The 144,179-nt window shown below is 37.3% G+C and overlaps 2 long non-coding RNA genes and 1 pseudogene across 4 annotated transcripts; all 3 read right to left on the bottom strand.

The window, feature by feature from the left end:
* Positions 1-24,709: 24,709 nt before the first annotated feature.
* Positions 24,710-27,264, bottom strand: LOC125755865 (uncharacterized). The gene is made up of 3 exons (XR_007413317.1): positions 27,080-27,264; positions 26,485-26,613; positions 24,710-24,888 (listed from the first exon to the last, which is right to left on the bottom strand). It is a non-coding gene; the product is annotated as an uncharacterized LOC125755865 (long non-coding RNA).
* A 37,545-nt stretch (positions 27,265-64,809) lies between these two features.
* LOC112677837 (uncharacterized) lies at positions 64,810-99,894 on the bottom strand. 3 transcript variants are annotated; one of them, XR_007413386.1, is made up of 4 exons: positions 99,583-99,894; positions 86,745-86,916; positions 73,050-73,396; positions 64,810-64,948 (listed from the first exon to the last, which is right to left on the bottom strand). It is a non-coding gene; the product is annotated as an uncharacterized LOC112677837 (long non-coding RNA). The 3 variants fall into 3 exon arrangements; XR_003147220.3 differs by lacking the exons at positions 64,810-64,948; positions 73,050-73,396 and adding an exon at positions 82,792-83,090 and having other exon boundaries at positions 99,431-99,891; XR_003147221.3 differs by lacking the exons at positions 64,810-64,948; positions 73,050-73,396 and adding an exon at positions 82,792-83,090 and having other exon boundaries at positions 99,583-99,889.
* Positions 99,895-131,822: 31,928 nt separating this feature from the next.
* Positions 131,823-132,865, bottom strand: LOC125755982 (glyceraldehyde-3-phosphate dehydrogenase-like; annotated as a pseudogene).
* Positions 132,866-144,179: the final 11,314 nt, after the last annotated feature.

The raw sequence follows: 144,179 nt of genomic DNA, 5'->3' as shown, positions 1-144,179 counted from the left end.
AGGGAAACAGGCATTCAGATCCAGAAAATAGAGAGATCCCCCCCTAAAATCAATAAAAACCGTTCAACACCTCGACATTTAATAGTGAAGCTTGCAAATTCCAAAGACAAAGAGAAGATCCTTAAAGCAGCAAGAGACAAGAAAGCCCTGACTTTTATGGGGAGGAATATTAGGGTAACAGCAGACCTCTCCACAGAGACCTGGCAGGCCAGGAAGGGCTGGCAGGATATATTCAGGGTCCTAAATGAGAAGAACATGCAACCAAGAATACTTTATCCAGCAAGGCTCTCATTCAAAATGGAAGGAGAGATAAAGAGCTTCCAAGACAGGCAGGAACTGAAAGAATATGTGACCTCCAAACCAGCTCTGCAAGAAATTTTAAGGGGGACTCTTAAAATTCCCCTTTAAGAAGAAGTTCAGTGCAACAATCCACAAAAACAAGGACTGAATAGATATCATGATGACACTAAACTCATATCTGTCAATAGTAACTCTGAATGTGAACGGGCTTAAGGACCCCATCAAAAGGCGCAGGGTTTCAGACTGGATAAAAAAGCAGTACCCATCTATTTGCTGTCTACAAGAGACTCATTTTAGACAAGACACCTACAACCTGAAAATAAAAGGTTGGAGAACCATTTACCATTCGAATGGTCCTCAAAAGAAAGCAGGGGTAGCCATCCTTATATGAGATAAACTAAAATTTACCCCGAAGACTCTAGTGATAGATGAAGAGGGACACTATCTCATACTTAAAGGATCTATCCAACAAGATCTATCTAAAATTTACCCCGAAGACCGTAGTGAGAGATGAAGAGGGACACTATCTCATACAAAAGGATCTATCCAACTTAACAATCCTCAATATATATGCCCCGAATGTGGGAGCTGCCAAATATTTAAACCAATTGATAACCAAAGTGAAGAAATACTTAGATAATAATACACTTATACTTGGTGACTTCAATCTAGCTCTTTCTACCCTCGATAGGTCTTCTAAGCACAACATCTCCAAAGAAACGAGAGCTTTAAATGATACACTGGACCAGATGGATTTCACAGATATCTACAGAACTTTACATCCAAACTCAACTGAATACACATTCTTCTCAAGCGCACATGGAACTTTCTCCAGAATAGACCACATACTGGGTTACAAATCGGGTCTGAACCGATACCAAAAGATTGGGATCGTCCCCTGCATATTCTCAGACCATAATGCCTTGAAATTAGAACTAAATCACAACAAGAAGTTTGGAAGGACCTCAAACACGTGGAGGTTAAGGACCATCCTGCTAAAAGATGAAAGGGTCAACCAGGAAATTAAGGAAGAATTAAAAAGATTCATGGAAACTAATGAGAATGAAGATACAACCGTTCAAAATCTTTGGGATGCAGCAAAAGCAGTCCAAAGGGGTAAATACATCGCAATACAAGCATCCATTCAAAAACTGGAAAGAACTCAAATACAAAAGCTAACCTTACACATAAAGGAGCTAGAGAAAAAACAGCAGATTGACCCCATGCCCAGCAGAAGAAGAGAGTTAATTAAAATTCGAGCAGAACTCAACGAAATCGAGACCAGAAGAACTGTGGAACAGATCAACAGAACCAAGAGTTGGTTCTTTGAAAGAATTAATAAGATAGATAAACCATTAGCCAGCCTTATTAAAAAGAAGAGAGAGAAGACTCAAATTAATAAAATCATGAATGAGAAAGGAGAGATCACTACCAACACCAAGGAAATACAAACGATTTTAAAAACATATTATCAACAGCTATACGCCAATAAATTAGGCAATCTAGAAGAAATGGACGCATTCCTGGAAAGCCACAAACTACCTAAACTGGAACAGAAAGAAATAGAAAACCTGAACAGGCCAATAACCAGGGAGGAAATTGAAGCAGTCATCCAAAACCTCCCAAGACACAAGAGTCCAGGGCCAGATGGCTTCCCAGGGGAATTCTATCAAACGTTTAAAGAAGAAATCATACCTATTCTACTAAAGCTGTTTGGAAAGATAGAAAGAGATGGAGTACTTCCAAATTCGTTCTATGAGGCCAGCATCACCCTAATTCCAAAACCAAAGACCCCACCAAAAAGGAGAATTACAGACCAATATCCCTAATGAACATGAATGCAAAAATTCTCAACCAGATACTAGCCAATAGGATCCAACAGCACATTAAGAAAATTATTCACCACGACCAAGTTGGATTTATCCCCGGGACACAAGGCTGGTTCAACACTCATAAAACAATCAATGTGATTCATCATATCAGCAAGAGAAAAACCAAGAACCATATGATCCTCTCATTAGATGCAGAGAATGCATTTGACAAAATACAGCATCCATTCCTGATCAAAACTCTTCAGAGTGTAGGGATAGAGGGAACTTTCCTCGACATCTTAAAAGCCATCTACGAAAAGCCCACAGCAAATATCATTCTCAATGGGGAATCACTGGGAGCCTTTCCCCTAGGATCAGGAACAAGACAAGGATGTCCACTCTCACCACTGCTATTCAACATAGTATTGGAAGTCCTAGCCTCAGCAATCAGGCAACAAAAAGACATTAAAGGCATTCAAATTGGCAAAGAAGAAGTCAAACTCTCCCTCTTCGCCGATGACATGATACTCTACATAGAAAACCCAAAAGCCTCCACCCCAAGATTGCTAGAACTCTACAGCAATTCAGTAGCGTGGCAGGATACAAAATCAATGCCCAGAAATCAATGGCATTTCTATACACTAACAATGAGACTGAAGAAAGAGAAATTAAGGAGTCAATCCCATTTACAATTGCACCCAAAAGCATAAGATACCTAGGAATAAACCTCACCAAAGAGGTAAAGGATCTATACCCTAAAAACTATAGAACACTTCTGAAAGAAATTGAGGAAGACACAAAGAGATGGAAAAATATTCCATGCTCATGGATTGGCAGAATTAATATTGTGAAAATGTCAATGTTACCCAGGGCAATTTACACGTTTAATGCAATCCCTATCAAAATACCATGGACTTTCTTCAGAGAGTTAGAACAAATTATTTTAAGATTTGTGTGGAATCAGAAAAGACCCCGAATAGCCAGGGGAATTTTAAACAAGAAAACCATAGCTGGGGGCATCACAATGCCAGGTTTCAGGTTGTACTACAAAGCTGTGGTTATCAAGACAGTGTGGTACTGGCACAAAAACAGACACATAGATCAATGGAACAGAATAGAGAACCCAGAAGTGGATCCTGAACTTTATGGCCAACTAATATTTGATAAAGGAGGAAAGACTATCCCTTGGAAGAAAGACAGTCTCTTCAATAAATGGTGCTGGGAAAATTGGACATCCACATGCAGAAGAATGAAACTAGACTACTCTCTTTCACCATACACAAAGATAAACTCAAAATGGATGAACAATGTGAGACAAGATTCCATCAAAATCCTAGAGGAGAGCACAGGCAACACCCTTTTTGAACTTGGCCACAGTAACTTCTTGCAAGATACATCCACGAAGGCAAAAGAAACAAAAGCAAAAATGAACTATGGTGACTTCATCAAGATAAGAAGCTTTTGCACATCAAAGGTACAGTCAACAAAACTCAAAGACAACCTACAGAATGGGAGAAGGTATTTGCACATGACATATCAGATAAAGGGCTAGTTTCCAAGATCTATAAAGAACTTCTTAAACTCAACACCAAAGAAACAAACAATCCAATCATGAAATGGGCAAAAGACAGGAAGAGAAATCTCACAGAGGAAGACATAGACATGGCCAACATGCACATGAGAAAATGCTCTGCATCACTTGCCGTCAGGGAAATACAAATCAAAACCACAATGAGATCCCACCTCACACCAGTGAGAATGGGGAACATTAACAAGGCAGGAAACCACAAATGTTGGAGAGGATGCGGAGAAAAGGGAACCCTCTTACACTGTTGGTGGGAATGTGAACTGGTGCAGCCACTCTGGAAAACTGTGTGGAGGTTCCTCAAAGAGTTAAAAATAGACCTGCCCTACGACCCAGCAATTGCACTGTTGGGGATTTACCCCAAAGATTCAGATGCAATGAAATGCTGGGACACCTGCACCCCGATGTTTCTAGCAGCAATGTCCACAATAGCCAAACTGTGGAAGGAGCCTCGGTGTCCATCGAAAGATGAATGGATAAAGAAAATGTGGTTTATGTATACAATAGAATATCACTCAGCCATTAGAAATTACAAATACCCGCCATTTGCTTCAAAGTGGATGGAACTGGAGGGTATTATGCTGAGTGAAGTAAGTCAATCGGAGAAGGACAGTGTATGTTCTCATTCATTTGGGGAATATAAATAATAGTGAAAGGGAATAGAAGGGAAGGGAGAAGAAATGTGTGGGAAATATCAGAAAGGGAGACAGAACATAAAGACTCCTAACTCTGGGAAACGAACTGGGGGTGGTGCAAGGGGAAGAGGGCGGGGGGTGGGAGTGAACAGGTGTCGGGCACTGAGGGGGGACACTTGACGGGATGAGCACTGGGTGTTATTTTGTATGTTGGTAAATTGAACACCAATAAAAATTATTTTATTAAAAAAATAAAATGCAAGACGGAGTTAGGCGAATCTTAATAGCCTCTGATGAAAAAGGATCACACCAATCTGGTAGAAAACATGCTCCTCTGCTGTCACAGTTAGAGTTTTATTACGGATGGTTGTCAGTGTCCCTGTGGGATGGAGCTGTGAGGACAGTGACCCCATCATTGTCACCGTGCAAAGGCTGCTAAGATTCTATTCCCTCGGGAAGGATCTTATTGTGAGGGGGTTTGCTGCAGAGGCAGGTGCACTGGGGGATATCTGGCTGCCTTGTCTCACAGGGGAGGCTCGGCCATAGGAATACACAGGTGCCCCACACGCACACGTGCACACACGTACCATCAGACCTAGGGGAGGCTGTTGGGGGCGGCCCACACCCTGCTGCTAGAAGGCAGACCTGCAGAGCCTTTCTCTGAATCCCCTCCCACGCCCAAGGATGGCCTCAGTCATGGTCATTCCTCTTCTCTAGGAGTAGCCCCTGTCCAAGGATGGGTCCCTAAGGGGTATGGCGCTGCCACCCCTCCCTCTGTTCGGGACACCTCCACTGCCCCCCACCCCCGCGGCGGAGTACCCGAAGGACAGCCTGCAACATCTGTCCCTCTTTTCTCCGCTGTTCAGTGCCTCCGTCTGCTCAGTTCTGTTTCATTCTTCCCTTTCTAGGCGGGGATGCTGAGAGCACATCCCTCAAAGTTCCTGCACTCGGATCTACGTCTCATCACTTTGTGTGGGAAATAACCTGACCCAGTGTCGCACACTATGTGACATTTCCCACTGGACTGTGTTTCTGCCGTTGGAGGTCTTGAGCTTTGTTCTGTGGTTCAGTGTTCCTCAGACCTCAGATCCTTGTGCAGCACCAAAGCTCACTGAAGTGTATCCAACAGACAATGGGAATTTCGTTCTTTACAGGGGAAAGGGTATCCAGGTATACAGGTTTACAGGGGAAAGAGTACCCAGGTATAGTTTTACAGGGAAAGAGTACGCAGGTATATAGGTTTACAGGGAAAGAGTATGCAGGTATAGGTTTACAGGGGAAAGAGTACCCAGGTATAGGTTTACAGGGAAAGAGCATGCAGGTATAGGTTACCCACATATAGGAAACAGTTTCTTAGGACTATCCTCTCTTGACGTTTATACTTACCCCCTATTAGTATATCTAACTTGCACTTTGTAACACAAATGCGTTCTTCGGGCGGGAGGGGTCTGTTAAACAATAATTTCACAGGTCGTATGGAAACTTACGTAGTAATGCTGTGATACTGAAGGGGGGTAAGAGGTTCCTCTCCATAAAAAGCGTAGTCCTGCAGCAGGCATGCTGAGATGAGCACTTTCTCTCCATTCATTCATCTACTCCTTTATCTTTGGATAGGCTCTCCAGTAGAATCAGCCATAAGGAATCCCTGTGCAAACAATTTATTGTGAGGGTGCCCTCAGGAGGAGCAAAGTAAGGGAATCAGGTCAAAGCAGGGAGAGACCGAAGCGTTGTTGTGACTCTCTTGGAGACTCACTTCAGCTCGATCCAGGCGGGGTTTTCTGTAGCACAAACTACACCATGGAGCTTGAGGCAACTATTCCACACTAGTCAATAGTCATTGGCCAAAGTCTGAAATGGGTAGGGCGTGGAAACAAATCTCAACAATTCTCGGGAGAAGGGGTAGCTCTGAACTGTTATTTGGGCCAACACACTCAACGGTGTGAACTGCAGGCAGGATGGCATGTCTTGTAAAGGAAGGCGAAGAGGGCAATAATGGCACCCACCATGCCATCAATCCGTCTACCATCCATCGTCCATTCATTCATCCATCTGAAAGATATATTGCGTATATACCTTCAGGGTTCTGGGATTTTAAAAAAAGGGGGAGGAGCCTTGATGTGAGAGAACATGCAGCATAGAAGGGGATTAAAGGGGAATTAAAACCGAGAAAGAAAAAATAAGAAAAAAGAAAATAAAAAAGAAAACCCAGAAAGATATGCTTAGTAGAAATTTAACTAGGAGCTCTGTGCAAAGGGAGGTCACTCCTGATTCTTCTATCAATGGGGTTAGAGAAAGTTCCTAAGAGAATCAAGTGTTAGTAATAATGACTAAAGAAGGTCATTGGTCACTGACACGGGGGAAGGGAGGTTCAGTGTTCGACAGGACAGAGGTTATGTGAGGACTGCTCATTCTTGACAGGGGAAGGCCTAGTCAAGGTAAATGTTTCTTTGGCCTATTTTGTTATTTGGTGAGGGAGTGAAGAGACTGTGGGTGTTTGGGAAGGACTTGCTGACCTAGATCACAGGGGTCACCTGTGCTCTCTTGGCGTAGAATTACCCACTTGCCCCTAATGCTATATCCCGAGGAAAAGGAGCATCGGAACCTAAGGAGAGCTATTATGATGAGAGAGCCGCTCCTTAGTCACTTGACTTAGTAATGTTTATAGGTTTCCTAACATTTTTCCTATTTAACCCCCACAAGCCTTAGCTTTGACATAAGTACCTTGAGTTGGAAATTAACAGTGATCACTGAAATGCATCTTTAGGTTGATTAGCCAAGTATGGGGGGAAAAACACATCTTTTTTTTTGAACCTGAATGCACTCTGCTACCCAAGAGTTTGGGCTAAGGTCACGTTGAGACTCTGTCATAAGGGAACTTACATGTCGTTGTTTATGTTAAAGTAGGACTGATATGAGTTATCTTTGTTTTATAATATAGGAGGAGAGGATTTCTCAGGTAGAGTAACTTAGAGGGAGATGGCTAACTGTCCATTTCACTTCCATGATCTACTCAAAACGATCCAGGTACCTTTCTACTTATAAAGGGGGGGGGGAGGGCAAAGCTGTTACTGCTCTACCACCAATGGATGGATGGATGGATTGATTGATTGATTGATTGATTGATTTTGTAGTAGACTCAGTTAGTTTTGCCTTTTTATATTCCCTTTTGCTGATAAAACAACTCATTTTTTTTTTCTCTGAGCGTCCACTACTCCTTCATTCTCCATTCACGTATTGATGGTTGGGTTGGCAGATCTGGTCAACTGGATTCACAGGAACTGACCCAAGGACATATGTGTATTCTATCCCAAGCCAAGAATCAGTCTCATGAAGTTTGCGTGGCACTATCAGAAAAGAAACATGCTCTTTTTTCTTTTCCTGAGTTCAAAAAATCATAAAACACAAGTCTTTATTTGCTATTGGCTATCATTGATACTTTGTGAGGAAGACCCTTCTCAGATTAAAGCCAATATAGAAGAGAACAGAGTAAAGAGATGGGGAGACATCATTTCTTGAAGACATAATTCTACCACCTCAATAGAGCCATGTCTGAACTCCATCTAGTTACAGACTTTCTAGGATATGAAAATTCCTTTTGGTAAATAAGCCACATTGAGCTGTGTTTCAATTTCTTGGACTCAAGGAGCTCTGACACACAAACCTACTTTCCAATCATAGCTCCAAACTGCCTCATGGCTGTTCACTCTTAGAACATCATTAGCTTCTCATCTCTTCATTAGCCATTTTTCTTTTCTTTTTTTCTTTTTTCTTTTGGATGTAGAAACACTATTTTGGGTTGATTACTTCAGCCCAAATCTGGAACTATTAGTGAGAAGCTGTGCCATATAAAGTTCCACCCTACAAAGCTCCGATCATACAAATCATTTGAGGAATTGTCCGATTGTCTCACAAAGGCCACCTGCCTTCCCAAGCTTCATTCCTGCATGAAGATGCAAGATTAGAAGAAGCTCACAGCAAGTCAGGTGGTTAACTGATGAAGGCACGAGCATAGATGACCTGAGAGCTCTTCAAGAGGCCACTGGGTAGTAAAAATGGAGGACAAGAGCATAGTTTATTTATTTTTTTAAGACTTTATTTATTTACTCATGAGAGACACACAGAGAGAGAGACAGACACAGGCAGAGGGAGAAGCAGGCTCCATGCAGGGAGCCCAACGTGGGACTCGATCTCCAGGATCACGTCCTGGGCCGAAGGCAGGTGCTAAACCACTGAGCCACCAGGGCTGCCCAAGAGCATAGTTGATAATGACTTTGGCCTTTGGTACCCAGGTGAATAACAGCATCAACAGGAAAGGGTCCAAGGGGAAGGTAACACACTTCTGGGTGTAGGTCTTTCTATCTCAACTACCCAAAACCTAGCTTCATGTACTTCTCCATGTAGTATGATAACCTCATTGCTGGTTTCTTCACATTATTCTTGTTCCCTGCTACCTAAAGAGCAGGGAGGGTTTTCAAAACCTAAGCCTGGACGTGGAACCTGTTTTGCTTACATTTAAAGACTTTCAACTGTCTTGAGGAGAAGCGAAAAAGGATCCTGAACATGAACTTGTTTCTAAGGGAATGCTGTTGCAAAGGCACTGCGAAGTTCACCATCGACGAAGAGATAAATCTAGTTGCATTAAGGACATTACGTGACTAAGACCCACCAGTCCCATCTGGCACCTTCTTGCCTGCCAGCCTCACGAGGCCTACACTGTCCCGTCTGGTGACTCCTTGACCTGGCGACCCCAGGTGCTCAGCACACCCAGCTCCCTTCACTCCCAGGGGTCCAAGCATGCCCTCACTCTGCGGAGCAATCCAGCCTCCCACGTCCCATTTCTTAAGTTAATTTTACTTAGTTTCCTAACACCCCTCCGTAGAGTAAATCCTCCTGTTAAACCTACTTTAATTTTTACCACATCTGCGATTATGTGATGACTCAGGTGATTACCTGATTGTTAAATGCCTTTCTCACTGAACTGTGTGCTCCGTGAAGGTAGAAACCATGTAAGTTTTAGTTTGCCATTATGGTCCATGTCTTGTGAATGCCTGGCTCCTTATAAATCCCTCATACACATTTATTTCTTAAGGAAAGGAGTATTTTTGAGAGCATATGTATTTTTGTTGAAAACTATTCTTCTTTTGCTTGCCTTTGCATGTTTCGGTCCATGAGGATCAACATTTTTCAAAAAAAATATTTTTCTTCCTCCCATGGCTCTGCCTTAGTTTCATTTTTATTTATCACTGAGATGAATCCCTTCCTTTCTCCTTTGACAATAAATGCTTGTGCCAAATATTGGTTGGTAGGGTTTTGAATCCTAAACATATTATGTAATGTTTGTGTGTAGTTCCATGGATGGACTTGCTCTCAATTTAGGCAAGATTACTGATAACATTCCTTTGATAAAGGAATTAATTTCTTTCACTGCAATTTATTTACTCTGGAAATATCAGAAAACTCACTATTCAGAGGTTTCTTAATCTCTTGCCATTTAAAATGACAATTTATGTGGTAGGAATGGTGGCACAAAGGAATGCCATTTATTTCTGCAAGGTTTATGTAATGGACAGAGTGCAGACAGCAGATAAAGCTGAATATTTGTGGCTGGGATAGAGAATATTTTAATTGCAAATTCACCAGTAGAGGAATTCTTGTCACTACCTTGGAGGAGAATAAATAGATGATCTCCCTCTTACTTCCACATGCATACTTATGAGCTTTATCAGAGAATCGGGTCGACAGTGTAACTGGGCTCTGTTTAACTATTTCTGTCCCTGGAAGTGTTTTAGCCAACTCATTAGCCACAATATATCTACTTTGGGGACATCTCTGTAAAATTTGCTATTGATGACACCTTTGCTATATCAGGACGCCCGGTTTGCACTACTGGAAAGTGATTTACACAGAGAAGATAGACAGTGCGCAAGATTATAAACACTAGCATCTCTCAGGTGTTTGCTGACTGGATTTAGAGGTATTCATGTAAGTTTTTCCATTTTCTAGATTACAGTGCTAATGATGTTCCAGGCACCATTATTGATGAAATTAATGTATTGAATGCCCATGAGTTGTCAGACATTATCATAACCTGCCAGAGGAGGAAACTGAGGCACAAGGAGGACAGCGTGCCTGTGGTCACCCAGTGAGTGCCAGCACCAGGACGTGATCTCAGCAATCTGGGGTCAGAGTCCATGCCCTTTACCACTACCCAGCTTTGCTCCTTATTTACTGTAGATTCATTTGTTTTGTTTTGCACGGATCTCTAAAATTCACCTTGGCTTCAGCTCAGATTAAGAACAAAAGCCTTAGAAAGAGAACAATCCAGTTAGCGTTCATTTCATCTGCACACAAACACTGTAAGGAAGCTACTCAAAAGTGCACCCCTTGCCTTGTGTCTCCTTGTCACTAAATCGGGTGGAGTGTCTTCTCCAAAACAGTTGCAACTACATCTCCCTTCTCATGTGCTCTTTGTGCAATAGGACGTGATGGCCTCTCTCTGGGGGATGGGGCTGATGTGGCTCCCTTGGAATTTGTGCTTCCAGTCGTGTGCTTCTAGTGGAGGGGACCAAGAAGTCACCAAAGATGACCTCCGGCTGGTCCCCCTGACCTCGGAGCCCAGTTGCTACTCCGTGGTGATGCCCAGACCGCGGGAAGAGCACACACAGGTGTTCTGGCCATCCGCCTCGGTCGAGACCTTGGCAGAGACCTCGGCCAGCAGAGCACCAGCTGCCAGGTGTGTAGGTGAAAACCCCCTTAGGTGATTCCTATCCCCAGCTTTGCAGTCGTTCCAGCTGAGACCTCAGCCCTTACAGATCAGAAACAAGTGATCCCTTCAGTTCTCTGTCTGAATTCCTGACTTATAAGGTCTGGAGGGTAAGAAAATTAGTCATTTGTGGCACTAAGGTTTTAGGTTGTTTTGTTCCTCAACAATGAATAACTGGAACAACAGAACAGGACTAATTTATCTTGCCTTTGATAAGGCCTATAATTAGTTAATATTTGAATTAGTAGTGTAACTAGAATTATTCATTATAGTTAAATCCTACATGAGCTTTAAAATCATTTTAGATCAAGAGCATTTCATTTTTTAAAAAGTAAGAGTGAGAATTTAAAATTCAATTTTAGTAATAGTTTTTTTACTTTTGTTGTATTGATTAGATATTTTTTTGTATTCGTTCTTCTTAAATGTTTTCTGTCTCATTTTCTTTCAAATTCTTAGCTGCTGGGGATCCCTGGGTGGCTCAGCGGTTTCTGCTTCTCCCTCTGCCTGTGTCTCTGCCTCTCTCTCTGTGTGTCTTTCATGAATGAATAAATAAATAAAATCTTTAAAAAAATTCTTAGCTGCTAAAATCATGATGTTTTCTATTATGATTACTTATACATTTTTGCAGAAAACACTTGCTTACATGGCCATGCACGTATATTTGAAATGTGAAAGCTTAACCGTGTGGTCTGATATGCCGACCTAACTTTGATATGAAAAAAATCACTGGCATCTAAGATTTAAACTATTTTTTTTCACATATTATCACTGAAAACTGCCCTTCAGTGAGGTATTTTTTTTTCCAATAATTTGGAGTACTCATTAGTAAATATTCTGGGAGCGTGGAAGAGAAGTATCAAAGGAAATTATCTGGGGGATTTTCAACTACAAATAAAAATCATGACAGGTACTGTGTGTGTTTATGTGTATGTTTTGACTGAATCTTCTTAAGCAGAGTATCTAAATCTGATTTGTCCATGATTTAAAATTTTGGAATGATTCGTTTCCTGGAATGAGTTTAGTGCAATTTGTAAGGTTTCCTTGACTATTAAGTACCTGATTAAGATACATGAATATTTTATTTTGATATTCTTTAAGAACTCTAAAGTTTTTTGGTGTGTTGACAATTTTATGTGATATAGTCACATGTCTTAATCTCTTAAGTATACAGATTTCTCAGCATTTTTTAAAATGTGAGATTTGAAAAAGAAAGTGATCACAAATATATTTAAAAAGCTATAGTAACTTTTTTTCAGCTCATCACTACAAAATGGGAGACATCACATATTCTAAAAAAACTAGTAAGAGGAAGGAAAGTGGAAGTGAGAAATGTTGTAAAACACACAAGAAAAAAAACACTTCCTTAGTTCAGGTGTTTAGGTAGATCCCCAAATAAATGGGTATATTAATAAAAAACCAACAACAACATAAAACAAGAAGTAATAGTTTTAAGAGAAATAGAAAATAGCATGTTTCCAACACTTTAGTTAAACAAAGGGCACCACTTACTTTGTTTTTTTTTTAAATTTTTTTTTTTATTGGAGTTCAATTTGCCAGCATATAGCATAACACCCAGTGCTCATCCTGCCAAGTGCCCCCCTCAGTGCCACTTACTTTGAACCAGTGATTGGGATAAGCTTTGGGGACTCAAAGACCCTTACCCTCAAAACACTGAAATTCTGGAGAGAGACACATTTAACATAAATGTAATAATGACAATGATAGTGACATGATGATATAATGACAATGTATTAAGATTCTCTGTATGGGGATCTCCCACACAATTTTGGAGGAGGAGGATCCTTCACAAAAATTTTGAAGGTTGAATTAGAAAAGGATGGAAGAAAGAACATGCCAGAAAGAAGAAGCAGCCCCACAAAATATGGAACCGACAGCATTATTTATGGAGGAACCAGAAACAATTTAGAATGGCTGGAGCATATCAGTGCGCTGAGTGATAAACTTTTAAGCCTTATCAAGCAAGATCTTGTCTACCATAAGGAGCCAGGTCTTCTCATACAGCATGGAGAATGAGGAGACATTGAAGAATTCATGAGAAGGGGAGCGATAGGATCAGGTGTTTTTCGATGGATCTAGGTGAGTCACTGAAGCTTTGTAGAACGTTTGGTTTGATTTGTTAAATGTTTGGTTGAAAACCTAACGGATGGAGAATGAAAGAGAAGTAAAGAACAGCTGTCTGTTGTAAAATTTCTATTACAGAAATGAAGCACAGCAGGACTCATTGACTGGAGAGGCTGAAGCCATTTAAGACAAGGTCTCACACACCATATAAACTATAAAGCTTAAATTGATATTTGATGACGTCGCTCACTGAGGTAGAGAACACAGGAAGGAGATCAATCTTGGGAAGCAGTTTTGTTGTTAGCAATGACAAACTAGTAATTGTAAGATCAGATTTGTAGCTTTTGACTGAAGTTCTTGTGTAACAAAATGTGGAGAGTCAGATAGACACCACAGCTCAGAGAAGAGGAGACCAGGACTGGATATCCCAATTTTTGGAAATAGTCAACATGTAAAATCTTAGTAAAAGCCATTATATAAAATTGTTCTATATTTTACTAAAAAGGATGTGTACCCAAGTTTCAAAAAAATAATGAGATATACAATAGTCATTACTGAAAATTATTTATAATTAACTCATTCTCACAGAATGCTTTTGTCTAGTTTTTGCCAAACTTTGTATCCATAACTTATCTGCGGTATCAACTAATGATGATTGTAGTTGCTACATACATGCTGGTTGATATTGTCCTGAATTACTGAGTTGAAAGTGAAACAATGAAGACGTATCTTAGAACTTCACTTATGTCAATAACATGAAACTTCTTTGCTGAATCAGAAAGCAATTTTTGAATATAGTAAAAATATTTTCTCATTTTTTGTGCTATTCACAATGTGATGGCTATGCACACAAAAATTTTAAATTTAGTATTATTAACATTTTCTCTAAGACTTCTGTAAGTCCAGAAAATACACAAAACAAATAATCAAGACTTAATTTACAGAGATTGCTGATTTTCATGGTTTAAATACTCCTATGATGGCCAATTTTAAGTTCCCAACATACTGTCAATTAATGTTGAGCTTGGAAAAAACATGCAGTAGCACATTTTAAACATACCGATGAAATGCCTGTAAATAACCCACAGAGGGGATCCCTGGGTGGCGCAGCGGTTTAGCACCTGCCTTTGGCCCCGGGCGCGATCCTGGAGACCCGGGATCGAATCCCACATCGGGCTCCCGGTGCATGGAGCCTGCTTCTCCCTCTGCCTGTGTCTCTGCCTCTCTCTCTCTCTCTCTGTGTGACTATCGTAAATAAATACAAATTAAAAAAAAATAACCCACAGAGAAAAAATGTAGTAAAATAATTAGGAAGTGATGAATTGTGAGACCTTATGACATTTATTTTCTTTCTTTTTTTTTTTTTTAGAAAGGACATCTTTTCTCTTTTTTTTTTTAATTTTATTTATTTATGATAGTCACAGAGAGAGAGAGAGAGAGGCAGAGACACAGGCAGAGGGAGAAGCAGGCTCCATGCACCGGGAGCCCGACGTGGGATTCGATCCCGGGTCTCCAGGATCGCGCCCTGGGCCAAAGGCAGGCGCTAAACCGCTGCGCCACCCAGGGATCCCATGACATTTATTTTCAATGCTGAAACATCCAACTGAGAAGTTAGAGGAAAGAATTCACAAAAGGCCATCTTTACTTCTGACACAAATTGTTAAGTTTGGGAGGTTCAATGATTTGCAAGAAAGGCTCCGAGAACTCACCAAAAGCTGTCACACTTGCAGTTATGGTTTATTACCGGCAAGAGACGCAGATTAAGTCAGCTGAGGGAAGGAATGCATATGGCAGCCTCTGGAAGAAAAACCTACATGGAGCTCCCGGTTGTCCTCTTCTCACGGGGTCAGGACATCTTATTTCAGCATGATGTATGTACGTCGGGAGTATTGTCCAGCAGGAGCCCCTCTGGGCTTGCACATCCAGTCCTTGTAGGGCTTCCATCGAGTAGAAATGGTTGAGTGCAGAAGACACTGATTTTCAGCCTCTCAGGAGGCTGAGTCGGGTGACCCTAAGCCCTCACCATAGGTCACACTATTGGTGCCAAGGACAAAGACCAGACCTTTTTGAACAAGGGTAAATCCTTTACTACACAAATACAATTTATTTAATTATAAGTTCATAGGACCTCATCTTTGATTAGGGCCATGTTTAACAGCTGGCTTGCACAATTCCAGGAAGTTTTACAGCAGCTCTTGTGAACTGGTATAAGCCGCTTTGGCACTGGTTAAGATGGAAATGGGAGAAGAGAGACCCATGAAAGGAACGGAGGCATAAAACAATACAATCAGAGAATGTATTTGCAGGAAACAAAAATTTGGAAGAGGAGATACGATGTTTAAAGAACAAAATGATGGATAGTTAATATCCAATAAATGAGAGCTCAAAACTGTCTTTTCTTCACAAATAGTGTTTTTTTTTTTTTTTTTTTTTTTTCTGATCGAAGGACAACAAGCTTATGCAAGACTGTTACGGCAGTGGACTGAAGAATAAGCTGGATATCAAGGTTGCTGCTTTTTTTTAAAAAAAAGTTAACTCCTTACGTAAAGACATATTAGGAGATAAACTATATCATTTAAGGGCCCCCAATAGGTGCCAACGCCCACATCTGGGTCATCTAAGGTGAGAAATTCTGCTATGAGGTGTTTATTCTTCTAGTATGTTTTTCTTTTAAAGTAAATTCTTATTATGAGACTAAACTGACCTTTGTGTTATTGACCCATAGAAGCAGAAACTAGAGAAAATGAAGGTGCTAATAAAAGGAAATAGTGCCTCAGAAGGAAAAGAGAGAAAGGGATACTAAAATCAATTTGTACCCAAAGTTCTGATAAAGGATGATGGAGTCTTCTTTGTATATATACAAACCACTTTGTGTATATAGGATTATTATTTCATCATTTGCGTAAAATAAGTGTATCATACGTAAGATAGATTCCTCCACTGTTTCTTGTCAAAACCAACGATGTCCCATGCTTTTCATGTTTCGGTCTTTCTGGTACTTTGTAGTTTTGAACAAAATGAGTTGTTAAATAGATTGACAATAAAAAAATGCCATTTGGATGTCCACTCTCACCACTGCTATTCAACATAGTACTAGAAGTCCTAGCCTCAGCAATCAGACAACAAAAAGAAATAAAAGGCATTTAAATTGGCAAAGAAGAAGTCAAACTCTCCCTATTCGCCAATGACATGATACTCTACATAGAAAACCCAAAAGCTTCTACACCAAGGTTGCTAGAACTCATACAGCAATTTGGCAGCGTGGCAGGATACAAAATCAATGCCCAGAAGTCAGTGGCATTTCTATACACTCACAATGAGACTGAAGAAAGAGAAATTAAGGAGTCAATCCCATTGGCAATTGCACCCAAAAGCATAAGATACCTAGGAATAAACCTCACCAAAGAGGTAAAGGATCTATACCCTAAAAACTATAGAACACTTCTGAAAGAAATTGAGGAAGACACAAAGAGATGGAAAAGTATTCCATGCTCATGGATTGGAAGAATTAATATAGTGAAAATGTCAATGTTACCCAGGGCAATTTACACATTTAATGCAATCCCTATCAAAATACCATGGACTTTCTTCAGAGAGTTGGATCAAATTATTTTAAGATTTGTGTGGAATCAGAAAAAACCCCGAATAGCCAGGGGAATTTGAAAAAAGAAAACCATATCTGGGGGCATCACAATGCCAAATTTCAGGTTGTATTATTTATTGACAGAACCATGACCTATGGGATCATGCGGACCGGGGTTAACAAGAGATTAAGCTTGAACTGGTGAAATTACTTAATTTTGGGTATTGAGACTTGAGTATACAATGAAGATATTAGGATTTGTACTGTATCACTCAATATAATAATGCGCATGAAGGCATTTTAACATTATTTTGACAGATACGTGGCAGGTACGTGAACACATTAATGGAGGATATTATCCAACTTTCCCATAGCAATTAGTTTTGGCTTCTCTGTTAGCAACTCTTCCTTCTTTGGTGATAATGACAACTGAGGCACAGTGTTTTTCCGTATCATTATCAAGAAATGTCTGCATGTCTAGTCTACGGGTATCAACTTAACTAAAACCACCTATGGTAGGGACAATAAAACCCCTTTTGTAGAGCGTAGTACAGGGTCTTGCATATCTGGATGCGTGCAAAGGTTTTCTTGGTAGAAACTCTGCGAATCATCTCTACCGTGGTGAATTGATATGTGAGAGAGGAGCGTGTTCACTACAGAGGAGGACGCTGCCGTGTATCCGATTTAGAGTTCCAGTATTGTCTAGTAGATATTTGAGCATTTAGCAGTCAATTAATATATGACTTATGAAGATGATATAGTATTTTATAATTAGTATTTGGGGGTAGAAGTAGATTCTCTTCTCTTGCTAACGTGCATCACGGGATGTGGCATAATGACGGAGGCCTCAAGTCCGGCCTGGCCGTTAGTGGCCATGTGGCCTGATCCACTTACGTGGGCTCCCTGAGCCACTGTTTCCTTATCTTTAAAAGAGGGATAATACCGATTTCATGCAGCTCTGAAGATTTATAAGAAGTTGTACGTAAAAAGCTTAGCACAGCTCCTGACTTAAAGTTAGCTCTCAAAAAATACTCATTCTCTCCTGGCCTGTGATTCTCTAGGAGCTGAATTATATGCTCGCGTTATAGGTGAAGTAATTAATAGCTGGTGCTGCTAACCTCCTAAAAGTGTTGGTTACGGGAACGTCTTACATTCTGTAAACGCCAGAGGATAACAACAACATCTTTAAGGCAAATGTGCTCCTATAACTTGTGACAGCAATCTTACTACCAGCAAATAAATTATAATGGTAGTAATTTCCCGATGAAATCAGAAACCTTTTCATAAAAGAACAGTTCTTTTATCTTTAACTTCATAAATCATAGTATATGATGTGCTCTCAACTTGAAAATAAAGATGTACTTTGGTAGATGTTGAAATTTATAATGTTGTTACTTGCAGCACTAGAAGATATGCCACTTTAAGGAAATCTGACTGCATTTTTTTCAGTGGGACTAACTACTTTTGCCTACATTAAAAAAAAATGGTGGAAATTGTTAAGAAACCTCTGATCTTTGGTTTTCAAGGAATTTTCTGACCTCAACTGATTATTATTGATGTCAATCGTGTTTTACTCTCTGGATGTGGCATGTTTCTAAATGACTGAATAGTCCTTATACTATTTTGGTTTATAACTTTCTTTCAAATAACTAGAACCCATACGTATCACCAATGCCAGAAGCTCTCTGCTCCTGAGAGTAAAATACACCACTGCATTCCGCAGATTAAAAGAACTCTTTATTCTGAGTGGACCTGTGATAGACAGCTTGTGATACTGGTCACGAACAGGGATTTTAATTTTTATTTTATTTTTTAATTTTTAAGAAAAATTAAATTTACTTATTTATTTGAGAGAGAGAGAGAGAGAGGGAGGGAGAGGGAGAGAGAGACAGAGAGACTGAGGGGGGGAGGTGAAGGAGAGAGAGAATCCCAAGCAGACTCCAAGCTGAGCATAGAGCCTGATGTGAGACTCGATCCCAAGACCCTGAGACCATGACCTGAACCAAAGTCAGATGCTCAACTGACCTGAGCCACCCAGGTGCTCCCCGAATAGGAATTTTTAAATGATGATTTGGGTAAATACATACAACATGCATATATCTTGAATTTCATACTTTTTCCATTTTCCGGTTTTTTTTTTTTTTTTTGGAATAACTCAGAATAGGTTTTTGTTGTACAACTGGGAAATTCTGAGTCATATTCCACATTCCATTTAATTATTTTTTCTAAAATAAAAAAGAAGTATTTTCTGAATATACAATAAAGGTGGCAACCATGGAAGCGTATCACTCAGATCTCGTGGAAGAGAAACTGATACGGTGCCCTGGAAGGAATAATAGTTGGCTGCTGCCCCTTAGAACCACATTACTCCGGGCTGTTCCGAGCCAGTAACCGAGCGTAGTACCGGTGCTGGCCCATTTTTACTCAACGCAGTATCTCTCTAATGGGCAACTTTTTCTTAGGGATTCCGGCTGGGATGTCTATTGCTTATAAGCATGCCACCGTATAAGGCTATTCTTATCCAGTTCTTAATTCCCTCTCTATTTTTATGCCTCTCAGATTTGAATCATGCTGTAAAGACTCCCTCTGCCTATGCCAGCTCCTCCTATCTTCATTCTTCACAAATGTTTGACCCAATAAATTTCCTATATCTTAGCATCCATTTTTCAGAGGACCCGAGGTAGGGCCAGAAGTGGTCCCAGGAATAGGCAGTGAGATGATGTTTTGGGGAACGGCAAAGGGGCCTCATATTGGAATATGAGGGCACGCTAGTCCCAAGGACAAGGTGGTAGCTCAACTGCTGAGGATTTTACCAGTGGTAAATAATCCAGTAGAGGGAAAAACTACCCTAAGGCAAAAGGAGCTCCCTCAAGTGCTGCTTCTCTCCTGGCTGCTAGGCCAATAGGTAGTATTAAAGTTCAGCATGTGCTGGCTAGACACTGATAAGGAAATAAAGAAATCACACTTCAAAGTACATACAAGAATTATTTAGCAGGTGCCATCAGGGGCCAGAGAAATATTCCTGGAATTGGATTTTGAGGGTGCTGGGTCAGAACATAAGATTGGAAATGTATGAATGTGTCAAATTATGGGAACTTTCTTTGGACCTATATGGGACTCAATAACCACTCGAGGACTTCAAGAACTGAGGCAAAACGACCCGACTAGTTGACTTAGCCAATCTTCATCGTAGGCCACTCTTGAGCCTATGAATGAAGTTGCGGTTGATGGCCAATAAAGAGGCCACACAGAGGTTCAATACCATGGACTCCCACTCACCAAAGTCAATCAATGCATAAATGACTAAGGGTCTGATTTGCCAGCAATGGAGGTGAATGCTGAACCCCCAACTGGGTAGTTTTCCATGAGGTGAGAAAAACCAATTGTCCTGATGGGAATAGATACCTATTCTAGGGTTAGTTTGGCTTTCCCACCTTTAGAGCCTTAGCCAGCACCATAGTCTGGGAGATTCCAACACACCTTATTTACAGACATGGAATTCCACTACCTTTTACATGATCCAGGACTCACTTTACACCTGAAAGAACTGTACAAATGCAACCTATGACCTGTGATACCAGGGTTTGCTGATCCTATCACAAACCACGCTATCCAGATGCAGTCAGTCTCCTAGATTACTGGAATGGCAAGGCCAAAACATTATTGTGGAAGCAATATGATAGGGTGCTAGGCTTCAGGAGGCAGGATGTGTGCTGAATCATAAACCTTTGGATATATTTGGTGTCCTATTAAAAAGATTTGTGGATCTTGGGATCAAAGGATGCACGATGATCTGAGGGTTTGTGTCTATTAAAACTCGTAAGTTGAAATCATGAAATTCCAGTGTGATGTTACCAGCAGGTGGGGCCTTTGGGATGTGTTTAGGTCATGAGGGTGGAGTCCCATGAATGGAATTAGTTCCTAATACAAGAGGGTTTCAGAGAGATCCCTAGCCTCTTTCACATGTGAAGATAAAATGAGAAGTATACACACTGGCAGCGGTGCTCCACCGGACCAGGCTGGCACCCTGATCCAAGACTTCCAGCCTCCAGAACTGTAAGCAATGAATTTCTTTTGTTTGTAAGCTATTCAGTCTGTAGTAATTTGTTAAAGCAGCCTGAAGAGACTAAAATGGGATGGAAGTAAGAGTAATCCTACTAATTATTGTTTCCAGACTCACCGGGGGACCTGATAATCCTTTCCCCTAAATCTGTAGCTATGAAGGTGGGAAGTCTCAATTCTCAGACAGGGAACACAGAATGACACGTGATGCAACAAGAGAATCATTGAATTTGAAGTTAGAACATCTGCTAGGCCACTTTGGATTCCTTGTGTTTGGGGAAATGGAGTCACCATGTCCACAAGTGTAGCTGACCCTGGTCCGCAGGAGAAGGTGTGACTGTTTTCATACAACATGGCCAGAGAAGAATACGCGTGGAAGCCGGTGATCTCCTTGGGGACCCCAAGGAACTCTCTCACCCAATTCACAGAGAATGGACACAGTCAACAGTGTGCCCTGAGAAACGTGTGGTTGTCAAGGGTCCGGATCCCTCAGGAATAAAGGGCTGAGTCGTACCACCAAGTAAGCCATCAGGGCTTGTTGGAGTGACGGCAGAGGGTGAAGGACATGCAGCACAGCTAATGGATGAAGGAGAGGGTGCATATTAGCTTTATGCCCAGGATCAACTGCAAGGACAGAGTTCGGCTCATCTCCCTAACCTCCCCTTCTACACTTTCTTTTAGAGAGAGAAGCCAATGAGAAGCCTGAAGGAAGGGCTTTCCAAACCTGGAAGGAAAATTAGGAGTCTCCAGTGGAGCCACACAGATTTTTCTTGAAGAGAATCTGTGGGCAGCCCAGGTGGTTCAGCGGTTTAGTGCCTGCCTTCTACCCAGGACGTGACCCCGGGGTCCTGGGATCGAGTCCCATGTCGGGCTCCCTGCATGGAGCCTGCTTTTCCCTCTGTCTGTGTCTCTGCCTCTCTCTCTGTGTGTGTCTCTCATGAATAAATAAGTAAAACCTTAAAAAAAAAAAAAAGAGAGAGAGAGAGAGAATCTGCTGCTGTGGCCATGGTGGATCAATAGCTCAGCTCCCATTCTTTGACCCACATTGTATTGACACAGAGGCCACATTTTCCCTGGGCTGCAATGTGATGAAGCATGGCACCATATTGGAGGCAGCCTCTTCCTGCCAGGTGAGGGATTTCTTAAATGGGAAATTTGCTTTGGGATTCCTCATCAGCCTGGCCAAGCCTTCCTTACAACTCTGCTGGAATAAGGTCCTTCCTATTCACTCATTACTTTCTTCTCTCCTTTTATAGAAGCAGACCCGCCTTCTGCTGTGAAGCCTCTCTCTGCCAACTCCTGCTACCTTTATCTTTATCTTTCAAGGGTAGTTTCCAAAACAATTTCCTGAACATCAAATCCCATCTTGGCGTCTGCTTCTTGGAATATTCCAACCAACACAGAGGTCATCAGCACCTCCTATGGGCTACTTCTGTTTATTATACTTCTCTGTCTCCTGCTGATGGGAATACACACTGGTGCAGCCATGATGGAAAACAGGATGGAGGTTCCTCAAGAAGTTAAACACAGAGCTACCCTATGAATTGCACTATCGGGTGTGTACCACAGAAATACAAAAGCACTAATTCAAAGGGATACATGCACCTCTATTTTTACTGCAGCATTATTTACAATAGTCAAGCTATGGAAGCAGCCCAAGTGTCCACAGATGAGTAGATAAGAAGATGTGGTGTATATATACAATGGAATATTATTCAGCTGTAAAAAAAGAATGAAATCTTCCCACTTGCAACAGCAGGGATGGAGCTAGAGAGTATAATGCTCAGCGAAGCAAGTCAGTCCGAGAGACAAATACTATATGATCTCACTCATATGTGGGATTTAAGAAACAAAACAAATGAAAAAAGGAATAAAAGAGAGAGAGAAACAAACCAAGAAACAAATTTGAACTATAGAGAGCAAACTGATGGTTGCTAGAAGGGGAGTGGGTGGGTAATGGGTTAAATAGGTGAATGGGAGATGAGCACTGAGTGATGTGTAGAATTGTTGAATCACCATATTGTGCACCGGAAACTCATATAACAGTGTGTGTTAACTATACTGGAATTAAAATTTAAAAACTTAATAAAAAAAAAGCACAAGATTTTAGAACTTACTGTGTCTCCTGACATTTTAGGGAAAAACATCATGAGATGATAAAAAGCAAGAATCCCTAATTTATTGAAATAAGAATAAAAGTACAGTCGTGGTTCTTAAAAGATTACCTATGGTCACTGGATGCTTCTGAGGGTTGCTTTAGGTAAAGGAAATCATTTCTTTATTGATTTAATTCATTCATCATATCCATATCGAGCATCTCCTAAATGCTAATGACTAAATTAGAGACCATAATATTTTCTCACAGTGGAACATAATTATTTGTAATGGGCCACATTTAAACATTGATTTCTTTATGGATACTTTTTAATTTATTATGTATTATTTATTGAGGCTTCTTTATAATTATTTATTAATATTTATTGATACATATTTTTAAAGACAATCTTATTGATGCCGATTTTACATATTAATATTCATATTAATATTTATTTTTTCTCTCTTTCTCAGTTGGTTTCCCTCCTCATACAAACACAAAAAGCAACAACAATAAAGCAAAGAAACTAAAAAATAAAAAGTTCATAGCTCCCTTAAATAAGAAAAACAAAGTATTTTCTTTGATTCTTTCTAACAAATTACCACTGTATTGCTCTCCTTACTATCACAATTAAGTATTTTACCTCACTGGCCTTAACTTCTCATATTTCCTTATTGATAAACTATCAATTGGGTGGCCATTGTTTCACTGAAACTATTCTTTCAGAGATCAAAACCAGAGGTTGTTAATTCCCAGAGTGTTTAAAATTCTCTACCATGAGACTCTGTGACACAGGAATATGTGATCTAGGAAGGAGGAAGAGACTAGAGAATGTCTCAAAATCAAGTAAAACATTTACAGAATAAAACAAATCAGGTTAAAGTAGCTAGAAAATGAAAAAAAAAAAAAGAACCTAGGAAATGATTAAATTAGAGAAGGTGACGATAGGAGCTGAGCTCTAACATCAGTATGGCAAACCCAATCCAGTTCTTATTAGCCATCAGGGTGAACAATAAATAAATAGTAAAAACCTTTTTAAAAAGAATCATCTCCATGGGCAGGTGTACTTAGCAGCTCCGTGTAGAAATGGCGGAAGCACCAGGTGTTACCCAAATACTACCTTTTCACTACCTCAACTGGACATGCCTCAGCTTTGTCTTTCATCATTTTCATCACCCCTGATTAAATTCAATACCTCTTTGTAGGACATAGTTTGTTACCTTTCTAACCAGCCTTTTTCCTTCCAGATTTTTCCTCATCTAATACATTTTCAACCATGTCATACAAGCTGACTGCCTAAATCTGAGTATATTATTCATTCCCTCAAAAGTGTGCAGTATTTTGTTTTGTTTTTCTTCCTTGAGGGTAAAAATATCCAAATTCCTGAACACTGCATTCAAGAGTTTTATAATTCATTTCAACCTGCATTTTCATCTTGACCTCAGGTCATATTTCTCAATACTTTACATGCTGAGCTTGCTGTTTCTCCCCAAATTCTCATTAATTCTTCCTCACTGTGGCTTAATCTATTCCATCTTTCTGAACTGTCCTTCTTTTCCTCTGATCGTTGAGTGATATATCACTTATCCTTCAATCACAGGAAGGATGTAGTTCCTCTGTGAAGACCAATTAGATTGAGCGCCGCCAAGTATAACTCACTGAACTCTCATAACATTCCCCGGAGATGGTTCAAACTTAGACTAAATGGTTATGGTTGAGTCCTTTTTCCTAATTCAGTGCCTGACAGGATTAACAATAAAAAATATGTATTAAATTTTATTGAATAGGTAGGTCTTTGTCTCATACAACCGTCTGTGGTTATTGCCATCTGAGTATAGGATTAATAAATGTAAAGCTCTGGTTTTGTGGAAGTCAGGCTGAAGATTGGGTTCAGGGAACGGTGAGACCCACCAGAGAGGTCAGGTCATTCTGTGGAGTAGGCTAACATGTAAGTGACATCTCAGGGCTGGACCTAGTGGACAAAGCAGAGCACAGTTACATTCGTTTCTAGAAAGTTTTTGAACAATCATGTCTTCTATTTATACAAAGAAGTTGACCCAAACATGTCATGAAGTGCTTGGAGATATAAAGACTGGAATGATAGAAGCACAGATACTAGGATTCTCACTTAAGTCCAGAAAAAAAGGGTCATCTCAAGAATCTAGGAGTCCATGCATGCATGGAATGGGATCCGGAAATTATTATTTTAGTTAGCAGTGAGGGTTGGGAAAAAAAAAAAAAAGGAATGGTTTGGTAAAGTAAACAATGGCTGTTCTTTGAGAAAAAATAAGTTTTTACTGCATCTGTCCGGTATTCCCTAGGGCTTTATATGTCCTGTCCTGCTGTCCATTAAGATTACTTACTCACGGGAGCCAGGACAAATTCTAATGAATCATGCATAATGAAAAGTAAGAAAACATTATATATATCTGGAATAAGAGCCTTCTTCCTTTCTCCTGACCAGAAAAATTAGCCATTTCAAAAAAATTTAAATGATTAGCATGATTTCCTTTTTTTTATAAATTTATTTTTTATTGGTGTTCAATTTGCCAACATATAGAATAACACCCAGTGCTCATCCCGTCAAGTATTAGCATGATTTCCTAAGTGGTTTTTAGTCTTTAATAAGATAATACAATCAACTTTTTGTTAAAGATAAGAAGATAAATGAGCACAGTACAAACTCATATAATTTTAGAGCATAGAGTAACTTGAGAAATGGTAAGTTTAATCCTCTCATTTTACAGTCATGAAAATTTTCTGACTATGAAAAATGGATTCCCTGGACAGCTAGTGTCAGAGGTGGGTCTGAAGCCCACAACTTTTGTTCTCTTTCTATAATATAATTACATCAATGTTATTATTCTCTAATGCAGGGGTTGGCAAACTATGGCCCATGGGCCAAATCTCGCTTGCTGCCTGATTTGGTAAAATTTGATAGGACACAGCTCACATGTTTACATATCATCTGTGGGCGTTTCCATTTGACAACAGCAGAGTTAAGTAGTTACATGGGGACCATATGGCCCTTGGATCCTAAAATACTATCTGGCTCATTACAGAGAAAGTATGCCAACCTCTGATCTAAGCCATCAGGCCTTTTGTGAGAACCTTGCACACTTGCTTCATTCCTCTCCCAGTTTATTTTCCTTGCCACTCCCCACTCTCCAGCAACAACTACTCTCTTCTATGGGACTCGCATGGGGAGGAAACAGAGACTTTTATACTCCAGCAAAGATCACCCCCTTGTATCTGTTAGTATTCATTTTTTATCTCCAAACTAAATTTTCCTAAAGGAGATCATTTTCAATGCCTTATTAAGGAACCATTAAGAAGACATAATATGAAAAAAAAAAAGAAAAAGAAAACATAATATGGGGCACCCCAGGTGGCTCAGCGGTTTAGCACCGCCTTCAGCCCGGGGCGTGATTCTGGAGACCCAGGATCAAGTCCCACTTGGGCTCCCTGCATGGAGCCTGCTCCTCCCTCTGCCTGTGTCTCTGCCTCTCTCTCTCTCTGTCTCTCATGAATAAATAAATAAAATCTTAAAAAAAAACATAATATGTACTCTGAGTTGACGATGGGTAGACATTGTAGACAGCATTGCTATTGGTCCTAGTACACACTAGCAGTGGCAAGAATGATTGATAATTTGAGGTCTTCTGCAAGAACTGGTTTTGAAAGTCTTGTCAAAGGTCTGAAAACAAAGACATACATATTTAAGATTAGATTATTTTTTACTTTTTGCATAATTTTGTGTTGATGTCTTTCCAAATTTTTTTTTGTGTGTGTGTGTGTGTGAGTGAGGACAGTTTACAACCACAATTCTCTGCAATGAGAATCTTGCCCAAGAGTCCTTTCTTGAAGATCCGTTCACCATCTGAGTTCATAAGGGTGAATATATTGGCTAAGAAACCACAATCATGCTATCACTGACCCCCCTACACACACAGAAACAATACTTGAATGGGTACTTTGGAAGAAGAGTAATACTCGTAGTGAACTTTCATCTGGAGAAGAAAGGAGAGACTACAATGAAATAGGATATTCAGATAGAGAGAAATGTGGTAATGAAGAAGGTAAGCTAGCTTCTCAGATTGTGGAGATAAAGATGAGCATGGCAAGACAAAACAAAACAAAACAAAAACATGGAAAAGACTTACCAGAATTATATGACAGGAGGAACTGAAAATGATCGTATTCATCAGAATCTCAAACCCTGATGACAGTAGACAGAAAACGGTGAAATCAGCTATAGCCTTATAAGAGTGGGGAAAGCATGTGATGCTCGACACTGCTCTGTGTGGCTCACCTGTTATTGAGGGTGTTGCTGGCAGTTCATGCTGCATGGCCTTTGAAGTTACTGGGATTGAAGAGTAGATGAAAACTAAAAGGTGTATGTGCACTTACAAAGAAATAATTCCTGTGAGCCTCAGCTCTGACCACAGGGTAACAGGCTCACAAGGGCTTCCTCTTGATATTTTTTAACAAGTGCCTCTTCAGTAGAGCAGGACCAAGGAGACTGTTCACAGGACTGTGGTCAAGAAGTGCCATGGGGCGCCTGGGGCCTCAATCTGTTAAGCTTCTTCCTTTAGCTCAGGTCATGATCCCAGGGGCCTGGGATAGAGCCCGAGTTGGGCTCCCCGCTTTTCCCTGTTGCTCTGCCCTGTGATCATGCTCTGTCTGTTTCATATAAATAGATAAAATCTTTAAAGAAGGAAAGAAGAAAGAAAGAAAGAAAGAAAGAAAGAAAGAAAGGAAGGAAAGAAGAAAGAAAGAAAGAAAAGAAAGAAAGAAAGAAAGAAAGAAAGAAGAAAAAGAAAGAAAGAAGAAAAGGAAGAAAGAAAGAAAGAAAGAAGAAAGAAAGAAAGAAAGAAAGAAAGAAAGAAAGAAAGAAAGAAAGAAAGAAAGAAAGAGGGCAGCCCGGGTGGCTCAGTGGTTTAGCATCTGCCTTCGGTCCAGGGTGTGACCCCAGGGTCCTGGGTTTGAGTCCCACATTCGGGCTCCCTGCATGGAGCCTGCTTCCCCCTCTGCCTGTATCTCTGCCTCTCTCTCTCTCTCTCAAGAGTAAATAAACAAAATCTTTAAAAGAAAGAAAGAAAAGAAAGAAAGAAAGAAAGAAAGAAAGAAAGAAAGAAAGAAAGAAAAAAAGAAAGATCCATGAAACTCTCCAGCTGACAAAAGGCCAGTGATTACAATACATTTTATCATGTGTATCCAGATCGCTGAAGCTAGGAATCTAGGCCGATTTCCAAATTACTGCTCAGAGTCAGTAAAAGGCTGGTCAGAAAAAGCATCACATAAAAGAGGCCCAGGTGATTGTGACTGACCAGCTAGGTCTGAGAATCACCGAACATTGAGTTGAGGTCAATGAAAAATCCCGGGTTTTAGAGTTCTAACATAATCTACGACTGACGTAATATGTCCAAGAAACTGCTTTTTATATTTTATTATATGTTGAAATTGACACAATTTGAATTCACTTGGAAGCACCCTCTTCTCCAGGCCCTTGTATCCAGTGTTGGGAAGCCTGGGTTGGGTCCCAGCATACCTCCTTGAGACGCTGCCCTTTTCTATTCACACACTGGGGACCAGCACATTTTGATGATTTCATCCTTTCTGAAAGTATTTTTTTTTTCTTTTACTAGGAGCTGTGATGTTTTTCTTGTTCCTCCCCATTCATTTCCTAAAATAATTCAGTAGAAGATCCAACCCCTCTGTTCATGATCGTCGCATGCACTCGCGAGGAGGTTTTTCCAAGGTGACTGTCTCCTGGCTTAATCCTTCTGCTTAGTCTCAATATTAGCACAATTACAATCATTTTAAATTTAGATAGACGAGTCCATATCCAGCCACACACTGAGTAATGTATCAGTCTACACACAACTTGGAGCAAAGAAATTAAGGGTAAAATAAAACGACAAAGCAGAAACAGCAAGAGACAAAATAATAGAGAAGTTCATCTTTTCTGACTGTTTGAGACGGGACTGCACATTTGCTTTAAAAACAATTCCATTACATTGACGATGGAAAGGGAATCTTACATCTGATTAATGATACGCAATGTAAAGCTAAGAGCGTTAAGCTCTTAAAAATATTATAGTAGAATTTAGTATCTAATCCTCTACCTTTTAGTTATACAGTGAGATGGTTTTCTATTGGCCGAGTTTAAGTCGTGAGTGCTTCTGGAACTTAGGTGTCTGTGGCTCTTGCGACACGCGGTGTAGTGAACTCCTAGTTCCATAAGGTGGCATCAACCCACCGGAGTGAGCAGGGACCCTACTGATCATATTTCAGGTGACCCTGGACCTTCCACTTGCACTTCTCCTAAAGTTGCTCAGTGCAAGGAGAAATTCAAAGGTATTTTAAAGGTTTCCTCAAATCTATTATCTATCAACTTACAAAAAGAAAATCTCAAATGAATCCAAATTTTGTGTTCTTCTAAAGAGCCTAAAGTTCAAGTGTACAGTTGAAGGGCATCTGAATCTCCAGTCCTCTCTGCCCTGCATTCTTGGGCTTGAAATCCTGCCGGGAACTCTATTCTTCCAGGATTTCTGGCATTTCAGCTTTTGGGTGATACTTAGACATATAGTCACATGCACCATAAAGATAATGACTTTCTTAGTTTTCTAATGCAACAAGGAGAGGAGGGAAATGGAGAAACGTGTAAGACATTTAGTATTTGACTTTTTTTGGGGGGAGGGGGGGCTATTTACAGATTGAGCTAAACCTTATTTAAAAATAAAAATAAGTGGTGCTCCTTGAATCGTTTCTGTAGCAATTCAAACTCAAAGCAATTATAACTCAAAAATACAGAATAAAAATAATCAAATAAAGGTGATATTGAGCTGCATGATCCTCATGATGATGGGGAGGGATTAAACTAGTTTATTAATAATAAGAGAAAGAGAGAAAGAAAAAATACATTTGCTTCAATAATTGCTTCTTAGTGAATGTTAATACCGTAATTTACTGATGAATGCTAACTAGCTCATATAACTAGAAAAACAAGTGATTTTATACCATATTTCAGTAAAACAGCATGCACTATGTTCTGCCAATATAAATGCGTTTACATCCCCAGTTATTTCAAAAGGTCATTTTAGAGAACATTGTTATGATTAAATATGAAGAAACCTGTTTATTTCTCAACTCTAGTACCAGTTATCTCTGAGGAGGTTCTTAGACTATGAGAAATAACGACGCAATATTGCAATAAGGACAAGCTCCAAGCAGTTTTCCCAACTCTGCTTTTTACCAGTTCGGTGACATTATATGTCATTTAATCTCCCTCCATGTAGATTCAGAATTGACTCCCCATTCTTACTTTACAGCAATGTTAGGAGGATTAATTGGATAATGAATCTAAAGGCTCTAGGCTCAGTAAAGAAAGACACAAACGCAATTTATTATTTGCCAGTGAAAGAAGACAATGAGAAAGCACTTCCCCTACTAATCAAAATTATTCCTACCAAGAGGATGAATGTTACCAAGTAAATTAAGACTATTTTTGGTAGAGTTTCTAGTCTCAGATATCCTAGGGCGGCAAGCAGGAGAGCAAACGCAGCTGTCAGTTTTTTTTTTTTTTTTTTTTTTGTGGCTCTCAGTTTAAACATGTTTCTTCCTTTAAGAAAATGGGACCACTCCAAAGGCATAATGGAGAAGATTTCATAAGCCCATTAAAGCGCAAACTTTTAGATATTTGGAAATATCTAAAGAACTCAATAAAAGACATGCGATCAATAAATTAAAAAAAAAAAGAACAATTCAACTAAACGTGTTTTCTTGCATTCTTTTCCCACTATCTTCTTAGAACAAAGACCACACGGTGGTGAGTGATTTAAAAAAAAAAAGTAATAAAAATCTATCCTATGTGGTAGCAGTGCAAAATATAATTTCCAGAATTCAAGATAAATGCGAGTACCTGTGAGTGTCTGTAAGAATGCAGGCATCAAGGAGTTGTTTAAATAGAACTGGATTGGAAATAAGATTACCCAGGGCTGCCCTTTTCTGCTGCTGTCTCCTTAGGATCTTTTGCCCTTAAATTAAATTTTTTTTTTTGCGGTGAGAGGTCTGCACTATATCTAAGTTGTTTTCCAGCTGAAAGATGAAACAGTTACGATCTTCATCTGAGTTTAAATCTCAATAAGAATCGTTTTTCTGACCAGTACAGAATGAAAGCAACTGACTTTGGTCCAAGAGTGGAATCTCCCGGTGTGTCAGGTTTCCCTAAATTGAGAATGATGAGGATTAATGAGTCTGCCCCTGTACCAGAGTCAGGCCTCGCTCGGGCTTTGAATCTGGCCACTTCAGGTGTGGAAACAGATTTGAGGCAGGATTCCTGAAATTTGTTCTCTGAAACCAAAGACTCTTACCTGGGCTCTCTTTTCACCATAGTTTGTGAAAATGGTCAATGCGTACAAGGCGGGGTTCTTGACACCCAACGGTGGCTAGCGTTGTCGTCAAATAGACCACCTGGCATATGAACCTGAAGCCTCAGCAGTCGTTTGTCAACCTCCTTCCACCAGCGTGGTCGACGGCCTGTGGTTAACCTGGGTGCCTGTTTTACTATTGGATTGTAGCAGTTACCTTGGTCTTTTAATTATAAGTACCAATCAAATGATCTCATTCCTTCTGAGGAAACTCAAAGCCTTTTCTTGGACAAGTAATTAATTTCGTTTTAGAACACGCTCTACACACTCCCATGGTCACCAAGACAAAAAAAAAATATATGTATGAACATACATATTACGAAAATTCTAATAAATCATGCTTTTATCAGCTAATAAATTCTATTTGAATAGAAATCAAATTAGCTAATAAACCAACCATGCGGGATCCCTGGGTGGCGCAGCGGTTTGGCGCCTGCCTTTGGCCCAGGGCACGATCCTGGAGACCCGGAATCGAATCCCACATCAGGCTCCCGGTGCATGGAGCCTGCTTCTCCCTCTGCCTGTGTCTCTGCCTCTCTCTCTCTCTCTGTGACTATCATAAATAAATAAAAATTAAAAAAAAAAACCAACCATGCATCATATGGTTCATTTGTAACTGCATCCTTTAATTAAATAATTTATTTATTTTAAAGATTTTATTTATTTATTCAAGAGAGACAGAGAGAGAGGCAGAGACACAGGCAGAGGGAGAAGCAGGGAGGTCGACGTGGGACCCAATCCCGGGACCCCGGGGTCATGGCCTGGGCCAAAGGCAGGTGCTAAACCCCTGAGCCACCCAGGGATCCCTAACTACATCCTTTAAGCATGGCTGGTAAATTGTAAGTTTTCTTATAATACATAAAAGTTCTTATTACATTAATATTTGTTCAGCAGCTAAATCTAATTTTAATGTTCTCAGAGAAGAACCAATGAAACAGAGAAAGGTTTCGACTTAATTTCAGGATATCACACACATGTTAAGAGGACTGAGGTGATACTTTCCTTATTTTTTCCTAAGTTTAATGTGTCAACCTATTTGTGGAAATAGTGAAAAAAAAAGACTCATAAAGGCTGATTTTAAATTAGAGGTGATATTTTTAGATCTTTACTGAACTCATTGCGAATTTATCTGTTTGTCTTATGTAAATCATTGTTCTTGGTGAGGTTGGAAACCTGTGGTTTCTTTCAAGGCTGAATTTTGTTACTTTGAAAAATCCACCACAAGGTGGCAAGCCAAGAGAAGTTTTAAAACTGCAATCCTGGGCCTTCATTTGCGCAGCGAGAGCTCCAAGTCTGGTTCATCTCAAGAGTCACCACACACCTGACATGTCAGTGGCCAGACCGGTGTATAGATGTTGATGTATGCCCCAATTAAAAATCATAATTACCCATAAAGGAAAGGCAGCGGGCTGTGAAACCCAACGCTTTGGCCCTGAGCAGGTCCTCAGCTCCTCAGCTCCTACCTGGGCTCTGCAGGGCACGTTAACCCTTTGGGTCAAGACCTCTCAGCTCCCCGGGCCAGCCCAGCAGGGATTCTGTGTGCAGGACTGGAAAACAGCTACGGCCGGGAGTCAGGGTGATAAGCAGCCCCAAAGGGAGCTTTCAGTTTAAAGCAACTGGATTCAATTCCCATCGCCTAAGCTCCAGGGTCAGAGAGCACCCGGACAGGAGCCTGGTGAGGGACCCTGAGGTCTCCGCAGGGGAGGGAACCAACACGCCCCTCAGGCCTCCAGGGAGCAAGCAAAGGCCTAGGACGCAAGGGAAGGAGATCTTCGGAAATTTCATTACTAATAAACATGAAAGTGCACCCACGGAAGTGCATAGGAACATCCAAGAGTGTTAGACTAGCCACAGGTGACCAGTCCAACTAACGTGTAACGTCTGCCAAAGACAAGGAGGTAGTGTGGCGGGGTGCCCTGAGGAGTGGAGGCCGTGTGCCTGGGCCACCGCATGGCCTGGCAGGTTCCTCACTCTTACAGAGTCAGGGTTTTGTTTACCCCGGACTCCCATCTCACCATTTGTGCTTAGAAAGACCACTGATCCAGACCTGGACTTCAGCCCTCAGTGAACTGAAGGGAAATGATTTATGTGCAAACAAAGGCCACTTCTTCCCTCCACTTTTGCAGGACCTATCTTAGCTCCCAGGGTCCTGCAAATGGGGGGGGCACCCAGCGTGCTGTGCACCCCTCTGCTCTCCACAGGGATCTGCAACCCGGCCTCGACAGCACCGCCTTGGGAGCCGTGTTTCTGGTATTGCAGGATTTCTGTTACGAATCCTCGTTGCATTTCCTCAAGGAATGACTTAAAAGTACATACTCGAAACTCTTAATTTGTGGATGAAATGAAAGGCTGGAAGCAACCAAGGTCAAAGTTTTATGTCAGGTTAGCAGCCAAGGGCTCTGCTGAATGCTCGCTTGTCTCCCGTGAGCTAGAAAACCTGGGGTCCATGTAGGATCAACGGTGACCCATCCTGCGTATCCGATAAATTCATTTTTTTGCATGATCGAGTCACCTCCTTCTGTCATCTCTGTCCCTCCTGCCTCACTCATAATGGATCGAATGGACCCCAATTCATATTATTTCAAAGTCAGTTTTTATACTGATGCAGACTTGCTTACCTGTGGCCTGTGAAGTCATCTTTAGGGATCCTCAACCAGGGGCAATTTTGCCACAGAGGAGACCTTCAGCCACGTCTGGAGACATTGTTATCGTCACCATAGGGGAGGGAATTGGTCCTGGCACTCAGCAAATCGAGCAGGGATGCTGCCAGACACCTCACCGCACCACAGGCCCCTCCCAACCAAGGATGTCCATCAGGCCGAAGTTGGGAGAGCCGGTTGTTTTCAGCCTTATATTCAGACTGGGATATAGATTCATGACTAGCACTTTTTATATGAAGAAAGTCCATGGCTTTCATCTATTATCAGAAGGGTTTTCCTGATATCGAAAACTACGTCGAAAAGCTACACGTGGCTTTATTACTCGATTCACATTCTGTTCAGTTTAATCTTAAAATCGACATTTATTGAGTCTCTTTGCTTGCGACAAATAAGTCATAAATTCTGCACGAATGAGTTAATAAACAATTAAGAAAAATGTAATAAAAATGGCACAATAAAACAATGTATTAATGATAAGGGCAACTTTATACAAGAGGAGCAGATAAAGCGGATAAAGAGCTCTTTTCTGCTCATTTTTTTCTGTATATTGAAAATCGCTCTTAAAAAGCCTATTTTATTTTTTAAAGTGCAATGAGACCAGCAAGGACAAAACAGAAGGTGACACCTTAGCACTGGTGCAGATACCATGTGAAGGGGAGGCACCTCCAGACAGAGAAAAAAGATCCCAGACACGTTCCATTATATGAATTATCCAGTTGAAACTGAACATTTTCTGGGGATTTTTCACTGGTATAATTAATAGATACGTTAAGTCTGGGACCTCCTGGTCCTTGCACACTCTGCCTTCCTTTCCACTTTCTGCAGCTACATTGACCTTATATTCCTTTTCCTACACGTTTGTGGTTCCTATTTTGCCTTCCTTCCATATATCCTTTTCTTTGATAACTACTATCTCATTGTTCCCCCCCCCCCAATTTTTGTTATTCTAGCAAAACTTCCTATCCTTTCTTTTGATTCTTTCACCTGCCAACTCTATTTATAATGTTTGTTTGGAATAGTCTAATTCCGGGGCTGGGTGAAGGAAAATTTCAAAGGACCCATAAAAATCCACTTATTTTCTTCAATAAACTTAAGAAAAATCTTCTTGGAATCATTCTTGGAATGATCTTCTGACTCTGTAATACCTAAGGCAGGCCCAGGACATGAGATTTACATCTGGCTTTAGATTCTAGCCAATGCTCTTGTAGACTTCTATTCATTGCCGTTAATGTGTTTAGGATTGGCTTTTTTCTGTTAGTGAAGTACAAACATTTATGATTTTAGGTTTGGGCTTCCAGAAGAAAAGTAGGAAAGTGTGCCTTTGGCCTGTGTTGATTCTCATCAATTCACCCATTTATTGCAGAAAAAAAAAGTGGCTCTATTTATATTCCAGCGTCACTCCACAGATTTTAACACTGGAGCTTGGGGAAAAGCCTTGGATAGGCATACAAGCCATCCTTGCCTTGCATTGCCTCCCTCAGATGTTGTTGGAAAAATATAATTAAAAATAAAAATTCCTCCCAGCCCAGAAAACCTCTTCACAAAGGTAGGAAAAAAAAAAGAAAAAAAAAAAAAACCCTTTTTATTGAATAGGAATTGAGGAAGAATGCAGCACACATCACAGGCAATCCTAAAGAAATTGCAAACACAGAAAGAAATCTTACCTCTTCCAGAGCCAAGCAAATACAACTCATTGCAAACATATTCTCAAAATAATCAATAAGCAAAGAAACTAGTCTTCAAGTGAAGGACTTGACATTGCCATTTGTCGTGTGTAGTTCATCCTAAATTCACGTGTTAACCCGGGCAGCCGCCTGTGTTTGCTGAGCCTTTCAAAACATTTATACACATAGCAAAAGGGTAGGGAGGGGATTCATACAATTACACGTTTTCTAAAGTAAACGCTTTAGGAAAAAGGTGTGTGTTCCTGTGTGTTGGGGGGGGAGGGTCTTTTTCCCTTTTGCCACCAAAAAAAATTAAAGTTTTTCTATTCCTATTTGTATTTGTCTTACAGCCCATGGTTCATCTGTGATTTAGTATTCTGTGTACAGTATGCTTTTGTGGGATTATTAACAGCAGATTCAGACGTTATCCTAATACACAAAAATGTGTTTGTTTACAGTCATATCCAAATTTGACAAGTCTTACCCGTTTTCAAAAATTTCTATTAGTTTCGTTGTGTTTCTTAATGTCATACACCGTAGGGAATCATTACATAAATATTTGTGACAAAGTTTATAATAATAATAGGAAATAATAGGAAATAATAATAATAATAATAATAGGAAAAAAAGGAAATAATAGGGAAAAAAAGCCCACTAAATAGTATTTCTTAAACTGAAAAATTAAGGAAGGGAAGGGTCAAAATAGATTTTTGACTTAGCACAAGGGCCGTGGGTCTTATTTATAATTTCCTTCCTCCAATACTCCTTCCATGTTCCCTTTATTCCCAGTTGGCACCTCAGACAGGTGCTGTTCATTTTCTTGGTGAAATGATTCAAACTTTTCATTCCTGGAGATTCTAACCCTTTGATAATCCTAATCGTATTCATGTCCTTTCTCTGTGGGGTTCCATTAAATTTGCCAGTGGGCATAACAACACTCAAGTGTTCCTGAGGCTCTTCTGGGACCCGGGGCTACAAAGAGAAGCCTGTCTGCCTCCACTGTTTGGCAGTTAGCTCACTTTTTTTTTATTATTGTTATTATTTAAGAAATTTTATTGCTCAGAACCTTCCCCCCTTGGGCGATGGCAGGAACTTTGGAAACCAGCCCTTGGGGACAGAGCCAGAGGCACTAAGGTAGAGGAAAGAGTATGGTACATTTGGTCCATTTTCTTGTGTGGGAGTATGGTGGTGTTAGGTTGCAGACTCTTCTAAGGACCCAGACATGGGCCCCCTTGGCAGAGCATGAGGTCAGCCTGGCTTGGGAGAGGGCTCAGTGCCTCTTGACCTTGCCCTATGGCTCCTGGACCTTCCAGAAGCTGAGCACAACCAGGCCCACATTGATGGCATAGGTGGTGATGCAAATGATGCAAAAATCATAGAGTATGAAGAACAGTACGAGTCCCTTACCACCTGGGACTATTTACCACAATCACTTTGCTGTTGGTAGAGTAGCACTAACAAATCTCGAGTTATCAGATGGCAATGCAGGTTCTCATTGAGTGGAATAAGGACTAGGAGCAGTCCTTTTTAATAAATTGAGACGTGGACCTCCGTAGGACAGAAAGACATGGGACTAGGAAGCCAGATTATTCTCAAGTAGGTCCTTTGTTTCTTAGCCCGCGTATTCTGCTTACACGAGAAAGAACACTACAGGTTGGTCACTGTTAAAAAGATCTATCACGTGCTATAGGGCAACGTCCTAATGTCCTGGGGTGGCATCTGCTAGTCAGCGCTGTACCTGGGTTCTGAAATTGCTGCAAGGCTGAAAGGTACCTGTTAAGAGCAGTGAGTCCTATGGGATTGGTACATTGCCTCATTTGTTTTTCCATTAAGTTCTTTATTTTTTGATGAGATGGAATGCGTAAAACACATGATGATAACTTAAGCATTAGTAACTCCAAGAAGTTCTGATTCTGACAGAAGCTTTATGTTCAGGAAAGACAAATTCCAATCACTTTTTCAAGTCACCACCCACCCCTTAGTGAGATGAGACTATTTTAATCAACCAACCATCCGGTAACAAGAGACCGTCTTCCCAGGCTGTGGTGGCACATGAGAGTCTCAGCATTAATCCTCAGACTGGGCATTTTGGGTACACAGCGGTGACTGCACTCAGGTTATCCTTGGAGAAGTAACGTTCATCATTTTGAGACATTTGATAATACCTTTCCCTATAAACACAACTATTTCTCTGTGAGTCTCTCCCTCAGTCCTAAAATACGTCACGTCCAATTTCCTTTTCACTTCAGATCTGCTCAAGTAGACTGATACTTCAAAATAATCATGGGATACGGCTGCACATTGCTCAGCTTATGGCTGGAAAACTCAATAAATACCTGGTCATGATGAGTAGCTAAGATCGTAGAGCTACTGGTGTCGCGTTGAGAGGTGACTGGACCCAGTAACCACCTAGGGGATGGTGTTGAAAAGAAGAGTTCATTGCAAGGGTGGATGTGGAGTTAGTCAGATTCTAGGAGACTGCTCTGTGATTCTCCAATTGTGTTATTATAGGAAAAAATATATATATACTCAGGAAGTAAAAGGAGAGTCAGAATTCTTTTAATTCTAAATTTTTTTAAATTTTTATTTATTTATTTATGATAGTCACAGAGAGAGAGAGAGGCAGAGACACAGGCAGAGGGAGAAGCAGGCTCCATGTATCGGGAGCCCGATATGGGATTCGATCCCGGGTCTCCAGGATCGTGCCCTGGGCCAAAGGCAGGCGCCAAACCGCTGTGCCACCCAGGGATCCCTCTTTTAATTCTAAAAAATTAATGCGGGAGATATTTATCCAAGGACAACAGCTCATGAGGACATATACCTTAAGGTTTCCTCTGTGTTCAATACCCTCCCGCTATCCTATTTTTAACCGCTACTCAAGTACCTATCATGCTAGAATGTAATCATTTCCTATTTATTTCTCTGTATGCAACACTGTACTTGGAGGGCAAATATTATATCATTATCTTCTTAAATCATTAGTGTCCTGCTGAGTTGTTGACAGCACATAATGAATAAATGAACTAATGAGTCACTTCTCACTCTATACGCCTGTGAGAAGCTTCAGGAAGAAAGAAAAAAAGGATTAAAAAAGAATCGAGGTGATTCCTTGTAATCCTGGATAATATTCTCAATCCTGGAGTTTATATGTACAATTTAGTCTTGGATAGAAAACAACAATTCTTTGATGAATTTTACACAAAAATCTATTTTCATACCTCGTATGACTTTCCATCTTTCCATGTTTAAGTCATCTGAGAAAACAAACAAACAAACAAACAAACATAAACTTCCAGATTTGTATGAATTTAGAGAATCCCATGATGTAGCCACTCATTAAATTCTCTGGATGTTTGGGTATTAATTCTGACAACCAACTCTGTAAAGCTTTAGATTACTTTTTTTCTTAAGATCTGAAAAAAAAAGTTGGTTTATGAGATTATGAACTATTGTAATTGTCAAAAGAATAAAAGTTTTTTTTTTCTGGTCATAAGAGGTACTTTAAACTCTTTCATCTCAGATTCAAACAAAACAGTCAAAAAATCAATATAAATCATATAATTCGGATGTTAGAAATAAAGGCTCAGTGAATATGATAAATGGGTATTTTTATTTTTTTATTTTTTATTTTTTTGCAAAATAAATGGGTATTTTAAAAAAGATTTTATTTATTTATCCATGAGAGACACACAGAGAGAGACAGAGACACAGGCTGAGGGAGAAGCAGGCTCCATGCAGGGAGCCCGACGCGGGACTCGATCCCGGGACCCTGGGATCAGGACCTGAGCTGAAGGCAGACGCTCAACCACTGAGCCCCCCAGGTGTCCCAATAAATGGGTATTTTGAAGGCTTTACGTTTACATTTCTAGTGAACTCCTTGTATCACAATGTGTGGTCTATTTAAAATACTTCTTTCAAATATAGAAACAAATATTTCTCCTTTGCCATGCTAATTTTTTTTTCAAAATGTCTCACTAACGAAGTTTCAATAGGTTATAAAATTTCAGTCTCAACTAGCATGACATTTGAGGCCATAATATTAAGATCCTACGTGATAAATGTTCAGGTATCATCCTGGCAAGATTTCAAGAAGTGGATGTCCATATTTGAATTGTATTGGAGAAGCTTCTAATTTTCTGGACATCACTTTCTGTAAGTAAATGTAAATTAAGGCATTTATTTCATATTAAATCATTTAAAATATTTGGGTGATATAGGGGAAACTATATGAATATATTTTTCATAGAAATTTATAAACATAAATTTAAGCATGTCTTCACTGTTTACCTGCCCAACTCTTAGGGTCTCTGCACATTTGTTAGCTTCTCCTTAGATTAATTAAAAATTAATATGTCTCTTTCTACAAAACCTCAGCATGAAGACTCATTGTGGGCTTCTTTTTAAAAGTTCATCATGTTAAGTATAACCTGAGCATCTATGATACAGTATTAGGTCTACTGTAACTTTTGGTATCAATTTAAATTTTAAGATAAAGTCAAATATAATAATTCTGAAATGTCATTTCTGCAGCAATGTGTGAATTCCTCAGTACATAGCACGTCGCTGTATGTGATCATTTGAATAATTCATCCCAACTGTTCACTCATCTTCTCCCATCCTTTGCCATACAACATTGCGTGTCTCTTAGGCGATGGGCGGAGTACATTTGCCTACCACTTGCCTGTAGGGTCAGACACGTGTCTCGTACTGGCCACTGTGAGGAACCAGAAGTGACAGGTGCCAGTTCCCTTATAGACCACGTGTATTTCCACTTGGTTGCCCGCATCCTTGCCACCACCACAAGAGGAGCTTTCCCTGGTCGCCACCACTTCCTCAGGCTTGATCTCAGAATAAATAGATGGAAGAGACAGGATGCTACGTCTCAGGGAAGAGTGGCCATACTCTGAGAAGCCCATAGCTTGGTGCAAAGCTGTCCCCCAGTTAGATGCAACCAAGAGCAGCTTGCATCCAATGCTGAACTAATTCAATGCTGCTGTTGTACTCCACGGACAACGTGCGGCAATTCTGTGTGCAGCATTGCTCCTCCATGTACACGTGCATATGTTTCGAGATCCGAATTATATGTACCCATCTATTCGGACTGGAAGCCGTAGTGTTTGGCTTGCCATCCGTTGAATCAGAAAGCAGACTTGCAGCTCACAAAAGTGACACTGTCTCCTTCCTTCAAGGGGCACTCATGGAAGATGATGACACAGGTTTTAACAGAAAGGAAGGATTGCCAATCCTTCCTTGGATGAAGCCTTGGATGCAGCTCCTGGATGAGAACGGCTTTGTAGCCCAAGGTGTGCGGGAATGGCAAATAGCTCACATATTACCCGAAAGAGAAATTACGGTACTACCGCAAGATAAATGCTTCTATTTCAATTCTGTACAACATTCTCTTGTAAAATGCAACGTAAAACAAAGTTGAGAATGGCCAAAACATTCAAGTGGTTTATTTGTGTACAAGTCTGTACTGTTGAGGGATATGGAAGAAGAAGAAAAAGTAGGAAATAGGCTCTTTTGATGTTTTGAAACATCTTTTGAATATGAGCTTAACCTGGAAATTCTACCTCTGGTACCATTTTCAGTGCCCAAATCTGTATTCGTTAGGGTTCTCCAGGGAAATAAACTAGTGGAATACAGAGAGAGAGGGATCGAAAGAGATTATGAGGGGTTGGCTCACGTGATCCTGAAGGCTAAGCAGCACCACTATGTGCTTTCTGTAACTTGAGGCTCAGGAAAGCCTGTGTTGTAATTCTAGTTCAAACTCCGAGGCTTAAGGACCAGGGAAGCCAACACTTGAGGACAGGAAAAGATGGATGTCCAATTCAAGTCGAGAGGGCAAATTTGCCCTTCTTCTGCCTTTGTGTTCTTTATCCCCCCCAGCTTGACTGAGATATAATTGCCATACAGCTTTGTCTAAGGTTAGGGTATATGTAATGTGAGAACATCCTACCCTCTTAGCGACTCTCAAGGATATGATACCGTATTGCTAACCGCAGGCCCCATGCTGTAGGGTAGGTGCCCAGTCAGTGAGGAGCCTTCCGTTGTCTTAGGATCGGTCCCTGGAGCTTTCTTAGTTTCCTTTGGTGATACCTTTCATGATTCATGATTCCCATGGCCCTGCACTGGTGTCTATACGTTTGAAGAAGCAGGCACCTCTTTTAAGTCTTTACAGATTGGCTTTGGCAGGGGGAGCCCTTTAGCCACCAGCAGAAAGGGTTTACACTGCCAGCAGCCACTGACAACCGCACTCTAATCAGAATGGAAACATAGGTATGAAATAATGGGAAAAAAAGAGAATATTTAGAACTTATTTAAGATATCCAGTGGCAATTAAATTGAAATGTCACATCTTGCGCACGGAAAACAAGGATGATGGTGATTAGGTTGGCAAAATAATCCAAAAGATAAAGAAGAAAGCTATTGCCAAGATATCCATGGGATTTTCATGTTTACTTTTTTCTTTCTAAGAAATTAAATTTATCATGTAGGGAATTTGGAAAAGAATTTAGAATTTAGAAAAGAACAATGCTCTGAAATGATCATGCTGATTTCAGAAGAATAGTCTTGGGACTTTAAAAATCACATATTTACTTAGAAATATGTCCGTTTTTCAGTAAATAATTTCAATTGCTTTTTGGAAAAGTAAGCTCTACTTTATATGTGCTAAGGCATGTAAATCTAAGACACCTAGTAAACACTCAGCAAATATTAATTGAATAAAACCATTAGTATTAATTATGCCAACTATATAGGATATTAGTGTGTGCAAAATTGAGTGTTTCCAGACTGCACTAGACTTATTAAATGATAATATATTGTGAATAAGGATTAATTTTTTTAAGCTCTAAAATAACATTTTTCATGCAATTAGGAATTGCATGATTTCAACAGTTTTAGCTACAGGAGTGAAGAGGCTGTATCTTTCAAAGGGCATTTATTAGTAATAAAGGAAAAAGCTTGTAAGATTACATGAATAGCAAATTCTAGTATTAAAAGGATATCAATGTAATAGATGAATTTCCATGTTTTTGCATTTTGTATTTAAAATAGGGCTCCTTATCACTTTCCTTTTTAAATGAAGAAGAATCTAGGGGCCACCTCCCACTCCCACCAGCTCGAACACAATTTCTGAAGAAGGGACCAGTAATCCTTTAACCACAAGATGGAAACTGGGCTGGATACCCAGGGGGGGCTGGTGAAATAGAGAAAATTAGCTTCAAACTGTTTTGTGATATATTTCTGGATGGGAGAGGGTATTGGGAATTGCAATGCCATTTAGATAGGAGAAATACATTTACTGAATTGAAAATATTTTTTCAAAAATTTATAAGCATGTTTCCTACTCAGATTTGGTCAAAGTTTAACCTTAAGATTACATAACTACTTTGGGTTGGGATTGTATTAAAGACAGAATAAAATAGCTATGTATGCAGTTGCACTAAAAAAAATATGGGTTAGGGCTTACATAATTTTTGTTTTGATACATTTTTAATAGGCATAATAGATCTAGTTAGGTTAGGAACTTTAATCAATAAACTGGAGAGAAAATTGAGAACTAAAATTAAGTCTAATCAGATATATTCCTTAGAATAAAAGGATTTATTTTCTGGTGATGCTAATTTGAATGAGGAAAATTTTTTATTACTAAAATAATTATTGAAATTTGAATTTTGGAAATAATAGTATTTGCACTCAAACAGTAATGAAGGAATTTAAACAAGGTGATTAAAATTAAAAGATCTATTTTTACTTAATTATGTTTTCTTTCTTTCTTTTTTTAGATTTTATTTTTTTATTTGACAGAGAGAGAGAGAAAGAGAGCACAAGCAGGGGGAACTGCATACTCCTCACTGAGCGGGACCCTACTCAGGTCTCGATCCCAGAACCCTGGAATCATGACCTGAGCCAAAGGAAGATGCTTAACTGACTGAACCACCCGGGTGCCCTCTGATTGTCTATGAAAATGTATATGGTTTTCTAAGGGCAATTGGATATTTATTGAAGACCTCTTGGTGGGTATCTGATATGCTGAGATGTAACTGGGCTATGTTTTCTTTATTCAATCAGTAAAGAGGGGAATAGAAAATCTGTATTTCTGATGTTCTTACACAATTTTTTTTTTTTAGCTTGACCTTAGCTATCATTTGTGATCTGACTTTCAGGTCCCCAATAATATCTGGTCTGAAGGATACATGGACTTAAAGAGAGTAAGCTTTAACTATTTGGGTAAGTAAGGCCCAACTGCAATTGTCTTAATTGTGTCTTTTGAAATTTTAAATTACCTATCTAATGAATTAAGTTCAGAGATAAGACTTTAATTAACTGGACATTTTATTAGAAATTTGCTAGGGACATTCTAAATCTCCATTTTTCGCTTTATCTAGGCTATTTTATTATCTCACAGAAACAAGAACTCTGTTTGGTCTGAGGCTGTCATGATTGAGGATGTACTTTTTGTAGTAGAGAACTACTGGGTAAAAGTCTTTGGTACAGGGAAAGGACCCTAGGTTGAAATAGCCACAGTGAAATACAGATTTGAAAAAGGGATTTTGAGGCATGTTTAGAAAATGCTTAGATAAATGGAAATGAGAAAGAGGATAAATAGTGGGATTGCAACAAAGTAGTGGAACAATTTGGCTCATGTGGAAAGAGAAGTGCTGGTACAGAATTTTCAATATCCTAAGACTATTATCTCTGGTTTCTTTTAAAAAAAATTCATATATACTAAATACACGGGCACTTCTAGATATAATGATGCTGGGAGCTTCACACATGTGTTCCACAACAGCCTTCCTCCACATTAAAAAAGAAAAGAAAAGAAAAGAAAAGAAAAGAAAAGAAAAGAAAAGAAAAGAAAGAAAAGAAAGAAAAGAAAAGAAAGAAAAAAATGCATTTTCACTTGCTTTGTTAATTTTATTTTTCCTTTTTGGCTGTCTGTGTTTCTACATCTGCATAATGTTATTAGTGGGATTACCAATCCTGAATACTATGCAAGTCAACTTTTAAAATATTTGTGCCAGGGTTAAAAGGAAAAAGGAATATAAAATCACCACTCTGTACCAATGCTTTTGAATACTGTATCCTTTAGTTTTAGATAATTGTGAAGCATTTTAGCTTTATCTGAAGCCTACACTGGGCTGGTAAGAAATATACACGTTGGGAATTTTATAGGTTGCAATAAAAGAAAATATCAGACTTAGGACAGAAAAGAAATATTTTTATATATGAAACCATAAAGCTTAATCTCTTCATTGTGGCAGTTACCTAATTAAAGAAAATGACTATATGAGTGAATGAATAAAGACTGAGGGGTTGTTAGAGACTAGAGGACTTGAAAGTGAATGAATCAAAAGTAAAACAACACAATAGATGACCATAAAGCTCCTAGAAGAAAGCATATGTGGTTAGCTCCTTGACATAGGTCTTGGCAATGTTTTGTTTTGTTTTTTTTTTTTTTTGGATTTGACATAAAAAGCAAAGGTAACAAAAGCAAAAATAAACAAGTGGGACTACATCAAACCTAAAAGCTTCTACGTGGCAAAGGAAATCATAAAATATAATGAAAAGGCAACCGATAGAATGGAAAAATTTTTACAAACCATATAGCTGATAAGAAGTTAATATCCAAGACATATAAGAATTCATACAACCCAACAACAAACAAACAAATAAAACCCCACAACAATCTAAGGATTGTTGGGCAGAGGATCTGAATAGACATTTTTCCAAGGACATACAGATGGCTAATAGGTACGTGAAAAAAATGCTTAATATTACTAATTATCAGGGAAATGCCGATCAAAACCACAATGAGATATCACCTCATACCTGTTTGAATGACTATTATCAAAAAGACAAGAAATAACAAGTGTAGGTGAGGATGTAGAGAAAAGGGAGCCCTTGGGCACTGTTGGTGGGAATGCAAACAGGTGCAGCTACTATGGAACACAAAGTTTTCTCAAACCTTGTTTGTTTTGACAAAACTTGTTTGAGGCTTCTCAAAAAATTAAAAATAGAGCTACCATATGATCTAGTAACTCCACTTTCAGCTATTTATGCAAAGAAATCAAAACACTAACTTGAAAAAATATATGCAGCCCATGTTCTTTGCAGAAGTATTTACAGTAGCCAAGATATGGAAACACCCATTCAGCCTGGATGAATGAATGGATAAGGGAGATGTGGTAAATACACAGTAGAATATTATTTGACCATTAAAAAAGGATGAAATCCTATCATTTGCTACAGCCTGGTTGGACCTTGAGGGCATTAGGCTAAGTGAAATAAGTCAGACAGAGAAAGACAAATACAGGATGATCTCACTTATATATAGAATTTTTTAAAAAAAATCTAAAGTCACTGATACAGAGAACAAATTAGTGGTGGCCAGAAGGCAGGCAGTTGGGGTGCATTTGGGGTGCAAAGTGGCTGAAAGGAGTCCAAAGGGACAAACGTCCAGCTATAAAGTAAATAATAGAGCTGTACTGTACAGCACGGCAGCTGTAGTTGATAAACCTGTAGGGCATGGTTGAAAGTCGCTAAGAGAGTAAATCATAAAAATTCTCATAAAGAAAAAAATTCTGTAACTATGTATGGTTGACAGATATTACCTAGACATATTGTGGTGATTCTTTTGTAAGATATACAAATATTGAATCATTATGTTGTACACCTGAAACTAATATAATATTGTATGCCAATTATATCTCATTAAAAAAAATAAGATGACAATTAAAAGAAAATGCAATTTTTTTACCTCCCCCCCATTTTTAGAACAGGTAACTCCAATTTTCAGCTCAGTGCAAAGTACTAAGTAATAAAATTGTTAAGCTATAAATTTACTAAAATAATTCTAATTATATGGCTTGGTTACCAAAAAACAAATCTAACTAAGATGATTTGGAATTTTTATTTTCTTTTGTGTGTTTTCTATAATGGCTAACACATCAGGCCAAGTACCGTCTGAACATATTGGATATTGCTGTCTTCATTTACATGGAGAATCAACCAAGCAACTTGTCTAAGATAACATCTCAGGTAGGTTGTAAGTAAGAAAGTGATTATAGGACTCCAAAACCACCTCTCTTCCTCCCCTACAAAGGTCTCCTAGGGTTCAGCCAGGGAGGAGAGCTACACTCGAGACACGGACACCACATTGATCTTCTTAACGGACATGAGGATGGGGTCTAGACGTGCTATGGCTGGGTACTGTATTGAAGGTGATTCAGGAGGACACTTTTGGATGAAGTAATAATGTAAAAGATCAAAGGTAAGTAAACCTTCCCTGACTATAAAAGGGGTAACGAGGGGAACATTGCAGGCAGAGAGAAGAAATAGAAATATCCCACAGTGGAAGCTTGCATGGTCTGCTCAACTACATGCAAGGGGGTCAGTGCGGCTGATGCTCAGTCCTCAAGGATCGATGCCTACTTAGAAACCAAGGGACAGCAGTTCAGGGAAATGTTGGGCCTGGGAAAATACTGCAAGATATCAACTTAATAATATTCAGAGTAATGGGACAGGAGTAGATCACTAACAGAGTCAGGTAGTTGACAAGTAAGGAGGTCCAAAGACTGTACTTTAGAGCACACGAATCTTTCAAAGTACAAAATAAGAATAGGATCTGGAAAAAGAGCCTGAAAGGAGAGAAATGTAAAAAAAATATATATGGGGAAATATATATAATATATATTTATAAATATATAAATCTATAAATATGTTATATATAAATATATAATAAAATATATTTTATATAAATATATAAATATATTTATATAAAAATGTATTATAAATATAATATAATATATATAATATAATATAAATATATATAAATTATATAAATTAATATAAATATTATATAAATATATAATACATATTTATTTATATTATTATATTAATATAATAATATATAAAATATAATATATAATATAATATAATAATATTTATATTATATAAATAAATTTATATATATATTTATATATAAAATTTATATTATAGATATATAATATAATGTAAATATATTATATTTTTATATAAATATATAATAAAAATATTTTTATATAATAATATATATTTATATATTTATATATTTATATAAAATATGTAAATATATATTTATAATTATATATATTATATATAGATATATAAAAATATATAATTAAAATATATATCATATATAATAATTAAATATATATAATATATAAATATATATAATTAAAAATATATATAATTTTTAACAAGGCAGGAAGTATGTCATCCTAGAGGAAAAGAGGGAAATATTTCTAAAAGGAGTGACCACCTCTGTCAAATGCTGGTATTATAAGATGTTGAGTACTTATCGATCATTGCATTTGGCAATATAGAACTCACTGCTGATAGAATGAACTTGGAATAGTTAGTGGAGAAGAAAATCCGTGCAGCGTGGACCTAGAAGGAAAATGAGGCAGTAGTGACAGAGAGTGAAGGAAAGTCATTTGAGGTGCTTTGTAGGAAAGGAGAGAAGGGGACGAGGTCGTAGATGCAGGAGGCACGTCTATGTCTGTATGGTACATATGTCATATACATTTGTATTTATATAAGTCCATATACATATAGACATATGTATTTATATGGACCTATGGACGTATTTATATGTATTTACATATGGACATAGGTATTTATATATGTCCATATACATATATTTGCATCCATAAGAGAAAAAATTCTGATGAAGTAAGAGGGGAGGGCAAGGAACCTTCTGAGCGAAATCCTCAGGCCGGTGAGAGGGCCGCTACTCAGCACATGTGTACAGTTGATTTGCTTTCCCGTAGAGCAGAGCAGAAGACGAAACCTTGGCTCTACGTGGTTTATTAGAGGTTTCCTGCAAGTGGAAGGAGGTCAGGAAACACGAGAGTGGGAGAAGGGAAAAGCCAAGCACAGCTGCCTTATTGCAGACGTGCTCTCTGGTCCTGTGTCAGAGAAAAACACAGGATCTATGGGGAGTCTCCTTTTTTTTATTTTTTTATTTTTTATTTTTTTATTTTTTATGGGGAGTTTCCTATTCACATGTGGTCCACTCACTCTCCGACCCCCTCTGTGAGGGGGGTTCATCATGATAACCAGGATGATGATCATAGTGTTTTAGGGCACAGAGTTGGATGCAGCCTAAGGATTCACAAACGGATGATTCACTTCAATCACTGATGTAAAATGAATTTTCCTCCTAAAAGTCCCATATAAGTACCGGGAGACTGGCAAGTGCACACAGCTGCTGAAGACAATGACCAGGGAGGAAGAAGAGGCATTTTTGCTTGGGGGGAGGTTTCCTTAGAGGTTCGATATATTTGGCGACTACAGGAGACTTTTTCTTCTGTGTCCCTTTGCTGAAAATGACCTGGAAATAGGCCCATCTGTCTCTGGAGAGACTTTCCAAGAGAGAGCAGACGTATCTCTGTCTCTGTGTAACAGGAGTCCCTTCATTTCATTTTTTTTTTTTTTAACAGGAGTCATTTCAACGTGTTGGGCTACAAGTGTGCCCTTGGCCCCGCGTGGGGGTCTCTCATGTCCCGCCTGGAGATGGATTCACAGACACTGATGGATGGATGAGCCTGGGTGGACGCACAGACACTGACTCATTCTGAGTTTGCACCAACACCAGTGGCATCTCACAACACGTCGTGGATTTGCTCTTGTCCTCACGTTTGCTGAAGTACAGGAGGGTCAGGTGACTTGCCGACGAGCATCACACATGTTGGTAAAGAAGCCAAGAGTAGGTCCTGAAGATCCTGACTCCACGTTATTTATGTCACTGCACTGATTGACTTTACCTTCTGCTTGGTTGTTTGTCGGGCACATTTATGATAAATATGATGCAAAGTGACACTCCAATGCTTTAGCTAGAGGCCGCACTTCACATCCATGGCAGGACGGAAAGAGTCAGTCGGTGGGCCAGCCATCTCATTTCCTGGGGCCTCGGCTTCCACATCTGTAGAATTGATGCACTCGTTTCCTAAGTCCCTTTTAAGTCACACATTCTATTTTTTCTAGAAAATGATAATTGAGGATTTGGTCATTTTAACTTCACCTGTACAGTGAGTGACTTTGCCATGTAGGGCTCCCCAGACCCCTGAGCTATTATCAGGAACCCTCAAAGTACAGTTCGTAGGGATGTTGCCGTCAGAAGGCTCCACGGAGGAGTCCCCACTTAGCCCATCTCCTTCTCTTAGAATGTTAGCTAAGTTTACTTCCTTGACAGAGAATCAAAATAGTGGCTTCCTAGCACTCCTAAAAAAAAAAAAAAAAAAAAAAAAAAAGTCAATTTCTTTAGTCAATTAAATCACTAGTTGACATATGCCTATAGCTGTGTCACGTGCTCTCTGATAATTAAGTCTCATGAAAGATCCTCTCTGTTTGCTCCCTGTTATATTTTTCTACAGAGAGTGGAATAGTGTTGGCACATAATAACACAGTAAAGACTTGTTTTGTTTTATATATGAATTTATTAGATTAAAAGAAAGCTGGAAATCTGCTTCATACACTCTCAGCAACATCACTGGTGTGACGCCCATAATAAAAGTACAGAGCAAATAACAATTATTAGATGGCAACCCAGATTTCTCATCACCCCTCTTTCATGTCCGGTCCCAATCCTCAGATGGTTTTTAGTTCCCATTTATGTTAACGATTCTAATTAAAAATGCATTCACTTCTTAGTTTTTAATGTCAGTTTCTGTGCTTTGGAAGATTGGAAAATTGGTTCACCTCACTGGTTTGTACACCTGTATGCTTTTCAAAGTTTTGTATTTTTATGATGCTGATTTTTTTTTCTGATGTGTATTTCCATTTATTCTTAAATCTTGATTTCTTGCTATTCCAGATTTAAATAGTTTTTTTTTTTTCCCCTTTGCTTCATAAGATGAGGAAATTAGTGCCCTGATCCTGCCCTTTGCCACTTCCTGATCTCTACGCCCGGACTCGCCTTCGCTGTGTCATTCACTGTGTCATAGGAGGCCACTGGTTCCTTTGGTGACTCAGCTCCACTGCTACCCTTCGGAATGGTTCTCTTTTTTGCAACGAGATTCTCGTTATGCTCTGCAACTGGAGGCAGTTAATGGGAGGAAGAAGGGATAAGATATACGTTCCTGCCCTGGAGGTCTGCATGTACATCTCTTTTCAAACTTTTCCTTTTAAAATATCTGTGATTATTTATTTATTTAGTAATCCTTTTTTTTTTAAATTAAACTCAATTAGCCAACATATAGTACATCATTAATTTCAGATGTAGTGGTCAATAATGTGATCTTATATTCAAAGCATATTTTCTAGTTGACAGCATGTGTTTAGATTTTGTTTTTTATGCAGTTGAACATTCTATTTACATTAATATAATTATTGACATAATTGAAATTTAATCTACCACTTTCCTATTTATTTAGGTTTTATCTCATATGTATTTGCTTCTCTTTTATTTGCATTAATTTTTGGAATTTCATTTAGAGCATGTCATTTTATTTTTAGATATTTGGGGACTTCCAGATATCTTTTCGGTGTTCTTTTTTCTAGTTTAACCTTGTAGTCACATAACATACTTTGAACGATTTGAGGTTTTGTTTTTTTTTTTTAACTGACCATTTGAAAACAGCAAATTCAGTTGTTACAGGATGACATGTTCTGTAAATATCAATTAGGTCAATTTTTTTTCTTTTTTATATACTTGAAGTCTTCTATAGTTTTATTGATCAATCTAAAATCAAGAGAAGAGTGTTGAAAACTCAAACCATGACTCTCCCCTCTTCTCTCCTTCTAATATAACAAGTGCAACATTCGTTAGATCGCTCATATTGTTGCAGTGGTCACTGAGGTCCTAGTCATTTTTATCCAGTCTTTTTTTCCACTGTGCTTCGTTGCGGGTATTTTCTATTTCTACATCTTCATGGATAGTGAGCTTCCATCCTGTGGAAGCCCATTCTGCTGTCAAGTCCATTCAGTGAATTTTCACTAGAGATATTATAATTTCTATGTCTAGAAAGTCCATTTAGGTTTTTTATACCTTCCATTTTTCACTCAGTAAATATTTTCCTTTAAACACTTGTACTTAGGGATATTTTAATGTCCTTGGCTATCAATTCGATTATTCATCTCCTTCTCAGGTCTGTTTTTGTTGACATTTTTTTTCCTTATCACATTTTTCTGCCTCTTGATTTAGCTAGCATTCTTTTAAATTATGTGCTGAAGATTATAACTCTGTGTCTGGACTTTTTCTTCCTTTAAAGAATTTTGGGCTTTAAACATGTAGGCAAGTAAATTACTAGTAATTTAGGAATCACTAAATCCATTTGCTGCTTTGAGACCTGCTTTTAATATTTATTTGGTGGATCTTGGGTAGCCTTTATTATGTAAGCAATTTAGTCCCACTAATAAGACGTGGTCTTTCTGTGGTTCTCAACTGAATATCTCTAGTGGTCAATAAGCACTCTTATCTCTGGTTGATTAGAATTTGAGTACTTCCTTATGTGGGGTCTGGTTCAGCCCACAGTCCTCTGGTTGGCTGCTCAGCCTTGTGGAGTTTCACCTCATGCATGTGCGTTTAAGTAGTTGTGATGGTTAATTTTATATGTCAGTGGATTAAGCTATATTAATTTTTTAAGCAGCACTAATTTCAATTTTGCTCTGAAAGTGTTTTGTAAATGCAGGCAACATCTACAATTAATTGACTTTAAATAAAAGAAACTATAATTGATTATGTGAGTGGGCCTCATCCAATTAAGTGGAGGCCATGAAAGCAAAGACCAAAGTCTTCTCAAGAAGGAGAAATTCTGCCTCAAGACAATAGTTAGTTTGTCCTGCTTTAGTTTCCAGCCCACAATCTACCCTACAGTTTTCAGACTTGACAGCCCCTAGAATCATGTGAGCTAATTCTTTAATTCCTTAAAATTATCTATCTATCTATCTATCTATCTATCTATCTATCTATCTATCTATCATCTATCTATCTATCTATCTATCTATCTATCTATCTATCATCTATCTCTTTTTATCTAATCTATCATCTATCTTTGTATCTATGTGTCATCTATTATCTATCTATCTATCTATCTATCTATCTATCTATCTATCTATCTTCTGGGGATCCCTGGGTGGCACAGCGGTTTGGCACCTGCCTTTGGCCCAGGGCGCGATCCTGGAGACCCGGGATCGAATCCCACGTCGGGCTCCCGGTGCATGGAGCCTGCTTCTCTCTCTGCCTGTGTCTCTGCCTCTCTCTCTCTCTCTCTCTCTCTCTGTGTGTGTGTGTGACTATCATAAATAAATAAAAATTAAAAAAAATCCATATCTATCTATCTTTTATCCATCCATCATCATCTATTTCCTATTGGCTCTGCTTCTTTGGAGATCTCTGACTGGTAGAGTAATCAATAAAGACTCAAGGGCTGGCATATGGGAATTTCTGGAATTTTTTTCATATACAACTCTCTCATCTCTGGAATTCAGATCTGAAATTCACAGCTGCCTTAGCATCCATGAAATCCAACCTCTGGCATTTCAATTAAACAAGGTAGCATGTTCTGCTTAGTCTCTCTCTGATCTCAGTGTATCCAGTCATGAAGTTCACATCATTTATTTATCTTCTAGCGATCATGGTCCTGCTCTATCAGTTATCCAATGATTGGAAGAAGATGTTTCACATTTTGCCCATTTTTCTGGTTGTTTACAATAAAGAGGTTACATCCAGTCCTTCTTCTTCCACCATGGCCGGAACTTCTCCCTTTATCTTCAGTATTAGTAAGGTAAGAACTCAATCAATTAGGAATCTCCATTTAAAAATTATATTGGAAGAAATTTATACTCCTGTTTTCAGTAACTAGAAATACAAACCTTTCATGTACAGGCACTCTTCTTAGATGTTTGCATTACAATTTATTTTTCCACTGAGGTAGTCTTCTATTTTGACCTCAGCAAGTGTATAATCAATCTTTTCCCTGTTTGAATACTGTCTTCAGAGGGAGTCTGAATAAATCATGGGCTCACTGAAAGGTCACAATTGGTTATTTGTTTAATATGTTATTTTATATTTGTTCAGAATCATGATCTTTGGGCATTCTTGACAGATGTTATAGACCTCTCTGCACCATGACTATGACTGGTCAGCTACCTCTTTTATAGATTTCTTTTATTGCTTTAGGGCATCAAGTTGCCATAAGAATGAAAAAAAAATCCTCTCTCTGAGCCTAACAGTATAATTCCGATTCCCTCTTCTTCTTACCATTTTTCTGGGCTAATGAGTTTATTCAGAACTTTTCCTCCTGTGTTCACATACTGCTACTCTTTTTCTTCCTTTATTGATTCATTTCAGGTCTAGTATAACCGGAAAATTACTCCTTTCACAGCATTAAATTTTTGCATTATTTTTTCCATTTCAGTAAAAATATGATGGATATAAGATTTAGTTTCCTTTCTTATGTAATAATGATTGAGTTGCATATAATGGACAAATAGAAAATGTTTTATATAAAATGGCCTAATGGAAGCACTTTTCCTTGTTTAAAAAACACAGTATCTTCCATTTTTATGTCTATTTGAAGCTATTTCTCAACTCTCAATTTAGCTTTCCCTGGTGGGAGTCATCATTACTTGCTCTTGGCAAGCAGAAAGATTGCAACAAAGTCATTTAGTTTTTCCCATTTCTTTTATCCCATATTTTTTAAGTCACCCCTGTAATGAGATGGTTGTAAAGCTATTTTGTTTGCATTCTCCAATGCTATTTTTCCCCTCTTTCTGAAGTATTATCCTTTGTACCTTGTACTCCATTCGAATCCCAGGTTAAAACTTTGTGCGTCTGTGTGTGTGTGTGTGTGTGTTAGCCATGTGTACTCTCTGTCGGTCATGATTAGAATAGTTATATTTTGACTAATATTTATCAATCTTGAGGAATACGGGTACTGTTTGACCCTGATTTTTGTGACATTAGTAACTTTGATAATGATATTCTTGCGAACAAATAAATTAATCCATGAGATTGGATGTCATTATTATCTAATGCATTGTTTACTGTTAGTTTTGTGGTTATCTTATTAGATAAATTAGCAGAGAAAACTTAACATTGCTCAGAAAATGTGTACTTCATTTTGTTCCCTTTGCACCAAGAACAGTGAAAGATAGTGACTACTCAGTAGGTAATATTTGCAGTCAATTAAATCAGTTAAAGCATTTTCAATAGTATGTTGGAAATAGTTTGTTGTGATTTTAGCATATCATCATATTGAGTATAAATATTTTATAGTTAGAGTTGTTCCATCTCCATTTTTTTTTTTTTTTTTTGCTTTATAACACAATATTTCACTTGGCTAACTTTTTTTAAAATTAAAATCTGGGACTATTTCTCTCTAAAACTTGTCAACATTAAATCTAGAACTTTTACATATACTGCCTAAAATAAATGTCTCATTTTTATAGGTGAGTTCATTTTGATGTTTTTGGAATGGTTTATATCATTTTAAAAATATTTCAAATTATTTGGTAAAGAAATAATTGATTTTGATATTATTTACAGGGCAGTATCTGAAAACACTGTAACAGTTAAAATTCCATTTTTGTTCTTAGTGCTGATTTTTTTCTTTCTTCTTCTTAAAGGGAGAGGGAGAAGCAGGCTCCCTGCTGAGCAGAGACCCCAATGCGACCCTGGGATCATGACCCAAGCTGAAGGCAGACGCTTAATCGACTGAGCCACCCTGGTGCCCTTTAATGCTGATTTTATACATTTTTCCGCTGTGTCAAAAGAAAAACTTTCCTATCATCCTTTTCTGTTTCCCAAAGATGAAGAAAGCAAAGGTAGATAAGGAAATAAAATCTCAAAACATAAAATATCTAAAAGGAAGTCACATCAGTCAAAGTTTTAAGAGAAATGTGCATATCATATTCCACAACTTTCAAATATACAGAAATAGGGAGCCTCTGTTAGCTCTTGACATGCTACGATTACTCCACACCTGTTGTCTCCTCTGTCGCCTCTAGTCTCCTATGAATCATATTTACTAAAAATCAAGAACAAATGCATGTACCGACGGACCTTTGGTATTGATTTTTGCATTACTACTTTATAGTTAGGTACTTACGGTCATAATCTCCTTTTGCACATTTTTTTGCACACTTGCTTTCTGATCCCCTTCTCTCTGATGTTATTTCCGTAGTTATAAATATTGATCTAATTCCTAAGAGTTTGACAATCAAGTGTCACAGTGTCTAAACTTTCTAATTATACTGCTTATGAGGAAATTGTACCTCCTTCTAGGTATTACATTTCTTTACTTAGAGACAGAGTACTTTCGTGTTAAATACCATTTTTCACTTGTGAAGTCATTTGGGATGGAAACATGATAAGCACGATAAGAGAATGGGCTTACCCTGACCCTGTTATATTTCTGTGAGTTTAAACAAGCGTGTAAACATTACTGGTCTCTTTCATTGATCAAATAAATTGGTAGACTAGATTTCTTCCAAGGATTTTCAGCTTTAAATTTCTAAGAATCTTGTTTCTTGTTTCATATATTTAACTACCTAGGTAGAAATTGTATGTAAGCAGTTTTGGTTAGATGAAAAAGGATTCAATTAGGTTAGACAGATGATGACTGGCGGAAGGATAAATGGAGCTCAATGACCTAAATTAACAGTCCATGCGCTCCTCTTCCCCAAGGGGTCATTGCTGTTACACAAACTACCTGTGATTACACTTCATCTCTGTCCCAAGTTTGCTCCGCATTTACTCTTGGTGAAAGACATTGCTCAGCATGCTGGCTTTTAGTTCTTTGGGAAACTATTTAGATGGATTATTCCCCCATTTCATCAACTTCTCCTCTGGCTGTGGTCATACCACAGAGCCCCAATCTTCGATATTTCTTTACTCTAGAATCATAACACACATTAACTCTCCCCAACACCATTTCCAATATTTTCATTTTCTTTCTCAGTTATCACTACATCAACTGTTCTCTTTAAATCTTCTTTTCTATCATGTTATCTCCTTGAGACCTTTCCCCTCCCTCCTATCTGCCTCTCTCTAGTGAAGCCTACCCCTGGAAGGATGTAATATTGGCTTTCTTTATGCCTGTACTCATATTGCTGAGCCTTGATGGATAAACATCGGAATAGGAGCAGAATGACGGAACGAATCATTTAAAGTCAGCAGCAAGGTGACCCTTTTGACCACCTCTACAATCACTGAAAACATTTTTTTCGGCTTGTAAAACTTGCCATTTCTCTCATCACTTGCTGTTCTCAGCAGCAACTCAAATTTTGTCTTCAGAGAGAAAAGAGGAAGTATCAGTAAGGAATTGTTTCAAATTCCCAATACCAATTTACAAACCAGTTTAAATACCAAACCCCGCCTTTCGTATCCTTTCCTCTCTGTCGCAATAGTGGAGAGTTGCCACTCTTCTTTTCTAAAGTATACTTTTTAATTGTCTTCTGATTATTTCATTCCTCTTCCCTTTATACCTAATATCTTCAACTCTGTAACTCTAATGTCTATGCCCATAAGCATTTATACATATTAAAAACACGTCACTCTGATGGAAGTGCTGGAGATTGAGGGAAGCCATCTCCCACTAACCAGATCCCCTTAAGGGTGACCTAGGTCAGTGATGGGTGAGCTTCTTCTCCAGGAAGTCTACTTTCCCATTCAGGGACATAATGTTGGAGGCCTCAGAGCCCTTGGAATCTCCTCAGGCTCTCATTTGTGACCTGGCTCAGGAAGCCATGAGGAAGCATCTTGGGAACCTGCCCAGCAGAACCAATGTGGGGCTCCTGTCCTGAGTGGCCACCACCTGTAATTAGGCTTCTGGATGCCTAAATGTTTCAGGGCCCTTCCCTGCCTCACCCCATAGACTAGGCAAGTTACAGCAAGCAGAAGCAGTTAGGTTCTTTTATATCAAAACAGCAAAAACACCAAAAAGGACATTGAGAAAACCCCACTCTCCAATCAAGGCACAGGCAAGGTTTCCTAGGACCCCATAACCATATACCAAGTAGAAAACAAACTAAGAAACCAGAAAAAAAAAAAAAAACTCTAGTATGTACACAAATAATTCTCTTCTGGAAACACCTCCAACCTCAGCTAAAAGTCAACTTCCTCCCTTTTACAGTCTAACTTTCTAAATAAGTCTTAAGAATCTTTTTTTCTACTTCATCCTCCCTCATTTGTACAACTTCTGTAAGGCTGAAACAACCATAGCAAATGGCATCAATGACATCCGGGTCACTCTAATCAGTAGTCACTTTCCACACAAGGAAAACTCATCAAGACACTACCTTCTCTTCAAATTTCATTCCTCTTTCTACAATGTTTTTCCTACTTTTTAAATTCCTTCCAATGACCTATGCCATTTTTAAATATTGGATTCCCTCATGCCTTCTTCCTCAACTCTACTTTCAATTTCTCTTCCCCACAGGTATTGTCATGGCTTGCCAGAGCCTGCAAAATATATATATTTGTAATATTATTTTTTGAGCTTCAAAAGTATCTGTGTATGATCTGTGTGTGTGTGGACGTATACACCGCACAATTTAAACTCAAAAAGCAAAATGTCTATCAAGCTGGACCTCGTTTCCATTTCCCTCAAGCTCCCAGATGCATAAACGTCTTCTACGATAGCACTCTAGCACTCTTAATGTGTCTCTAACCTCTCAATCACTCTTTGCTTTAAGAAGAAGGAATTATCTGATACATTTTTGGAAAAAGGGAAGAATGTGGTTAACTCAGTTCTTCCCTTCCTATAGTGAGGCTATTCCTTGAGCATGCTTTCTTTTTATTTAGTGTTATTGTGCCTTCAATTGTTCCAATCGGGAAGACAGAATTTGATTTTGTCTTCTTTTCCCACGTACCTCTTTTCCCCAGCTAGCTCGACTTCTCCAAGCTATTTTTATTTCTATTTCTGTCCATCTCCATCTTTTGGAGACTATTATAGTAGCATCCCTCCATCACGTCCTACATCCCATATAGCTGTGATTAATCTTCTTAAAGGCATAATTATTAATGTCATCACATCTCTTTAAATCTCTTTCAATACGTATAGCTATCTACAGAAAAAAAAGCCCAAACTTCTTAATCTGGCTTAAAATTGGTGTATAATTTGGTTCCCTGTACATGCCTCTCTAACTGGCTACCCACCAGCTTGTTCTTTGAGAATCAGTAGGAAGGTCCTTCTATGAATCCTTCACTGTTACATATTTTTACCAACTTGGGATTTTTATTACACCTGTTTCTTCTTTTTGGGATAATATCCACCTTCTCCATTTGTACCCATTCACCTAGATAGTGTCCACTAGTCTTTCCAATTTCCTTGCTCAGGTTAATAGGCCATTCCTATGAATGTTCTTTATTTATAGGTTCGGTAAACCTGCTGTATGCTCTATTGCATTCTGTGCTTTTCATAGTTCGTAAAGGAAATAGTCACTCCAAATTGCTTATTTGTAATGACTTGTGCAATGTTTGTCTTTCTTACTAGACCATAAATCCATAAGGGTAGGAATTATCTTTTTTTTTTTATTGGGGCCGTATTACACTCTCCAACACATATACTCAGTAGGTATTTGCTTCCTCATAAAGGAGTTGCCCACAAAGAAGTAGAGATTTCTCAAAAACTATGGCACGAGAAAGGGAGGAAAGTATGGCAATAGGGTGGCTATTTTGCACTTGGTAGGATATAAGACAATAATTATGAATTTCAAGGGTTTAAAATAGCATAAAACTCTGTTTTCTGACTTTTGAAGTATTTAAATGATATAAAGTCATATTATTTTCTTTTTGACTACTGATGTTATTAAATTGAACAGATACTATATTGAATATAACAAATATACTTTCTTATTTTATAATAAAACCACAATCTGAAGTGTGATTTTTTTACTCAATAAAATAACTGTGATGTATATTATATAAAGGTAAATATTTGTAGTTGGGTCTGAAAAATACCCAAAGTCTAAAGAAGCACAAAATGCAAGTTAATACACTGCTTTTGTGTTTATTTTTGAGGCATTTATAATATCAGTGTAAATATCAATTTCTGCCTTAGTTTGTACTATCAATATATAAAAGCACTGATATACATTACTGTTGTGAAATGCAAGAGTGGAAATGCCTTTTACTTTACGTTGTTAATCCACTCAGGCAAAATAACTCAAAACAAAACAGATTAAAATGGAACACTTTGGCCATCTTCCCTACCTCATTTTTACATTTATTTATCTTTCCTAATATGTTCCTAAGGCTTTCTTATCTCATGAATAACCATTTCTACTAGTACTGTTGCTACTGCCGCTAACAATACATATCATTGAGCAATTACATCCCAGTGCATTTTCACAGAAACTTTAGGAAGTGGGTCTTGGGGTACTATTATTAACCCTTTTTATAAACCAGGGGACTGAAAAACAGGGGAGATTACGTGATTTGACTAAGATCTTGCATCCAGGAGAGGCAGCAGTGGTTCAGAAACAGTAATATGGCTGCAGGGCCCATGTGCTCTATCACTATTTTATAATTATCAAGCCACTATGATCCTGACTACACTATCATCTGTTCCAGTCCCACACTCAGAGTCAGTCCCAATAGAGCTTTAGCGATGACTGTGCTCCGTGAAGAAGCAAGAGCACTCGACTTGGATTTGACAGGTCTAAGGGCAAAGCAAAATTCCGTCCTGACCTCTGTGTCTTCAGGAGACCAGTGGGCTTGTCTGGGGCTTACTCTCCCCATCTGACAAAAGGAAATAACAATATTAAATCTACTTAGAAAATCAATCAATCAATCAATCAATCAATCAATTTACTTAGGCCACAGCCTTATCTTAAATGAAGAATGAAATAATCAATATAAAAGTTTTTGTAAATTACTAGACAAATATAGGCAATATAAAGGTAACTCGTTTGCACTAACATTTGCTGGTAAGAAATGCAGAGTAAGGGCTGGGCTAAATACCTGCTGGAGACGTAATTTATAACCTTGTGACCACTGATTACCCTCTTAAACTCAATTTAATCTTAATTTGAAATGGAAATGAAATTACTAACTTTTTAAGTTAAAGTATTTTAAGTTTTTGTAAGACGATAGATGTGTGGTGGGAGGCATATGTCAACCCCTCAATAAATGTGAGTTCTCTGTATCTTTCTTCACCGTCCTAGATAGGATTCAGTGACCCAAGACATGACTTTGGCTTCCTTTTTCTGTTTGTTTAGTTCTTCCATTTCTTTTCTATCCCTTTGGCCCTGGATCCTGGATCCTTTCGGCCAAGTTACATTTTCTCTTTTCTGATTTTGGCATAACTAAACTGGACTGAGCTTTTGACATGGTTCCTACTACTTTGTTTTTCTTGATTACATAGCCCTGCCTCATCATTTGTGTTTCTGGGTTATGAGTAAACCCCGAATCTTTGCCCACTTGCTGGGGGCTCCGCATTACTCTTCTGTTTGCATATGAGCATGTGGGCCAATTTTAAAGAGGTGTTTATTTTTTAGAACAGGAATGTGTGCGTAGTGCCAATGGGGTGCAATTATGCCATCACTCTTCTTTTACATAGTTTTGACATTTAGGGTACTACCAAATATCACTTTCCAAAACTGCCACTGACCTGGCTTATTTACTAACTAAGGTCTTTCAAATATGGAGAGACACTGGATGCTTCATTTTCCAGTTATTCTTCAATAATTGCAGCATTAGTTCCAGAAGAAGCAAACTTGGATGAAGATGCACCATTTCCTGGGAGAGTATGGAGCCTCCCTCAATGCATGCCCTTCTCATTCTGGCCCAACTTTGTGATATTGATGCTGCAGAGTTTCTCCGGTTCTTTCTACCGATGAAAATATTTTCTTTTTTAGGAATATAATTTGTCACCTACCCAATTAATTATTCTGCTGCGATTGCCAAGAATTTTTCTTTTGTCCTCTTTGTGGATGAAGCCTTGAAGTTTCTCATAGCCCTTGGTATACTTTTCTGTGAAGGCACAGAGTTTCAGGTAAAGGTGATTTGTGACTCTCTGAATGTGTCTGTTTGTCTCTTCAAGTTGGGGGTAGCAGTTTGCTCATGAGCTGAATCCTCTGATGCAACTTGTTGATTTTCACCTCGTTCAGCCTTTCTTCTTGTTGGGCAGATGGGCGTGATGACTGCCAACTTACGTGCAGTCCAGAAAGACGAGTTGTTCCATTTTGTTGGTGACTAGAATTCTATGGCACAGATACACCACATTCTGTTTGGCCATTCACCAGTCTGAGCAGATCTGGGCTGCTTCTAGTTTGGGGCAATTACAAAGAAACATGCTATAAACATTTGTGCACAGGTATTTGTGTGAGTATAGGTTGTCATTTCTCTGGGAAATGTAGTTGCATATTTAATATCATACACCAAAACAGCAACAACAAAAAAACCCTATAAACTGTTTTTAAAAATAGTTGTGCAGTTGTGCATCCTCATCAACACAGTATGAGCCATTCAGTTTTTCCACATCCTCACCAGTATTTGGTGTTTTCACTTTTTTTTGACTATTGTGCCAGATATTTAGGGATATAGCAGTGTGGTTTTGATTTGCATTTTCCTAATAGCTAATAACATTAACATCTTTTAATGTGTGGATCTTCTATCTGTGTAACCTCGTCAACAAATTGTGTCTTCATGTCTTTAGCCCATTTGGTCATTGTATTGTTTGTTTGTATATGCTTACTCTGAGAGTTCTTTATATATTGTAGATACTAGTTCTTTATTGAATATGTGTTTACAAGTCTCTCAGTTTGTACCTTGTCTTTTCATCCTCCTGACAGGGGCTTTGCAGAGAAAACACTTTTAATTTTGAGGAAGTCCAACTCATCTGTTTTCCCCTAATAGGATATATTTTTGGTGTCAGGTCTCTGAACTCTTTGCTTAGACCAAACCTCTCAAATTTTCTATTTCTGAGTTCTCAATTCTCATCTACGGACAGGTGTCTCTCCCTCTGTTGTACTGCAGTGACTCGATCGTGTTAGCTACATAGTAAGATAAATAGTAAGACTTGGTATCAGGGAGAGTGATTCTATCTACTACATTCGTCTTTTGTCAAGATTGTTTATAACCTCTTTTAAGTCACAAAAGTAGCATATGAAGGCATACTTGTAAAATAGGTTACACGACAGGAGATTTCTGTGTTTGTCAGAAGTATATTTGGGTCACTTTTGGGGAAAAAAATCTCCCTTTTCAATCACAGAGGAGGGTATTGGTTTCCCAAATGTTCATCCTCCCTGACGGGCTTAAGACTCATGCTTCTAGCTATATAGAATGGCTCAAAGGTCTAATGCTTCACATCTTTGAGCAAAATGTGGCCACGGGTGGAATTCTCACACTGCACTGGTAGATATTGGTAGGATCGTGTTGTTTTGCTTTCAACACAGCAACTCAAGATGGCTGGAGGCCTAATCTTTTGTGTGGCACAGCTAGGGAGAAGCTTGGAGCTATGTTGGAAAAGCAGCCCATGTGCAGTGCTCTCCCAGGATAGTTATAGAAAGGATTAGCCTTATCCCCACATGTTTAGTTTCCCTGGTGTCGGAAAGACTCATTTTAAGCTGATGTTGTCCACACAAATTGGGAGATAAAGTGATTAAGCAGAAATGTCCACAAGCTATTACTTCTGCAACGACATCAAATTATTCTACACAGGAAATTCCTGGTGCTAGGAAATAGGGCATCTGTCTTGAGCTGATTTCAGGCTGGAAGTATGTCTTACTGCCTAAAGGGGATTAAAATGACCCTCTACAGACCCACATTCAGAACTCTTTGGCAGGAAGATCGCTTCATCTCGGGGTGCTACATCCTAGAGTGGGCAGCACTTTGTATAGAGAATTTGGGAGGAAAGTAGCACCCTGTATGACAGTTATATGGGGAGACTTTACGGAAAAATATAGTTTCAGTAAAAGTCCAAATATATTTTCTCTGCCACATCATTTGGCTAAACAGCTCATACAAATACAGGAAAATATTAGAGCAGAAAGGGATATCAAGGTGACACCAAAAAACTTAAATCTGGTGGAGACTCTGATCTCTACGCTCTTCTCCTTTGATCATGGGTGGCCATGTGACCCACGTAGGCCAACCACAGATTTTCAGCCCCTAGTCCCGTAATCGTTTCTATTACGGGCCTGTGTTTCAAACCAGGTGGATCAGGTTTACTTTCTAGATCTTCTAGCGACACTGATAGAGGTGTGACAGGTAAGTATGAAGACTTGGAATCAGTATGCTAGGTGCTGAGGGCACGTAAGCTCGAAAAAATGGTAGACAGAGACAAGACTTTTGGGACCCCTTTTCCCTTGAGATCAGTCATACCTTATTTTTCCTTCAGTTTGGTTATTTGAGCTAATAAATGTTCATAGATGTGTGTTTTTAAAAATAGTTGTGCCCTTTTTTCATTTTAAGTAATTTTAGGTTTACAACAAAATTGAGACGAAGGTACAGAGATTTCTCATATACTCTCTGCCCCCACACACCTGCCCCATTATCAACATCATTCACTAGAACGGTACATTTTCACCGAGGAACATTATAATTACCCAAAGTCAGTAGTTTACCTTCGGGTTCAGGAAGGAAAGAGAAAGAGAAAAAAGAGGAGGAGAAAATGGAAGTGGATGAAGCAGAGAAAAAGGAAGAAAAAGAGAAGAAAAAGGAACCTGAGCCAAACTTCCAGTTATTGGATAATCCAGCCCGAGTTATGCCTGCCCAGCTTAAGGTCCTGACCATGCCAGAGACCTGTAGATACCAGCCTTTCAAACCATTTTCCATTGGAGGCAAGGCATCATCATTCTGAAGGATACCAGTGAAGACATTGAAGAACTGGTGGAACCTGTGGCAGCCCATGGCCCAAAAATCGAGGAAGAACAAGAGCCAGAACCTCCAGAACCATTTGAGTATATTGATGATTAAGAACCAGAGGATCGGGATCCCTGGGTGGCGCAGCGGTTTGGCGCCTGCCTTTGGCCCAGGGCGCGATCCTGAGGACCCGGGATCGAATCCCATGTCGGGCTCCCGGAGCATGGAGCCTGCTTCTCCCTCTGCCTGTGTCTCTGCCTCTCTCTCTCTCTCTCTGTGTGACTATCATAAAAATAAAATAAAAATAAATAGTAAATTAAAAAAAAAAAAAAAAAGAACCAGAGGATCTTGTTGCTCATCTGAAGAAGATTGTCCAGGCCTGTACTGGAGATGCTTGTGAAGAAATCCATGCTGAGACCTGCTACTCACTGCATGTACCATTGCCTCTGTGCTGACCCGAAGAACCTTGTCTCCAAGTCTTTGGTGAAGAGAAGATATATGATTATTTAGTGTGCTCTTTCACGTGTTCTAGGGGTTTGGACAAATGTATAAATAAATAAATATCCTAAAAATCCTCTGTGCTCTGCATGTTCATTACTCTCTATCCTCCTTGTAATGACTGATTTTTAAATTATTATTATTATTATCTCCAATAGGTTTTGCCCCTTCCAGAATGTCATATAGTTGGAATCATATGTGTAGCCTTTTCACACTGGCTTATTTCACTTTGTAATATGCACTTAAGTTTCCTCCATGTGTTTTCACAGCTCGATAGATGACTTCTTCTTAGTGCTGGAATATATCCCATCATCTTTTTGTACCACAGTGTATATAACTATTCACTTACTGAAGAACATCTTGTTTGCTTCCAAGTTTGGGGGATTATAAATAAAGCTGCTAGAAAAATGTATTCAGGTCTTCTTCGTGCACATAAGTTTTTGACTCTTATGGGTAAATATCAAGGAGTGCAATTGTTGGATAATAAAAGGATGTTTAGTTTTATAAGAAAATGCCAAACTATCTTCCAAAGTGGTTATACCATCTTCTGTTCCCACTAGTAGTGTAAGAGTGTTCTTGTTATTCCACGGCCTCACTGGGATTGGGGTTCTCAGTGTTCCAGATTTTGTACAATCTAGTAGGTGTGTAGTGGCTTCCCATTGTTGCCTTCCTCAGATGACCTATGATATGTGGGATCCTTTCATGTTTTTATTTTCCAGCTTTGTATTTTCCTTTGTGAGATGGATGGAGTCCTTCACCCAATTTTTTTTTCCTTCACCCACCCAATTTTTAATGGGATTGTTTGTTTTCTTACTGTTGAGTTTGAAGAATTCTTTGTACATTTTGGAATATAATCCTTTCTTTTTAATTTTTTTTGGAATATAGTCCTTTATCAGATATGTCTTTTGCAAATATTTTCTTCCAGTCTGTATTTTTGTCCTCTAACTCTTTTGACAGTGTTTTTCAGAGAGCAGAAGTCTTGAATTTTAATGAATCCCAGCTTATCAATTATTTCTTTCATTCATCATGTCTTTGATGTTGTATCTAAAAAGGTATCACCATATCCAAAGTCATCTAGGTTTTCTCCTTATATTATCTTCCAGGACTTTTATAGTTAGATTTTATATTTAGATTTTATATTTAGATTTTATATTTAGATTTTATATTTAGATTTATTAACCATTTTGAGTTAATTTTGGTGAAGAATAAAAAGTTTGTGTCTAGATTAACTTTTTGTATGTGGATGTTCAGTTGTTGTGGCCCCATTTTTTGCAGAGACTGTCTTTCCTCTAATGCATTGCATTTGCTCCTTTGTTGAAGATCAGTTGATTGTATTTATGGGGATCTACTTCTTGGCTCTTTACTTTGTTCCATTAATTTGTTTTTGCGTTCTTTCACCAATTTCACGGTGTCTCGATTACTGTAGTTTTATAGTAGTTTTGAAATCAGGTAGCATCGGTCTTCTAAATTTGTTCTTCTTGACTATTGCATTGGTTATTCTGGCCTTTTGTCCCTTCATATAAATTTTGGAATCAATTTTATTGATATCCATATAACTTACTGGGATTTTTGAGTGAGATGGTATTGAATTTGAAGTGAGATAAAGTTGAGAAGAACTGACATCTTGGCAAGTGTGAGTCTTCCTCTCCCTGAACATGGAATATCTTTCCATTCTCCTTTGACTTCTTTCATCAGAGTTTTGTAGTTTTTTTCATATAGATCTTGTTAATATATTTATTAGACTTCTATCTAAATTTTTCTTTTAGGGGATTTTAATGAAAATGGTATTGTGTTTCTAATTTCAAATTCCATTCGTTCATCATGGAAAGTAATGGACTTCTGTCCATTGGAAATTTATTAATTATTGATTCAATTTCTTTAGTAGATAGGCTTATCCATACTGCCTATTTCTTCTCCTGTGAGTTCTGGCAAGTTGTTTTTCAAGGAATTGGTCCATTTCTTCTAGGTTATCAGATTTGTAGGTGTAGTATTTCCCACAAAAATACTCTGTTATTCATAGTATTTCTTTATTACACTGTTAATTTCTATGGCATCTGTAGTGATGCCTTCTCTTTTATTTCTGATATTAGTAATTTGTGTCCACTCTCTTTTTTTTTTCTGAGTTAGCTTATTTAGAGGTTTATAAATTGTATAGGTCTTTCAAATAATCAGCTTTTGGTTTTATTGATTTTCTGTATTGATTTTTCTCTTTTCAATTTCATTGGTTCCTGCTGTAATTTCTATTATTTCTCTTCTTTTAAATGTTTAATTTAATTTAATTTACTGTTCCATCTAGCTTCCAAAGGTGACTAAAGCAGACCAATTCATAGTGCCTGATATAGTTTTTGGACTAAGAGAAGTAAGTATTAAAAGGCAAAAATTATTACAAATATAAGGGGCAAGAGAAAAGACATATACATATGTGCATGTGTATGTGTATACATATACATACATGTTTAGTGAATATTAAAAAAATGAATTTCTGTTTTCAAAACCAAACTATTTTCTATTCTCCTTTGAAATGAAAATATCAGAAATTCATGAAAGGATTTTTAAAAGGTGGGCGGGGTGGGGAGGAATCACTGGGAAAAAAAATAAGAGAGAAAGGGGATTTCTGATTGCTTCTTTCAGTCCAGACAGCCTTGTTTAAAATTTACCTACCATTTCTATTCTCTACTTCTGGTTCTCTTCTAATAGATAGATGTTGGAATTATCAGATCTTTTCACACACACACAAAAAAATCTTTTCACCAAGTGCTGTTTTTATCATTTTATTCTTTTATTATTTAGCACTTTACTTTGAAAAAATGCCTACCTTGGATTTCACAGCCATTTAATTCCCTACTCAGAAGAGTAGTACACAAAATTCACCTAATTTATTAAGATTTTTATCATAATTATTATTACCATTATTATTAATAGTTTTGCTTTACATTCAGCCATCAAACTGTACTATTCTATAGGGTTAACGTGATTATTTATATACCCTACTATATCTTTAAAAATATCAGTTTGTTTATTCATGAGATTACCTTTCCCTACGTATTTGGTCACTTCTGTAGGTGTACTTGCATCGTTTACTCTAGCTCTGATACCTAAAGGACCAGTCTCCACAGAGTGTACTCTCATGGACTTGAAATGAGAGACAAAAGATACAGTACAGTGAGTTAACGGGAGTGGCAGGTAGGTATCAGAGATCAAGACGACATTCCATGATGAGTGCCTGGTTTTACACGTACACGGATCATGCTGCGTCTCTGGCCTGAACTGCAAAATCTTGTTTGAGGGAGTGCTCCTCGAAAAGCTCCACAATCCCTTCCAATAACAAGCCACACTTGTCAGACAGGTTGGGCTTGTTGCAAACCAGCTGTCAAGGAACTGATCCTGCGGGTCACCAGGGAACTTTCAGATTTAAACATCACATCATAAATCCCACTGCTCTCATCTCTCCACAAGTCAAAAATCAGACATCCAGGAGTCCCAGGGTATAAAGGCTGAACTTTCTCAGTCCGGCTGTTAATCAACTCTGGTTACACATCACTAATATCTTATTTTGAAAGGCTTTATCCAGTCTGCGCCTGTCATATCATTTTATGACGGTCTCTCTCGATCCTGTAGAGAAAATGTGGAACGGGCTCCTGGACAGTGGGCTTCGGCGCTAGCCTTCTGGGTTTAAGACTTCTGGTTTGTTTTCTCTGTCTTGGCATCCAGAGCACCGTTCAGCATCTGGTGTCTAGTCATCCACCTATAGGGTCTCACTCGGAAGCAGACTCCTCTGTGATCAAACTTTGTCTCAAGAAGCAGGAACTCAGGTTAGAGACAGGAGTGGTTGAGGCTGGGATGAAGTTTGCCTGCCTGGCAGGTGTTAGTATAACTACTGCCATGTTGTTCTTCTGCTCTTGATGCACAGCCCATCAAGGTTCATAAACTTTACAACCTGAAGTTTCTCAGCTTTGCATCAGCTCTTCCATGAACAGATTTTAAAATACAATTTTTTTTCCCCTCCAGATTTGTCTCTGTCTCCACACCAAGGTTTCCTCAGAGTCCTGGGTCTACCTAGGGTAACATTTTTATTTGCTCTTCTTCTTCCTACTTTGAGATTTTTTTTTCTTTTACAAACATATATTTGGAGTTCCAGAAGGCAAAAAAATGAAGGGAAGAAAAACAGTAAGTCAAGAATTTGGAATGTTCTAGAATGGATGTTTTTTTTTTATTTTTAATGGTTTTGATGGTTTAATGGAATTTAGTTGACATACAGCGTTAACGTTAGTTTCAGATGTACCACATAGTGACTTAACAATTCCTTGCATTACTCTATGCTCGTCACAAGCGTAGATACCGTCTGTCATCATATATTATTATTATTACAGTGTTATTTACTATGTTCCCTGTGCTGTAGTTTCATCCCCATGACTTATTTATTGTACCTCTAAGTCCTATTTTGCCCATATCCTCACTCTCTTCCCCCTGGCAACAACCGGTTTGTTCTATTTATGGTTTTGATTCTCTCTGTTGTTATTGTTGCCGCTTTTAGAGTTTGCATTTAAGTGAAATCATATGGTATTTGTCTTACTATGTCAGACTGGTTTCGTGTTTTGGTGAATGGCAAGATCTCATTCTTTTTTCCCGCCAAGTAATGCTCCATTGCGTATACACTGCCTCTCATCCATATTGATGGGCACTTCAGTTGCCCTCTGTATCTGGGCTCCTGCAAATACTGCTGCAATAAACAGGGGGTGCATATAGCTTTTCGAATTAGTGTTTTTATTTTCTTTGGGTAAATACCCAGGAGTGGAATTATGGGATCTTATGGTATTTTTATTTTTATTTATTTTTATTTATTTTTGGTATTTTTATTTTTAATTTTTCTCCACATCCTTTCTCCCACTTGTTATTTCTTGTCCTTTTGATACTAGCCATTCTGACAGGCGTGAGGTGTGATAGCTCATTGTGGTTTCGATTTGCTTTTCCCTGATGATGAGTGATATTAAGCATTTTTCATGTGCCTGTTGGCTGTCTGTATGTCTTTTTTTTAGAATACATATTTTAAGAAAACATCTATTCAAGATCTGCCCATTTTTTAAACCAGAATTATTTGTTCTTTTCATGTTGAGTTGCATGTTGTATAAGCTTTTCATATATATTTGCAGATATCTTCTCCCATTCAGTAGGTTGCCTTTTCATTTTGTTAATAATTTCATTTATTTATTTTTTTAGTGTAGTCCCTGCTTTGGGATTTTCTATTTCTTGTTACCTTTACCTTGGATACTTCTTTTTCTACTTTTTTAACCTAGCTATAACCTTGTAATTATTAGCATCTTCAAGAGATATCTCCCGTGATTCACCACTTTATGTTGGTTTATCCTTTTATATTATTTTTTTTATTTTTTATCCTTTTATATTATTATATAAAACTTGAAGTCGGCCTTCAGGGAGTCAAAAAATATCTTTGTTTCTCTATAGGATTTGTAGAAGAATCAGTAATTCACTGTATTGTATCTGTTTTGGAAAATTCTCAGGTAGTACCTCAAACATAGCTTCTGTCCCTCCTATCCCTTTGGAGAGATTCCAGTTAACACATATCTTTTTATAGTTTTTCCAATTGCCTCCTGCATTCCTTTTCTCTATTTTCCATACCTTTTCCATTCTGCACTTCAATATTAGCATTTTCATGATCACTTAAATTCCTTTTTTTTTTTTTTTAAAGATTTCATTTATTTATTCCTGAGAGACACAGAGAGAAAGGCAGGGACACAGGCAGAGGGAGAAGCAGGCTCCATGCAGGGAGCCCGACGTGGGACTCGATCCTGGGCCAAAGGCAGACGCTCAACTGCTGAACCACCCAGGTGTTCCATAATCACTTAAATTTCTGATTTTCGATCTGCTATTTTACAGTCTCCAATATGCCATTGAACTTACATATTAGGTTCTTATTTTCTGCTATTGTATTATTTTAATAAGCTTTTAGAACAGTTTTAGATTCACAGAGAAACTGCAAAAATAGTTTTGAGAGTTTCCATATTTATTCCATACTTAGTTTCTCCTTTTACTAACATTCAGTTCAGTATAGTCTGGCTTCTGCTATAATAAATGAACCAGTACTGATAAATTAAAGTCCATAGCTTACTTTCAGATTCCTTTAGTTTTTATCTAATGTCCTTTTTCTGGTCCAAGACCACAATCATGATATCACATTATGATTAGTTGTCATAGCTCCTTAGGCTACTCTTAACTGACAGTTTCTCAGACTATCTGATGGATTCAGTAAAAGCCATTATTGATGATCTTGACAGTTTTGAGAAGCACTCATCAGGTATTTTCCAGAATATCCTTTAATTGGAATATATCTGTTTTTCTTAGGATTAGACTACAGTTGCATGTTTTTAGGATCAAGACCATAGAGTTAAAGTGCCATCCTAGCCCTACAAAATGCTGTAGGCTCATCTTGTATACTTGCTGACCAGTCCTACAAATGGCCATTTCTTCAAGGGTCCTGGTTCCTTTTCTGCTGAGCCACCCAGGTGCCCCCAGGGCTCCTTTAAGCAGATCCACATTCTGACCTATATTATTCTCCTTCTTCCCTTAAAAGTTTTAAGCTTTCTTGAATGGCAGGTCAGCTGACAATGAACTCCTTCAGTATTGCTTGTCTGAAAAACACTTTATTTGCTCACCTTAGAAGTAAATTTTGGAGGGTATTTACTCCGAGGTTGATGTTTATTTTTTCCTTTCAACATTTTATTTTACTCCACTCTCTTTCTACATTAATGATTTCTTACAAGAAATCTACTATAATTATTATTCTAGTTCCCCTATAGGTAAGATGATTACTTCCTTAACTTCTTTCAAGATTTTGTCTTAATCATTGTTTACACATGCTATGCCTAGATATATTTTATTTCGTCTTACCCTGTTTGGATATTTATCCTAACATCTGCTATTAATTGGAAAGCTTTCAGCCATTATTGCTTCAAATGTTTCTTCTACTCTGGTTTTCTTTTTTTCTCCTTCAGGCATTCCAATTACATTAATGTTATACTTTTTGTAATTCCACAATTCTTGAAGGTTCTGCTCCTGGTTTTTTATTATTATTATTATTTCTTCTTTGTCACTGTATTTCATTTTGGGAAGTTTTTATTGATCGATAGTCAAGCTCAATGATTTTTTCCCCAGTGTGTCTAGTTTATTAATGTCTCTATTTACTGCATTCTTTATTTTATTTAAAATGTTTTTGATTTTTAGCATTTCCATAGTTCCACTTATATTAACTATCTCTTTTTGCACGTTGCCTACTTTTCCAATAGAGCCTTTCATCAGTTTTAAATTCTCTGCCTAAATTCCTAAGTCTGTGGCATCATCTCAGTCTGGTTCTGATGTTTGCTTCATGTCTTCAGACTTTTTCTTTTTTTTGTTTTGCTTTGTCTTTTTGCACTCTATATGTCATCTTTTTGTTGTTGAAAGCTGCACATGTTTGTCGGGTGACAAAGTGGAGGTAAACAGGTCTTGTTGTGAGATTTTGTTAATGTGGCAAGAAGTTGGTCTGTATTTAATATTTTCATAACTCCATTTGTCTGAGGCTTCACATTACTTTTGCGTCCCTGTTTGTGTAACCCCTTTGACTTTCTCTCAGTACTCCACCTGGGAGAAATTCTAAATCTTGTGAGTTTTTCAGTGTAACCCACTATTACTGTAACGAAGCCCTGCTGGTGTGGTAGAAAGGTGCGGGAAGGGGAAGTATTCTATAATCTTTTGATTAAATCTCTATTTTTGTGAGCTTGTGCCTCTGGGTGGTGACCTTTACAAGTGTTTCTCCTGAGGTATAGTTGTTTTTTTTGTTTGTTTGTTTGTTTTTTTGTTTTGTTTTTTTTTTTTTAAATCTCCCTTAGATGAGATAAGATAGTTAGAGGAGACTGGAGTCTGAGTAAATCACTTCCTGCAGCTGGGATAAAGGTCTGATAAATCCTCTCTCTCTTTCTTTTGGAGAATGGGCAGTAATTATAAAGAAAATTCTGAGAGTATTTGACAATAATTACCCTTTCCCTTTCCCAATAGGAGGCACAACAGGATCTTTCTAAAATATTCACCTTGGAAACGTAGTGGACTTGAAAAACATGGGGCCCTTGTGAAGCCTACAGTCACCAGGATTTTCCTCTTGTCAAGCTAGTCCACACTGAGCTTCCAGCAGTTCATCAAAATCACCAGGTAAGTCTCCTACACGTTTATGGTTCATGTGGCTCCTGCTCCCAGCAAGCAGTTCTTCACTGTGACTCTCCTGATTTGCGTGTCTCTCTGAATTTCAGGGTGCCAATTTGCCCTATGATCTCAGTGATTTGATGGATTCAATAAAAGCCATTGATTTTCTATTTGTTCCGCTTTTCCTTGTTTTAAGGGTGAGAGTGACGACTGTAAAGCTCTTCCATGCATGTTGCAGCTGAAACCAGAAGTAGCAAAACAATGGGTCTTTAACATCTAGAATATTAAGTTGACTTCTTTTAAAAAGTTGAGGTTTATACTAATCTCCGTTTTTCTCTATTCTTAACAACACATTAATCATATTTATTTTAAAGTTACTATCTGATAACTATGGTATCCAAATAAACTATCTTTTACTTGTTTTTTTTTAAAGATTTTATTTATTTATTCATGGGAGGCACAGAGAGAGAGAGAGGCAGAGACACAGGCAGAGGGAGAAGCAGGCTCCCTACGGGGACCCGATGCGGGACTCCATCCTGGGACCCCAGGATCAGGCCCCAAGCCAAAGATAGACACTCAACCGCTGAGCCACTCAGGCGTCCCTGTGTTTTGTTTTTACTTGGTTTTTGGTCATTGTTTTTGCTAAAGCATACCTCTTAATTTTTAAATTTAATGCTAGATATAGTGTATGAAAAGTCAGAGAAGTTTTGAATGATGTTTTCTTCCTCAAAGAGGGTCAAATATTTTTTTTTCTGGAGGACAAATAAAGGCTAGGCTGATTTGCTTGATTCCATGGAGAATTCATTTTAGGCTGTTTTTTTTTGCTTTTTTTTTTTTCTTCCAGGCAGAACATGTTCAAGTTTGGCTTTACTTCTAGATCATAGCCTTTACCCCTTGGCTGTGCGCCTCTGAGGCCTTAAATATAACCTAGCAATGTCTGCCAGTGTCCTTCATCTTGGCAGGGCTTGAACTCCCACCTTTGCCTCTGGGATTGCACTGCCGACAAGATCTCTGGGCAGCTCTCTAACTGCTCAGCTGCTAATTTCTGTACAAATTGTTGCAGCATCTCTCTGAGCTGTTCATCGTAGAAGCTCACAAATATTGTAAGGGAAATCACACACTTGGGTTTCCTTTTTGTGGTTCTCTCTTCTCTGAGATTTTGTCCTACAAGTTCAATCACTTTGAAATTTATACAATCCAATCTCTGAATTATCATATATGTCAATTACATTAACTAGAGTCCTCAACGTTTCCGTTATTTTTAATTGTTCTTAACTATGTCAGTATTAAGTCTATATTTGGAAATATATTCAACCAGACTGAATAATATTTTGGTGTCTTAAAAAATCTCTTATGCAAGATGTTGAAAATATAATTCAGTCTACACAAAAGTAATCAGAGGAAATACTTGTTAATTCTAGTTTTTAAAATTTTGAAGCATTTACAATAAGAAATAATGGGTATGTTATCATTTAAAAATAAATCCAACTACCTTGTGCTTTATATTAATTAGGATCTGCTTCAATCCCATGCTATTTTGATGATTCAATATTTTAAAATGTAGTGCTGGTAAACTGAGAAATTTACCCTAAAAATGTTGTAGGTATAGTAGCTATGGAATATAGATTAAAGTCGAGAATTTTTGAATGCTACTCTGCTTTACTATTTTCCAAGTGAGATTATATAGTTAAGTGTAGTGAAATGGCCTATACGGAGGCAGCTGAGTGAGGAACAATACTGAATTGTGTAGTTACTCACATATTAAATGCATTTTCTTACATTTAGCTCCTCCAAGGGGGAAAAAAAAACAGAATAAATGAATCTACCTGTTTTATATTTGGTCAATATTATATATTAGGCTTCAAACTGTTATATCTTTAATAATAAGACAGATTTATTTGACAAAGATTAAGTGTATTCTTTCTCAAGATAACTAACGGTTATCTAGTTTATTGTAAATATATGTGTAAGGAGGGAGGTAGAGAGAGAGAAGAAAAGAGAATGAATTTAGAAAGTTATTTGGCCACAACAACGTGGCTAAAAAAAAAAAAAATCTGTTTTACTTAAAATAAATTCTTAGAGTATATCTTCTCCATGGAAAAATAAATTAAATCTCTTAAAATTCAGTGCTTGGTACCTGATTAACCTTTTCCTTAATTTCAAGATTTTATCTGTAAAAGGTATAGTATTGCTTATGTACTATATATTGTTATGAAAGTTAAAGCAAAAAACTTATTTAAAGTAATTGAGTCTAATAATCACACAGAAAGAGTCTTTATACATTCATGGTCTATTTGTCTAGATATTTTTAAAAAATAATTATCAGTCTAAATTTCTCATTTTATAGGTCTACAATGATTAGCTAGTCCAAAAACTGCTAAAATATATCACCGCACATTTTTACACACAAAACACACACATATGGACACACGCACATACGCACATGCACAGACTTGAATGACTTTTGCTTTGTTTTGTTTTAGTAACTGGGACATTTTCTGAAACAAAGACCAGTATTTTTCCATAATTAGACGTTGTGAAGAGCAATATTAGATTTTTGCAATTTTAGCAGGCATTTTTTTTTCCTTGCTAAATAGTTAATTGGAGATGACCGAAGAAAATAAAGAAATGTCCTTGGTGAGTGTTAGCTGAAATAGTTGGAACTTTATGGGAATGAAACTGTAAGTAGGGCAACATGAAACCTGCAGAAAACACTGGTAAAAAATCAAAGAATATTCTTTAGGAGTTCAAAGTGGAAACTAAAATGGCTAAGTATTAACATTTTCTGCTATGTCAGAAAACATTTCTTATTCACTTTGGTAATAACAAACTTAAAAAGAAGCTTAATTAAGGGCTTATCAGAAGTATTACTTCTCTTTTTTCTTTTATTATAATTATTATTTTCCCTATTTTAATTACTAGATTTCAAAGAATAAAATTTAGAAATAGAAAATTTACTTGAGAATGAGGGATTTTCACATAGACCTAAACACACACATACACACAGAGAAAAATACAATAAAAAACCTTGATACTCACCAACCAGAATCAATCATTTTATCATTAACACATTTGGTTCTTGTGATTTTTTTTGCCTTGTTTTGTTTAAAAATATAAAGCATTCTATGTGGTTAACTCTATTTGAATAATATCTTCATTAAATGTAATCTTGGGTACTATTTAGCTTCTGACTCCCTAGAGGCAATAGTTATCAATTTAGTATATATATGCTTTCAATCTATCTTTGTTACTTTTTTAATATGATAGATTAGAGTTCCATGTTCAATTTTTGTAGATGTTATGAGTGTATCATTCTTCAATTTATTATTTTACCAAACAATATATTTTTGAGATCTACCTGTATTGAGAGAGAACGTGAGAGGGAGAAAGAAAAAAAGAGGTGGGCAGACAGATGGATGGAAAGAGGTATATCTATTTTTTCTGGTTATATAATTTCTACTTTTTGATTTCTAACCTACATTTATTATGTTGTATTCTGTGAATCTTCAAAAGAATAAGTTGGAATTTATTTCATTAAAAATTTTGATTTAACAGGTTTTAGTTGGTTAGTGTATTCAGTTTATATGGTTATTTCTCTGAGTTTTATTTACAACATATTTATTTTTGTTCTTTTTCTTTTTCCATCTTTTAATGAATTGGTAAAGTATTCTTTAGTTCATTTTATTTTCTATAAGTTAGCCGCCAATTTATTCTATGCTTTCTCATTAAAGACCTATGATGAAATATCTGATGTACAATTTATACAAGGTATAAATGCATCTGTTTATATTTAAGTTAATGAATATTTTAGCCCCTTTCTGGACACTTCAGGGACCTTACTGTTGCCTAAACCTCCTAAAAACTGTCTTCTACATTTCTATTAATCTCTTTTAGTTCTGTTAGTGCAAAAAACATTTTATGTATAATCCTCTGGATAAAATTATTTACCTACTTTTTGGCTCATCATTACAATTTGAATCCCAATTCTTTTCCTTAGGTACTTTGTTTTTTTTTGCCAAGGTCTTTATGTTTTCTGTATAATTACCATTTAGCTTAGTATTGCATACTTGATTGATATTATTTTTAAAATGCACCTTTGAAGGTATTCTTTTTTCTTCATGTTATCTTATGCTGAGAAATCTGCTTAATTTTGATTGGTGTGCTTTTGGACACACTTTGATTTCTAGTCTGATAGCTTTTAACTTTTTAAAAAATTTTGAGATTCTACAGTTTCATAAAAATATACTTAATATTTACTTTTTAAATCTAAAGATTTAGTATTTCATTAGTTCTGGGAAATTCTTAGCTATCATTTCATTAGGTAGTGCCTAATGATTTCACATTGATTTTCACACTGATTCCATTTTTCTGCTCTTCAATTCACTATTCTGTGAATCCAGAGATCTATATTGGATGTTCTAGATCTATCATGTTATCTACATCTGAAAATTGATTAGGTCAGTTTACTTATTGAGGCTTATTCTACTTTGGATTACTTTGCATTTTCCCATTCTTTTGGTTCTCTTCAAATCTGCCTTTCTTGTTTCAAAATCTTTATTTTTTTCTGCATTGCATCTCTTATCTGTTTGAACATTTGAAACATACAACATATTCAATTTAAGTTTCTTTAAATTTTTCCATTGTCTCTAGTTCCTTAGTTTACAATTCCCCCATTGTGAATCTGTCAGGAGTCTCCTTCCTTTGGACTTCATCGTGAATTTTAGAATTTCACTTCTTAGACCATCCTCAATAAGATAAATCTGGACTCCTTAAGATCCCAGGAATTTTAGAGATTACTCCATGAGACCATTTTTGTACTACTGCCATGTAATTACAGATTTTACCATTTCGGGACAAATCTTACAACAGTTTACATGCTCAAGGTCTTTGCCCTGAAGAGCTTATGTAAAAATAGCCTCAAAATTTACCATGTTTAATCTTGGACACATCTGTTTCTGCTCAGTCTGGTGCAGATAGCTTAAGTCTTACAGTAATGTGAAGCAAGCAAGTGAAAAGTATTTTATTGCCATACTAAATATCAGTGATTTTTAGATCGATACATGGGATCCAGGGAGTTTGTCCTTGATTTTCAACCTTTTGTGGGCAGCTCCTTTATACCGAGTGTAAATTCTTCAACCGTCAATCCCATGATTTACATGCCTTCAACGTCCTTTTGGCACCCAAAGCTATGGATTATTATTTTATCCAATAATTAATTACATATGTCTGAACTGAAATGAAGAATACCTATCAACCCAAATGGACAATTAAATAGAAGTAAGGTTCATAAAAATTTACTGTATATACATATATACATTTTAAGATTTTATTTATTTATTTGAGACAGAGAGAGTACTCATGAGCAGGGGGAGGGACAGAGGGAGAGGGATAAGCTGACAAGCCCCCACTGAGCCGGTATCCTGGGATCATGACCTGAGCCAAATATAGATGCTTCACTGACTGACCACCCAGGCACCCCTGTTTTTTATATTTTCATTTGAATTAAGTCTTTAGATAAAAAAAAAAATTACTTGGAAATATTTCTATTCACACAGACATATGAATTTCAGTTACATTTTCAATCTCTGTATATATTTATAGATGCACTTTCAGAAGGTATTTTGATAAAGAAAACTTATTTCTCCTTGAAATTCATATAGCACAAAAATAAATGTAGAAAGGAACTGAATATGAGGACCTACATTGAAAACCAAATTTACTCATATTTACTGATGACTTACTTTCTTATATTTATTTCTAGAATCAATGAGATAAAAGTGTTACTGTTATTTGAAAACTGGTTCTTGAATTAATAAGCCCATTTAAACCATGGAAATTAAGTCTGTTTGCTTCAGGGTCAGCCACACACATCATCTATCTTTGAACCAAAAGAAATATTGGCCTTCTCATAGTAGTTATGATGAAGGATCATAGTAAGTTCATTATTATCATGAAATAGAGGAGAAATAAGAGAAATCTATTCATTATAGCTGTCCACAAATTAAATTAAATTTTTGTCAATTTTCAATATATAAAAGAATATATACTATGCCATGTATTTATACCATTTCCCAATGTAACCTTAATCAATAGATGAATTAGATAAATTTTAATTTTGACTTTCTAGATCATACTGATAACAGGATAAGACCAAATTTGGAACATAGTTTTGTTGTTAATATAGCTCACTTTGAACAGAGCCTTTTTGAATTTTCAAATTTTAGTTTCGTGATTCATAGCAATGACCTTAAGGCATTGGTTCTGAAATGAACTACATATCATTTCTCTTTTGTAACAGTTGGGCAATTAGCATGGCTTAAAGATAAAAATAATCATGAGACATAATTCATACAATAAAAATACAGGAGAAAAATGCATTAACCATATCAAAAATTTTCAAGATTTAACACTTCTAAAGAATATGTGGTTTTATGCTACATAAACTTTATGCATTTAAAACATTATATTTCCCCCATGCATATTAAATGAGTGAGATGAGATACTAATTAGGTATTATTTTGAATTCCCTTAAATGTTTAAGGATTGAATTAAAATGGCTAAACCAATCAATGTAGTTGACAAATATTTTTTGAGGAAGTAGGATGTATGAGGTATGTATGTTATTAATTGGATATATAAATTTTTAAAGGACATAATTCCTACTCTTAGCGAAATTAAACCTACTAGAAAGGAGCTCTCTGAAGAAGTATTAATAAATACCTATCATAAAACAATATCATGAGTTAATTAATTACTAGAATAAAATGAAGATATTAGGAACTAATAATGAGTGGATATGGGAAATGAGACTGTACAGGGGCATATAGATTGAAGAGGAATGAAGAAAAGAAAAAGAGCTGTGTATTTTTTTTTTTTTTAATCTAAATTTTAGGTAGTTAACATATAGTGCAACTGTTTGGTTTCTGGAGTAGAATTCAGTGATTCATCACTTACATGTAACACCTGGTGCTCATTGCAACAAGGATCCTCCTTAATTTTGATTGCCCCTCTAGCCCATCCCTCCATTCTCTATCATTAACATATTCTTATGGCTTGGAAGAGAAATATTATATAATTAAGAAAGTGGGAAATGAAACTAAATAAATGGGAAATGAGAAAAAGTACAGGATAATAAAAACAAACAAACAAACAATAAAAATGAGGAAAATGTGAGCCAGGTTTCTAGAACAGTGATTTATTCATTGAGTTTTTATTTTATTTATAACCTGAAGATTTCTTCAAATATGAGGATATCCTTAGCAAATTCATAAAGTGCATTTTATTAATATTTTAGTAGAAAGGGATCATTATTATTTTGCAATACAACAGCGTATTTAGCATCAAGAATCTTTGATGCACTAAACTTTTTAGATGTAAAACTCTTGACAAATAGTACTGTTTCTTTTGTTTTTTATAAAGGCTTTAAATCTATAGTTGTAATTTGAGAGTAGCATACATATCAAAGAAAGCAATCCTTGTAAAATAGTAAAAAAAGAAAAAAAAGAAAAAGCTATGATATCTCAGCAATCTGATATAGCTGTGGGTTGTTTTTTGTTTTTATTTTGTTTTTTTGAACCTGATAAAAATTATTAGTCACAATCTTTATTTCCTTTGATGAAATAATGTAGAACAATTTTCTCAATTCTCTCCCTGAAGACAATTTTTAAAAATGAATGAAATATGTGATAAAAAGACATCTAAAAAGAAAGCATCTGAAAATATCAAAGAGGTATCAAGACAAAGAAGAAATTGGGTCAAAATTTAAAAGACAATATAAGACCACAGAGAGGAGGCCCAGAACTCAAAATGCTTTCTCTAAGGCAAAAAACTTTCTGATTTTTTTTTACATACTATGTACAAAACAATGGTGAAAAACAAAAGTAAAGAAAAAACTAAGATAGCAAAACCAGGAGAGAATTTGCAATAGACCTACAATGACTTCAGTTTTAGATTTATCATCTACAAAGGAAACGCACATACATTCACATTTTATCATAGTCGTAGAGATTTAAAAAGACTTAAAGATTTAACAGGAAATGAGAAACTATAAAATGTGTCATAGTAGATTTATATAAGAGCCAAATAGAAATTCTTGGGGAAAAAAATCTATACATTAACCAGTAGTAACAGCAAAAGGAAGATACTGCTAAGTAGTTTTCAAAAGCAGATTTTCTATCTAAGAGCAGGTTAGAAATACCTGGAGAACCAGCCAACTGGAAAATAGATCTGAAAAAGCACTTAAAATACAGCACTGGGAGATAAGAAGACTCAAATTAGAGAATAGAGGATAAGAAAACAGCAAATACAGCGAGACTTTCTAAAATCTGTATCACTGGAGTCCCAGAGGAAGTGGAGAGAAGGAATAGTTCAAAAGCAATATCTGAAGATAATGGTCCAGGATTTTCCAGAACTAATGAAATCAACAGTCCAGAGAGTCAAGATGCCCAATAAATCATTAGCATGAAAAGTGAGACAAATACACTGGGAAAACTGTTTAATGTCTTCTCAAACTGAACTTAAGCATACTCCACGGCCTACTGATTTTGTTTCTAGTTTAGATCACAAACGTAAGTGCAGATGTACATAAAAATATGCGGAAAATATGTAGCAGCTTTATGTATATTAGCCCTAAACTGGAAACAACCCACATGTCTGTCACAGGACGAGATAAGCATTGTGCATTTTTCCACGAATAGAAAGTAGAAAATTATGCAGCGATGAAAAGGAACAAATTGTTGCGACTGCCATGGCCCAGGGACAGCTTTCACACTTAATGTTCCATGAAATAGGATGGTCAGAAGGGGCTCTACACCCCAAGATTCCATCTGTATGAATTTTAAAAACAGGGAAAAGAAAAAAATATGTTTCAAGGCAGAATAAATAATTATGTTTGGAGGGGGATGGGGAAAGAAGAGAGATGTTTCTAGTGTGTATTTAATGTTCTAAGTTTTGGTCTGGGTGGTGATTAAATAGATAAATTTGGAAAATTTCATAAAGCTGTACACTAAAGATTGGTGTGGTCCTTATTACAAGTGTGATTTATTTCATCAAATAAAACCATGTTATTCATGGTTTATTCATCAATAAACCATGTTATTAAATAAAAATGTCAAAGCTATGGCAAAGAAGAAAAGGATAATATATATGGCATCTTCACCAAGAACATGAGGATGGAAAGCTTTCTTGAGAAACACGGAAGGCTCGGGCCTGGGTGGTTCCGTCAGTAGAGCGTCCGACTCCTGATCCCAGCTCAGGTCATGGTGTCAGGGTCTTGGGATCCACCCTGGGTTAGGCTCCCTGCTCAGTGGGGAACCGGCTCGACCCTGTGCCCCTCGTCCCCCACCCATGCTCTTTGTCTCTCTCTCTCTCTCAAATAAATAAAATCTTAAAAAAAAAAAAAAAAGAAACATAGAACACTTATGGTACAGAAAGAAGCCGATACTACATCTACATCAGGAGCTTCTTTTCATCCAACGTGACTGATGAGCAATTCATATCCAGAATATATAAAACTCTTCTTATCAATAAAGAAAAAAATACCCAAAAACTCGTGGGGGAAAAAAAAAACTGGCAACATTCTTGAATAAGAACTTCAAGACAAGGAAAAATACAATTGACAATAATAGCATCATATGGAAAGTTGGGCAACATCTTTAATAATCATATAGAAAACCTGGCAACTCCATGTGTTGGAAAACTTGTGGAACGAAGGCCATTTTCATACACTCTTGGCTTTTGTATGCCTTTTGATACCATTTTGAAAAACTGTTTGGAATTATCTGCCGCAGTTAAAGACATGCAGATCCAGTGAGCAAACAATTCTACTCTTGGAAGAGTTGCAAGGAAAGGCACGCCGGGCCCTGCATGGAGATGCCTGTGGCAGCACCGTTGTCCCAAGCATGGTTGTCCCAAGCTGGAAATGCTGGTCATCTCTATGAGAAGAGACATTAATTGTGTTATATTTTAAAAATGCAACATTATCTAGCAAAAAAGATACACAGACGAAGCTAAATCCAACACCATTGGTGAATCTTTAAAAAAAAATATTGAGCAAACTAAGCACACTAAATAATATGTTCAGCATGATTTTATTGCTAAAAAGAACACAAACAGGGCAAAGTGTTCTGCTGTGATGCACACATGGGAGGTAAAACTAGGAAGAAAATCGCGGAAGTGATTACCGTAAAGTCAAAATAATATTAACCTCAAATGGGGAGAGAGGAAATGTCATCGTCCAGAAACACATGGAGTTGACAGGCATGTTCTCTGCATTAAGCGGGAGGCTGGTTACCTTGATGGTCACTTTGTGATTATTCATTAAACTGTTTATTTATGTTTGATCATATCTGACGTGTTTATATTCCATAATAAAATTTAAAAAACCACCGAATCTTGTCCATAATCATGGGTGTGAGACCATCTGACGAACATGAGCACCGCCTAATTAATAAAATAAAATAATAAAAGTGGGCAAAAAACTCAGTTCTGTGTCATAACAACTGCCTCAACCCGACTTCAGTAGGAAATCTAATTGTGTTGTTAAGCCAGAAACATTCTGATCCTCAAATCCTTTGACATAAACAAAAGCTGGTTTAATATCTTTGGTAAGATTTCAGAGGGCAGGCAGAAAGAGCCAGAAAACTCTTTTCAATGTAATTAGGTAAAGATTGTGATTCTTGTGCTAAATATAAACGCAGACTTCATATTTGAAAAACAAAAAGCTAGACACATAATGCAGAATTAATTCAGAGGGAAAATACTTATTTCAGTCCCAAGTTTTCTCTAAATTTGCTTTGAATTCTGTTTCTGCATCACAGAGGATCATGGAGAGGGAGGAAAAACTGAATGGGGAGAAATCAGGGAGACAGACCATGAGAGACTTAACTCTGGGAAAGAAACTGAGGGGGAGGGGAGGGGGGTGAGGTGGGGAGTGGGGTCACTGGGGGACAGGCATGAAGGAGGGCACGTGATGGGATGAGCACTGGGTGTGATATCCAACTGGTGAATCACTGAGCCCTACCTCTGAAACTAATAATAGGCTATAAGTTAATTAATTGAATTTAAATTAAAAAAGTCCATTTCTACTTTTTTAAAATACCCAAATGCTGTAACTAGTGTTACATTTTAAAAAATAAATAAATAAATAAATAAATAAATAAATAAATAAATAAATAAGACAAAAAAAGGCCTTCATCGTTCACAATATCAAGTATTTCTTTTAAGATTTTTAAAAATCTGTTTATTCATGAGAGACACAGAGAGAGAGAGAGAGAGAAGCGGGCTCCATGCGGGGAGCCCAATGTGGGACTCAATCCCAGAACCCCAGGATCACACCCTGGGCCCAAGGCAGATGCTCAACCGCTGAGCCCCCCAGGTGTCCCTCCAGTATTTTTTCACTCTACACTCCACTCTGAATTTCTACCCTATGAACCCATAGTTTTGATATTATCAATCTTCTGGAGGATTTTGGGGGAAATGCTGAGGGTTATCCAACCACATTCTGATAACCACTGTAGCTGTCTCTAAATTAATATCATCACTCTATTATTTTTAAATTCTTCAAGCAATGAAGGAGATTCAAAAATGTGGAAATATGAGGAGAACTTGTAGAATGATAGGACTGTTCTAAAACTGAATTATAGTGATGATTCCACGACTGCAAATTTACTAAAACTCATTGAATTAAAAACTTACACTTGGCGAATGTTGCAATATATAGGTTATGCCTGTAGATATTGTGGAATATAATCTCATCTTTCATTTGTAAAATCATCACATGGTGAACCTGACTTTGTGATTTTGCATTTATTGTAACTTGTGACTTGTTTAAAAGTTTGATTTTAAAAGTGGTAGGACAATGCAGGGATTAGAAACGCAGGTTCTTGCTTAACCCCGAATTCATGGATTTAATTCCAAATACCTCTCTGGCTACTCTAGAAGACTGTGTTTCCTCTTCTGTAAAAAGGAGAAAATAATAATACCTCATCTAATGACTTCTTTTTTTTTTAAGATTTTATTCATTTATTCGTGAGAGACACACAGAGAGAGGCAGAGACACAGGCAGAGGGAGAAGCAGGCTCCACGCAGGGAGCCCTACGTGGGACTCGATCTCAGGACCCTGGGGTCATGCCCTGGGTCCAAGTAGGATGCTCAACCAACTGAGCCACCCAGGTGTCCCCTAATAGCTTATTCTAAGTAGTAACTGAGTTAATGTGTCTAGATGTGCATAGAGTAGTGTGATTACCTGGTAAGTACCAGGTAAGTGTTAGCTATTATTCTATATGCCAAGTTAAGGAGACAGGTGATTGCTGAAGTTAAAGATACAAAAGTAAAATAATAAATTTGATAGAGAAAGATATGAGAGAAGGGAAATAAAAAGGAATGTGCTAATCTTCTTAAAGTAAATAAATCTAATCCTTGAGGTAAGACATAAATAAGCAATGACTAAAATCAATCCAGGTGTATTTATAAGTGGTGGACTGATGAATGATGTTGTCAGTAATTAGGGAGATCAAAAATTCAATCTTTTTGGCTACTTCTGTTATTGTTTTACAGTAGGTAAAATAATTTGGAGAAAAAGATGGTCCGAAGTAATAAAGGTTGGAGAGTTGATATTATAGACTTGCATGGCTGTTGATGAGAAATAGAGAAAGATGCCAAACAGGAATACAGAAGAAGAAAACCAAATGTAATTGAAATCTGGTTCAAGTTGTAGACTATGACTTTTTTTTCAAAAATTTTTTAAAGATTTCATTTTTAGGTAACCTCTACACCCAATGTGGTGCTCAAACTTGCAACCCTGAAAATCAAGAGGCATGTGCTCTTCTGACTGAGCCAGCCAGGCACTCCTATTTTTTTTTTTATTTTTTTTTAAATTCGTTTAACGTTAATGGAAGTATATTCCTTCGACAATCTCAATAGACAAAATGACAAAAGTATTTTACTAAAACTGATCCTCTTACTAATTATTAAAACCAGTTTTTTGAGCGTTCAATAGCCATTATAATTGACTAACATTCATCTAGTCCCTGTGAAATAATTCTTCTAAGTCAACCATGATAATTTCTTCAAATTTGCCAGTGTTTAGAGATGGCCAAGTTTAACATCAGACAACGAAATGCAGCTGAATGTTCACTTTGAACTTTTAAAGAACTGAATTCCTTTGCTGTTGGGTGTGGAAAAAAGATGCTTGTTTCCCAGTATCTGTTAGCAGACATCTCATGTTCATGAGAACCACCCTCAAGATGAATGTAGTTTGTGATAGAAGGCAGAGACCAAGAGATAACCTTGGGTCTTCATAAAACCCTATAAAAATCAAGTCAAATATCCCAGAAGATTGGCCTAACGCTAGACTGCCTATTATATGAGTTGATATATTTTCTCATTCCTAAATACAATTTAAGTTGTGGTTTCCATTTCTTAGAGTGAAATAATTTAACCTAATACAAAATAGGTATCTGGAAATATTCTTCAGACATTCATCATAAAGTATAAAGAAAAAAAGATGTTATTTAATTAAAATAGGATTGTTATATTTACATATGTAATTGAATTTACATTTAATTATCACTGTGTAATCACTTCACCTGGAAATCATGGGTTCCTCCCATACTGAATATCCCAAAGGAGCTACGAGGATCACTGGATCTCTGGAATTCGAAGCATCTGAGTAGAAAATCAATCGTACAAGTTCACGTTTGGCCAAAAGTAGTTCTTAGCAAGGATATGGATCATAAATATGATGAAATCGAAACAATCCTACAAATAAAAGAATTAAAAATTCAGAAAATGTATCTGATAATGTGGTAAGAAACTTGCATTTGCTTCTGTCCTATTTTTAGCAGTTCTTTCTAATAGAAATCCACCAAAGAAAGCGTTTGATTTGACTGCATAAGTTTGAATCATGGCAGTGACTCTGGATTATAAATGGCCTACAAATTACAGGAGAAGGTTTACATTCTCCTAACTGCATTTGACTTTTTTTTTTCTCTTGACTTATAGGCAATCTTCTTAGCGTACCTCATTACATTATTCTCAGAGTACATTAATCTCACCGCTTTTAAAAATAAACATATGCCAGACTTCTCACATCAATTGTACCTGAAGCAAATCTTCTGAAATTGTCCCTTTAAATGTCTTTTATTCTTGGGTATAATTAGAAGAAATAAAAGTGAACATAAAGCTAAATTCAGTTCTTATATCTTAATATAACAATATCCAAGTATTCTAACACAAGTGTCCTTTAATTTCTTCTTAAATAAATGATAAAACTATACTAGAGCATGTGATTTGTGAGTTAAAACTTTCGTCCTTCCTTAGGTATGTGCATGGGCTAGAAACACATTAATTAAATTCAGATCCCATCATAATGCCATTCCCTTAGAGAACAGAAAGGTGAAGTGTCACTCAGCATGGTTTTACCAAGCCAAAAAAAAAAAAAAAAAAAAAAAAACAGCATTAAATGCAATTTCTTCCAATATCATATGATGCTCTTTCATTCTAGGAAATCATTCGGGCTTGACAGCAAGAAAACACTTTTAAATTGGAAAATCCTTTAGTTTTCAAGCTTTTCCTCTGGTTCTTATTTCCCTTTTACATTCTGAGGTCAGTAACGTTCCACTCAAGTACACTGCTCAGAGTTTTTGTGCACCATTCTCCATGTGCTTATTTCCCACTTGAGTGCCATCTAGAAGGGAATGTTAACCTATCTCTACTTCTAAAAAATAATTATTATTTCTCCATGATTGATATAAATTATTAGATTGAACTACAGGACATTATCAACATTCAACCACTTTGATTTACAAAAACAGTACTTTTAGGTGGATCACACTAATATAATCAAAATGTTGAGACATTCATCATATCAGAAAAAGCTGATCTAATGTGATCCATGATAGAAGTTAATTCTCTTAATTTGTAATATTTCTGATATTTTAATTTCCCTATTCTTAGACTTCTTTGCTCCATAGAATGGATAGTCATTACATTGCCCTGATATTATTTTCCTCTCTGCTAATTTAAGCGACTATTTTAATCTGAGTTTGGTGATGAAAATAGTACTACCAGAAACGGTGTTATATGAAGATTTAAGCTAATATATTTCTAGTGGAAACTGGGGGAATAGGGATAGATAAACCCAGAGCAGGAGCACTGGAAATAGTTATTAATGATGTTGGCTGATGCATAGGTCGAGGAGGATGGGAAAGAAGCCACAGACCCGAGGGAATTTGCTCAGCTTTATTCTGTTCTCCCCAGGGCTGCAGATCAGAGAGGTGCTGGCCTGTTGTGTCTGACCTGTACTATGTAAGTCTGCTCAGTCCACTTCCACTTTCCTGATTTCATTCAGGTTCCTCTTCATGGGAGACCCTGACCCGTGCTAATACATCAGAGGGGATTCCACTGAAAGCATGCCTTTGCCTTCCAAGGTAGTCATGGTAATTCTAAGGTGACCAGTCATAGTTTACCACCGACAGAGAAGCCCAGGTTCATGTGAGTGGTCACTCCAAGACTTTCATCTCCAGGGGACTATTGCTTTTCTCAAAAAAAAACTAATAATGTAAACTTATCACTGAGATACTCCATACCCATAGTCTCTCTCTCTCTCTTGCACAGAACTCAAAGATCTTGCCAATAAATTAAGTGCAAATGCTTTTCCTAGATCTTTAGAACATATTGACCCTTTCTGGCCCACAGCCATAATGAGCAAAGTAATCAATAGGAGCTAAAGCATATGGCAGGCTTAATAATAGAACATCTCTCTTGCAGTCTGAGAGAAAGTTGTTCTGTCTGATTGGCGTCTACAAGGGTAATAAATCCCTCATCTGTCTGTTCACTGCTAAGGCCCTCTACTCTGTGTAGAGGGTTAGTGAAGTATGCACGCATTAAAGCCACCCCTCCCCCCATTAGAGATGTCACCTAATAACCATTAAAGTAAGTAAATACTGGGACACCTGAGGGGCTCAGTGGTTGAGCATCTGCCTCGGACTCAGGGGGTGACCCCAGGGTCCCGGGATCGAGTCCCATATTGGGCTTCCCTGCATGGAGCCTGCTTCTCCCTCTGCCTGTGTCCCTGCCTCTCTCTGTGTGTCTCTCATTAATAAATAAATAAATAAAATCTTAAAAAAAATGGATCAAGGCACTTGGCTCTAAATGTTGGTGGTTTCTGTCATTATTGAAATAGAACATTAGATATCTTACACTGTATTTAAATTAAAATTAGAAATATCTGTACCAGAATATTTTTATTTTAGAATAGACTTAGATTTACAGAAAAGTTGCCCAGATAGTAACAGGTTGCTCTATATTCTATGCTATTTCTTTTATTATTACTATCATACATTCATATGTTATATTTGTCACAATTACACTGAGGTTGATATGTTATTATTAACTAGAGTCCATACTTTCTTCAAACTTTATTTCCGTAGTGTTGCCCTAATCTTCTTTTGCAGGATCCCATCTGAAATATTACATTACATTGAGTCATCGTGTCTATGTAGGCTCCACTTGCTTGCCACAGTTTCTTAGATCTTTGTTTTTGATGACTTTGATAGTTTTAAAGATTACCGGTCAGGTATTTTGTAGAATGTCCCTTAATTCGGCTTTGTCTGATGTTTTTCTCATGGTAAGACTAGAGTAATATGTACTTGAATGTTATCCCTGAGGAAAATTTTAAAATTAAATCACTCAAAAATTATAATCTTGGGAAGAAATGTAAATTTGTAGAGAAAGGAATGGTATATTAGTACGTATTATATAATAAATATCTAGTAGCCCAAAAAGCAGATTTTCAAACTTTTGGAAATGTCAATCCATAATACATATATGTTACATTGTACCTCAAGAAACATACACACAGGTAAAAAAAAAATAAAAAAAGTCATATAGTCTATTTAAAAAAATATTGAAATCCATTAAACTCATTTTATAATCAGCTACTATACCATGACTTGCAGTTTTAATAGACTGAAGAAATCAAATAGGGCCTTTTCTCTCTCTCCTCTCTACTTCAGAGCTTTGGAGAGCATTTGACTGAATATTACCAAAGACAGAGGGAAAAAATGAGAAAAAAAATATTGGAGAAATGATATAATATCTAATAATATAAAGTTCCCTAAAGAATTTCTTTACATATGTTGGAAACTCCAAAGGCTGAGTGAGAAGAAAATAAATACATGTTTTGGTAATTTTCATAATGGCCATTACAGTTAAATTAGGTGAATCAAGAATAAAGAAGTTAATTGCATGGATAAAGGTTGTACAATAAGTCAGTAGTAAAGCGGGAAATAAAAACCAGGCATGTGTTCCCGGCAGCCGCTATCACACACGTCCCACAAATAGTTGACTTAGTAGTAAATCACATTCTCTTTAGTGCTTCTTATTACACAGGTCTGCATTTTCACTCTAAAAAAGAAAATGAGTATGGGGAATTCAAAACTAGGTGCAAATGATTTTGGTCCTCAATTTCATTTCTCTATCGAATATGAAAAAAAAATTGCAAGAGTCATGTAAAAATGTCTATGTTTCAAGTGACTTGCACTATAGCAGTCCCCACGGCACAGTCACACACTCGAGCTAAAAGGTAATATTACAGGGATCATTTCCAAATGGAGATAAAAATAAGAGAAGAATGTTTCATCCTGAGTCCCATTAGGAAGGGAGGCTCAGAAGCATGTTCCCTTATCACCTCTGTTTGCATAAAGAGGAGGATGCACATCTAGGAGGAAGTTTTCAGAAAGGGCACATGGGGCAGGGAGGTATCAAGTGGCTGGAGGACGGCCTAGGCACATGAGGAATTCTCATGCACGTATTTGGGGAATCTTATGACGTCAAATCTTGTTGAGGAGCCAAAAGAGTAGCTCATTATCATGCATTTTAATGCCACAAGAGAGACGTGGGTTCGTGGGTTCGGTTCCCAGTGTCAGCAGCTACCTCTCCAGGCTATTGGCACACATCATGTAGTGGGGTTGCCTGGGAAACAGAACAAAAACAAAAGCTGGAGGCCAGGAAGTAGGACATGTTGCTCGTGGACAATCCTGCTAGCCGAGAAAGGGTCTGCAAGCTGATGGGGCCTCTGGGTAGCTGTTCATGAGATGTCCTGTCAGGGGCACGTAAATGCAGACAGCGAGAAGGGGTAAAGTTATGTAGGTGAGCATGAATGCCCTTTGCACTTGGCCATTTCTAGGTAAACTCAGGGTGATTTATCTTGTCTACATGCAGGTAAGAAATAATTACAGCTATTTCAAGCCACTAAATTATCTACCCTTGATTTGTATAAATTAAAAAAGTCCTAATTAAAAAAAAAACACTTGGTTTTTTGACTTCTGCTTGGCTAATTTTTAAGATGTTCTTTGGTTTAGTTACTTTGAATTTATAGTGTTGGTAGCTTTAGAGACGACTTAGTATTCCCTCTAACGGTGATGACTTTTCAATTTTTAAAAACATCTCAACAGGACTTTTCCATATTAAAACAAGCTTGACAGAACAAAGAACTAGAATCTTTAAACGGGTTTTTATTATATTTATAAGCAACGTAAGAGTAAACAACAAAAGAACAAAAGGAAATTTTCAGTAAGGCACGACGGTATTCTGACCCATGACCAAGTCAGTTGTTTATAATCTTGATTTAATTAATTCTTACAGAAAAAAAAATAATTCTTACAGGAGACCCAAAGTTAAGTATAAAACTATGGGTAAATATGTATTTGTGCATTTTTTTTTCATAAAGTAAAGGTGCCTACTTCTTTTTATAGTTTTTAAAGCCAAGTGGATCCCTGACCAAAGGTAGCCAAAATTCCCCTTTTCCTCCAAGGACATCAGGTTCATGTGAGTTTTGCCAAAATTAAAAAAACAAAAAACAAAAAACACTACATCATCTATATCTTATGCAAATTATTTCAGAAAATTAAAATGAAGGAAACATGTCCGACTTATGCAGGATGCCAATTTAAACTTGATACTAAAAAGAAAGAAAGAAAGAAAGAAAGAAAGAAAGAAAGAAAGAAAGAAAGAAGAAAGAAAGAAAGAAAGAATAAACTTGATACTATGATCAAATAAAGAGGCAGTTTAAAAAAAAGATAATTATAGACTAAGATTTCTTTGGATTGATTCAGTATCTAAAACAAAAGATTTCCAACCACATTTCAATACTATAAAACTCAACCTAAAATTAGTTTCTGTAACAGATAAAACCCCAAATCTCAGTAGTTCAACACAAGGAGTCTTACTTATTTATTTGTTACTCAGGTAAAGTTTGGGGTAGGGACAGAAGGTGGGGTAACCTGTGCAAGCAGTCGTTACCGAGCCCAGGTCCTGCTCTCATCAGTTGGTAGCTTCTTCTCGGGTCCTGCTGGGTGACAGTCTAAGGTCAACAGGTGGTGAAAATGACAGGTGATAATTCCATGGGGAAAAGGAGAGGCTGTTCAACGGAAGGATTTTGCAAAAATTGCTTATCAATATGAAAAAAAATGGAATTAAATACCTACATAGTTCCTAACGCGAATCCATTGCTACAAGAATGTGAGGCGACTTTTCCAGTAGATCCCAGTGTCTTAACACCTGGTTCAGGGAACGGGCACGGCCATCACCTGGGCTGCTTTCTGTAGGTCACACGGTCACAGAGACCAGATCCCAAGGGAAGGGGCACTCATCACTCAACTGGATGAGAGAAATATCAAAGAATTGTGGCCCCTGTTTGAAGACTGCTACAAGTGTCTCCTGATATTTGGGGCTGAATTGTATTGTTTACAAGGAGGACCAGAGCTTAGAGTGGGGGATAGAAGAAAGCAGCAAAAGAGCAAAGGCAGCGGGGCTGGACACAAAACCCGCAAACCTCATAATGACTGTCTCTATCAGGACCTTTTTTTGAAACTGCTTCCGCTGTTTCTATATTTTACCTTTGAAAAAGATTAGAAACATTAGTCGTGCACAGGACACAGTTATTAGCAAATCAGCCTAGTGTACTTCGATAGAGCGATCTTTCACTTCTGATTGCTATTTTTTGTTCGTTTGTTTTAAATGAGTCACTTTGGCAGAGTTCCACTCGTCTGCACTCGTAACAATACTTTTGCCATTATAAATTAAATAAACAGATAGCAAATTATTTTACATTTCAAACGTAAAGTATGAAGTTTCAAAAAGAGAATGTACATTTTGTTACCCTGGGCAACATCTACCCTTCGCTCAGTTATTTGACGGCCCCTTCAAATCAGAAATCTGAGGATACACAAGGAAGGCAAAACGTAGAAGACTATTTCCTTGTTAACCATTCTGTGCACGCTAAAATAAGCATGCAAGACATTTTTAAAAAGAACAAAACAAAGGGAAACAGCAGGCCACCCTTTGGTACAACATTCTGAGCTGAGGAGACTGTCGATTTCACGCTTATTCACAAATGTATCACCAAAGTCTTAAGAATATGTAGATTCTAGTTTACCTATAAAAATAAATAATAAAAAAATAAAAAAATAAAAATATATCAAAAAAATAAATAATATATTTTATTTTCTGATAGAAAGCGGCATTAAAAGGACTTTGGAAAAAAAAAAAAAAAGGATTTTGGCTCATGACCATGCTGACACTGAGACACTATCTTTTTTTTCCTTGAGAAGTATCTGGGGTTTTTTTGTGTGTGTGTTCCATAGGTACTATTTTTATTAGGTTTTATCATCAAGTCAATAACTCATATAATTATTAGATTTGTAAGTTGTCTGTTGATTGTGTAAGTAGGCTTCATAAATGATCTCCCACTTTTTCCCTGTATGTTGGAATAGTTTGCGTAAGGGTGGCATTTTTTATTTAAATTTTGGCAAAATTTGCCAGTGATGCCATTAGGTCGTGAAATTAGCTTTGTGGCAATATTTTTTTGTTTAAATTTTGGTAAAATTTGCCAGTGATGCCATCAGGTCGTGAAATTAGCTTTATGGGAATATTTTTTATTATTAATTCAGATTCTCTAGTAATATAGGCGTTTCAATATGTTTTGAAATGTTGAGGTTTTCTATGAATTTGCCCATTTCGTTTCAAACTTCAAATTTATTGAAACGAAGTTGGTGTAATACCTTCTCATTGCTTTTTCGATGCTTATGAAGAGTAAGGCCTATAGAGAGCATTCATATACGATATTGAATACTTGTGCTTTATACCTTTTTTTTTCTTGATCGACTGCACCAAATCTTTACCAATTGTCAGAGAACCACTTTCTGACAATTTTACCACCGTCCATCTTCAATATCTCAGTCACAAAGCAGACAGGATGGATCAGGATAAAAATGTCTCTTCCGACACTCAATGACTCAAAACACCGTGTTAGATTTGGGGTAGGCTTATCTTCGCCAAGTTCCATATTTTATAGTTAGATGACATTTCTTCAAGAATTTTGTACTCAGTGGGCCTCTGGCCTTCTTCTATTCTATTTTATCGTACCTTGTCCTAGAGGGATTGTCACTGTCTGTTCATTTTGTTTTTCCAGAGATGGTTCAATCTGCCTTTAAACTGTTTTTTAAACACAACCTCGAAACAATGCCTAAGCGTCTGTTCCCCACAAAGCTGATTTGGGTTGAGCCGCAGAATAGCACATCTAGAGACTATGTGACGGGACAGAGGTACAGGTAAGTGCTTGGGCCCAGGGCCTTCACAGGGGGGACACCTGCCCATCACCAGGAGTCGGCAGGTGGATCGGCAAAGGCCGATTCCAGAGATCCAGATAGTTGGCTAACACAAAACACACAAACAGCAGCAGGAAGAATGTTAGGGGACTACCGGCAGGCTCCAGAAGGTGTGAGGATCCGGATCAAGGAGAGAAAAGCAAGGTTCAAGCTCGAGGGGTGGGAGGAGCTCTAGGACAGGCAGTCAGGGAGCAACTCTGGCCCAGGAGGCCGGGACATGTCCTTTTGGAGACCCATCCCCAGAACCAAAGCAGAAACCTAATTTCTTGGCTTGGCCTGTGTGCTCAGAGCCAGATTGGAAGCAATGACCACTTGTTGCTGACCATCTGGCAGTGTGCTGAGTCCTTGCTGGCAAGGAGGAGCTTCGGGTCGGGGAGCAAAGGCCGGGGGAGCTGAATGCCAGCGAGTCTGGCCAAAGGAGGGGCCCAGAGCCAGATGCCCAGGACATGAGCCCCTTCCCTGCACATGTCTTTTACTTCCTTTTAATTATATCTTAAATGAGGGACATTGGAACTTTCTGGTAGTAGATCTTCTCCTACGATTAAGCAGAACATGTTATATGTAAAATAATCTTTGTTCCTTACCAAGCATTGTTGACAACAAATGAAACCTGAGGCAAATTTGATTTCTCAAAACTTACAGTGTCTACCCTGCAGGAAGCCGACGATTAAAATGTTTTCCCCAGCCATTTCAAACCGGGGGCCACATCCTCCAAATCAAGAAATGCAACTACCTTTAAACTTGAAATACTGCCCTGTGACTCAAATTTCATATTTAAAATGCTCCTTTTAAAGGAAAAAAAAAGCCCTGTCAAAACTTTTTAAATAATATTTTCAAGAAATGTGGTATTTTCTCACTCTTTTACGGAGACCCCATTATTATTAAATCGGTCTGCCAAAGCGTATATTTACTTATTTTATTGTCTATTTGCAAATTGGTACAAAAGTTGATGTCGAGTCTTACTTATACAACACCACCTTCTGAAAAATTTTTGGTAAATTATTTCAAAAACACTAATTCTAAAGTACACACTATTAAACAAATATTAATTCTGGATAATTCTGTATCCAGAATACAAAGTGGGGTATTGAACAAGGTGGGGGTAGTGACTAGAATATCACTTTTATTTCTATTTGTCACAGCTCCTATTCCAAATAAGATGCTGCTTCTCTCTTTCAGTTTTTGTATGAGCCTGTTGACTTTGCAATCTGAAAGCTCTTGATCTTTAATGATCTGTAACACATCTGTATGCATAATACTGTCTTCCAAACTCCTCAACAATACAAAAACATTAGGCACGTATCATGGAGCTCTTTTAATACATTTTCCATGCAACAGTGCTTTTCCAAAATGCAACCCATTTTTGCATAAAAAATAAGATTTTACTGTGTGAGGATAATCAGGTAGTTATGCTGAACTAATGAGCTTTTTCTTTCTCTGACAGTCCTCAGATACAGTAATTGGGGAATTTAGTCATTCTTTAGATCCAGAAATGATGAGTTTTCTACCTTTGGCCATCATGAAAGATTCCCTTACACCAGAACATCCTGGCCAGGCATCAACAGAGCAACAGTCCAATCCATTGGTTGTATTACATGAAATAATAGGCTGTCTGTCTATCCATTCATATAAAATCCTTCATTAAAACTAAGCCATTTTGTATATAATATAAGTTGATTGTGCCTCCTTACTACTATTATTTTTATTACATAATGAATCTGAAAAGATGTGTTATTTTTCTTCTTTACAATACAGGACAGAATTTAAAGATAAAAAAAAATGATCAAAGGGAAGTGATAATGTACTATCTGGGATAACTTGGCTTTTTTTTCTTTAAGGAAATATGTTTTCTACAACTTGGAATCACATTTTAAGAATTCTATTGTCATGGTTTTTAGACATTCCATCCTTCTTTCTGTTTATCTCGTGCGTGTCCTGACCGTGTTCCAGAATTCAGTTTGATGCTTCATAATCATACAAATCCCCTTGCTACATTCTGAAAGGAATATTCAATTCAAAAAAGGATAGGAAGAGCCTGTGAAATTCATTTAGACTAATAGCATATTTATTTAGCACCAAAGGGCAACATTCTCATTATGAAAATATGTTTTATTTTTCCCCCAATATGACAAACAACCTAGTGTGAAGGTGGTAAATCTTCCACCTTTGGCTATTTTTCTCTGAGGCTCTGGCCTGCTTCTTAACTGTAGAAATAACTATCACTTTCCCATTTCTTTCCTTCTCTCAATTTCACGTCTTTCCATAGTTCTCTATATTCACTGTCAAAGACGTGAAAGCTTACGGGCCTCCCGTGTGTACCTCACATGAGAAGTGCAAGGAAATGATGGCATCTTACCTTCAAATCTATGTTTATGAGATTCAAAAATGATTATTTTTAAGTCCTTCTAATTCTGATAGAAGCATACTTGAAAAAAAAAAACAAAAAACAAAAAACCAAAACACAAAGCTGCTGTGCCTTGTTTCTTATTCTCTCCAGTGTCTGACTTGGGTGGAGTTCCCAGAAAATAAGATCAAGCTGATAAAAAGCTTGAGAGGAGGAAGCATGATTAACTTAAAGAGAAAAATCAGAAAATGAAAACAATGATCTGCCTGTTTAGCAACAGCAGACAACAACAAAAAACAACCCCAATGACCAAAGAAAGAAAGAAAGAAAAAAGTGTGTCTAAAACATGTTTTCTATATGCTAAATGTGCAAAAGGATGGCTTTTGGACAGCTATTGAACTCGCTCTGGGCTGAAGCATCGAATCCTTCCAACCGCATCAGTCAGACAATCAAGAAATCTTTACATTTAGCTGGATCTTTACTGCAGGGGTCTGGGTACCCACAGGCTTCCTTCTGGTCATGTGAAGCTCAATGCGGCCCACAGCAAGTCGTGGGAATCAGGCCCTGGCAGGTGCTTTCTGGGGCTCCTGGTGCCAACAAGATGTCTTTGCTAGGTGAAAACAAATAAGGACCACATTTTTTTCTAGCCTGCAGAGATAAAAGCCTCCTGGGGATTGCTGAGAGTTGGATTGCTGTCCTAAAACCCTTCATTTTGTGCTCTTGTTCTGAGTTGTGTTTTTGTTGTCATTGGCTCCCTCCCTAGGAACTTGCTGTGCGCTCTGTTGGGGTAACCATGATGCGCAGGTGGTACGAGGAACCACCAGTTGATCCGCCAGTGGCCCGGGGGACTTTGGGGTTACCTGTACCACAAGAGGGTGGTGTAAATATTTGAAGACAAGGTGATAGATAGTTCATCCCCCATCCCCCCACCCCCACCTTGCTTCCCTGTTCCATTGGTCTCTGTCTTCTCAGCCTTTCACCTCTCCCCTTTCTCTAGACACAAATCCAAAAATCATTCTGTAAGTGGACACTGCTTGGCACTTCATCAGCTTCAAACGATGCCACCATCGTGGGCAGGGGCTTCGATGGAAGGAGAGTCTTGACTGACCCTCTGGCAAACATTTAGAAAATGTCTCCTCATCCCATAGATAAGACCATGGACTATTTTGTTAGCATTCAAGATGGATGAAATAGAAGGGACAGGGATTGGCTGAAGGTTACTATTCATTTGCAAACATATGTCATTAAAAGTTGCAAAAATACAGTGATTTCAAAAAAAAAAAAATACAGTGATTTCATTTAAGAATATTTTATCGAGGAAATTTTTATTGAATCTCCACTATACTCCAAGCACTAAAATGCAGCAGGGAGCCAGAGACGAAGTCTTGTTCTCATGGAGCTTAGGAGGAATGGGAAAGACAGAAACGGAGTGAATCTATAATAGATATGTATGTCATGTGATTATAAGTGTTGAGAAGGAGCATAAATCAGGTTAAAGAGACCTGATTTTCCCCCTATTCAAGGAAAAGGGTGGTGCTATTTAGATAAGGTGATTAAGAAAGACCCGTCTGAATCAAATATAGAAGCGAGTTTGTATTAATAGAATGGTATTTATCCATTCATTCAACAAATATTTATTGACTGCCTACGAGGTCACAAAATAAGTGTTTTATTTAGTATTTATGTTATACTACGTACATTCTTCAGGCATTAGTTGTTGCCACTCCAGCATAACAATCTCTAATCTCTAGATTATAATAACAATCATAATAATCTCTAGATTAAGGTCTTAGGTTTTGATATCATACACCTACATTTGCATCTTACTGTACTATGGTGTGTAATGAGAAATTACTTAATTTCGCTAAGTCTCAGTTTTCTCATATATAAAATAACATCTATCTTAGTGACTTGTTATATGCATAACTGAAATAACCAATGAGAAGCACCCAGCATAATTCTTAAAACACAATTTACAATTATTGAATATTAGCTATTAAAACTGTTAAAGTCAATGCGTGGCCAGATCTTTCAAGTTAAAAATAAAATATCGATTACGTAACCACGGGAGCACTTATTTTATGTTATTAAAGCCTCCTGCTTATTTTAATGCTGGCATTTTAAAAATGAATAGTTATAAAATAACTGTATAGCACGATATGAAAAAAAAAGTTATAGCAGCCATTACTTTTCTACAAATGGAAACAAGTTCATTATGAGGCCCCATTTTCAAGATATTAGTTCAAAGTAACCCAATTACTTTCAGAATCCTCTCTCTTTCTCTCTTTTTCTCCGGGTGATCCATTCTGCGAACTTTCCACCCCCAAGATCCTCAGACTGAGTCCTTCTTGTCTCAACTTCAGATCCTCTTGACACTCCTGACTCCATCCTAAGCTAGAGAGGAGGCTTCACCTGTTTTCCTGGCACCACATAGGGCGCTGAGGCTGCTAGCAGCTCCTGATCTTGTGTTGGATAGAACGTGGATAAAAGGTTGACCTTCTTTCTGTGTTACATGCTCAGAATGGAGATAAGTCCATACCCAGGGATTCTCCTGTCCTCTCAGGCTTTCAGTATTGAGTACTTCTCACCCTAGGCCTGGTTTTGGCCTCTAGGTGGGACGGATGTGATGGCCCCTTCCCAAACTACCTCTGGATCACTCCTATCCTAAACTCACTTTTAGCTTAGGCCAGTGGTTCTCAAGCACAAATCAGAATCACCTGGAGGGCTTATGACACCATAGACTGCAGAGTTCTGCACCTGGAATTTCTGATTGAGTAGGTCCCAATGGAGCCAATAACTTGAAATTTCTAAGTTTCCAGGTCACGTTAACGTTGTCATTCCAGGACTATGCTTGGGCAACTACCAACCTGGATGAATCCTTAACTTCCTTTTGGGCTGGAAGATCATCATGTTGGATCTTCTGTTCTTTATATTTTATGATATAAACTGTACTTCTCAGTCTTTCAAAATTGACCCTCAATATTTAAAGCTGAGCTTTTGGAGTTCTAAAAAACAAACAAACAAACAAACAAACACAAAAAAAAAAACCCTTTTCTCTCTCACCGAAGTCCAGTTATTACAAATCAAAAGTAGTTTGTCTTTCAGGACAATGGCTTTTCTCCTTTTTTCCTCATTGTCTGTTGTATCTGTTTCAAACTAAGACTAATGAAATGGAACACCAGGAGGAAAGCCAGATTTTTTTTTCTTTTCTAATTTCAAATGTACTTTTCAGTTTGGAAAAAAACAATGCATCTGCATGTATTTAAAAAAAATATCTACTGTTTAAGTATTCTCTATTTTAGCCTTCTGATTGCTAAATATGATTGAGTCACATAACAGTCTTCCAAACTCTGGAGGTATCATACTGTTACACAATTATGTTCTGTTAAATAACGCTTATGCAGATTACAAGTACTTAGCTAAGTTAATATGAGCAACCGTTTACAATCTGTTATATTTTGCTTATGGTAATTTTTAAGAGATTATGTTGGATGCACAAATAAGCTAGCTGAACCTGCTAAATGAAAGCGCATGCACTTAATCCTTTTTCTCTTACTGCATTTAAATGAGACCATAAGAACTGCTTTCTTAAAAGCATATCCCTAAGAGTTGAAATGAACACTCTGGCGATTGAGGAGAGTATCCGTTGGAAATGCAAAAAACAAAAAACAAAAAAACAAAACAAAAAAAACCCACCATATATATAAGCACTTATATACACATGTAAACACCCACTTATTTTGGTAAACTGTGATGAGACAAAGCCAGGTATAACACACACAAAAGATCTCCCTAACTTCATCTGAATAAATAAAGCAATGTATCATTCACTTATAATATTTCAGGCTTTAATCATCTTCTTTTTTTTTTTTTTGGATTAGACATGAAACGTGGGTGTTTTGTGTGTGTGTATGTGTGTGTGTGATTGGTTGTCTGGCAAACAGGCTCACTGTATCATAAATCCAGGGGGTGTGCTTCCCATATGGGTCTGCCCCTTGATCTGCCATGGCCCCAGGTTTTTTGTATGACATTTATGCCTCTGTGGTATCTGCACATAGTTAACATACTTTAATATCTGACCCTGATTATGGTAGTGGAATATGAAGCTAAAAAAGCCAACACATTATTTGAGGAGGACATTGTGAAAGCTGTCCTTCCCTTTGCAGGTGAGGTCACAACTTTCAGGCCATGCCTTTGTCCCTGGAGCTCTACCTCTATTAGCCTCTGTAATATTGATCTACAGAGATTTTCCCCCAAAATGATATCAGCCTATCTCTGATTCCTCCCAGCCAGCTGCCTGCTCCTATTTCTGTTTATTTCAAGCAATCAGCAACTCTTTTACATTTCTACAGGCTGAGTTTCTGTGGTCCAGTCTTTCTTTTGGCCGGAAAATATACTAGCCTCATTTGACAGCAGGTCTAGCAAGCATGGTTATAATACCAATTGATGCATTCTGGTCCAGGATTTTGATAATTTCAACTCCATTTTGCTAATTGAAGACAACATTAACACAGCGCTTGCCAATAAATCGTGTCCAAATACCGAATAAAGGGAGTGACGGTGTTCAAGGACTCGCTAAGCTCTGTGTATGCATTATTATTCTCAGACTCCGTGTTAATCTTCACTGCCTCCTGTGGGTACCACCTAGGCTGGAGAGCTGTTATTTTGCCTGCCCAACAAGCATTTCCCTTTCATTTGGTAAAAGCATCTTGCCTTTCTTTTGGAAGATAAATCTTTCCTCAATCTTCATCCCTGTGATTGGAAGGAGGCTGAGTCAACATTCAACATTAGCAAGACACGTGACCCAGATGTGGTCATTTAGGACACTTTGGTTTCCTCACTAAACTCATACTTCAGCTGCTCTTACATGTGGATTTTATTGTCAACAAGAAAAGGAAGTACTTTGTTTATTTGTTTTTCAAACAGCATCTAAAATGATACCATCTTGGTGTCACTGGTTATCACTTGGCTCTCTTTGCGGCTGAGTACAGTTGCCTGAAATAAAGTCAACAAAGATAAAAGCAAAGATATGATGAAGAGTCATCTTTACAGAACTCTTCTTGAATACCTCACGTGAACACCTACATCAGCCCATATCTAAAGCTCTTTCTACTCTTAGACTTCTCTTTATGGCAGCCAAACACTCCATTTTTTGCTTGCATTGACCTGAATCGGTTTCTACTACCCACAATGAAACCGTATCACAAAGCTCATTGATTAACAGTATCACTAATTCCAAACACTGGCATCAATAACAAAGACAAAAAAGACATTATAGAACCACAAAATTTAGGGCAAGACAGTGATCTATCTCATGGTAAGTTAGTAAACACGCTGCTTTCTTAGCATTAGCACCTAACATTTCATCTGTAGGGCGGCTAAGAAGCCATTTGGTGTGATATTTCCTCTTTAAGCCAACCTCTCTGATAGGGAGGTGGTATATAAATATAAGACACTGTGGTGGATACTGGTGATGAACTGCAGAGGGAATGGATTAGGGTGACAGCTCTGAGCCCTGTAGGTCAGGAGAGAGTTGCTGCTGGGATGATTGTCATTTCGTTGCATTTCATTGAGCCTTTAAACAATCCATAATTTATTGCTTGTCTTCCCCAATGTGTGTTTCCAGGGCAGAGTTAGCAACGTGGACTTTCCCAAACAACTTTATCAAGGTCTTTTATGTCTGCCTGTGAACCCCAAGGGAAGCATTTCCTTTAGGGTCCAAACTCCAGATCCCAGGCTTTTGTTTCATAACTGATCGGTGTGGAAGATGAGGGTGGGAAAGAGTTCATTTTTAACCTCAGTATCTTCGACTACATTAATACATTCAGGAACCGATACTTTTGCTGACTAGAATATTTCCCCAATACGTGTAGACAGTTTTTAAGATCTGAGAGTCCTCTGAATTGAATAAACATCCTTCTAACTCTGGTTGCTGTGCTTATTATCTGGGAGTCCTTGGAATATAAGTTCCTCTCATATAAACTAGAATAATCTTAATACACCATTTTATTGGGTGGTAGCCATTCCTAAATTAGATAGTGCTGATTAGTCTGCAAAACGCGATTTACTAGTATCAGCGTGAGCATTATAATCCAATGTAAACATAATCATCAAAAATGAGTCCAATTCTCAGGCAAAGGCTTTTAGTAATGATTTCTAAGATGTATGATTCATTAAAAAAATGTTCTCTGACTCATACATGCTATATCATGAAATTATTTGCCTGAAGTTACCGCTTGATTTATGTGTTCTTTCTGACCTCTCCCCCTCTATTTCCTACGTGAATACATCACAAGCAAATTATTGGCCATATGTTTCTACTTGTACTCAGTGCCCAGAGTGTGCACATACATAAGATGGTTCCCACGAGGGAAGAAAAATAAAGACCCTTGAGATGAATGAATCTCCTAGAGCAAAGGAAAGATGCTCTTCTCTGGAATTCAACATAGTCATGGAATCAGAGCACACAAGAAGTGATCATCAGTACAGCCTCAAGGTCACAATTTCCAATTCAGAGAATCACCCAAGGGAGAGTTTCAGAATTAGTAAGTGCTTCTGGGACTGCAGCAGAAAGCGGTGCAGGAAGAAACACCATTTATAAAAGTGAAGAAGCTTCGGTGAATACTAAATTTTTTTCTCCTTTTTGGACAAATGAGAAGTGACAATAATTATGACTTACCGGGGGTGTTTAAAATCATTACCGCTGGTGATGATGATAAGTAAACAGCGTTGCTTAGGCAGGAGGGAGAGTTAAATAAAACAAAAATTCTAAAAGAATATAAAAGAAAGAGATATAAGACAATAAAATTCTTTCCTTACAGAAAAAAGAGAAAAATTAGAGCTAGGTGAGACAAAATATTAAAATTTTAGTATTCAGGTGCTTGGCAGACCAGTCAACTTTAATAAAAGAATGTTTAAGTACTTTCACTACAACAAACATTTCTATCTATTGGGAACATAATTTCATTTATAAACACATAACATTAAACTAATAATAATGCTATTAATGATATGTTACCTTCATATACAGCTTATATATATATATATATATATATATATATTTTAAATAAACTCTTAATGCCATGATATTTGTCAGTCTGAGAGAGAACAAGAGGCTTGTCAAGACCACAAAGCAAATGAGTTAGAATTCGGATAAGAATTTATATTTCCTAAATACCTAATCAAAGCTTCTCGTATATTATTACATCTGCTCAAATAGGTTTTTACCAATTTCATAAACATTTAGTATATAGAGACTTCCATCTTACTAGGCCTTATTAGTACATGCAGTTCTATCAATTTCTTAAATTCAGGATATATTCCACAAAAGCCAACCGATAATTACGTTGGTTATTATTTGTGTCCTTAGGGACAAAATGACACCAAGTGTGTTCTAAGAATACTTTCTTATTATTCTTACTTGGCAATTCAAAAATTTATAAAATTAGAAACAGTTTGGCTTAATTTGTGGTAAGAGTGTGAAATATCGGAATTCTGTTTCATTTAATCAAAACAGCGGTGGAGCTTTAGTTGGGTAAGTTTCAGGGCATCTTGAGTGCAAAGCAAGAGTTGCCATGTTGCTTTGAGATTGAGACTTAGAAGAGTTGCAAGCATGTGATCACATAGAAAACACAGAGGTAGACAGTTGAAATTAGTCTACAAGATTGGGGATATTCCAGGAATTCCATTTTTTAGACACGGAACTAACAGCTACCTCCATGCTAGTTATAACTGCCAGTGTTGATGTACTAAAAGTGCTACTTTGCCCTGAAAGTGGCTAACCTTATAAAATCTCCAGTGAGCTTATAGATAGAACTTTATTCTCTTGCTAAGTGGTGGTATAATTTTTCTCTTCCTTTCCAATTATTTAACTTAGGTAACTTGGAATACAGTTATCCTACATTGTTGTGACACTGTTCAGTTTATCAACAAATCTGCTAAAATAATTACTTATGTATCTTATTAATTTTTTACCGCTATCTATTCTTTTTTAAATGCATTATTCTACTATTCTTTCCATTAAATCTCATCTCTTTCTCATCTGAATAATTTCTCCAGCTGTCCAGATCCATCTGTATTTTTGATCAAGCTGATTTATTATCTCTAGCTTCTAGCATTTCATTATTACAGATTTGGATGTGCGCTCGTTTACATTTTCCACTGACTGCTTAATGAATATGTTGAATAATACCAATACACATTCTGATCCCTGGGGACCTTCCTTGATACTTCTATCCTTCAATGAGGCATAAAATAAGTGAAGTTTTCTATTTGCTGAGCTAATTTGTATATTCTCATTGTACTGTTATTTGTATGCAATAAAACCTTAAGTAATGAAACCCTCAATTAACTAGTTTTTTTTTTCCAACTTAACTTTTAAAATGAAGAAATTAATGGCAACATAGTAGCTAGCAGGTATTTTTACAAAACCATCACTTTGCGGAGTCCTAGCTCAATTTTGCTTCAGTTCAGTTTCTTCTGTCTCCCATAGCTACAGTGAGAAAGTTTTAAATAATTAAGACTTGGGTACAGCAATATCCTCAGGCGAGTTATTAGGAAAATATGTTACAGACCATACAGTCAACTGAAGAGAATTGGACCCGCTGAGGTTATGTGGAGGATGCTATTTCAGGTAACATCCCATCCCCCACCTCCAGGCATTTACACATATATGCCCAGAGAGAAGAATCAGTAAATCTTTCAAGCAAACAAAAAATTATGGAGACCCAGATCCTTCTTTCTTTATGATCAGATAAGGTGAGCTTTCTTGCTTAACTTAAAACAGCTAATCTCTGATTCTTAAATTTCTGGTTTCGAATACAAACTTTTGTACACATTTCTGCTGATATATCATAATACACCTGGGCACACAGTCCCTTTCATCTAATGTGTTAAAAAGTTGTACCTCAGTCAACTCCATGGCAGTCTGGCTGTATATAATTCTAAATCTATCTTTTATTCAGAATAAAGGACTGAGCTAAAAGTGAGTCATTGACAGTGTGATGGCCAGGCTCAGTATTACACTGGAGTCTTCCTGCTTCCTCGGGTATAGAGGTTGCTGCTTCCTATGTACCACTTTGCCTCCCCAGGTAAACATCCAGGCAGTGCCCCAACTTTGCAGTCTCTGATCTCGGGCCTTCATCTTTACTGCCTATTTCCATACAAGTTTTTTTTCTTTTCTTTTTTTTAAGTTTTATTTATTTATTCATGAGAGACACACAGAGAGAGGCAGAGACACAGGCAGAGAGAGAAGCAGACTCCTTGTGGGGAGCCCGATGAGAGACTCGATCCCGGGACCCTGGAGTCACACCCTGAGCTGAAGGCAGATGCTCAACCACTGAGCCCCCCAGGCGCTCCTCCCTTAGAAGCTTTAAATCTTAGCTATGATTGAGAAACTTGGCCAATCAGATTATCAAGGGACATTAGCAAGCAGGACTTCTTGGGAATGATCATAGAGTATGTTGAGGGTAAGACACACCGATACCTAAAACACAAAATTAACCATCAAATGTGATTTTCATTGTAATAAGCATAGATATGAGGTGTAAGTGATGATGACTTCCTAGATGGAGAAAATAACATGAAAAATAAAAGATAAGGAAGCTAATACATGTTGGCCAACTTATATGGAATTAAAAGTTAGAATAAAAAAAAGGAGATGTTAAAAGGTCACCTAAAATTTCAATTATAAAATCCAGCTCTACTATGGATTATCATGTAGCAAAATCAATTCCCTGTTACATCATTTTATAAAATTATAAAATCCAGCTCTACTATGGATTATCATGTAAAAAAATAAATCGCCTGTTACATCATTTTAAAGATGGTAATTATAAAATTTGAATTGTTCCTAGAGTTTAAATGCAAAAGTAGGTATAAAGCCTCTATCAAAGTGGCTTGTTCATAATAGATAAGTACCCATAAATTTTAGCTACATGCTCCTTTCTATCAGACGGCAATCCTTAGTAGCTATTTCTCCAAATATTTAAACAAATTAAAGCATAATATGAGGAAAGTATGATGTGCAGAGTGACCTAGATTCCAAAGAACTAGGAAAACTATAGTTAAGTCTAAAATCACAGGAGAGAATATCGATAATACGTTACTTCATTGAACCTACCATAGTAGAAATATGGTGGCAGACATCTACCAGAAGCATTTTTCCAGACATGGTATAACACCAGCTGATACAGGTTACTATGGGGTTACCTTACTTTTATTTTATTTAAGAAACAGCTATCTATCTATCTATCTATCTATCTATCTATCTATCATCTATCTATCTATCATCTATCTATCTATCATCTATCTATCTATATTTTAAGTTCTTTGAAATGTTGAGGTCTCTTAAAATTGTCATAGGCCAACCAGGGGACAGTTGCCTGGACTTGGGGAACCCTGACTGTTATTTCTGGTGCTGTGACTGGACAATCACAGTCCTTCTTTTTCAAATCAACAAGATATTTCAGAACCTCTTAAGAAAATATGGTTTCTCATTGTTACCTATGAATATTCTGTGCCTCCTTCTGGAAAGTTAGAGGAAAAAAAAATCAAGTCTGCAGACCATAAATAAGTGGTATAGAACACTACTCTGGAGACAAAAGTAAAGAACTTTTCAGAGAAATTATACATCACTGTGTCACCAATACCTTTGATGTTATAGGAGATGTTATTCTGAGGCAAAATACAGAGATTGACAATTCTGAAATTCAAAACAGCTAGACACTGAATGAAAGGATTTTTAGGAATATCTTATTCAAATTATTTCTCAAAAATATTTCTCTTATATTTTCTTTTTAATGTATATATAAGTGATACAGAAAACAGAAGTCTAGATTGAGTCAAAAAGATATTTCTCCAGGAATGCCTGGGTGGCTCAGTTGGTTAGGCATCAAGCTACTGGTTCCAGCTCAGGTCATGATTTCAGGGTCCTGGGATTGAGCCCTGGGTGGACTCCATGCTCAGTGGGGAGTCTGCTAGACATTCTTCTCCCCCCTTTCCCATCTGCTCCTCTCCACGCATGCTGTCTCTCTTTCAAATAAATAAATCAATAGATAAATAAAATATTTTTTTAAAAGGATATTCTTCCAAAGGATAAAATTTTAAAAGTTTTCATTGACAATGCCCTTTTATTTTTTTGTATCATACAATTAACTATGTCTTAGATTTAATGAAATAGAGTGGTTGCTCAGATGCTATGAAATAGTGACCTAAAATGTATCCTAAAATGAGCATATTTATGGAAACACCAGAATGATTCCTCACTAGTTTACGTATAGCAACCAATAGAAATACCACTGTGAATGCAACAAAGTTTAAGTTTTACATTTTTAGAGATGATAGCATAGGATAGGGAACAGAGAACATATTAAAAAAATTAAGAGGCAATGTAAAGGGACTCATTTCCTTATATTGGGATTTAGATTCCTTAGATGACTCATAGAAGAGTAATTGTGGGATTATACAGCTCCATTTGCTTATATATTTTTGATATTTTATGACCACATCCCATATAGTGGTCTGCTCTGTGGAAAGCATGACTGGTTTAGCTCTTTTTTGTGCAAATAAAAATGCGCAAGGATACTCTTTTTTGTAGTCTGGGGAAATGCAAAGTTACCTCAAAGATGAGGATATTTTTATTTAAAAAAATGTAACATAGTAATCTCACTCTTAAAAACTTTTGAAGTAATATAAAATAAGTCTGCCAGGCAAAGAGAAAGCTGGAAAAAAATCAGAAGAAAATGATTTATATGGCCAAGCATATAGATTAAATGAAAATACAGAGATGCTTAAGTCCAAATTTTCTCAATTGTGGCCTCCATTTTGCACCTGCAGTGTGTGGGCACAATTCAAGCGAGATAACATCTGGCATAGTGTAAATGCAGTAATCAACAATTGCAGAAGCATTTAAATTGTGGCTGCACTTATAGGAAAGAGAGAAAAGGCAATTAGGAAGATGTGAGTCTAAGATAGGTTTAAACTCACAATTTCCACTGAACTCATTCTTCCGATGAAAGACCAGAAGCAAGGCTGTACAGGATTTCAGAGGGAACGTGAGGTCACAAGCTCAAGTCGTTCAGTCATGGAGTGGTGGAGGGAGGGTGGGCTTTGGAGATGATTAGATCTGGTTCCTCATTCCAGCCTCAGCACTTCCTAGGCTTAGGGAGTTGACGCAATTACTTAAACTTCGCATCACGTGTCTCTCACTCATAAAATGAAAATAATAGAATAGAAAGACTGTGGGTTTATAGTGAGAATTATAGTAGAATGCTGTAAAATAGGAAGCATCCTGAACGGTAGTTTCCTTTCTCAACCTTCTTTTCACGTTCTCATTTCTTCCCTGTATCTTATATATGAGGATGATAACTTTTATGTATTTAACTTGACTAAATGTTCTTCAATTTGACTTATAAATTCACATACTCCATACCTTGAAAAATTACAAATCATTTATTCATTCTGAACCATATATTAGTAGCCTCTCAGGTACAAATTAATATGCTAGGTGCAGGGATTGCAACTGTGAGCACGAAGAGACAAGGACCCTTGTTTCATATAATCTACTGAATGAGAGAGATATTAATCAGACACACATAAAAATAAAGTGACATCACAAATGTGATAACCACCATGAATAAGGGATATTTCTTGAAATGAAATGATGCAAAAGTCAAGAAAGTCAGGAAAATAGTTACTAAACTGAAGGAGGAAGAGAAAATATCTAAGCAAAAGGCAAGTGAAGAACATGCAGGCAATAACAACAACAAAAATGACAACATGAGAAAGGCTTTTTTTTTTTTAGCAAAAAAGGAGTATTATATATGAAATCAAGAGAATGTGTTTGGTATTAAACCAATGATATGAATAAAATATTAAAGACCTGAAAAATTTAGAGATGTCTTTACCAGGTTATGGGAAAAGAATAGTAGGGTTCTCCACACAGGGTTGAAGTCATGAGTAAAGTTCAAAAACGTGTTTGCAATTTTGTGACAATGGAAATATTCCTTAAAACTGGTAAATTGTGACAATAATGAACATTTTGAGGGCAATCAGATGAATTTGATTCACAATGATATCTCCAAGTTCTAAACTTGAGGGAGATTTAAAACAAAGCAGGAGTGGGAATACTAGAATTTGGAATGACACCTGATCCCACATACACTCTTCCTCCTCCTGACCAGTCCTACTTTTCTATGTATTTAGTTCCACTGATGTCAGAGAATAGGAAAAAAAAAGAGTTTCGCTTCTAAGCTGGATGGAACTATCATTTCTGAGAGACTGTGCACCAATACAATAGAACAAGTTATATATGTATGTGTGTAAGTTTGTGCATGCGTGTTTATAGAATACTGTCTACGGCAAAAATAAAGCTATCAAGAAACAGTCCAAAATCTGAGCTAGATGATGGATATTTCACAAGGTTACAAATTGTAAGAGAAGGATGAAAGTGATTGTACTGTAGACCTCTGGGGTGGACACCATAAATTAATGTCTTTCATCTAATCATTTATGTATTTATCCATTCACTTATCCATTCATTCTATTTGCCATAAGACCGTCGAGAGCATATCATGCATGAGAAGTTTGTCAGTCATGGAGCTGCACCAAAACGAGAGTCATCATGTCCTTAGACCCCGTAGAATGTACAGTTTTTTTATGGAATATAGACAATCACAGAAGTAGTTACCACGCTTAGTGTAGGAAACAAAGAATACAACGAGATCAGAAAGTAGGGCATAATGATCTAGGGTTGGGGGAGGAAGACAGTGAGAAAACTTCTGAGAAGTTGGCTTAACTTTAAGCCAAGTTCTTACCAAAGAATGGGAAATAGTCAAAATTTGGAGAATAGGTGGTAGGCCTCTTCATGCAAAGCTATAGCGTGTAGAGAGAAAGCCTGTAGCCTCGGCAAAGAAGTTCAATATGGGTGGAACATGAAAGTACAAGTTGAAATGTGAAAAACTTGAAGATGGAAAGGAAAGTTAGAGAAGGTAGAGATTCCCATGCCGCAAATTAAGAAGTTGGATGTATAGTCAAAGCAACCTTTTGTTTTGTAACTGAGAAATGGTTCCACAAGCGCACATCATGATCAGAGTTGCATTTTTGTTTGTTATATTTTAAAGATACTTTAACAGAAAATTTACATGGATAAGATTTTTAGGAGAAAAGAAACAATGGACATAGAGATATCGATTGGTTTTAGTGGAATTGGAGAAAACAAAATAATTAGGAGGTATGTTGAAATCACTGTCTGCAAGTCAGCATAATTGATTCGGTATGGGGTTGGAAAGAATGATTCCAAGTTTTTAACTGTAGTAACCCAGGATGTTGTAGAACCAAATACAGAGTAAGGGAATAATTACGGAAGAGACAGTTAGGAGAAGGCATAATAAGCGTTGCTTAGGTGGAGTTTGAGGTGTCAATCAGACATCAAGTGGAAATTTCTAGTGAATAGTTAAGTATAGGGATCAGGAATTGAGGAGAAAAATCTGGTGTGGAGTTAAAATGGAGAGAAAAATAGCCATTAATGAGATAGTGTTCACAGCCTTTCCTCTGAAAGATGCAGCTTTACGATGGCTTCCTAATGCTGAATCCCGGAATTAGATCAATCCTGTCTACGGCAAATATTGCAGGTTGTTTCAATGAGCTTCTCTTCCGCTAACTTAGAGGATGGAAAGGTAAAATTTCATTTTTCACACTCTTGAAGCTAAGTTTTCAAAAGTGACAATCTTCACCAACCAGGTTCCCATGTAAGACTTGGGAGGCAGGACTAAAATTATAGGGCAGAGGCCATGTGGCTTCCCTAGCAAGCAAAATTAAAAAAAAAAAAAAATCCCTTTTCCTTCTCTCTTTACAATTTTCCCCTCCCCTCCCTCTGCCCTCTCCACTTCCTTCACCTCCTCTTTCTCCTTTCCCTCTTTTTTGTCTTCATCTTAGTCTTCTTTTTTAATAACAACTATAAAAGGATCTGTGCTCTCTAGCCTATGCAGGATGTCAGATGGAATATTTCTGTTGTGTGGTTGGATAGTTGCCTACTGACATTGCTTCTGGAAGTTCAGCATGTAAATTTAATGTCTAAACAATAATATCTTTAAATATATTCTTTTTTCCCCTTTCTATTTTAGTTACGAGAAGATGGTATTGTCAGCCATTAAAAATCCTTTACTAGCTAGAACTAATTAGGTTTTGCTGGAGTCATTACTGGGTACACATTTTGCAGAGCTCAGTGCAAAATAAAAATGTTGAGACTCCTTATTAAAAAAATATGAAGAATTTCAAGATGTCAACCATAGAGCACTAAATCAAACAGTGGGAGCTTCTAAGCCCATAACCCTGTGCACCTGCATACTTCACACACCCATGAAATCAATCCCAACTGGAATATTAAAATATATATATATATTTTTTGTCCATTGATGGAAACAGAAGGTCCATTCTGGAAGCAGGTATTTTCAGGCTCCACTACCCTGTAGCTTTACCAACTATAATAGTTGATAGTTGCTGGGTCAGCAAAAAAGAGATAAGATAATCATTCCTTAGCTAATCACCAGCACACCGACAAGTGTCACATGCTATTTCACCATTGGTCTAAATTGGCACTGGCTCCCTCCAAACTGAAGGAAATAATCGGAAAATATCAGGAAATAATTGTGTGCTCACTGATATACATCTGCACAAGTCACAGGAAGTGCTGGGAATTCCCAGGACTCCTAATGCCAGACTAGAGACTTCACTATCAAACTTATCAGAAGGACATGTCTTCTGCAGTCAGAAAAATACAAAAGATGAAGACAAGGAGGAAAGAGTTGTGCCTCGCGCCCCTTTCCCTAACTCCATAATCTGATGATTCCCTCTTTATTTATTTTTTTTTAAAGCACATTCTTTTTTTTTTTTTTTAAGTTTTTTTTTATTTATTTATGATAGTCACAGAGAGAGAAAGAGAGGCAGAGACATAGGCAGAGGGAGAAGCAAGGCTCCATGCACCGGGAGCCCGACCCGACGTGGGATTCGATCCCGGGTCTCCAGGATCGCGCCCTGGGCCAAAGGCAGGCGCCAAACCGCTGCGCCACCCAGGGATCCCTGATTCCCTCTTTAAAGGAAAGGAAGGAGCAAGAAGATTGAGGTAAATCTAGAGCATTATTCTATGGGAAACTCATTCATATGGAAACTAAATGCCATCAGAAATGAGATTGCTTGTCAAAAACCCCTTCGCCTCCAGGATCCTTCTATCAGCACTGTTCTTGGAAGTCTCCAGGGCACCAGGAATGATAAGAAGCGGGTATTGTCTGAGAGCAACAGCAACATTTCTATGTGAACCTGATGTCCAGCTGTCGTCAGTAAGATACCTATGTGCTCCGAACCCTGAACATTCAGGAAGAAGAAGGGAGTGGGCTGCGTAATATGAAATGGCATCTTAAATACTTATATTTTCAAGTTGCCTTCCCAGAAGAAGCATTGAAAAACTGTTTTTTTGTTCATTTTCTGTGAAGGGAGAAGGCTGGAGTTTACCCATTACTGTTGATTTTAATTTTGCAGATATTTGACATTTTGTTTATGTAATCTAAACTCATCCTAACAGTAGTTAAAATGTGTTTATTAACGTAAAACTATTTCAGACAAAAATATAGAATTGCAGTGTGTAACAAAACCAAGGATAAGTTATTTATTACTATTTGATGTTTCAGACCATCTACACCATTCTCTTCATTGATGGAGCGCATATAAGCCCCCCAAATGTTGTCTCTTATGAAGATTCAAGTGCTGGAATTTGACATAGCTACGCGTCTGAGTGATATATGATGGTGGTAGTAATAGCACTTGGCATGATTTCAGGAGATTTAAGGTTTATTTGGTTCAGTCTCTAGATGTGTGACCTTTAAAAGTCACATAATGTCCCATCAAACTGTTCTAATGTTTTATTCAGGGTCACTTTACTCCTGACTTGCTCTGATCTTTATGTAGTTGGTTGTTTTAGCACAGATTACAGACTTCCGAAGATTTTGTCTTTTTCTCTTTTACTCCCACTCTCAGTCACATGTAGGATTTCAATGCAAACTCCTTGAAAAGTTTTGGGTTTCCTAATATTTTCATGCTCATATGCTGCCTAAATTAAAAAAAAATTGTAAGACTAATTGTGTGTTAGATTACCTATCACACTTGCCACAGATTGGATTTAATTCTTACTCACCAGGTCTCATTTTAAGGATATTAATATAAATATATTTTAATGGAGAGAATAGGAAAGCAGGAATTTAACACAAGGAATAGACAAATAGAAGATTGTAGGACTCAACTCCAACTAGAAGAAGCTAGGACACTTTACTTATAAGATGTCCAACCATGGACTACTAATTTTTGTCTTAATATTTCCATATATTTTGTTAAAAAATTATTAACTAAAACTGCTAAAATAGCCTTTACTTTAAAACTAATGATAGAAAAAATCCTATATAAAGATATAATTGGGGTGTGCTTCATAGAGAAAAAGAAAATATTCATACTGCCATTACTTGCTTATTGTATTATCTTATATATAGTGAATTATTCGTATTGCTGAAAATTTAAAAAGCTTCTATAATTTTATTTCTGTTAATTTTACTAACAACACAGTTGGTAATTCTCTAACTGAAAAGATTTTTTTCCTTTAATTTTTTTGTGTTTTAAGATATAGTAAATTATGGTAAATTATTTTTTCCAGTTTTGGACTAATTCACAGACGTCAAGTAGTCAAAATAGAAGACATGTTTACCCAGAGAGAGATCAGGTAACTGATATACTAAAGGTCTTGTCAGAGCACTTACCACTATGAGCTAAACCCTCAAAACACAAACCCTAAAAATTCAGCTTCTGAGAACCAAGTACATAGTCATTATGTTCATGTGAATTTATAACAAAAAAATAGTAGGGCTTGATCAACAGACCCAAAACACAGAACGCTGCTAAACATTTGTAATACTTCAAAAATATTTTAAAAATAATAATCCTATTTATATATAATTACCTCATCATCCAGATATGTATAATTTTAACAAATGAGCATAGGAGGAATGCGATCTATCAGCAAAGTATTATAATTAAAAATACCCTAATCATGGAAGTGAAATATCCTTATTATACCAAAAATATCAAAGAATATATAGTTTTAGCCTGAGATTCTTACTGGCAGGAATCTAAGCCCTAGAAAAGATGCATTTCCCCAAAAGATAGGTGATTTTCTGTTAAAGGTGGAAAAGAAGCAGTGTGCAAAGAGAATGTAGAAATACACAAAATTGTCCAAATGAAACTTACCTGCTTTATACTGATTAATCCAAAAATTTGTTATAATTTTCACAATGTTTATAATTATATATTTATAATTTTTATTAATAGTCTTAATTAACTATTTGCAATAGTTGCCAAGATATGATTAAGTCTTGATTCTTGGGTTATCCCAGGGTATGCAGAAAAAAGGTATTCTGTTCTCCCCTTCCTGTTGCAGTGACAACAGGCTATTCCAATATGGCTCATTTTTTGGAAGTAGTCGTAATAAAAACTCTAAAATTCAGTGGTTTGTCTTATATTTTAATTCCAAAAAAATAATTAACTTACAAAGCACATTTTATGACAAACTACCGTTAAGATACAAGTATTTTGCAGTGTGGCAACGTCTTAGATGTATATTCCTTCAAATTGTCATTAAAAACTCAATGTTTTTACACTTATAAAATATTTCTTTTTATTTTTTAATATTACTGCATTTTTCTTAAGAAAAGATCTTATTTGCTTATTTGAGAGAGAGAGAGTGAATGAGAGAAAGCAAGTGTAAGCGAGGTGAGGGGGAGAAGGTAGAGAGAAGGGAGTGGGAGACCCTTTGAGATCCCGGGATCCCTGAGATCATTACTTGAGCCAAAGGCAGACACTTAAAGAACGACTGAGCCACTCGGGTGCCCCATATTCTTAATGAACTATATAGACCCTGTCTCTTTTGAAGTTTTGTCAAATTCTTTTCCCACTAAAGTGAATTTATTTGACTGAATTTCTTGTGATATTTGTAAGGTTGGTTTTATTTTATTTATTTATTTTTAAAATTTTATTTATTTTATTTTAATTTTTTTTTGTAAGGTTGGTTATTTGTAAGGTTGGTTTTATTTCATTTATTTATTTTTTAAAATTTTATTTATTTTCTTTTTATTTTTTTGTAAGGTTGGTTTTAAATAACATTTTTGCCTCCCATATGGAAAGTCGGTTTGGGGTTGACATTTTCATTCATTTGCAAAATATTGACTTTCGAGCAAATTTAGATGAAAGGATATGATATCAATAATAAAGTGGCTTCTTCAATTAGCGGCTTGCCGTCTCTGGACAATGTGTTATGTCATTCCAATCTGGCCAGTGACCTAAGAGCAGAGCAGCTGTTTAATCATTCACAGTCCCCTTCCGTGTACTGGCAACTGTCACCGTTTCTTCAGTAGTTCTGAAACATGTCTTATAAGGTGACAAGACTTTATTCTAAGTAGATTGTTGTGTAATAAGAAATACTAGTCAGGTTCTGTAGCATCAACATAAGAATGTTGGTATGTATGAGGGAGAGGGCCTACTATGTGTTTTCTTAGGCTCCCATTTAAAATTCTTAGCAGCTGTTTGAGGGAGATTATTAGTCTCATTCTACAGATGTGGAAACTGAAGTTGAGAGGTTGAGAAAATTATTGCCTGTCAAAGACAAGCCTATAGGCAGGTGCTCCCATTGGTCTGATTCTAGGTCAAACCCAAGGGTGGTGGGAAGATGTAAACTCTCTTAAATAAACAGTGGGACTATAAGACCACAACAACAAAAAAGTGTAGTCTTCCCATTTCCGGTAATAAAATCAATGGTTTCTCAACTTGTTCCCAGTATTTTAGTAAAAGATTTACTTACGAATCTCAAGCAATTTCAATGAAAGCCCAACTGATTCAGAAATTTTTATCTCAGCACTAAATAACGAAAGTCCTAAAAAGCAATTTTAGAATCACATTGATATAGTACTGACGCCATTATGTTTACAGGCTGATGGGGTCTGAAACTAGGTATTTTTGTGGATAGCAGTACTTTTCACCAATCGCATGAAACTAATCATCAGGTTTTAAGTTAACCTGAAAACTCACCCAGACATCTGCCATGTAAAAAGGAAAAAGGCACAAATCAAGGGAAAATTGGGGCTGAGTTAGTAACAGACTTATCTTTGAATTGTCTAATTTAGTTGAGTTGCACCTTCGCATACTTTTCAGCAGTACAGCTTTTTGAAGTGAATTTCCTCTTCGGCCAAGAAAAAAATAAATGAGTAGATGAATAAAGGAAAAATGAGGTACAGGAAATAAATGAAAACTTTCTCATATATCTTCCATCTACCAGGCACAGCACAGTTATTTTGTAGTTAACAATCCCCAATCCTTAAAGCCATGGCAAGATTTATTGCTGAATACTGAAGATGAAATAATACTTGACGTTACGCAAAATATCATATATTGTAGGTATCAAATTACTGTCATTTAAATAAATTGTAAATCAACCTTCTTGTTCCTCAGACCGGGATTTAGCTGCTGTAAATCACTAGGATCTTCCTGCTTTTCCACTGAGCCATTATTGTCTTTTATATTCTAACAATTATCATGTGACTCCTCTTCAAAATAATAAAGAACCACAGAGGAAATCCTCTGGGGGTTTCCCAGAGGCAGAGTATTTCTATTTTTCCCTTCTGAGGCCACATGATGATTCCTCATAGCACAAGTCAGTGAGCTTTTCCTTAAATGGCGAGGTAGTGAACATTTTAGGATTTTTCCAGCTACAGGGACTCTGTCACAATTATGAAATGCAACCGTTGCAGCTGGAATGCAGCTACGAACAATAACTAACCAAATGGTGTGGCTGGAATCCAATGAAATTTTATTTACAGAAACAGAATAGAATTTACCCACTGATTCTAGTTTGCCTACTCCTGTCATGTACAGTAGCTTCATCATACCTTCCAACTGGCCAGAGTACCGCACTGAAAGTTTTTCTCACTCTCTCCAAATTTGCCACTGCCAACAATTTGCCTTCCTCTCCTTTTGCTATGAAATTCTCTTCATATTGATATCCCGGTCATTCTTCAAATCCCATCTGAAATTCACCTCATCAAGCACTTCCAATAAGCATATCATGTATATATTGGAATATCATGAACTATTCCATTCATTAGGCCATCTTTTCTCTTGATGACTTATAATAGTGTTTGCTATTTTTGCACTTGGAATCCTTTCTTTAAGGATTAAAGAAAAAAAAAACAACCTAATTTTTAAAATGGGCAAAGAAAGTAAATAGACATTTTTCCAAAGAAGACATACAAGTGACCAACAGGTACATGAAAAGATCACTCTCTCTAATAATCTGGGAAATGCAAATCAAAACCACGATGAGATATCACCTCATTAGAGGTGTTATCTGTTAGAGTGGCTGGTATCGAAGGATAAACAGTGAGTGTTGGTGAGGCTTTGGAGAAAAGAGAACCCTTGTGCACTGTTGATAGAAATGCAAATTGGCGTAGTCATTATGGAAAACAGTAGGGATGGTCCTCAAAAAAAAAAGAACTACCATATGATTCAATAATCCCATTTCTGTATGTTTGTCCAAAGGAAATGGAGTCATTTATGTCTTCATGACATGAAGTCATGAAGTCATGTCTCTTAGACAGAGACATCTACACTCTGGTGTTTATTGCAGCGATATTTACAATAGCCAAAGGTGGAAGCAACCTAAGTGTTCATCAATATGAATGGACAATGGTGTGAGAGAGATACATATATATAATTATTATATTTCACTAATATATTAATATATTTTAATATTGAAATAATATATAATGAAATAAATTATTCAAATAATATATGTAAGGAAATATAAATAAAATATTATTCAGCAATAATAAAAGAAGGAATTTTTTTTTTAATTAAAAAAGAAATAAAAGAAGGAAGTTCTGTCTTTTGTGACAACATGCATGAACCTACTGGGCGTTAGGCTAGGTGAACTGAGTCAGACAGACAAAGGCAAATACTGTATGTTTTCACTCGTATGTGGAACCTAAAAGAGCAAAGCTCATAGAAATAGCAAAAGGGTTGTTGTTAGAGGCAGAAGGATAGGAGAAATGGGAAGATATTGGTCAAAGGATACAAACTCCCAGCCATAAGATGAGTGAGATCTGAGGATCTAATGGTGACTGTAATTAACGGTACTATATTGTATACACTTAAAAGCTGTTAAGAGAGCACATCTTAATTGGAGAAGGACAAACATTATATGGTCTCATTCATTTGGGGAATATAAATAATAGTGAAAGGGAATAGAGGGGAAGGGAGAAAAAATGAGTGGGAAATATCAGAAAGGGAGACAGAACATAAAGACTCCTAACTCTGGGAAACGAACTAGGGGTGGTGGAAGGGGAGGAGGGTGGGGGGTGGGGGTGACTGGGTGGCAGTCACTGAGGGGGCACTTGACGGGATGAGCACTGGGTGTTATTCTGTATGTTGGCAAATTGAACACCAATAAAAAATAAATTTATTATTAAAAAAGAAAGAGAGAGCACATCTTATCACGACACATACACAAAAATCTAAATTATCTGAGGGGTTGGAGGTGTTAACTAATTTTACTGTCATGATCATTTTGCAATGTACACATGTGTCTAATAACCATATTGTACACCTTAAACTCATATATGTTACATGTAAATAATGTCTAATGAAGCTGGGTGGGGGAATGTAAAGGAACCCAAGCATATGGTATGATCCTCTCATTTGGGAAACATAAAAATCAGAGAGGCTAAGTAACTTTCCATGACCAAATGAGGAAAAAGCAATAGTAAAGCCCAGCTCTTTAACATTCTACTTTAGTGATCTTTATCAAGGCTGTAAAAATCTTAGCATTACATAAGAATTCCCAAGAAGATATAACTCAACATTCCATCAAGTACAAAAAAGTCCCTCTATCGGTTCGCTAGAAATTAATATCCATTTTCAATAGTTCCAATCACAGGGAAATAACTACTGACATGCTTCTACTTAAAAATAACTTAGTTTCCAAAAGGACCTTTGTGAGTCCATTTCCTATTAAACCGAAATGACACACTCAAATTCTTTGCTAACGTACGCAGAGTTGATGAAATGGTGATCTGGTGAAAGCCTTTGTTCTTATTAACAAAAATTGTGAGTAGAAAGTAAAATGAGAAGCTTCATTACCTCCTATGGAGATATGTTTGTGGTTGGACAGGTATAATTGTGATTTCTCATATTGAGTAAAACCATCCTTGCTATAATATTTACTCACTTGCTTTTGCTCTACAGATTTACTTTCACAGAGTCTTATCTCACTTTTAGATGACAAATATTCACATATTTGAGAAATTTTGTCATGTATCCTCTAATATATTTTTTCCAAATTAAACATCACCAAGTGTACAAGAACACTTCTAAAAACTGGCATGTGTGTATGTCATTCTTTAAAAAAAAAAAAAATAGTGGTTTTCACAGTGGCAAGTGGTCTGAGCAGCACAGGATGGAGTTAGCCTCTTGTCTTCCACGATTTGTAAGCTGGGATTCTCTTAATACAGATTGATTGCATTAAAGATACTTTCCTTTGCTCAATGGTAGTAGTTTACATATATTCCTCACCCTTTAAGTAGATTTCAGTAAGTTAAAATCAGAAATAACTCAGTTCTGTTTCATAACTGATTCAGAAACGATTTCATCTTCTTTCCTAGTCAGGTGTGCATTCAACAGATCCTTGAATTTCATGCTATAATGTGGACTTCTAAGTTTTATGATTTAACCTCATTTGCTGTCACTGATGTGGCTGGAGGTCTTTGGGTTTAATTTCCTAAATCACTGGACCACTCTTCAATAAAGAAAAATTCTTTTATGAGTGTTAAAGGCCCTGGAAAAGAAAGTTCAAAAACAAATGTTCTTTTTTGAAGGTTTCACAGTAATGTCAAAAACAGGACAAGGCGCCGTGCATTAGGATTTATATTTCACAAGCTTTTGCTAGGATAAGCATTCTTTAGAAGGAACTCTAAGGGTTCTGAAGGTTGAGGCTGCACTGCGCTTGCTTTTACACATAGTCATTGACCAAAACTCACCATTTATGATCTAAAGTTCTGAGAACAGTCTCCAAGGCTGATGATCAGCCGTGAGAGAAGCTTAAATGTATCAGTAAGTCTCTACCTGAGCTCCGTCTAATTTATTACGTATAAAGTCAGCATTTTGCTGAGTTTATGTAAATAGCTTTAATCTGTTTCAGCTATTTTAAGTATATTCCTCTTTATAAATATTATAGATAAAAATAAATATTAATATTAAAAATATCATTTCGAGAGAATGAAAGAGGGCAATTACGCGGACAGATACATGTTTAGGTGAAACCTAAACAAATAAAAAAACCCAAAATTGGAGAATATGGGAAAAGTATCTTATTCTATCAATGACACAGGACTTTCTTACCAAACCATTTCTTTCTCTCTCTCTTTTTTTTAAAGGCTTTACTATTTATTCATGAGAGACACAGAGAGAGAGGCAGAGACACAGGCAGAGGGAGAAGCAGGCTCCTCGCAGGGAGCCCAACATGGGACTTGATCTCGGGACCCCGGGGTCACACCCTGGGCTGAAGGCAGGTGCTAAACTGCTGAGCCACCCAGGGATCCCCCTTACCAAACCACTTCACTGGAGATCCAGAAATAAGCGTAGAGTTTCCTAAGCCTTCTAAATGAGTGTGATGCAGGCCGGAGCCACCGCATCAGGGCTCTTATCTATAGGACCCACAGATTAAACTCATTTGTAAGCCTCAACTCTGACCTTCTAGTCCCATCATGAGTGGTTCGTGGCTTGTTTTGAACAGTAGTGACCAAGTACCACTAAGCTGGACAAAGGCTTCCAGCATGAGCTTAGGTTTCAAAATGGATGTGACTGAAGCAGTGGCTGCAATGGTCACACAGCAACAATCCTGTAATTTGGGATTCTAGAGTCTGATGATCTCAGTTGTACGTCAGTCATTTACCTCTTTACAACAGAGACCTATTTATGCCATAATGTGTGTGAGAGGGGAGGAGAGTAAGAACGAATAAGAAGAGGCAGGGGGAATAATGTAATTGTTAATCTACGTTGGTTTGAGAAAATATCCCCACTTTGGGTTCAAGGGACAAAAATTTACATGCTATTATATAAATATGGCATTTCAAGGACTGTATATTTCAGTGGACAATTGTTTGGACTCCAGGAAAAAAAAAAGATGTTAATTAACTACGTGGTATCACTGAACAAGCACAAACACATGCACACACACACATTCACACTCATTCACTCCAACAATGAGAGAAACTATAGAAAGACCCATACATAAAATTAAAAAAAAAGTATTGAAATGTAATTCCAAGACCTTACTCTTAGAGTCTTTTTGCTATATATAAATATAGGGACAATAATAACCAAACTGTGGAAGGAGCCTCGGTGTCCATCAACAGATGATGGATAGGGAAGCTGTGGTCTGTGTGTATAATGGAATATTCCTCAGCCATTAGAAACGACAAATACCCACCATTTGCTTCACTGTGTAGATGTGGAGGGTATTATGCTGAGTGAAGTAAGTCAATTAGAGAAGGACAAACCTTATATGGTTTCACTCATATGGCGAATATAAAAAATAGTGAAAGGAATTATGGGGAAAGGAGAGAAAATTAGTGGGAAATATCAGTGAGGGTGACAGAACATGAGAGACTCCTAACTCTGGGAAAGGAACAAGGGGTAGTGGAAGGGGAGGTGAGTGAGGGGATGGGGTGACTGGGTGATGAGCACTGATGGGGGCACTTGAGCTGATGAGCACTGGGTGTTATACTATACGTTGGCAAATCAAACTTCAATAAAAATATATTATAAAAATAAAAAACAATAGATAAATAAATAAATAAATAAATAAATAAAGGGACAATATAGTAAACATATTATAAGGTGCATATATGTGTGTGTGTGTGTGAGTGTGTGTGTTGTGCAGACATATACATTTTAATGTGACTGAAATGACCCATTGTCCTTGCAGATTTAAATAAACACTTCTTGAAACCCAGTGTGTGGTGATTGTAACTATAAATTCTTCGACATTGCTGTCTTTGCCTTGAACTGGCTGGTCTTAATACCTCATTATGGTCAATTTTATGTGTCAACTGGGGCAGGTTACCTGTTCCAACACTAATCTAGGTATTTTGTAAATTAGACTAGAGTCCAAATGCAGTTGAGTGTAAGAAAAGAAGATCATCCCAGGTGAACTGGGTAAATCCGATCCAACAATAAGTCATAAGAGCACAGCTGAGGCTTCTTGAAACTCTCCCTGTGGATGACCGCTTCAGTAGTGTCCAAGAGTTTCAGCTTGCTTTTCCTGATGGCCTGCCTTATAGCTTCCAAACTTCCCCATCCAGTCCCTAAAAATGTATGGCAACTCCTTTTGATAAATCTCTCAGTCTGTATCTCCTCTTCATCTATTTCCCTGGGTGAACTCTGACCAGTACTCTAAGTGGTGCAAGGGACTGTGCGTGATTCTCAAGTCTGTGTCCCGATGGGTGATATAGCTTCTGCTGGGCTCTCTTTCAGTTACTTGCCTTAAAAACCAACCACGTTGCTGTGATGAAATCCAGGTAACGAAGCTGTGTTCCACCACATGGCAACAGAGGAGGGCCAGCTGACACATCACCATCTATCACCATCTACTGGGCCTTTGAGAGGGAAAGCCTTTGAGAAGATTCTAGATCCATTGCTCATGGACCACAGCCACATGAGAAACTGAGATCAGGATCAACATGGCCAAGCCAGTCAACTTCCCGAAGTGTGAGAGACACTGATCAATGAAAATTGTTTCACTCCACTGTTTGGGAGGGCAGGTCTACAGTACAGGTAATGGTTACAGACCTTGGCGGCTTTGCACTATCTTAAAATCTCTAAATTAGAACATCTTTAAACCTGGATAGAGACTTACGTATTTTATTGATCTTTTCAAAAAACTGGCCTTTGGTTTTGTTGATTTTCTGTTTTCAGTACCATTGATTTCTGCCACAATTGTTATGTCTTTTGCTTCCCTTTGGATTAAATGATTTCCTTTCTCTAGTTTCATAAGATGGAAGCTTATGTTATTAACTTAGAAAGGTTTCAGATTTTCTTATTTTTAATATATGTGTATTTTGTGTTATAAATTTGCCTCTAAACGCTGTTATTACTGCACTTCAAAAGTTCTGATGTATTTTTTCATTATTTCAATATATTTTAAAATTTCTCTGCAGATATCTTCTTGGCCCATGTGTAATTTAGAAATGTTCTGTTTAATTTCCAAGTATTTCTGAATTTTCCAGCTATTTCCAACCAATTAGTCACTTTTAGTTTAATTCCACTGTAGTCTAAGACTGTAGTCTAAGAACATACTTTGCATCATTTCTATTCTCTGGATTTGTTCAAGGGTATTTATCTTGGTGAATGTTCCATAGGAGTTTAAATGTATTTTATTATTGTTGAATGAAGTATTCCAAAAATTTCAGTTAGGTTCATTGATTAATGCTGCTCCAGCTCAGTTCAACTATATTCTTGCTGATTTTCTATCTGCAGAATCCATCAATTACCGAAGACGTGTGTTGAAATCTCCAACTATAATAGTCACATAGCATTCATTTTTCTGTTAAACTTACTAAGAACTGGAATATTTCACTGTTTACTGTAGCTGTAGTTGCCAGAGGTTTACAGCTGATTTAGTGTCATTGCTTTGTCTTGTTTTTTAAAGATTTATTTATCCATGAGAGACACAGAGAGAGACAGAGACAGAGACACAGGCAGAGGGAGCAGCAGGCTCCCTGTGGGGAGCTCGATGTGGGACTCCATCCCAGGACCCTGGGGTCACGCCCTGAACCAAAGGCAGATGCTTAACCGACTGAGCTACCCAGGTACACCAAAAGTTTTTTTTGATTTCTGTTTGTTTTTTCCTCCTTCTTGTTGTAGGGATGAGAATGATTTCCAAGCTCCTTACATTTTGGAAGTAAAACTAGAACATTCCAAGGGCCACATCCATGTGAATGTCTACTGGAGGATGGTGACACAGTGTTCAGGAAAATATGACCATTAAAGTAACTTGCATATGTTTATTTTATTATTGTTTGCTCCTTTACATAAAAATATGAAAACTTGGGACACCTGGGTGGCTCAGTAGTTGAACGTCTGCCTTCGGCTCAGGTTGTGATCCCGGGTCCTGGGATCGAGTCCCACACTGGGCTCCCTCCTTCTCTGCCCCCCGTCTCTGCCTCTCTCTCTCTCTCTCTGTCTCTCATGAATAAATAAATAAAATCTTAAAAAATGTATATATGAAAACTTAAGTGGGAAACATATAAATGTCTTGATTAGGGTTCTATTATTTTTAGGGAGTTAATAGATCCTAAATATTTAGTTATATAAATGCTAAGAAAATGGATATTTCTTGCAATTTCTGCCTAGGCTTTACACTCGGATCAGGAGATGCAAAGGGACCTGCATGAAATAGGTAATCTGACCATAGCTGGAATTTTTGCAGGATGCTCCATGTATTCTTAGAGTCAGACAACAGGATGAATGCCTGGCATGAACACCATAGTGACTGACCCAGACTCTTATTTTGTGTCCCTGCTTCTATTCTTGCCAACCTAAAAACGGATTATGAACCAGTAAATGACAAAGAAGACCATTGTAATAGCAGCTAACTTTCATTATGTGCCACACAGATGATTTTTTTTTTCCCTCTGAAAGGCCTTTCCTGCCTTCCTATACTCATTGCTGTGTGGCCTAAAAAATAGCTGAATTGCTCTGGGCATCTGTTTGAAAGTTTGGGCGAAAAGCAGAGTGTGCCTTTTCATAACAATAACAATTAGAATTTTCTTTCTCAAATAACCTTACAAACACGATGGTTCACAACTGGCATGCTGTGACCTAGTTTCAGTTGGTTTTATAAGAATATTCATTATAATAATGCAGTCACCAAAACTCAGCATGCTGAGCAGCTAGAAACCAATCTCCGGGTCTTCTACAACCCCTCTATCTATTTCAGGGGATTGCTGTTCTGCAGGTACCCAACTACATGGAGATATTCTTAAACTCTATTATAATTATATTTTTCTTTGTTCTCTTGCTCCTTAGGAAGGGAGATTTCCAAAATGAGATCTGGTGTAAAATTCAAGTGCTTATTATCTAAGAATATATTTTCCCAACTAATTTCTTCCAGGGACGTGGAGCAAAATCCTAAAGAAATAACTATTGATTTTCCATGTATTTTCAAATCACTGATAACAGTAAAATTCTGTGGTTCTCTAAAGAGTGGATAAGTAAAAAGAATACTTCCTAGAGAGTCAAAGAATGTATATCATAAATTCAAGGCAATATTTGTTATGTTACTCAAAATATTTTACTCCAGTCTATGCTTTCTTAATTTGTTAAAGAAGCTAATAGTGCAAACCTCATTGGGATAAAAATGTCAAAATATAGGGCATTAAATGCAACATTTCAATATCCTTGTTCCATTGTTTCTATGCCCTGAAATTAACTCCATGTTGTCTCAAACTATAGGCTGCTTTCCTCCTCTTTATCTTTCTCTATTATCTATCTATCATCTATCTATCTATCTATCTATCTATCTATCTATCTATCTATCATCTATCTATCTATCATCCATCTAACTTCTGTTAATTTACTTTTGTTTTTCCAATTCTCTACAAAATGAGCTACTCTATACCTAACTGGATAACAAAAAGTCTCTAAATTTCTGTTGATGTTTTAACAAGGCAAAAAGTTCAACTAGAAGTTAAGTTTTTTTCCTGCTATCTTAATAAATGAAAAAGTATATTTTCTATAAACGGAGATACTTCTCATGACTAATATAGACAATCATGTAAACAAAAACTATTTTTGAACTGAATAAGAATATTGGATGTCAACCATTCTGGGAAACACTGTAGTCATCAATGAGCTTAAAAGGTTACTGAGTAAGGTGGATTTTTTTTTTTTAAACAAATACATTGGAACATTAATTTTATAGATCTTGTTTTATTTCAGTATATTATAGAAATATTTTTTTTCTGAAGGTGCTTCCACTGATGACAAAAGTGATGGAACTCTTCTTTTGAAATTGTCTTTAGACACAATATTCTGTTCATTAATGTTATGAATCCTATCAGGGATAGGCGCTATTGTTAGCCTCAGGTGAGTTAGTCTAGAAAATATGCAGCTTACGTTTTTCCTTTTCTTGGCCCTTTAGCCTTAAGAGGAGTCAGTTTTGACCTAAAAGTTTTGACCTTTAATGCATCATATTCTTGTTCTAAAGAATCCATGACATAAAACTACAGAGAGAATTAGTTATGATGAAACAGTTAAACCTTTCTGAAGTGAAAACAGGAATATATTTCTTCCTTTAAAAAAAAAAAACTCATTGGCTAATCATCTGATACTACTTTAGATCAACTGGTTACATGCTAGAATGCTTTAGAAAACAAAGAAAAAAGAAAAGAAAAAAAAAAAACAAAAAACAGAAAGAAAACCCAGCACAGATGATATAGCTTTTTTAGCTAAGTTAACATGTCATACATATATGGAAAAAACTGCTAAACAATTATTCAATTATTCAACAAATATTCAGTGAGAGCCTACAATGCACTAGACACTGAGCCTTGTGCTAGGTTATCTATAGGGGTGCCCTGTTTCTCTTATAAAGTCTATTTAGTATTTCTAAGACTCATGATGTTTATTTCTGTGTTGTAGGTAGAGAGGAGTGAAAATAGATACAGAAAATGTAAAGATCATAGTAAGAACAGTAAGGAGTGACTAGAAATGTGATATAGATGCGACCAGGTGGAAAGAGGGCCCAACATTGAATTTCAAGATAATGTAGATAATGTAGGAGTCATAGACCCATCATTGACTTAACCTGATACTACCAATCCTACCTTGGGGGAAAGGAGCAATCTGTGTGGAATTAGAATAATTTTAATATGATATACTAAATATTATAACTGCTGAAATGAATGGTAAAATTGAGACCATGACCTGGACTTGACACATGTGGAAGAAGAAAAGGCAGATAGCAGGCAAAGAATAATAACAAAGGAGAGGAGAGGTAGAAGCCTTTATGCTAGATGTCTCCTTTTATCTTTTTCAACTAAAATAGGAATAGCCTTGAGAGGAAAGTTTTCTCAGATGGTAAGAAGGAAGTCTCTGGCACACGCCTTCTGAATTGTTACTGAAAACAGTCCCTTCCCCACTTCCTTCACCAAATACCCACTGAGCATTTCCTGTATGGCAAGATATTAGCCTATCCTCTGGGATACAGTAGACCATCCATGTGGGGTTACTCTATTGGAGCTATTAATTTGGAATCTTACGGTTATACTATTCGGTTTGTGGTTACTGACCTGGGTTCAAGTCAGAGGGCCAATAATTATCTACTCTAAATCTAAAGTCATTTATTTTTATAATTTGTACTGTAAACAGCAATCCATCAAAACAAGTTAACTCATTTGATTACCATGTGTAATGAGAACAAATGATTTTAACTGGTTCCCCAGGAAGTTACTTTTCTTAAAGACGAACGTTTTCTCTTTTTATGGCCAAAGTCAATGATAGTTACATTGGCTATAAAAATATTCCTCAATAAAAATAATATTTATGTGTATAGTGTAGAGCTCTGTGGTCTTAATTTTTATCTCCATTTAAAAGTATATATATTGCTTTATTATAGTCGTAAGTATATAATGTGCATGAGAATGCAATAAAATATAGTGTAAATACATGATAAAATGCCTTTAGGTCATCATATAATAAAGCCAAGTTCATGAAAATGTAGAAAATTGTGTACATAAAATATATAAAAAAAAAGATGTAGGTTACTCTAGCTCAAATATTTTAAAAGGCAGTTGTTTTTTTTTTTTTTTTTTTTTTAAACTCATTGTTTTGGGAATTAAGCTAAAAATGTGTTAGTCATCTTGATCTTTCCCCTCTAGCTCCTTGCGTAAAAGCAAAATTCAAGCTAATGTCTGATATCAATAGTGAGTGAAAGTGGGTTTGAAATGGACTGAGTAGATTTGATGCTATGAGTATCTCTAATCCTGAGGCAAATACGCCGTTGGTAAATTCTATCCTATATATAAGGTGAAACTTTTTTCTCAGCAGGAAAAAAAAGTAGGAATATGAAACAAGGTGATGCAAGCTGGTCTAATTTTCCACTCTGTGCCACATGGTGATGGCCCTCATTGTTCACACCTGAGGGAAAGTAGAAGCGAGGCGGAAGACGTCTGAAACCACAGAGGCCCTACTGTATTAGGGAGAGTGCCAATTAGCGAACATGTCCTATCAACAAGGAATCATGAGTGCATTAGTGCATAGTCGAGAAAGAAAATAATTCGGCTTAAGAGGATTAGAAATCCTCAGTTCCTAGTTACAAGTAATCCAACCACATAGTAAAACAAACAAATTCAATAATATTTGAAGTTTATGAACAAAGATAGTCAAAAGGGAAGAAATGACATTATGATGATACATGCAAAGCTTTGTTCTTATTCCTTCTGAAAAATCTGTGTTTCAGAAAAGTCTCACTGAGAGGAGAAAAACCAAACTTGCTGTTAAATCCTTGGGGCTACACTACTGTTTTGCATTGATTTGTGTATGTGTTCCTTTTATCTAATAATATCACATTATTTATTAAAATTGTGACATCACAGTAATTGATACACAGTTCAAGTGTTCTAGAAAATAACTTTGCAAGAATTATGATTCATTTGTCTCAGATTCCGCTGGTTCTGTGTGGGTTATTTATACATTAATGTTCGATACAGTTTAATTTACTTTATGCACATGTGCTGTTTATACAGTGTGTTAAGTTTCACCACCACCAACAAATCTATCAGACAAAAACTAGAAAGAAATGTATTTCTCCTTCTCCTATGATGTGGCCTTTCCCAATTACCCCCATGCAAAAGCAGAGATGATAATTTATCTCTATTTCAAAGAATTGTTCTGAAAATCGAATAATTTAAAAACAATTCAAGTGAAAATGCTTTAATATTATAAAGCACTTTGGAAAAAAAATCCTGATTAGATTTTATTAATAGAATCATTATCATTAATAAGAATGCCTTTTTTAGACATGTAAAACTGAAATAGGGCAATTATAGGTAATTAGGAGAAATGATGGAAAAAAGGTTGAAGCCATCACACAAAAGTCAATTAAACCTGTGTCACATTTCAGTCTCAAAAAAAAAAAATTAGATTTTGCTCAAGGGTCATTACCAGCCTTCAATACACACCAAGTAGCAAAAAGCAGGAAAACATTTTCATTTAACCTCCCCTCCCACCGTCTTCTACTCAGGACTGAGGAACAGGACTTTGACTCCGTAATTGACGTTGCTGCCACGAGCTGGCAAATGTGGACACGCTCTTCTCTTTCCCTGCCCCCTCCCCAACTTCAACAGAGGAGAAAGGAGCCAGCATGCAGGTGTGAGGAGATAGAGACCACAAAGAACAAAGTCAAAATTCGGTGAATTTCTGACTAGCAAACCATTGAATTCAGAGTAGAGAATTAGATGATACTCACAGTTACGTAGGATGCTCCTAAGTGGATTGTACATAGAAAAGCACAGACTAGACACTTGGTTTGAACAAACAAATCGAAATGTCACCATTTATATATATATATATATATATATATTTTAATGTCACCATTTTAAAGGTAGGTGATCTCAAACAAGTGTCTCAAACACATTGATGCTCAAAATAAAATGTGAAAAACAGACAAAATATTTAGTATATTGCAGGTATAAAGTTGATACCGAGTGACCACATGGCGATGGTGACGATGATGAGGTCAGACGTCTGATATATCCTGAAGGTCATTACCACAGTTTTTATAATTTGGAATTATTTATCCCAGTGTAAGTCTTAAAATTTGATAGAATATCCCCCTTTTATTTTGAACAACTTGGAATTTATTAGAGTGAAGATCCTAATGCTCGACTTACTGAGAGCAAGTCAAACTTAATAAATGGCATGTTCAAACCAGAGTTTAGTAAGTCAAGCATTTCCTTTCTTTTGTGAATTAATCAATATTTGCATCCTGCATGTTTATCCGTTGGACTATCAACTATTCTCATGAATTGCAGTAGACATGAATGAACGCACTTGATTAAATTATGTCAATTAAATTTGTATTAAGCACAAGTTAGGACAGCCTGGGTGGCTCAATGGTTTAGCACCACCTTCAGCCCAGGGTGTGATCCTGGGGTCCTGGGATCGAGTCCCACATCAGGCTCCATGCATGGAGCCTGCTTCTCCCTCTGCCTGTGTCTCTGCCTCTCTCTCTATCTCTGTGTCTCTCATGAATGAATAAATAAAATATTTAAAAAAAATATTTAAAAAAAATATTAAAAAAGAAATATTTAAAAAAGCCTCTTCTTGTGTTTTTTTTTTTTTTTTTTTTTTTTTTTTTTTTTTTAGCTGGGTACAGTATACTTTATTGATGGTACATGACAAAGTAGGGCTCCCCAAGCCCTCCCCTTCCCTGGGGTCTGGGATGTAAATTGGAGGTCAGGAGATTTTCAGTGTGTTGGGGCAGAGACTCCCCAGCAGGAGGGCCTCTCTCTTCCTCTTGTTCTCACTGGGGCTGGTGGTCCAGGAGGCTCTACTCCTTGGAGGCCATGTGGACCATGAGGTCCACCACCGGGTTGCTGTAGCCTAATTCATTGTCATACCAGGAAATGAGCTTGACAAAGTGGTCATTGAGGGCGATGCCAGCCACCGCGTAGAAGGTGGAAGAGTGGGTGTCACTGTTGAAGTCACAGGAGACAACCTGGTCCTCAGTGTAGCCCTGGATGCGCTTGAGGGGGCCTTCCCATGCCTGCTTCACCACCTTCTTGATGTTGTCATATTTAGCAGCTTTCTCCAGGTGGCAGGTCAGAACCACAACTGACATGTCAGATGTAGGGACATGGAAGGCCAGGCCAGGGAAATTCCTGTTCAGCTCAGGGATGACCTTGCCACAGCCTTGGCAGCACCAATGGAAGCAGGGATGATGTTCTGGGCAATCCCTCAGCCGTCACACCACAGCTTCCCAGAGGGGCCATCCATGGTCTTCTGGGAGGCAGTGATGGCATGGACTGTGGTCATGAGTCTCTTCACAATGCCATGGAGTTTTCTTGGATGACATTGCCTGGGGTGCCAAGCAGCTGGTGGTGCAGGAGGCATTGCTGACAATCTTGAGGGAGTTGTCATACTTCTCATGGTTCACGCCCATCACAAACATGGGGGCATCAGCAGAAGGGACAGAGATGATGACCCTCTTGGCCTTACTCTTCAAGTGAGCTCCAGCCTTCTCCCTGGTGGTAAAGACCCCAGTGGACTCCACTACACACTCAGCACCAGCCTCACCCCATTTGATGTTGGTGGGATCTCACTCCTGGAAGATGGAGATGGGTTTCCCATTGATGACAAGTTTCCCATTCTCGGCCTTGACCGTGCCGTGGAACTTGCTGTGGGTAGAATCATACAGGAACATGTACACCATGTAGTTGAGGTCAATGAAGGGGTCATTAAAGGTGACAATATCCACTTTGCCAGAGTTAAAAGCAGCCCTCTTGACCAGGTGCCCAATATGGCCAAATCCGTTCACTCTGACCTTCACCATTGTGTCTTGGGGACACAGCTGTCACTGCACCAGAAGATGCAACTGTCTGCCGAATGGGTAGGAGCAGAACTATTCTCAGGATTTTAAAAATAAATTTCTGCTATTAGCTCATTTTTGCTATTTATGAATTATTCCTAAAATTAAAATGTAGAAAGGGGCACCTGGGTGGCTCACTTGATTAAGCATCTGACTCTCGATTTAGGCTCAGGTCATGATCTCAAGGTAATGAGATCAAACCCCACCTTGGGCTCCACACCTGCATGCTTTGGGGTTCTCTCTCTACCTCTCCCTTTGCACCCTAAACCCCCTGCTAGGGTGTATGCATGTGCTCTCTCTTTCTTAAAAAAATAAAATGGAGGAAAATTGTTATGGGTGTAATTGATTATCCTGACCATTACTTGCTCATTACTTCATTAATCGGATAATCAAGTATTCAATTAATCAATTATAGCAATTAATCAATAATACTCTTAACTAGTGTTTTGTTTTTCTATAATTACTTATTATATTTTAAAATTATAAAGTGGCAGCATGTAGCATTTTTTGATGACTCCTGTAAAATAAAACAAAACAAGACAGAAGCACAAGAAAAATATCTTGCTGTTTTTAAAAAATCTTTTCACATTTTTCATCTACTTTTTTTTTTTTTTTTAAGTGGTATGGAGCCCAATTCAGGGCTTGAACCTGTGATAAAGACCTGAACTGAGATCAAGTGTCTGACAATCAACTAAGCCCAGGTACCCTTCATATACTTTTAATAGCTCCATATATATATGGCTGAGCTGGATTCACACAAATATTACTTCATATAGTATAAATCTTATAATAGCTATACTTTGTTAAAGTATCTTTCTAGTTCATGCATTTTGTGACTTTTAATACTGCAAAACAATGACTTTCTCAAAGTCAGAAATTTAAATATATTATAATTTTCTGGTATATCCTAATAAAACGTGGGGTCTCTCTGTCCTTTGGGTTAATTTGCTTAATTCAATCAGGAGTACTGACTTTAACAGGGTCCCGGGTCCATTTGTAATGCCCAACGCATATGATTTTCATTCTCTCTCTGTTGCATTGCTTTAACTTTTTAGACCCTCTCTTCCATCAGACATGCTCTTTAGCTCATGTTCAAAGTCATGCTTACCCCGCAGGTTTTCTAAGTCCCTCTTTAACTGAATAATCTTATTTGGATTATTACTTTTCTATGATTCATCATCACCTATGTATTTAAAGTAGAGTTTAAACGTTCATACCTTCTTTCATGGTTTGACACAGGTCATGTTCCTTTACGTGCCCCACTTATGTTGCTCTATTATTCACATGTCCTAAAAGTAAAAAAATGCAACACTATACTATAAATATCGCTCAATATATACTAGTTTAATCATTGAAGTTTACATGAAATGTGCATTCAGTTTTTAGACTAAATAAAATTGACATTTTCATTATGCCATTTTTAATGTTGATGTTAGCCAGTCACTTGAGCTAAAACTGTTTTCAGGTAAGAAAAGCAAAGATGTTGTTTTAGGTTGTTTTCATTTGTAAAGCATAATTTTGACATAACTATTGTACTGTAATGATGGATTAAAATCAGATAAGTACTTAAACTCCATGGATTAATCCACTGATATAAATGTATGGAAGCCAAAGTACTCAGAATTTATGTTGCTTAAAGACACTAGAATGTGAAGAGAAAAAAATAAATAAAAAATAAAAGAATGTAAAGAGCTAAAACTTCTAAATTTTACCAGAAAATTTAAAAGGGGGGAAGAAAGTTACTCTCAGCACTGCCAGTATAACTATGGACTATTTGTATTTGCTCCCGTCCCTGATCAGCATTGTGTCTGTGAAAGACCCTTCTGTTGCTGTCTGGAGCGTGCCATTTCTCAGGTGGAATCTATTTGAGAAGTGCTCTGGTCTTGTTTTGTAAGTGGAATAAAGTAGAGGATGTGAATGAGGGAACATGCAAGTAGTTGGGGCCGGAGTTCGACAAAAGAGTGAGGTAAAGTCTTAGGTGGCTCTGGAAAAACAGCTCTGTTAAGTAATAAAAAATAAAAGTTAAAACAAGAACAACAACAACAAACAACAACAACAAAGCAGCCAGAAAAAGGATCTTGAGAATAATGGATGTTTAATTTACCACTTTATTAATTACTTATGATAGCCTGACTGTCAGATTATTTCATTTTATGTAATATATCTATTGGCTACCAAATCCCATAAATCTTGTGACATAAGAGTACAGATTACTTTTTATGCTGTTTCATATCTTACTTGGTATAATAAGGCCCTCACCCAGAACACCTGGGATAATTCACTTGCTTGCCTTAATTCTCTAAGAATTGATACGAGCACAATTAAAATGGTCCCTTGGTTCCTCCTGGTTCCCGCACCTCTCAAAATTTTCACCAACTTTCACAGTCCAGTGTGAGTGCCACTTCCAACATGAATATTGACCTAAGCATTTCAACATTTAGGATCTCTTTCTCCAAATCCATAAGGCATCTACATCTTGCATTGTACAAATTGGTATTAATTACTACTTCATATGAGTCAAGCAAGGTTTTTGGGTTTTTTTTTGAGTTAAGCAAGGTTTTAAGACTCTGTATTTATATAGCCCTTCCCTAATCCCTCAGCGTATTATATGTTCTTATAGTTCAAAGACTCTGATTCATGTCATTATTTATTTATTTATTGAGAGCATAATTGAGGGGGGGCAGGGGGAGAGTGAGAAAGAGAGTTTTAAGCAGGCTACACATCCAGCAGGAAGCCTGACGAGAGCTCAATCCCATAACCCTGAGATCATGCCCTGAATCAAAACCAAGAGTGGGAGGCTCAATGGATGGAACTACTCCAGAGCCCACACACTTCACTTTAATGTGTCTAAGTACTAAGATAACTGTAACACGACAGGCCTTGTGAGCTGTGACTTTAGTGTCAAAAACTTGACGTTGTCATTTACTACCTGCATGAGCTTGGGCAAGTCAACCGATATTCTTAAGCCCTATTTTTATTATGAATAAGACATTCTAATAATATTGAATTCATAGGGTTATAAGAATAAAAAGAAATACTACCTGGAAAATAGTACTGGAACCATAAATCACTAGGAAAGTTGGTTATTGTCACAAAAATTATGTTTAAATGGACACAAAAAAAGTGCTTATGTCTGGGGTAATTTACCTGGGAAGGGGTACAAGGAATTTTGAGCAGCCATAGCATACTTTAATAATCACCCAACTCAACTGTTTTCCACGTCAAAATTTTTTTAAAAAGTCGTCAATTCTGCAGCAGTCAGCACCTTGCTTGTTCAAGATGTTCTGTTTCTGTTTTCCACAGAGACGTGACAGTTTAGGCTTTCCCCATTTCTCGAGAAAAGATGTAAAACCAGGATACTGTACTTACCCCAACATAAAATGTTCTAATTTCCTATACTTGAAGGAACCTAGCCTTCATGGTCAACAACCCATCTTCTAAGCTTCTCAGTCTCAGTAGGACTTAACTACTAATATTACTTTATATTACTTTGATAGGGAATCTAGTGAATTGCAGTTTATTTGCTATATTATATATTTATCATAGTTGAGATGCAGGAAACTGAAGTTTGCTGGAGAAAAACACTTGCATATGGGGTCCACAGTATTCTGCTTGGGAAGGAATTGTGAAACGGTGAAACTTTCTTCTGATTCATTAAAGGAAAGAAGGTAGCAGCTTCTCCCACTCCACACCTTAGGATGTCTCCTTGAAAACACAATATGCCCAAACTCTTGATTTTTCAATATAAGGTTGTGGACTTTCTGACATTTGGAACTTGAAACACACACCTCTGGAAGTTCACCCAGGAGTCTCTCATGAGGGGTCCAGAAGATAATCACAAGGTGCAGCCATTTGTTTCTCATGGAGACAACAGAAGCTTTAGTTATTTATTCTATTTTACTGTATAGATTTATGTGGATTTTTGTCTGCGCTATGTATGCAATGATATGCATACAAAATAGTTCTCTTTCTCTTCTTTATGGATACGTTTTTTTTTGTTTTGTTTTGTTTTGTTTCTCTTTGTGGGGAAGGGCATGATTTCCTATTTTCCCAACAGAACCGTATCTCAGTGACTCCTAAAAGAGGTTCAGAGTTTTTGTAATCAATAAGATTCTAACCAAGGTTTAGAGGGAAAGAAGGAATAAGGGCACCCTGTAAGCAGGAGGAAATTAGTAGAAATAAGTTGGTTCTACACCATTTCTAGGTGTGTCTAGGTTATTACACTTACAAATTCTCGCTAGCTTCAAGATGCATACCTTTGGAGATGGAGAGTGTGCACCTGACCAGGTGGGTCTGCACAGGTGTGAATATTTAAAAAAAAAAAACCCTTAATATTGATATTAAAGTTCAAGTTTAGCCAAGAACTGTCTTGCTTGAGCTTAGAATTGACTGCCTCGGACCGCGTCTCTGTTGTCGCTATCTTAACCTTGACACACTCATCAAAGTCTGTGAGAAGCAGAGATGCTGCCTGGTAACAGTTTAGTCAGCAGCCTGACCCCAGGCCCAGTGACTTGTCCGTAATCTGGAGAGCAGAGTCTCCTATTTCATTTATTCCTGACTGATGGTATTAAGAAAGTTTGCTTTTCCTGGAGCAAGGAGATTCTGAGGATGGCTGTGGAGTGTGATAGGGTCTTTGAAGGGCATCTAAAGCTCTGTATTTAAAGAGATGCATGCATTTATTATTTTTTTAAGATTTTAATTTTATTTGAGAGAGAGAGAGAGCACAAACACGAGCAGGGGTGAGGGCAGAGGGGTAGGTAGAAGCAGGCTCCCCACTGATCGTGGAGCCCCATATGGGGCTCCATCCCATAACCCCAGGGTCACCTGAGGTTATGGGATGGAGGTCAGACCTGAGATGAAGGCAGATGTCAACTGACTGAGCCACCCCAGATGCCCCATTTACTCTTTTAACAATAATTAATAGTGCAAAGGTAAGACACCAAAGATGCAAAGCTAATGTGCTGATAGTCTGACCCTGTGGAAGACCAGAGTTGGAACACTAAGAATAGAACTTTATCATTTTGGCCAAACAGGAAGCCCTGTTTCATATACTTTATCAAATTCTAATTAATTAAATATATAATTCACTTGAAAACTTCCTATTTTTAAAGGAAACATTTTTTTTAAATTTTTGTATTGATTTATGATAGTCACAGAGAGAGAGAGAGAGAGAGAGAGGCAGAGACATAGGCAGAGGGAGAAGCAGGCTCCATGAACCGGGAGCCCGACGTGGGATTCGATCCCGGGTCTCCAGGATTGCGCCCTGGGCCAAAGGCAGGCGCCAAACTTCTGCGCCACCCAGGGATCCCAGGAAACATTTTTTTTTTTATTTGTTAGTTAATGTTTGAGAATTTGTAAGGACCGTGATCCTTATATTGTTGGACTAATGTGTAAAGCTTATGCCAAGAGATTTTTACTCAATGCTCATCAAATTCTTATACATTTTTCATTTGTGAATTATAAATATTTACCGATCCATTAAGTAATGCTATGAAAATTATATAATAAGCAAGAAAAATGACTTCCAGATCCTGAAGGTAGATGTGTTAATGGTCCATATTAATTCATAACTTAACTAAATAATGAAGTAATTAAGAATTTGCTCCTATAAAACTCTATTAAATATAAATTTATTTAAAGCTATAAAGTTAATTATCACTTAATATCTTCTTTTTTGAACAAAGCATGAAATTTTATTTATTTTATTTTTTATTTTTTTTAATATTTTATTTATTTATTAATGAGAGACACAGAGAGAGAGGCAGAGACACAGGCAGGGGGAGAAGCAGGCTCCATGCAGGGATCCCGATGTGGGACTCGATCCTGGGACCCCGGGGTCACGCCCTGAGTCCAAGGCAGATGCTCAACCACTGAGCCACCCAGGCATCCCAAGCATGACATTGTAATGTATGGAATAAATACACAGAAAAGCAAAATATAGTGAATCATGAAAACATAACTATTAGCAAATTACATAAATACAGATATTTATTTATTTATTTTTATTTTTTATTTTATTTTATTTTTTTATTTTGTTTTTCAGAAAGATATTTAGAAACCTTTATTTTCAAGGTATTAACTGTTCCTAATAATGGTGCAGGGGACATTGAAGAGGGTTGCCGAAATGGAGTCCCAGCTTGCAGAAGCAAAAGTCACTAGGTGAGTTTCCATCCACCAACAGATGTGTTTGAAGTAGCTGAAGACCGGATTTTAAAATAAAGCTTTAAACTCACAAGCTCCATCATGAATAAAATTAAAAGGCTTTATTGCCTTCATTAGTTTTCTTCACCCCAAATCTTGAGAATTTGCTTTCGATATCATCCATCAGAATCATCTGTGGAGGAAAGGTCACAGATCTAATTCTTCATTCAGGCACAGAGGACATTAACATCTAATATACAATGTGAGATATCATATATAATAATTAGGGTGTAATTATGTTCACATATTTCCTCATAGATGTCTTTAGGCACTAACCATTCTTCAAGAAATCACAGTGGATGCTGTTCCTATGGTTACCAGGAGGGGTGCATTCACAGAGATGGCTCAAGACTATAGGGGGAGAAACTAAGCTACAATTGCCGGTGAGTCTGATGAAGTCACTCTGCCTATCAGTTATCGTGATGTTAAGATTCTATTCTTTGCCAGGAACAAAGCGCTAAATGAAAAATTTTACATGAATAAACCAACTTAATTAATTCTTGATCTACTGTAATCCATTTATTGCTGCAGCTCTAGACTCCTGATGAAATTTATAAAAAAAAAAAATCCAAAATAATTTGGGAAAGAAAGAAGTCTAATATTTTAGAGGAGATGGCATTTTGAAAGAAGCATTCCCTCGAATGTGACTGAAGTGATCACTGGAATAGTCAGCTAATATTAAAAATAACAATCCGTGGGAAATAGCCCTGTCCTGTGCACAATCGTTAAGTTTATTTAACCGAATGTGAGCTTATTTCTTGCTATTCTTGTTTTGTTTTTATAATGACTGATCTGAAATAAAACCTCCTTATTTTGACAAGAGGTTTGCTGGAAGAGAAAGAGAGATAACGAAATTATAGTATCACATGCTCTAAAAGGAAGTAGAGTAGAATTAGATAGTGAAATGAAGATGGTAGTAAATTATTAATCTCCTTTGGAGGGAACTGCCATTTTTAGTGAGAAATCTTTGATCTTTCACTTTTTCTGTCCATCCATTTCCCTAAGAAAGATATATTGGGTTAAATGTCTAAATATTCCTACCAGTTTCAAGATGAAAAACAGCAATCTTCATTGTGTATAGTCTGCAGAATGCAGATATTTGTAATTATGCATATATATTTATAAAAGCTTACCATCATATTCTTTTATCTAATCAAAGGTAAAATATTTAATCATTTTCACTTAGTTCATACTATTTGCTCTTAAAATCCAGGTCGAAAAAAAATCCAGGTAGAAGCCTATGAAAATTACCACAGTTTTTCCAACTCTATATTTTTGCATGTTTCTGACATTAAAAATCTTAGAGAACACAGTATTCATCCGTCCAGCAACCTTGGCTCTCTGACTGCTAGAGCTGAGAAAGACTGAAAACAAAAACAAAAACAAAAACAAAAGGCAATTCATGCAAATTTTCTAATTAAGCAAAGGGAATCCAAAGGCATTTACTTGAACCTACCATCAAATATCCTGACATGTTTTTAACTGAATAGGATATAATTATTTGTGTGTGTCAGCAAATACCCGGTGGCACATCTGAGAGCAGCGTCTATTAAAGAGCAGATACCCCCGTTTTCCTGGGAAGATTCTGAAATAATTAAGTTAGTAAATCATCACCTAGTCAGGACATCAAACTCCCACAGCTACTCTCCTTGATCTTCACCTTAATTATGTACCTGTCTTGATCCCTGACTATAAAATGTACTGACATGCATGTGCCTTGACTGCTCCATTCTGGAGATGCTGCACGAGCTACTCGTGATTTAATATTTTTGTTCTAACTCCCCATTTTTCTTTGACATATATATCCAGAGAGAGGTGTCTGCTATAGCTGCCAACTCCTGTGGGGTGAGCTGCTTACACTCCATTCTCACTGCTCAGTAGCCACCAGGATGGCATTGGCATCAGCACTTAACGTCATGACGAAGGTGATTCTGATGAGTCTGTATTTGATTGAAGCATAAACGTAGAGAGAAAAGACAGAGTTACTAGCAGCTGTTTCAAATGTCCGCGTGTATTTGCTCGCCCACCCACACAGATGAGGTAACAAATATGTTATTGAAGACCTTCCTTATCTCTAAAACCTTTCAAGATCACAGTTAGGCTTTGATTAATTCAAAAAAAGACAATGTAACATAAATTAGTACCATCGACAAGTATAATAACTGTATTATAATTGTATAAGTGTAATAATTGTATTTTGGAAATATGCCTTAGTTTTATTCCTTCTGTGTGCTACTTTGACTTTCCAGTATGAGTAATATATATGTATATGTACAAGCCTGTGATTTTTTAATTAGAAAAAATAATAAATAAATAAAACCTAATAACGCGTGCCTATTACTCAGGTAGATGACAGCTAAGATGAAATATTGCAAGTCAATATTCTGCTGGAGGAGTCTTACTTACATTCTCTATAGTTTTCTCCTCAGGGAAGGGACGCTGTCTATTATAGAACTAAGAAAGAACAGGTTAATGAGGAAATAATAGTATCACAGCTCTCACTATTGGATTTCCTTAAGGAGTAGTCAGAGGGAGGGAGCACGACACTGCCTCGCCCAAGTTTGGCCAAGTCTGTGGAGTGAATGGATGAGGACGTTATGCAAATAAGGAGCAAATGGCATTCCTCATCTTTGTACCACACTCATCCTTGAAAGAAGTGGCCTGTGTCTTCAAGGCTTGCCTTACGGAGATATCAACATTTTGAAAAATACAGAGACAAAAGATAGCAAGGAAAAATGAGCCTCAAACCTTGACGAGTGATTGAATTTTTTTAGCTGCTATCTATTACTATGTAATCTATACATGGGGGGAAAATCAGCTGAGCTGTCCAGAAACATCTGGATATTATTTCACCCAACAAATATAATAGCCACGACTAATGAGCCTAAAGATAGGAAGAGCATTACCTAGTTGCTGTTTCAGCCTTCAGCCAATGAATATAAATAGGCTTTCGTTGATCTTTTGTCCTACTAAAATGTAATCCAGTTTATTGAACTGGTGAATTACATTAACCATTTTGACATTATTTCTTTATAAATCTACCATGATGTCCTTGTTCTGTTCTTCCTCTCTCTATATTAGAGAAACCATATAAAACGATAGGATTTGTTTAAGCTCAGTGATTCTAATGATTGAAAAGTAACTTGCATAGGAAATGCTAAATATATATATGACTATGCAAGTTACTTTTCAATCATTAGATATATAGTCATGCAAGATGGGGAAAAAAGGACCTCAACTTTAACGCCTATACTTATTTCTTCATACGGAATGGTCTGCCTCAGGTTTGTCCCTGTATAATGAGAATGATGATGGGATTTGCTCCATAGGGTTTTGTAAAGATGAAATTAAGTAAATGTATATAAAGTGCTTAACACAGAGCAAGTGTCGAGGAAATGTATTCATTGATATTACTACTGTTGTGGCTCTTAGCCTTTTATCAGACTATTGGATCTAGAGCTGGGTTTTATGATGGCAAATCCACCCACAATTAAGACAGAAAGGCTGTGGAGATTAGAAAGTGTGTCTGGGCTAAGTAACGGCTTATAAAGGGAAATGTGAAAAAAATGGCTCCTGTAGCCTGTCATTAAAGACTGGGCTTTCTCCTGAGGATAAATGTCTCCCATAAGTACCCTGACTAGTTCCCTGCCTCAACTGGCAGTCGTCACATAATATAATATTATAGATTCAAAGGTCATGCTCTGTGAGCTCAGGTGCATTTTTTCCTTGGGGATAATGTAATACAAAACTATATCTACTATGTATGTACCAGGGGTCATTCTCTCGACACCTTTAACTCTTGTACTTCTATTGACCTAAAAGAGGACTAGAAAATTGCTAGAAAATTGTTTTGGGCTACATGGAAATATGCAGGAATCGACATCAGGTTTTTAACAAGAGAAACTAGGAGTATTAATAAAAATACAATTTTAGGACACAGAATTAACAACGGGCCATAAGACTAGTTTTCATTTGGCAGCCTTGCAACAAGCATAATATGGGTTTTATCGTTCAAAAGTTATCATCATAAAAATATTTTTACATAACCTTCACCACCAATCAGTGGCCTAGATAAAGAAAATATTATTTTCTCCATTTTATAGATGAGCAAACTAATTTTGACAGGTAAAGTGACTGATCATATCTCACACATATGTAATAGATTTGAGGTGGGGAGATAATCTTTTTTTGCTTCCAAACAAAATTTCTTAATATCTGTATATTTCAACTTAAACATTCATTAATAAAAACAATATTTAAAAGTAAAGTTCTAGCAACTTATATTTTATTACAAATATATACCAAATTTCTCTCTTAGAAAATCAGCATTAGTGGCATTTTAATGCAGGTTTTTAATGACTTAAAAAAGGGCTTTGGACATCTATTCTGTTTTCATCCAAAGTCTTCCATAGCTAATAGAATTACACTTAAAGTCATAAAGACCCAAAATGACTGAGAAACCTTCCAGGTAAGTGGCTTAAGCATCTAGGTGGTCTGTGCTATTTGCTGAGATAGAGAAGATGTGATCAAGGTAACATCTGGGGGAGGAGAAGGGAGAGAGTCAAGAGGTTGTTTTTTTTTTTTAATTTTTATTTATTTATGATAGTCACACAGAGAGAGAGAGAGAGGCAGAGACATAGGCAGAGGGAGAAGCAGGCTCCATGAACCGGGAGCCCGACGTGGGATTCGATCCCGGGTCTCCAGAATCGCGCCCTGGGCCAAAGGCAGGCGCCAAACCGCTGCGCCACCCAGGGATCCCTTTTTTTTTTTTTTTTTTTTTACACATTGTATTTAAGGGAACAACTCAGCATGAAAGTTCAAATATGGAGGAGCCAGTTGGAGCTTGTGTTTAGAGCTCAAGGGATCTAATAGAAGCTGTAAACGGTTGTGTCATCAGCATACAAAAGTGGATGCATGAATCCACTTAGACACAGGACAGAAATTAGAGTTGAGTATTGAAACACTCCAACATTTACAAACTGGGTGGGAAAGACAAGCCAACAAAGGAGAATAAGACAAAACTGGGTGGTAAGATCAAAATCCCTAGAATGTGAGTATTAACAAGAGAAGAGAATGT

Source organism: Canis lupus, chromosome 10, assembly GCF_003254725.2.
Source record: "Canis lupus dingo isolate Sandy chromosome 10, ASM325472v2, whole genome shotgun sequence".
Lineage (NCBI taxonomy): Eukaryota > Metazoa > Chordata > Mammalia > Carnivora > Canidae > Canis > Canis lupus.
The sequence above is the reverse complement of the archived record's forward strand: the minus strand, read 5'-3'. Positions and strand labels throughout refer to the sequence as shown.